The sequence below is a fragment of the Pseudomassariella vexata genome (assembly GCF_002105095.1).
Source record: "Pseudomassariella vexata strain CBS 129021 chromosome Unknown BCR38scaffold_23, whole genome shotgun sequence".
Taxonomy (NCBI): domain Eukaryota; kingdom Fungi; phylum Ascomycota; class Sordariomycetes; order Amphisphaeriales; family Pseudomassariaceae; genus Pseudomassariella; species Pseudomassariella vexata.
The window spans coordinates 77129-183616 of NW_024467978.1; the positions used below are offsets into that span (position 1 = coordinate 77129).

At 50.0% G+C, this 106488-nt stretch overlaps 31 protein-coding genes across 31 annotated transcripts; 11 read left to right on the top strand and 20 right to left on the bottom strand.

Annotated features, from left to right (window-relative positions):
• Window positions 1-5519: 5519 nt before the first annotated feature.
• On the bottom strand, window positions 5520-8382 carry BCR38DRAFT_414482 (ankyrin repeat-containing domain protein; the record flags this gene model as incomplete). The annotated part of the gene is made up of 2 exons (XM_040858939.1): window positions 5520-6079; window positions 6216-8382. The coding sequence occupies 2 exons, from the start codon at window positions 8380-8382 to the stop codon at window positions 5520-5522; spliced, it is 2727 nt and encodes a 908-aa protein (XP_040710040.1).
• A 2840-nt stretch (window positions 8383-11222) lies between these two features.
• BCR38DRAFT_414483 (glycosyl hydrolase family 3 N terminal domain-containing protein) lies at window positions 11223-13842 on the bottom strand (the record flags this gene model as incomplete). The annotated part of the gene is made up of 3 exons (XM_040858940.1): window positions 11223-12734; window positions 12785-13707; window positions 13773-13842. 3 exons carry the CDS (start codon window positions 13840-13842, stop codon window positions 11223-11225), a joined length of 2505 nt encoding a protein of 834 aa, XP_040710041.1.
• Window positions 13843-16692: 2850 nt separating this feature from the next.
• Window positions 16693-17726, bottom strand: BCR38DRAFT_461671 (Chloroperoxidase; the record flags this gene model as incomplete). The annotated part of the gene is made up of 5 exons (XM_040862551.1): window positions 16693-16868; window positions 16928-17199; window positions 17267-17314; window positions 17368-17560; window positions 17618-17726. The coding sequence occupies 5 exons, from the start codon at window positions 17724-17726 to the stop codon at window positions 16693-16695; spliced, it is 798 nt and encodes a 265-aa protein (XP_040710042.1).
• Window positions 17727-20356: 2630 nt separating this feature from the next.
• BCR38DRAFT_117437 (uncharacterized protein) lies at window positions 20357-21284 on the top strand. Its single transcript, XM_040853435.1, has one exon. The coding sequence runs from the start codon at window positions 20456-20458 to the stop codon at window positions 21086-21088; it is 633 nt and encodes a 210-aa protein (XP_040710043.1). The 5' UTR covers window positions 20357-20455; the 3' UTR covers window positions 21089-21284.
• A 445-nt stretch (window positions 21285-21729) lies between these two features.
• Window positions 21730-23205, bottom strand: BCR38DRAFT_528517 (uncharacterized protein; the record flags this gene model as incomplete). Its single annotated transcript, XM_040865429.1, has 1 exon — window positions 21730-23205. The coding sequence occupies exon 1, from the start codon at window positions 23020-23022 to the stop codon at window positions 21730-21732; it is 1293 nt and encodes a 430-aa protein (XP_040710044.1). The 5' UTR covers window positions 23023-23205.
• Window positions 23206-26474: 3269 nt separating this feature from the next.
• On the bottom strand, window positions 26475-27438 carry BCR38DRAFT_451062 (Triosephosphate isomerase). The gene has a single exon (XM_040861435.1). The coding sequence runs from the start codon at window positions 27274-27276 to the stop codon at window positions 26512-26514; it is 765 nt and encodes a 254-aa protein (XP_040710045.1). The 5' UTR covers window positions 27277-27438; the 3' UTR covers window positions 26475-26511.
• Window positions 27439-27549: 111 nt separating this feature from the next.
• BCR38DRAFT_451064 (Ribose/galactose isomerase-like protein) lies at window positions 27550-28565 on the bottom strand. Its single transcript, XM_040861436.1, has 2 exons — window positions 28314-28565; window positions 27550-28214 (listed from the first exon to the last, which is right to left on the bottom strand). Exons 1-2 carry the CDS (start codon window positions 28350-28352, stop codon window positions 27747-27749), a joined length of 507 nt encoding a protein of 168 aa, XP_040710046.1. The 5' UTR covers window positions 28353-28565; the 3' UTR covers window positions 27550-27746.
• Window positions 28566-29499: 934 nt separating this feature from the next.
• Window positions 29500-30818, top strand: BCR38DRAFT_451066 (dhal domain-containing protein). Its single transcript, XM_040861437.1, has one exon. It carries the CDS (start codon window positions 29524-29526, stop codon window positions 30808-30810), a length of 1287 nt encoding a protein of 428 aa, XP_040710047.1. The 5' UTR covers window positions 29500-29523; the 3' UTR covers window positions 30811-30818.
• Window positions 30819-30868: 50 nt separating this feature from the next.
• BCR38DRAFT_451067 (ketose-bisphosphate aldolase) lies at window positions 30869-32231 on the bottom strand. Its single transcript, XM_040861438.1, has one exon. It carries the CDS (start codon window positions 31834-31836, stop codon window positions 30970-30972), a length of 867 nt encoding a protein of 288 aa, XP_040710048.1. The 5' UTR covers window positions 31837-32231; the 3' UTR covers window positions 30869-30969.
• Window position 32232: 1 nt separating this feature from the next.
• On the top strand, window positions 32233-33914 carry BCR38DRAFT_478767 (NAD binding domain of 6-phosphogluconate dehydrogenase-domain-containing protein). The gene has a single exon (XM_040863119.1). The coding sequence runs from the start codon at window positions 32487-32489 to the stop codon at window positions 33819-33821; it is 1335 nt and encodes a 444-aa protein (XP_040710049.1). The 5' UTR covers window positions 32233-32486; the 3' UTR covers window positions 33822-33914.
• A 1004-nt stretch (window positions 33915-34918) lies between these two features.
• BCR38DRAFT_451071 (MCM2/3/5 family protein) lies at window positions 34919-38035 on the bottom strand. Its single transcript, XM_040861439.1, has 3 exons — window positions 37884-38035; window positions 35445-37812; window positions 34919-35391 (listed from the first exon to the last, which is right to left on the bottom strand). The coding sequence occupies exons 1-3, from the start codon at window positions 37886-37888 to the stop codon at window positions 35131-35133; spliced, it is 2634 nt and encodes an 877-aa protein (XP_040710050.1). The 5' UTR covers window positions 37889-38035; the 3' UTR covers window positions 34919-35130.
• A 334-nt stretch (window positions 38036-38369) lies between these two features.
• Window positions 38370-40045, top strand: BCR38DRAFT_355911 (putative metaphase-anaphase transition protein; the record flags this gene model as incomplete). Its single annotated transcript, XM_040856991.1, has 2 exons — window positions 38370-38558; window positions 38615-40045. 2 exons carry the CDS (start codon window positions 38370-38372, stop codon window positions 40043-40045), a joined length of 1620 nt encoding a protein of 539 aa, XP_040710051.1.
• Window positions 40046-43132: 3087 nt separating this feature from the next.
• Window positions 43133-44431, top strand: BCR38DRAFT_321865 (amino acid permease/ SLC12A domain-containing protein; the record flags this gene model as incomplete). The annotated part of the gene is made up of 1 exon (XM_040854775.1): window positions 43133-44431. A coding segment is annotated over one exon (1299 nt), but the record flags the coding sequence as incomplete, so codon positions are not given.
• A 391-nt stretch (window positions 44432-44822) lies between these two features.
• On the bottom strand, window positions 44823-47584 carry BCR38DRAFT_402491 (uncharacterized protein). Its single transcript, XM_040857773.1, has 4 exons — window positions 46698-47584; window positions 46194-46581; window positions 45965-46113; window positions 44823-45897 (listed from the first exon to the last, which is right to left on the bottom strand). Exons 1-4 carry the CDS (start codon window positions 47322-47324, stop codon window positions 45082-45084), a joined length of 1980 nt encoding a protein of 659 aa, XP_040710053.1. The 5' UTR covers window positions 47325-47584; the 3' UTR covers window positions 44823-45081.
• Window positions 47585-50370: 2786 nt separating this feature from the next.
• BCR38DRAFT_117482 (uncharacterized protein) lies at window positions 50371-51266 on the top strand. Its single transcript, XM_040853436.1, has 5 exons — window positions 50371-50568; window positions 50630-50737; window positions 50799-50906; window positions 50964-51071; window positions 51138-51266. The coding sequence occupies exons 1-5, from the start codon at window positions 50531-50533 to the stop codon at window positions 51196-51198; spliced, it is 423 nt and encodes a 140-aa protein (XP_040710054.1). The 5' UTR covers window positions 50371-50530; the 3' UTR covers window positions 51199-51266.
• Window positions 51267-51656: 390 nt separating this feature from the next.
• On the bottom strand, window positions 51657-52645 carry BCR38DRAFT_490640 (oxidoreductase NAD-binding domain-containing protein; the record flags this gene model as incomplete). The annotated part of the gene is made up of 3 exons (XM_040864543.1): window positions 51657-52198; window positions 52251-52328; window positions 52381-52645. The coding sequence occupies 3 exons, from the start codon at window positions 52643-52645 to the stop codon at window positions 51657-51659; spliced, it is 885 nt and encodes a 294-aa protein (XP_040710055.1).
• A 1213-nt stretch (window positions 52646-53858) lies between these two features.
• Window positions 53859-55002, bottom strand: BCR38DRAFT_451083 (uncharacterized protein). The gene has a single exon (XM_040861440.1). It carries the CDS (start codon window positions 54801-54803, stop codon window positions 54078-54080), a length of 726 nt encoding a protein of 241 aa, XP_040710056.1. The 5' UTR covers window positions 54804-55002; the 3' UTR covers window positions 53859-54077.
• Window positions 55003-55715: 713 nt separating this feature from the next.
• BCR38DRAFT_451084 (uncharacterized protein) lies at window positions 55716-56883 on the bottom strand. The gene has a single exon (XM_040861441.1). It carries the CDS (start codon window positions 56684-56686, stop codon window positions 56009-56011), a length of 678 nt encoding a protein of 225 aa, XP_040710057.1. The 5' UTR covers window positions 56687-56883; the 3' UTR covers window positions 55716-56008.
• BCR38DRAFT_402501 (uncharacterized protein) lies at window positions 56884-59334 on the bottom strand. The gene is made up of 2 exons (XM_040857774.1): window positions 59176-59334; window positions 56884-59108 (listed from the first exon to the last, which is right to left on the bottom strand). Exons 1-2 carry the CDS (start codon window positions 59207-59209, stop codon window positions 57361-57363), a joined length of 1782 nt encoding a protein of 593 aa, XP_040710058.1. The 5' UTR covers window positions 59210-59334; the 3' UTR covers window positions 56884-57360.
• A 1610-nt stretch (window positions 59335-60944) lies between these two features.
• BCR38DRAFT_490644 (uncharacterized protein) lies at window positions 60945-61340 on the top strand (the record flags this gene model as incomplete). The annotated part of the gene is made up of 1 exon (XM_040864544.1): window positions 60945-61340. The coding sequence occupies one exon, from the start codon at window positions 60945-60947 to the stop codon at window positions 61338-61340; it is 396 nt and encodes a 131-aa protein (XP_040710059.1).
• Window positions 61341-61745: 405 nt separating this feature from the next.
• BCR38DRAFT_355807 (general substrate transporter) lies at window positions 61746-63416 on the bottom strand (the record flags this gene model as incomplete). Its single annotated transcript, XM_040856982.1, has 3 exons — window positions 61746-62022; window positions 62081-62476; window positions 62530-63416. 3 exons carry the CDS (start codon window positions 63414-63416, stop codon window positions 61746-61748), a joined length of 1560 nt encoding a protein of 519 aa, XP_040710060.1.
• Window positions 63417-72717: 9301 nt separating this feature from the next.
• On the bottom strand, window positions 72718-73508 carry BCR38DRAFT_490647 (uncharacterized protein; the record flags this gene model as incomplete). The annotated part of the gene is made up of 2 exons (XM_040864545.1): window positions 72718-72882; window positions 72936-73508. 2 exons carry the CDS (start codon window positions 73506-73508, stop codon window positions 72718-72720), a joined length of 738 nt encoding a protein of 245 aa, XP_040710061.1.
• Window positions 73509-73596: 88 nt separating this feature from the next.
• On the bottom strand, window positions 73597-74824 carry BCR38DRAFT_117684 (multidrug resistance protein 4). Its single transcript, XM_040853437.1, has 2 exons — window positions 74668-74824; window positions 73597-74614 (listed from the first exon to the last, which is right to left on the bottom strand). Exons 1-2 carry the CDS (start codon window positions 74677-74679, stop codon window positions 73694-73696), a joined length of 933 nt encoding a protein of 310 aa, XP_040710062.1. The 5' UTR covers window positions 74680-74824; the 3' UTR covers window positions 73597-73693.
• A 3984-nt stretch (window positions 74825-78808) lies between these two features.
• Window positions 78809-80192, top strand: BCR38DRAFT_528536 (endopolygalacturonase; the record flags this gene model as incomplete). The annotated part of the gene is made up of 3 exons (XM_040865430.1): window positions 78809-79209; window positions 79261-79365; window positions 79430-80192. The coding sequence occupies 3 exons, from the start codon at window positions 78809-78811 to the stop codon at window positions 80034-80036; spliced, it is 1113 nt and encodes a 370-aa protein (XP_040710063.1). The 3' UTR covers window positions 80037-80192.
• Window positions 80193-82439: 2247 nt separating this feature from the next.
• BCR38DRAFT_379458 (class II aldolase and Adducin N-terminal domain-containing protein) lies at window positions 82440-83927 on the top strand. Its single transcript, XM_040857386.1, has 2 exons — window positions 82440-83101; window positions 83163-83927. Exons 1-2 carry the CDS (start codon window positions 82678-82680, stop codon window positions 83618-83620), a joined length of 882 nt encoding a protein of 293 aa, XP_040710064.1. The 5' UTR covers window positions 82440-82677; the 3' UTR covers window positions 83621-83927.
• Window position 83928: 1 nt separating this feature from the next.
• BCR38DRAFT_451130 (chaperonin 10-like protein) lies at window positions 83929-85753 on the bottom strand. Its single transcript, XM_040861442.1, has 2 exons — window positions 85024-85753; window positions 83929-84963 (listed from the first exon to the last, which is right to left on the bottom strand). Exons 1-2 carry the CDS (start codon window positions 85414-85416, stop codon window positions 84124-84126), a joined length of 1233 nt encoding a protein of 410 aa, XP_040710065.1. The 5' UTR covers window positions 85417-85753; the 3' UTR covers window positions 83929-84123.
• Window positions 85754-85920: 167 nt separating this feature from the next.
• On the bottom strand, window positions 85921-88011 carry BCR38DRAFT_451132 (Alpha/Beta hydrolase protein). The gene is made up of 2 exons (XM_040861443.1): window positions 86793-88011; window positions 85921-86726 (listed from the first exon to the last, which is right to left on the bottom strand). Exons 1-2 carry the CDS (start codon window positions 87873-87875, stop codon window positions 86184-86186), a joined length of 1626 nt encoding a protein of 541 aa, XP_040710066.1. The 5' UTR covers window positions 87876-88011; the 3' UTR covers window positions 85921-86183.
• Window positions 88012-88323: 312 nt separating this feature from the next.
• BCR38DRAFT_490653 (uncharacterized protein) lies at window positions 88324-88798 on the bottom strand (the record flags this gene model as incomplete). Its single annotated transcript, XM_040864546.1, has 2 exons — window positions 88324-88431; window positions 88562-88798. 2 exons carry the CDS (start codon window positions 88796-88798, stop codon window positions 88324-88326), a joined length of 345 nt encoding a protein of 114 aa, XP_040710067.1.
• A 7393-nt stretch (window positions 88799-96191) lies between these two features.
• Window positions 96192-97003, top strand: BCR38DRAFT_355821 (uncharacterized protein; the record flags this gene model as incomplete). Its single annotated transcript, XM_040856983.1, has 2 exons — window positions 96192-96410; window positions 96464-97003. 2 exons carry the CDS (start codon window positions 96192-96194, stop codon window positions 97001-97003), a joined length of 759 nt encoding a protein of 252 aa, XP_040710068.1.
• A 1302-nt stretch (window positions 97004-98305) lies between these two features.
• On the bottom strand, window positions 98306-100408 carry BCR38DRAFT_355945 (uncharacterized protein; the record flags this gene model as incomplete). Its single annotated transcript, XM_040856993.1, has 5 exons — window positions 98306-99089; window positions 99164-99528; window positions 99584-99652; window positions 99718-100184; window positions 100285-100408. 5 exons carry the CDS (start codon window positions 100406-100408, stop codon window positions 98306-98308), a joined length of 1809 nt encoding a protein of 602 aa, XP_040710069.1.
• A 3227-nt stretch (window positions 100409-103635) lies between these two features.
• Window positions 103636-104746, top strand: BCR38DRAFT_469475 (uncharacterized protein; the record flags this gene model as incomplete). Its single annotated transcript, XM_040862805.1, has 4 exons — window positions 103636-103654; window positions 103921-104138; window positions 104239-104452; window positions 104504-104746. The coding sequence occupies 4 exons, from the start codon at window positions 103636-103638 to the stop codon at window positions 104725-104727; spliced, it is 675 nt and encodes a 224-aa protein (XP_040710070.1). The 3' UTR covers window positions 104728-104746.
• Between the last annotated feature and the right edge of the window lie 1742 nt (window positions 104747-106488).

Consider the following 106488-nt stretch of genomic DNA (forward strand, 5'->3'; position numbering starts at 1 on the left):
CTAATGGGTAAAACATAGCTAGTCCATCTTCTTTGCCGGGGAAGGCGATCATCTTAACATTAGTTCTAACTGGGATATCACAGATAGGAAAGCGCTTGAAGGGTAGTCTAACCCCTGTGTTCCTATAGGCGCTGACAGCATAGCTGTTACTTCCTCACGTGAGCTCTTGAACAGTGCGATTTTTATGTATCCAATCAATCAATCAATGTCTATGTCTAGCCTCTGTTGCATGAGTGTCTGAGTTACTCTTAAGCAGGATTTCCGGAATGCGAGGAGTAACAAACCATGATGTCAGCACCTTATAGTAGCACAGGGGATATCAAGGAGTATGGGATAGAAACCAGGGCAACCCTTAACGGTATTCTGTGTATTTATTCCCTGGTTAAAGCCGTACTTCAACGCTATAGAAGGAGCACTCCCGGGTCTTCTATCCCTGCTTGTCCGAATGCTAAAACAAAGGTTCAAGTCGTGATTTAATTAGGAAGCTCAAAGTACAGAGTATGTGACGGGCTCACTGCGAAACTATACAGCTCAACATGGCCAAATACTGTTAATTATCTAACTGAGGAGGAAAGTAAAATATGCGAGTTGTCCCGGGAACACGGACTATGTTTTGTATGCCCTCGATGGTTCCTTTGGTGGATCCGGACGCACGGTCCTTGCAGCTCCGGATCCCATATCAGGCACAGCCTGTCACATTACCCCCCTCCCAAGGTTTTGAGAGAAGAATTTTATCCCATTATGAATTATCCCGCTCATTAATCTCATCGTCAGGGCTTCCACCGAAGCTCCGGTTGTGCGCTTGCTCCTTCTTGGTCCAATAGTGGCTCCGGTGTTCTCACCGACGCCGTCCCCGGTTCCGAACTCCTGCTCGAACTTGTCCAAGGCAACAGTATCTTCGAAGTTCTTCCTTGGTTCCCAGTTCGGAGATTGGTATCCCTTCCACTTGACGAGTACCTCTCGTCTGTGGCCTCTGCCTCGTGTCTTATTTTCTGCCCTCAGGATCTTTTCGACCATATATTCGCCTTGGTTTCCTTCCGATGAGGGTGGTAGTACGGCAGGCGGTTGCACGTCTAGGACCCTTTGGGACGGTAGAGGGTCTGTAGCAGCATGCTTTAGGAGGTCCACATTAAACCTAGGCCAAATACCTGTTGGTACATTCAGTTCCACGCAGTGAGTGTCGATCACCCGAGTGACTTGATATTTCGCATTTATCCAGGCCAGCTTTTTGGAGAGCTGGGGCGTGTCTATGTTCTTCAAGTTCAGCCAGACCTTGTCGCCGACGTGGAACTTGTCTGCTTCTTGGCGCTTTTTGTTGGCCGAATCCTCCATTCGCTGTTGGACTGACGCCATAGCTGCTTGGGCGTACTCCTGTGCCTCATGCATCCTGGCGACAAAGTTGTCTGCCCGCTTGGTCGGGTCAGACCTAGAGCCTATTGGTGGCGTGACTTGTGGAATGGGCTCCACATGGTAGCCGTGTGTCAGGAAGAATGGGCTGAGTCCTAAAACGGTGTCCCTGTTGTTGATTGCCAGCATCGCGGAGGGAAGCATTTCGGGCCAGTCGAATTGTGCGTAAGAGATAAAGGCTCTGAGATATGCGAGTACCTCCTGATTCATTCGCTCTGTGCTCCCATCGGACTCTGGATGGAAAGCAGTTGACAATCGTTGTTCGATTTTAACCAGTTTGCATAAGTGTGTCCAGAAATCGCCTACCCAGTTCGTTCCCCTATCTGAAGTCAGGAACGAGGGGAATGCATGAAATCGGTAGTGACACTGGAGAAACCTCTCTGCGCAATCTTCAGCTTTCATGCTACTCATTGCTTCCAGCGTGCAGCTCTTAAGCAGTCGATCGGTAATAACCATCAGAAATCGGGGGTCTCCTTTTGACTTGGCGGGCAGCTCTGTCATAAAGTCGATAGAGAGTTCGCTATGGAAACGGTCCGGCACTGGCAGTGGGTGCAACAGACCTTTCCTTTTCTCCCTCCAGACGTGTCACCTCCCGCACACGTCGCAGTTCCTACAGAATTGGCGTACCATTTTCGACATTCCTGGCCAGAAGAAGCTTCTATTGAGGATCGCTAGTGTGCTGTCCCTTCCAGGGTGGCCGGTAATGTGCGAGTCGTGTGTCTTCTGAATCAGAGCTGTGCGTAGAGGTTCCCACTCTGGTACCCAGGCTCGCTTCCTGAATCTTAATACACCTCTCTCGTCGAAGTCACACTCGGAGATTGACGCTTTGAGTTTTTTCAACACCGGTGGAAAACTCCTTTCCCCCTTCGTTAAGGCTTGGTACATTAAGGGTAACTCCTGATCCTCTGCTACTCCGCGGTCCCAGAGCAGCTGCAGCTCGATTTCCTGAAAGATGCTTCGTCCTTTGGGCAGGCTGGTTGACTGTTGCTCCGTTGACACTGGGGGGAGTTGTATGGAGGAGATCTGGGTCTGTAAAAAGTCGGCCTGGTGGGGCTTGACCCATGAGTCCTTCAGTAATTGGAATTCCCTGTTTCGTAGGCGTTCATCGTCGACGCCTTGAGGCATGTCTTGCTCTCTCCGTGAGAGTGCATCAGGACGTAAAGCGCTCTTACCAGCCCTGAACTTCAGCGTGAAGTTGAACTGCGAGAGGGTGTGTGACCATCGGACTTGTCGTTCAGAGAGTCTTCGGGTTGTCATAAAGTACTGCAAGTTCTTGTGATCTGACAGTACCACGAAGGGCTTTTCCAATCCGATGAGCATGCCACGCCATTCCTCCATGCACCTGACTACCGCGAGCAGTTCCTTGTCATGAATCTCGTAGTTCGATTCTGCTGGGCTCAGCTTTTTGGATAGATAGGCGACGGGCCTGAGTCGTCCTTCTTTGTCGACCTGTGATAGACACCCGCCCATTACATATCCGGAACAGTCGGCTTCCAAGATCGTGTCCTTCGACTCGTCCCACATAGCGAGAACTGGTGCGGTCATAAATAGCTCCCTGAGTTGGTCGAACGCTTGTTGTTCCTTCCCACGCCACTGAAAGTTCGTGCCTTTCTTGGTCAGGCGTAATAGGGGGTCGGCGATTTTGCCGAAGTCTGGGATGAAGTTCCTGTAGAAGTTGGCAAAGCCGATAAAGCTTCTAACCCCTTTTACTGACGTGGGGGCTTCCCAGCCTCTAATAGCCTCAACCTTCTCCGGGTCGACCTTAATCCCCTCGCCCAGCGAAATAATGAAACCTAGGTATTTTGTTTCCTTCACCGCGAATTCGCTTTTCTTCGGATCGAGTTTCAGGCCAGCAGCTCCCAGCTTGGCAAAGACAGTATTGACTTTGACCCAGTGGTCTGTTAGGTCTCCGCTAGTATAGATCAAGACATCGTCTAAGTAAGCCGAAACGAAGTCTCCCAAAAAGTCTTTGAGAACTTTGTTGAGCCACCTCTGGAACGCCGCTGGGGCCCCTGTGAGCCCGAATGGTGTTACCAACCATTCAAAAGAACCATACCTCGTACGGAACGCCGTCTTGGACTCATCTCCCTCTCGAACCCGAAGCTTGTGAAAAGCGGCTCTCACGTCTACCTTCGTAACGTATGTAGCTTTTGCCACGGCTCTCAGCGTCTCCCGTATCAGAGGGAGTGGGTAACGGTCCTTCTCAGAGATCGCGTTCAGTGCTCTATAATCCACGCAGAATCGGAGTCCACCTCCTGGGGAGGCGCTGGCCCTAATCCAATTTCGATCAAGGTGGTCGGTAAGAGTCTTCCGAAGTACTAGGAGCTCTTCCCTGGACATGTCATAGAGGGGTCCATTTGGGACCTCTTTCTCGCGTCCATATTCGTCCTTCTGGAGCTCGATTTCCATGTCGACTCCAGGGCGATGTGGGGGAACCTCGTTATTCTCATCCTCTGTGAAGAACCGGGCGTTTTCCCTCACTTCTTGAGGTAAGTTGGCCGCTATTTCTCTAGGCGATTGCTTCCTCTTTGGCTCTACGGCCTTATTAATATCTGCCATTGTAGCAGCAAATAGCCGAGTTTCTCGATCCTTCCTGGCTCTCCTCGCGAGAACCGTAAAGTGGCTGCCGATAACCATCCGTGCAGCACCTACTGATACCGCTGAGACTCGCTTCTTCACGTCATTCGGAGCGCGAGTATGATACCATCCTTTCTCCCTGACTACGAGACCGTGTTTCTTGCTGCCGAACCGAATAGCTCTCCTCTTTGCGAGATAAACCACATCGTTGGCCTCCATCCATGGTTTCCCAAGGATTACGTCATATGCCAGATCTTGGATAATGTACCCGTACACCGTTTCTCGTCTCCCGTCAATGTCCATGTCCACGTGGGTGATTTCTCGGATCCACCTCTTCTTATCATCATTCTCAGCTAATTGAAGCTCTCTAGCCTTAACGGGTATGCGCGGTAATTTTCGACGTCGGACTAGTCCCTCGGAAAATGCAGAGAAACAGAGGCAGCCGGTATCGAACAGAGAGTCCACATAAAAACCTGAGTTAATTAATGTATCTATGAGAAACGGTGTGCTATCCATCTGTTTCATTGCTTCCTTCACTTCCTTCGCCGAGATTGTTTCCGACCCCTGAGCCTTCCAATGAAGCTGGACGTATTAGATTCGACCAGGCGAAGTGTTGCTGTCTCAACGCAAAGGGGAAAGTGGCAACCTGGCCAAAGTGAATGATAACGGACACTAGCGACTAGGCCACTCGTTCTTATCATTCCAGGCCAAATCCTCCATTTCCAATCACGATCGTCCGCCATACGGTAGAATCATAGAGTGGTTGTTACCCAACATGGCCCTGTCTCGAATTGCCCTAGGAAGATGCAAGTGGTGACACAAGAGGTAAGAGCGAACCAAGTTGACAAATCCTGGATGGCGCCTTAGATCAAATTCATCGCCAACTTTTAACTATCATTTGCAATGAGCTGGGGCCTGTTCGATTTTGCAATTAATTAAGCGAGGAGACTGCTCGCTGAACAAAACATTGTACGATTACGTACCATAATGGAAATGAACCTCCCTTCGACCTAGCCTTTGATTGGACAGATACGGCTTAGGTACGGCATCATGTTCATACGAAGGGGGAGCTTGATATAGAAATTGACATTCTCACCACTTGAGATGGTATATGCGTATGCTGCAGCAAGTTCGAGTTGGTAGTGGTGTGTGATTTACAACAATATCAAGGAAACTACAACATATGCTCTCCTGCGCACCTTGTTTGGAACTTGACCATATAATAATATGTCAACATTAGTACGTCAACCACATAGGTATCTAACAACCTGTCTTCGAGCACAAGCGACTGTCTATTTTCAGTTTGAACTCCAGCTATCTCTCCTCTCTATGACAAAATGACAGATGATTTACTTTTCACTATGTCATCCCAGTTCAGACTTATGGTCACCCTACCCACCAATTAGCCTTCCAAAACAACCAAAAGCAAAACTCAACAGAAGAGAAATAAACTGAATTAAAGAAGGTCGTCATCTTTTTGAAAAGAATGATCATGGGTATATCAACAATGATGAAAGAGTAGAAGAGGCATCTCCTCACCGTTTCCTCCCCCCACTAAGCAGTATACTCGTAGCCTCCTCCCAACCCCTACTGCCCGCTATCTCTATAACCGTCCGTCCCGTCTCATCCTGAGCATCTAGATCCGCGCCACAGCGATCAATAAGCAACTTCAACACTGTCGCGTCCCCATTCTCCAATGCCTGAATCACGGCGTTGTGCCCGCGGTAGACTTTATTCGGGTCGGCGCCCTTGGAGAGCAGCATCTCTATAATTTCCATGTCGCCGGCCTCCATGCGGCGGAGAGCCTTGACGATGGGCAAGTGCTCGCCTGGGGCGTTGGGGTCGGCGCCACCTTCGTTAAGTAGGTATTTGACGATGCCCTTGTGGCGCTCACGGATGGCGGTCGTGAGGGGGGAGAAGACGCCGCCGTTGCGGTCTTCGACACTGACGCCCGCTTCGAGCAAGAGCTTGACGCTGTCAAGTTGGTTGGCTACGACAGCCATTTCCATTACGCCCTTGAAGGCGCGGGGCTCGGCCAGGGCGGGGAGCAGGCGCTTAAGGATGGCGGGTTGGCGGACGGCCATGCATACAGGCCCTGGGTAGGTTAGCTTGATGGCCATTGTGAATTGGGGGGACGATATCGACAATAGTAGGTGAAGTGGATGCAGGGGTGGTCATGGGGAACAAGGATTTCTCAAGGAGAAAATATAGTATGGCAGTGGTATACTCACAATCTTGCCCACGAACGTTAGGATCAGCCCCATGTGACAACAACAAATCCACCAACTCGAGCTTATTGTCCCTTATAGCGGATGTCAACGGCGTCGCCCCCGTCTTAGGTACCTTGTCGTTGGGCGACACACCATTCTCCAATAACCACTTGAGTGCCTCGACATTGTTATGCACGACAGCGGTCTCGAGGATGCCCTTGGGCGAGTTGAGGTTCGCCCCCGCAGCGACGAGGGGCGCCAGGAACTGCGGCCGTAAATGCGTCACGCACTTGAAAGCCGGATACTCCGAGGCGGGCTCGTTGGGGTCCGCCCCGTTGGCGAGCAGCAACTGGAAGACATCGGCGCGGTTATCGCGGATAGAGGTGCAGAGGGGTGTGTAGATTCCGTCTTTCTTGGCGTTGGGGTCGACGCCGGCTTTGAGCAGGATGTGCACCGATTCGAGGTTGTTGATGGAAGTCGCGAGCTCCATGATACCGGATGTCTTCTTGGGGTCCGCGCCCCGAGCCAGCAGGACCTTGAGACAGGCGGGTTGGTAGGTCGAGGGCCAAAGCATATGTTTTGGTCCGGGCAGGTTGGGATTGGCGCCGTGGTCGAGCAGAGAGGTGACGATATCGACGCGGCCGGAGGTGATGGCTTCGAAGAGGGGGGTTTTGCCTTCCCGGTTTTTGCCGTTGGGCTCGGAGCCATAGTCAAGCATGAGATCAATGAGTTTCCTGGATCGTTTGGTAGCAATGGCTTTAATCAAGAGTGTCTCGCCGTTGGTCATGACGTGGTTGGCGTCGCCTCCGTAGGTGAGTAAGAGGCGGGCGAAGTTGACTTTGTCTTCAATGATGGACAGGGCAAGGGGCGACTCGGGTTCGGACCCGGCAGCCAGGTTGGAGTCGGCGCCGTACATGAGCAGCATCGTGGCACCATCGAGGAATGACTCCTCAACGGCAGCAAAGAGGGGCGTCACACCCAGCTTGTCGGGAACGTTGGGGTCGGCGCCGAAAGTCAGCAGAAGGCGCACCGTCTCACTGTCGTGACGGAGGATGGCCTCCTTTAGGACTTGGACGTCAGGGCCAGTGTCAGGAGAGACGCCGCGGTCAAGCAGATGCTCAACTTGGGTTGTATTGCGCTGTTGGACAGCAGAAATGAGACCAGCCCTGAGCGTGGGCGTATTGGCTCCGGCCGTGTTCCGGGGCGTCCAGCGAGGCATGGTCTGCGGGTCGGCCTTGAGGCGGACCACCTTGTTAGGTCCAGTCTCAAACGAGTCCCCGTCGTCAATAACGGTGTCTGACTCAGTTGAGCCACCCGATCCATGTTCGTCCGCGGTGATGGCGGTGATGCGGTGACTGAGGGCATGAGACGACATGGTGGCATTGGAAATGGACGTGTGACGACGCAGTTCCGGCGGAGTCACTTGAAGAGTCTCGTGGTCCCGCGCGTGGAAGGAGGAAAAGTCGGATGCTGAGATCTTCTCAATTGGCATGATAGGTGTCAAAGAGGGAGCTACAGATAGGGCTTGATCGTGATCGTGGTTATGATGATGGTGATGATGATGGTGATGATGGGGCGGTTCTTCTTCATCGGGGGATGGGGGTGCCCCGATGGTCTTCATCCTAGTTATTGTCTCCAAGATGGGCCGTCCTGGTGACAAGCGCTCCAACGCTGCCACGAGACCCGTATAGCCAAACCCAACTGACTCGTCGATCCTCTCGTCACCAAACGACCACTCGAAGACCAGGGCGCTCATACGCAGGGCCTCCCGCGTCTTGTTGAGCGAGTCCCTCATCTTGCTGATGTCATTGTCGGCGAACATGTTGCGCCAACCCCTTTGGATCTTGCCAACGGTGCCGCGTCTTTCGTACTCGAGGAACCTGCCGAGCAACTGATCGAGAGTTTGCAGGTCGGCCTGTGTCGTCTTGAACTTCTTGTCGAGCTCCTGGATCATTTCCCGTGGGAACTTCTGGTGCCCACGGGAGCACTCACCGAGGCCAGCCTCGATGGACCACATGATCCGACACATGTCGAGAAAGTCCCGGGCCAGGTCGTCGAAGCCATTGGGAAGGTGCTTAACACTGCTGAGGAACTCGATCATGCGGATCGAGATTTTGTTGCCCAGCACCGTGGCCTTGTGGCAGAGGCCGAGCACCGCATCGACCGACTTGGACTTGATGGTGGCCATGGTGGAGAGTAAGTGACCACTGGATAGTCCACTTCGCGTCTATTTGGCTGTCTTTCTGTGCCTGTGCTATCAATGATGTATTCTGAAGAAGCTAGTTGCCATGGACACGGATACCTGAATTCAACCAGCATGACTGGAGAACAAATAATAGAATGCCGTAGTGGGGACGAAGCATTCCTTTATGCTGTGGGAAGGGGTCAAGTGCCGATACCTTGTCTGCAGCTGACCCTTCTAGCCCAGCTTTCGGTGACACCGGATGCCAAGTTTTCTGCGGTTGGCGGCTCTGGATGCAACCGCCATCCCTCTGTTCGCAGAATCTGGGCAGTGGACATAGCCGTCCGTGCTGCCACCAATATCCCTCTCGATAGTTGTGAAAGCCATCAATATCTTGAACCAAAATCTGGGCCAATGTGGTGGCGTCTGTGCATCAATTGCCCTTGCTGTGTACAGTGACCAATGGGGTCCCGCGCCGCCTTGATCTACAAATCGCTTGCATGCACGCCCTACAGTAGTAGAGCAAACTACACGCAAGCTAGCAAGCTCGTAGAAACCGGCCTTATTACTGCTCGCCAAACACGCAGAACATCTAGTGTCCCGAGTTAGAGTTCGATTGTGCATGAGCCTCTCAGATATCAGTCATAGCTCTAATTACCCATTGTCGAATGAAAGACTGGGAGGAGCATGAGATCTGTAACAGGCTTCCGAAGCTGGGACAAAAACGGCATCGTCATCTCAAGCATCTGGCTCTTGTTTCCTGACGCAGAGGGTGAAACTTGCTAACGTGGTCATCTAATCTCTTCATCCAGTCCCATCTGACAAGGGGTATGCATGAGATGAACGAGAAAGCACTGCTCGACGCGAACATGATGAATCCCCGGTTTCTTTAGCTTTGACAGACTGAATTCCTCAATAACCATCTGACATGGGCTGCTTCTCAAGCTGTCCAACTTGGTGAACTGACTCGGCGCTGAAGGCAATAAGCAGCACTGAGGAGACGGCGGCTCCACCTCCGCTAGGGCACCGGAAACGCCATCTGTAAGAGCGACCCGGTCTCGAATCTTTTTCCCTTGACCCTACCGCCTCCATCATCAAATTGCCCTACCAAAGTTCAGGAGCTCACATCTTCGTTGACGCCTTCCGGCCCAAGTAATCGGAGGTATTCGAACTATTGGCGCGGGCGCAACCCAAAAGGCCGCAAGCCACCAACTTGTCGATCCTTGCATCAAAGAATTCGCACCTGGTATTGCAAGTTTATGGGTCCCACCCCATGTCAATGAACTGCCTGTTTCATCCCCGCTGGCTTCAGCGCGTCACATTTCCCCCATTCGTTCTTTGGAATCTCGGTTCGTCTTATTTGTATCGAGATCCAATTTGCGCAGGGACCTTTTTTCACACTAAGTTTTACGAAATAACTTCTCCCAGCAATGTAGAATAGTAGGGTACATCATACATACACATCATGTAAAGGTTTCGCTGATTAAGAGAATTATTGCCTCTACAATACTGAAAAGCAAGTTAGAGACCAAGTATTGCTACGGGCGCATGTATTAATGTATCGGTCGACTTACGGACATTTCACGCCTCCCACACTACACGACGGTCTCGATAGGTGAAGTTAACCAGGGCTACAAACAACATCCACGCAGGGCAGACAACGCCGGCAAATGAGCTACCAGCCTTGTATACCGACCGCATGCTGTCGAGCAAACATCCTGACTAGACGTCATGATGCATGGAGTGACCGGCGAGCAGTTTACCCAAAATGGCCTGAGTCGCCTACTGTTGCACTTCCTAGGGTATCTGTGTTACATAGCCTTATGCCAGAGGCCAAGGAATTCTAATCGAGCGTAAAGGCGAAGGAATTCGGAAAGATTTACAGCCCCAAGATCTTCCTTCATTGCATGATTACTGTTGGAAAAGAGGTCTTTCACACCACAAGAAATGAAATTTTGCGTTGTCTCCCTTGGCAGGTGCCACTCGACTTAATCATGCGGGCGCCTTCATGTGATCAGCAACGGCCAGCCTTGCCGTGATGGGGCACGGATGGAGCAGCCACCAGGGGCCCCTAGCATTCGTGCGGCCGCGCCTCTATCAAACTTGTTGTGTCCATTCGGAATTTAGTAAACGACCGCTTCAATGGCCTCAGTTTGGCTTTGGACTTTCCCTCCCACCTGTTCCCTACCATACCCACCCAATTTATTACCAATGGGCTTGGGAGCTATCAGCCCACAGTAGTTGTCATACTGTTAGGTCCGAGGAAGGGATAAACTTCGTCGTATTGGGCGCACATGTAATATATCGAACTACGCAATCAGCGAAAGTCAAATTGTAAGGAATTTACTAGGATGTCAGACCGTTCCATTCAATCTTACTAAGATGTTGCATTTCCTTATATCAATATTTGGTACCTCGGACAGTAAAGTTCAGTTTAAGTTATATTGTAGAAGGCGTAGAATTTATACTAGGCTAAGAATTATTAGAGAATATATCACTATGGCTTCGAGGCAACTGTACTAGCCTGTTCAATCTAGAATATGATTTTGAATTCCAGCTTATCATAACTATCCACTTTACCTCCACTACACATTTGTCGTTATTCTCCCTGTCCACCCCCAGGTCACATAATTTCTCTCGCAACGTCGTACCATCAGCCCTCCAGGTACACCCTACTCTTCCTACACTGTCCTCATGCGGCGGCGGCGGAATTTTCCGTCTCACTTCCTTCCCTCCCCCCCCCCCCCCCCCCCCCCCCCCCGGGGGGTTCAAGGCAGTTTAGTAGGCTGTCAATCCCATATTACTATTTTCACTACCTTACCTCTTTTCAATGTAGCGTACTCCCCTTAGATCCCAGACCACCAATATGTCTCCTTCACAACAAAGTTTCCCTTAACCGCCTTTCCCTCCTCAACCTTGCTGCTATCGCTCACGATCACCTCGTACTCCCCATCCTCGACACACCACTGATTGCGCTCCTCATCCCAATAATTTGCCGCATACTTCGTCTCCATCTCCACCTTAACAGTCTTGCTCTCCCCTGGCGCGAGCTCCACCTTCGCAAAACCCTTCATCTCCTTAACAGGTCGGTTTACCTTCGCCTTCTGCTTAGGCTGGACGTACACCTGCGCGACCTCGGAACCCTTCACACCACCGGTGTTCTTCACCGTGAGACTAACCGTCAGTTTGCCCTCCTTGGCGGTAACGGACAGGTCCGAGAAGGCGAAGGTGGTATAGCTTAGCCCGTGCCCGAAGGGAAACAGGACCTCGCGCTCGGCGAACTCATAGTATCGGTAGCCGATATAGATGTCCTCGCCGTAGATGACGCGGCCGCCTTCAGTGCGGTAGTTAAGGAAGGCCGGGTTGTCCTGAACGCGGACGGGGAAACTCAGAGGTAGCTTGCCCGAAGGATTGGCGTCGCCGAAGAGGACGTCGGCAATGGTGTTGCCGGTCTCGTTGCCGCCGTACCACGCGTGGATCAGGGCGTTGACGTCGTTAATCCAAGGCATGGCCACGGGGGTGCCGGATTGGAGGACAATGGCTGTATTCGGGTTGGCCTTGGCCACGGCGGAAATCAGATCATCCATGCCGGGCGGGAGGTCCATATTGGCACGATCGTTGCCTTCTGTCTCCCAGTCGGCATTGAGACCGGCGCAGATGATGACTTGGTCAGCGCTCTTGGCCAGTTCGGCCGCATGGGCGATCTCGGCCTTGGGGTCGATGACTTTGCACCCACCGATCCGCAGGGCACCACCGGATTGCAGAACGGTGTTTCCGGAAAGCTTGGATGTGGGTGCCGATCCAAAGTTGACCTTGAAGTTGTATGTCTTCCCCTTTTCCATTTTGTAGTAACCCTTCTCCTCGATGGTTGCCGAGCCAAAGAAGGCGTCACCCAATGTCTGCTTCTCAGTGTTGTCAACGACAAGTTCGTCGTTAACGTAAAGATTCGCAGTGCCGGAAACGACGAGCCCAAACTCGTAAGTGCAGTCCTCTTCCGCAACCAGCGAGCCTTCAAAGGTGGCGTACCAAAGGTTGGACTTGAGCTTGGGGTTGGTGTAATCAACAAGTAGCATCTCCGTCTTAAGAAGCTCAAGCTCGTCAACGACCTTCCGGTCCGAGACGTCTGGTCCATCAGTGTATACCTTCATTGTCATACCCTGATTACCCTTCGCCGACTTGCTGGTGTACCCCAGAAGGGGAAGCAGCTTGTGAGAGTATTGACCAATTGTGTATTTGGGGGCGATACTCAATTTGTTGCTGATTCCTGTGAATGGAGTGACAGCGTAGTAAGCAGCAAGAGAAGCCGAACCACCACCGTGATATGTCGCGATTTTAGCATTAGGGCCAATCACCACCGTCTGTGCCCCTGGTCAGTGACGTATCAAGGATGTCAAAGTCGAATGCTTACTTTGCGGTCCTTCTTCAAAGGCAGCACATTCTTCTCATTCTTCATCAACACAATTCCCTCGTTCCCAATTCGGCGAAGGAGCTCAGCAGTCTCAGGCGTATCTGCTGTGCCCTCAGGTGCATTATCCTTGACCCCACTGGCTGAGCACTTCTTGATGAACTCGAGCATCGCCTTGACACGCTGATCCAATATGTGGGTGCGAACCTTGTCGGTGGATACGTTAAATTTCAACTGGTCGCCTCGGAAGCGCGTGGGACCTGGCATTTCCAAGTCGAGACCGGCTAGGGCCGCTTCCGTGGTGCTGTAAACGCCAAACCAATCGCTCATGACCATGCCATCCCAACCCCATTCACCTCTCAGTATCTTTTCGAGAAGCTCTTTGTTCTCACTGCAATAGGTTCCGTTAACTCCATTGTAGCCTGTCATGAACGATCCCGGATTCGCATCACGAACAGTCAGCTGGAAAGGTAGGGCGTATATCTCGCGCAGAGCTCGCTCAGTGATCATGGCCTGAACGGCATTTCTCTTGTGCTCGTGGTCGTTGCACACAAAGTGCTTGATAGTAGCCTGAACGCCAGTGGATTGGATGCCCCGAACAATGGCAGCAGCACCTAAGCCGGCCAGGATTGGGTCCTCGCCAAGGGACTCGAAGCCTCTCCCACCGAGGGGAGACCTCTGCATGTTGATGGTTGGGCCTAGGATGACATGCGCACCCTTGACCTTGGCCTCTTCGCCCATCTTCTTACCGGCCTCCTCGAGAAGTTCAACGTTGAAGGTGGCTCCCAGGGCCGTGCCGCAAGGGAAGCAGGCCGCTTTGATGCCATTGAAGAACTTGGTGCCACGAACACCATTGGGGCCATCAGAGAGCCGCAAGGACGGGATGCCGTGCTGGGGTAAAGCCTTTGTGTGCCAGAAATCAATACCTATAAAGGTGACCGTCAATGCCTCTGCGTGCGGGATTCATCATCTTCCGAGGAACTTGACCTACCTGCTAGAAGGTCGACCTTCTCTGCCATGGAGAGCTTCTTCAGCGTCTCCTCGACATTGATATTCGCCATGCTGTCTTCGGCTGGCTGACAGAACTAGAAGACTTAAGTCGTTGGAGTATTGGCGAACGGGATTGGAGTGAAAAACCTGGAAAATGGAAGGAAGACAAAGTCGAGAAGTTGCAAACAAGCGCCTAGGGACTATTTTTATCACGGACGACCCGACGTCGGTTCCCAAGGTCGGCTCCAGGACGCCCCGCTATGTTTGAAGACCTAAGGCGGGGGAGCCAGATCGTGCCGTGGGTTCCACGTACGCGGCTTCCTGCGGTCCACCGTCCGCAGCAACGAAGCATTGCGTTGTCAAATTGAGTCTTGACATTCAAATTCCAAATATGAGCCGGCCTGTCCCTTCGACATACAAGCAAGCGGCGATGAATGCCAGGAATATTTCTGGCGGTAAAGAAGAAAACCACTCCACTTCCCCTCTTCCTTGAAGCGGCTGTTCCCCACAGCTGGGTATACTCGACGTGATGCACCATGTCGAAACCCCTCGTGAGATGATGCAGGAACGATGTCGGTCGAGTGCAAGTCGGGTCATCGGTCCGTCCATCCATCCCGGAGTTCTTCCAGCAGTCTGACTCGTGATTTCCCGATGTTTACCCGACACCAATGGGCTGGGTTCAAGTGGAGGAAGGGGGATCAGCCTCCTCCACTGTAAAGCTTGGCGAATGGGTATTGCTGTCGCATGTGATGTCCTCGCAGTCGGCAATCCAGACCACACAATTCATCAGGAAAGACGCTACAATTCTTTGTACGAGTGAGTAGGCTTACAGTGTGGTAAGCTTATCTATGCGCAATCTATTATCGCTGAATCATGCATGAAAGCGCATGGCTCAACTCCCATCAACTGGCTGGAGCCAAGATTATAAGGCTATGGGTATTCTGATTAAGATGAATCAATGACGCAGTAGCGCCTCCCCGGCCCCGCGCCTGCTTGACCGCTTCTAGGATTGAGCTCTGGTCGACGTCCTGGGTCGCAAAGTGGGCCACTGCCATGTAGCAACCGTTCCTATGGGCCGTCAGTAGCCATTGTTAACTACACCTTACAGTAAGTAGAGACTTCGTGGGTTCGCACTGTTACTAGCATTCCGGCTATATACGAAGCTGAAGAAGAGAAATACAGATGGGGGTTCAAGCCGCACAAGGGCACCAAAGTATCTCAGGTGTTACCTCACCATGACCTCAGGTCACCAATTCCACAGACTTCACTTAAAGTAAACGAGCGTTCGTGAAGTCAGCCCGCCCTGGGCATGCAAATCTTGAGACATCAGACACGATCAACCCAATTAAGGGTTTCAGTAGTGAGCATCGAACCCAACAAACTACATTTTAATCGAGTATATCCCAGTGTTTCATTTTACGTTTGCTGAACGTTACACCGGCAGATCGCAATGAAGTATTTGGGAGATTATAGCGTCAAAGACTTACGTCGTGATCTCGACGATGGGCTTGGATGGGCGCATTCTACGGAAAGCGTAGGAGGCTATTTGGAAACTATTGTGGGTGCCAGAAATCTAGGACTATCGTACTTGAGTATGATTGTCCTAACTTTACACCAGATACCAGAGGTCCTTTGGGCGAAAATAAAGTAAGAACTGCCAAACATCGCAATGCCCTACGTGCACCATACTGTCGCCTTACAGAGGCAGCTATCGACACACATCCCGCTACGACAAGTGTTGGACCTTCAAGGCTACTACATCAAGATTGCCAATCTTGGAAGGACATATGGCCACGCACCGTACGTTATGGGCCAATATGACCACCACCCATCGAACCACACAAGTCCTGCCTGTGGGACAGGCATCAGTCATTTCTGTCTATATAAGGCCCTTAAGGCCGCCGTTCACTTCATTCAGGACTCTCCAGAGTTCATGACACTTTCAATACAAGACCATTTGCCCACGATCCAACGACAAGACGGATCCAAAGAAAGTCGTGGCCACTTCCTTTTTCAACAAGGGCCAAAAAGTAGCAACATGTCGTGCCTATGGTGATAGCACATGGAAACTCCGTTTCACTGCCTTGGGCAAGAACAAACTCGAAAATCTGGGTTGCCTATCTTCCAAGGAAGATGCAGGAGAGCTCGAGGGCACCCATCCTGATCACCATCGATCCTATTGGTCAGATATTTCTTTATGGCGAAATGTGCACGAAGCCTCAAGCACGCTCAGGTCTTTGTTTCCATGAATACCGACGAGCTGCATCGACTCAAGCAGGCCGAGCTAGAAGGACCAGAGAGAAATCAAAGTCTCACACGCAGCCTGCAGGTCGGTGTCCACAGGGAAGAGACAGCTGCCTGTATCAACTAATATGAGACCGGGGAGACACCAACTCCGAAAGCAGACGATAACCAGCCTCGAAAAGCAAATTTGCAATATTTGCAGCGCCACCGAAAAGACATTTCGACTGCCAAAAAAAAGAGAAACTTGCTGCAGATTTAGCGAAGGAGGGATTGGAGCAGAAGAAGCGGTTGCTATTCCAGAAGATAAAGCCAACGCCCTGGAATAGACAGGGTTGGCATTAGAGCGGTCTAAGGCGATGAAGTCGAAGGCGGCACCTGGCTCGTGAATGGGTTCAAAGCGGGGGGAGCCCCTCACAGCCCACAGGGCGTTTGTGTTAACACCCTATAAATAAGTACATGATGCACTTGAATCCACCTGCGTAAAGTCACTGATGTGGAACAACTTGGCGTACATTTGGAATGTATTTGGAAATGAATTCTTTGCGGGTCGTATCGTTTGTTGCCGCAAACCTCACCGAAGTGAAATTCTTGAGTATGCTTATCTACGCTATGGCTAATCAGGCTTCATTCAATGCGCCATATTGCTGCTGAGCCTCCGGGAATCTCCCTTGGTCCATTTAAGCTGTAAAGCCGGCGTGCAAATCGCGGCGCCTAGATGTGTGGGCTACAGCATTGGCAGATGTGATGAGATTAGTGGCGTTGGCAATCAACTCCGACGCTTTCGCGGCATCCTCCAAATCTATCGTATCCACCTTCTTAGTCCATCCCAGCTCGGTTGGAAGACGCTCATTCTCTGTGAACAACAGTGTTAGATAGAGAGAAGAAGTTCGACCGGCGAGTTCGCCAACTTACCAAAGAAGTACAGCACCAAGTCTCGGTCGACGGTGCCAGCTTCTATATCACCAAACACAATGATCGGAGCAGCCATCTCGCCGATACTGAATTGTTCCGTCGTCGCCGTGAACGTATAGTTGGGGTTAAATGATCTAGACTCAACCTGCCGGAACAACTTGCCGTTGGCCAACATGTTCGCATCGAGGACGTCTCCGGTCCAGTGGCTCGTCGTCGTTTTGAATATGGTTTGGTTGAAGACGTGGTTGTTTCCGAAGAACGCATCTGTGCGACTAGTTGGTGGGATTTAGCATCCTGCTGAGTCTTGAGTCTCGAGGATGATGAGAACAAAAGGCTAACCTCATACTAGCGTCATGTTCCAGGACGTTGTGACGGTTGAGATGGTCACTGGGAGATTTGAGTCAATACTCGTAACATTACGGAAATATTGGTTCACTTACAGTGTGAAAAATGTGGCATTGGACTCCGGGTTGGCAATAACAGCCTGTTCCCACATAATGCTGGCAAGCGAAGTGTTAAAATTGAGTGCAGTGTTCAATGCGTAAACGGCGATTTCCTTCGTTATATTTCTACCGTCATGAGGGAGAAATCCATGGTTTGCCAGTGTGTTCATCATGGGACAAGGGCCTCGAACTGTTGAGTATTAGCAGGCAATGGACAGTGGAGCTTGGGGTATTTCCGTCTTCGTACGATCATCTGCTCCAGCGGGCTCCCATTCTGATGTATTTCCTCGTCGGAAGTGAGGATTCGCGGAAGCCAAGGCAAAAGTCAGTGTGGTGGAAAGAATGGTGAACTTCATCTTGGATGAGTTGTAACGACTTTTGCTGAGATGGTGTGGTAATGACTGGAAGTAGAGTTGGGATGGTGATCAATGTCTCAGTCAATGAGAGAGATATCAGGGTATTATTCAATGAAGACGAGTAACTAGAATGTCTCTTACATCGTTATGACGCCCGGTCCTCTCGATTAAAGAATCTACTCGACATGGGTAGATCAACACCATCCCTGCTAGAATTGCATAGCTTTGGCTTATCAAGATGTTATCCGAGCAAGTGCGACTCTCGGTGGACACAGTAATAGAGTATATTGCCAAATCGCTGTGGCCAATCACGTGTTTTCTGTTTCGCATTACGCTCCGCTTGTACCCTACAGTAAAAGCAAAGCCTATCAGAACTTGAATGATTACCTACCTGCATGACAGCCTTAAAATGAGCATATTGAGGAAATCAGGATGACCCCTGTTGGCGAAACCGACTCGCGCAGGCGCAGGGTCCAGGTAATGACGTTTGACGTTCGACGTTAGATGAACCTCTTGTAGGATTAATGCCATGCATTGTTGTCATTGAAATGAGGGGCAGCGGATCTGAGAAATATGCTAGTGGAGATACCTGCATTTCACTCAGCTCAACAAGCAATACATGTACTCGCCTCGAAGGGGCTCAGGAGCGACAACGCACTAGGAGGATTATGAAGTCCATAGGACGAGGCAGAGAGTAGAGTTCAATAACGAGAATCTACAGGGCATAACATTATCTCCCTTCGCAATCTCATATCGTTTCATGTTCTGAGAAACGAAAAGTCGGTAACGTGGTTTACAAGCGAGTCACGCACCCAAGCGAGTCACGCACCCAAGCTAGTCGCGCACTACTCCCCAAAACGCTCCCTCAACTTTAACAACCTAACTCTCTACGGGTATCTACAGAATTTGATTCAAAAGACGCTTAGTTGAACTTAGCAGTCGAACCTCTTAAATAGGACCTAAGACTAAGTCGTCGTAGGGCTATAACTATGTCAAGGTGTGAGCTTAGGGTTAGCTATTTATTATGTTATACAGTAAGGAAGGAAGGTTAGAGGTCCTGTCGATCGTCTGGTGAATATTCCCGGCTGTATACAGGTAGGTGAACAGGAACGCTGCACGGTCGGAATAGAGCTTCTTCTAGTAGGCGTAGAAGTAACTATAGCGCTTAAGGAAGCGTATAGTCTATTTAGTACCTCTTATAGGTAGTGAAACGGGGTTGTTAGGCAACCTTGGTGGGCTGTGCCAAGACCACCAAGGTTACCACGTGACTTAGCCCTTCGGGACTAAGTCCAACCTTCGTGCTCCATAGGACTAGATAGAATGTCATGCTTTTACAACCTCACAAATCTTTGCGTGTAACAGGGGTCAGGCGGTCAGTAGGATATACCTACCACCTAACACACTGAACAGACGGCTCCAGTACCAACAGATCCCATCTGTTGGTCTGATCAGACGAAGATCGTGGTACTGGTTGTAAGAGCGAAGCTCTTACTGTAACGGGGTAAGGCCGGACATCAGGGAAATAGGTTACGGGGCTAGGGGAAAGTTTATTTTCTCTTCTTTAAGAGGCACAGAGGCAGAGTAGGACACGAGTCCCTCATCTTCACGCATCATCATCCTCATCTTCATATCATCATCTCCTTCTTATCTATATCTTCACCTTCGCTTTTCAGTCAGTTATTTAGTTCAGTTATTTAGTTATTTTAGTTATTCAGCTTATCTTTACGTTCGAGATCCTATTATCACGATACGAGTATCAGAGGCACATCCGACCAACTCGCGCGCTAGACGTGTAAGAGCTTCGCTCTTACAACCAGTACCACGATCTTCGTCTGATCAGACCAACAGATGGGATCTATTGGTACTGGAGCCGTCTATTCAGTGTGTTAGGTGGTAGGTATATCCTACTGACCGTCTGACCCCGTTTCAGTAAGTATCTTATTAAGCCCTCCTCGTAGTTTGATAGTAATGCTTACTAGACGCGGTGTCGTAAGGTCTCGCGTGGGATACCGAATACTCGCGCGAGGCTGTTCTCAGGGTTCGTCTGCGAATAGTGTACAGCGTCTTATATCTTTGAATCCATCGCGATCCAAAAAAATACTTTAATTTAGTAGAGATGTGGTGGTTTAAAGATAAGCTCGTCGAGAAATTAGCCAAATCGGTATCCAGCACCACCTTAGATTGGTGAGCTTAAGCGAATCCGAAAGATGTGGGTTGTGTCGAATATGACGTGTGTCCAATCGAGTAGTCAGAAGTGCGTAAGATTGTATATGAATGAGGTGTGTTGTCTCTGTGTTCTGTTCTCGCGAACTCCCGTTGCTCTGCCTTTTATAGATTCTTTAGAAAATGTCGGAGGTACATTGTTCAGGTGTCTGACCCCTAAGTGGACCGTAACTTTGGTGTTACTTTCGGGAAGAGGGGTTCATTTCGCTGTCTGAACTTTAAGTGACACTAGTCTTCTCTAGTGCCATATTATTTCTGAACCTAGGAACCAGGTGCCCTATCTGACAGGTTGTATCGTAGGAATTCGTAGGTCATTGGCTTTGAAGCTGCGCTAGCATGGTGGACCCTGCAGGAACATGATAAAAAGCTTCGCAGCTCTGATCTAATCTACTATGTAGACTATCTACATAGCTTGGAGCTTCAGCAGAGTTCTAGCCTCACTCAAATCGGTAAGGTTCACTTTCACCATCCCATAGTACGCTTTTCGCATCTGTGAAATAGTGGAGATGAATCGATTCGCATTATCGCTGCCGCGCAGCCTTCGCGCCACAGCAAGGCGCACTAGACTCCCGCTTCTCTACTCGCCCTTCCACCTTGACCACCGTCCTCGTGTCGGCTCCCAACTTTGGAATCCCAAACAGCCCGCAAACATCCAGTGCTCTAGTCTTCCAAACGTCAACCGCAATGTCCCCCGCAGTGTCCGACACAATAGTTGGACATCGCAAGCCCAAGATGGCGTCACGATTCCGGAAGAAGAATATAGGTCCGACCCTGAAGCCAGGTTTCGAACAGCGCGAAAGAGAGTCGGCAGAAAGCTGGAGACAAAGAAACACTTCGAACAACTGATGCGGGCCAATTATGGCGTGGGCTGGATGCCCAGCGCAACAGATGCGGACCGATCAAATCGTGCGACTTGGGAGCAGGCCACAGACCTGCGCAAGAAGGCTGAGGAGGAGCACGGCGGATTCGAAAAGCTCATGACAACCATATACAGCGAGGGCTGGGTGGACGTGCTGGAGGTGCAGCGTGTCGAAGAATACAATGAGCGCATTCGAAAGTTCGAGGACGGCATGAAGGCCAAGTTCGGTGACGCGTGGAAGCAGCACGACAGACGAACCAAGGCCTGGTTCCATCCTTAGATGGATCGGGGTCGGGTTGTTGGTCTACGAGGCTGCATGCGGCGCAACATAGTAAGACATACACCTGGAGAGTGGTATGTGCTCATAGGGGCGCCCCAGCCACGTTGTCCGTGTGGCAGGTACCAAATGCCCTTTAATTGCCTAAATGTGTTGGCCTCATCCCTTTCTCTAAACGGTTCTTAAGCGCGTTTCACGTTGCCTGATCGAACCCCATATGCCACAGCAAACCACATTATGTTAAACACAGGAGCATGGATTCCACAAGAAGAACAACTAGGCGAGTTCTGTTAAGAGTATATGAAGGGAAGCCGGCAGTAGGGGATGCGCGGAACGTACTTCAAACGGAACGGTTATGACATCTGTCAAAAGGGGGGCAAATGTGGCTCAAAACTTAGGATACGCAACACATCAAAAGAAGATTGATGATGACAAGAAAAGCACACCACTGAGAGCATATTTCCTCTATGAATCTGGGTCCATCTAGGGAGTTTCTGAGGACATCCCCCTTGGTTACAAAGTCCACAAAACTACCTCGTCTGTGGCCACTCCAATATACTCTATCCCTCTACTCTGCATAGCAATGAATACCGAAAATATGTGTCCCACCATCGATTTAACATAAAGAAGAGAAGACTTTAATCTCAGTCCATCACATCATCGTCGCTTTCTTCACCTTCATCCCCTCCATGATACATTGACCTACCCAAATCTCCCACTCCACCATCTTCCTCATCGTCCTCCTGCATTACCCCCCTATCCCAAACAAGAAACCCATCAGGCAAGAAACTCAACCCCACCGACTCACGTCGCGTATCCTCGTCCAAGTCGGGCCGGTCAAGCAGCTCCTCGAGCGTCATGCGAGAACCAATCGGCCCGTAATGCGAGTCTGCGTCCCCAACACCGTCGACAAAGGGAACAAGAACACCTCGGTTCGTCCCTCCAAAATGCGACAGGTCGCGGCTGAACCAATGGGGACGCATCTTGTCGAGAATCTCCCAAAAGAACTCTTCAACGTGGTGCACTATGATTTGAAACAGGAGCACTGGGGCCGGAGGTGGGAGCGGATTGCCAGGTGCTGAGCGGGAGATCTGCTTGTGTTCGCAGAACGACCATATAAAGTCCTTGATAAGCTTCAATTTGTGGTTGAAAATAGCGGCGAGGAACTCAGCTTTGGCAACTGCGCATGCTTGCGACAGCTCTTCTGCGCGGTTCTGGCCCCGGATAAACCGCAAGGGTTGCGAGAAGATCATCTCGGCGATTTTCTCCCACGACTCCCGCAAGTGCATTTCCAAATATTCTTTGCGGTACTGTTCGTGATCGTCGGGATAGATCACGCCGTCGATCCTCGCAAAGCAAGGGGGGCACTGTCTGCCTATAGCTTCCCTCGTAAGCCTTTTGACATGGCCTATCAGACACTTCTCGCAACGGTTTTCTGCTTTGCCTCCGAGTTCGGAGTCCGTCAGAGGCACGTTCCTCAGAAAGCCTCGGACAGGCTGGAAAGACCCATCGTGCAACGGCCACTCGATGGGCTCAACAACAGCTTGTTTGATGAACATTTCACATTTCCTGTTTCCGCAGACCATGGATTTTCGGCACAGGGGACAAGTGGCACCAAGAGCTTTGTTCAAGCATACCTTGGAGTGCGCATCCCAGCATTCGGTGCAGAGAATATGGCCGCACTTGAGGGCAACAGTCTTGGCGAGGCCATATTCTCGGTAGAACTCGTTAGGGTCATTAGAAAGCTCTTTGGATAGGAGGTGCTTCAGAATGGCCTCTTTGGCGACGAAGGAGATGTCGAGGGCGACTTGACATACGGGGCATTCGGCCTTGAGGATGAAAGACTCGCAGTCTTGGCCCTGTAGTCCCTGATTGCCGATGATGTTCATGAACTTAGGGATCCAGACAGACTCGACTACGACTGGCTTGACGTGCATAGGGGTTTTGACCTCTGAATGGGATGGGTCAGGTATGTTTTTATAGTTGGTAGTGTTGTTTTGCGACGATGCTCTAGGCTTGCGCAGTTGGTCTAGAACTCAGTGTTGTTTTATGGATAGAACCAGGGAGAGAGCATGGTCTATCGTTGGCACTTTTTCGTACTAAATAAATACTATTCTGGGAGGCGACATTGGCAGTAAACACAAACTGTGTCTCAGAACAACAGTCGAATAGTTTTGAACAAAGATCCGCATGCAGCAACTAAGATCCGAACAGGGATTACTATATTGAAACAATACGGGGTGTGTTGCAAAGTAGTCCAGCGCCAGGGATGGTTCGTTACGGCCTTACAAAGAAAAGCATAACTTCCAAGGGCAGGAATGATTTTATTGTATATGGTCTGATATTGACTTGAGGGTGTAGTGCATGTATGTGGAAGGGGATCTTTTGCAGGCACGTAACCTTGGTCTTCCCGAAATCACACGTTCGCGGACTGTCGTAAGATTTTGGGCATCGTCAAGAACGACCAGAATGGCGGCGCGACGTCCTTCTTCGGCAATCCTCCTCCCTTGACCACAGAGAAGCAGTAACTTAAGGTTGCCGGCAACGTTTTCTAAAAAATATCTGCTATCGCACTTCTAACTGACTTGGCGACGCCATCGTTGACTAATTTGTATTTCGGAGGGAGAGGTGTCGGTCACAAATCGTGCTCCACACGAGGTCGACCCTAATTTCCTCGTAAATGATTCGAATAATAAACCTCATCAGGTTATTGGGGAAATACAGATTGCCGATTCCCCATCAGTGGGATTGCATCACATGAACGCTCCACCATGCTCGTAGGTGCTCTATCAGTCTGTGGTCTTTCGTTAATAATGCGGGCCTTAATTGTTGTGACCTTGAACCAAATTAGGCATGAAAGATGGAGCGATGAAATTACATGCGGATGATTCTTCTTTTCCTACGAGTTTCCAGCATGCTAGTGAGATTTGGGAAGCAGTCCCGTTGCAATCGGGAACCTTTCTTGTTTATGGAATCCATGAACATTCACAGCTGATGGACGTATTTTTATCTCTTTTCCTTTTCTTTTGATTACCGTTTATTATACTGTCCTATGCAAGCCTACGGCTTACGAAGAGAGTGACCTGTAGGCCTTTAATTTATAAACACAAAGCCCAAACCTAAACTCCTCTCTAGGGAGGTATAAGAAAATTACCTCACAGGAATAGCTCATTACTCTTGTGTTGTTTTGGCTAGTGAATGCCGAGGATCAGACTTTTCACACTAACGAGACATGGGAACAGCCTATACTGTGGTATCCTAACCTAAGCAAAGTAATAATATTCAGTACTCCTTAAAACACGTAAGCAATAATTAAACAACCACCCCGTATTTGCGAAAGATCTTATTGACAACTACAAGGCAAAGCTCAACCAGTTTGCCTCGTCATTATCGCCTAAGATGATGGTCGACGCTCACGGTTGATACGTAAAGTCATACTCACTGGATCTGTTGCTACCAGTGGCTTCGAATAGTATATGGAACGAGTGTAAGACTCCATGCACATCAGGGCAGGCGTATTGGTTGTTTACGCCCCACTGCACATCATCTCGGCTAGGAAGGACCGGAGCTGGCGTAACATCGAGCTTGTCGCGACGTGGCCTAGAAGGCTCTAAAACTTATGTCAGCTCTGGGCGGTTCTTCGTCTGATATGTTCGTGGCATGATATTGGAGATGATTGGCCCAGAGTATGAATGAGAAAGTGAGGAGTACGACGGGATTAAGTGAGTCTTGAACTCACACGACTTAGCGGGAAGAGAAATCTGCTTCGCAGCGTGAGCGCTAAAGCGTCACATATACTCCGGCAGGATAGGCCGGCGAAGAGGAAGCAGGCGTCGCAGCTACTCCGACCGGCAGGGTACACTATGGAGAAGGAGGCCCGGGGCTCCGAGTGGATGAGTGAGGAAAAGGAGGTCCCGGCTGCCCTCCTCGACCACTGGAGGAAGAGATGGCTCACCGGAGCAGAGCATCACGATCGCCAGCGACGCGCTATCGCTGAGGAACCGGAGGGCCCTTCGATGCAGATACCGAAAGGGGGCAAGTATTTCGGCCTGAACCGACTGGAGGCGTCTACGCTGTGCCAGATCAGGACGGAAAAAATAGGACTAGCAGCCTTCTTATTCAAGACAGGGGCTTTTGGCGTGTACTCGCCGCTATGCCGCTGTGGCGATGCCCCTGAGACGGCAGAACACGTAATCCTCTTTTGCGGGCTGTTGGAAGGACCGAGGGAACGATTACGGGCCGCCATCGCACCACGGCCACTATACTCTCGCAGAGACCTCGCAACGGCAACAGGAGAACCAGTAGTTAGTGGGACTATTGTAAGATGGCTGCTAGGGACGGGTCGGACAGCTTCAAGGCCCAGATAGCATCGATCTTCTCAGGGGGGACTTTGTTGGTAGGTTGAGAACCAACGTAGTATGGTAGTGAACGCAACGCAGTCGCCAATAGGGCGAACCGACGACGCAGCGTATGTATTTAGTCCAGCCATTAGGGCACGGTTTGACATACGGGAGTACTAGTAGAGGTACCGGGGGCTTCGAGCCTACGGCGTATTTAATAATAATAATAATAATAATGATATTGGAGATAATTGATTAGCCCAGAGTATGAATGAGAAAGTGAGGAGTACGACGGGATTAAGTGAGTCTTGAACTCACTGTATTGTTTGCTTTGGTTGAGCTAGAAGTTTGATGGTGCTTACGAGCTAAAATGGGGTCCCATGGATAATTTCCCGTATTAATTAGTGAACCTGTAGAACGAAGAGACAAATTGGATACTTGTCTTAACTTCTGTATAAGTGCCTTGTGAACCTTGCCGGTTGGTATATTGGCCATCTTCTCGTACTATAGGATCAGCTGAACGGTGATGGTTGGTGTATACCATCAGATGCATGCCATCTACCAATTAGATGTACGAATGCCCTGTCACGTACTCTGTTGACAGATCAAGTCTGGCATTTCCATTGTTGAAGCTGCAACTGTTGGTGCGTAATATAAAAGACTGTCGGGCGTGGAGACATTCAAATTCTCTAACAAACAACAATTTTATCTTGTAAATAATCCATGGTAGTAAATCGAGTTAGGAATGAAGTGATGCTTAGAACTTGCGTTGCGATTGTCCTATAGTGACGCAATCAAGTGTGATATTAGTTACTGCGCATAGGCCTCAGATATTGAGCATAGCCATTTGCCAAGCAAGATTGTGCTAAGAGGTAAGATCACTGGAAAATTTATGAATTGGGTCTGTTGGCACCTGAGGCACTCCTTTGTCCTGATTCCGGATATGGTATAACAGCAGTCATGTTAGCGGGAAGTCCGCTTCAGGGATGCGACCCCTGGCCCCAACTACATAAGACAAAGAGATTGGGGGAACTAGAGGGATGTTGGTACTGCAGATGAATTTGTGCAGGATCGCTAATGCAGTCTCTACTGAGCTGAAGCGATCTCCTGCATCGTCTTGTAAAACTGCGCTGGATCATGTCCAAACCGGCCTAAAAACAACCCATCCACGCCCTCTTTCAACCTTTCAAACAATCCCGGCCCTGCACTCCCACCATATAACACCCTCGTGACTCCTTCCCGCATCTGAACACAATCCAACGCCCTAATCTCTTTGACCACGCTCACGACATACCCAGCCCCGGCCGGCTCCGCTGCTCCAATGGCCCACACCGGCTCATAAGCTAGAATGACCTCTGCATCGTCCGCCACAGCAGCCATCACATTCTCGACTTGAGTTCTGCACTCATCGACCGCGATACTGACTTCCCCCTTTGTGCGCTCACCTATGCAGACTAGGGGGATCATGCCATTCCTCGCCGCTGAACGAGCCTTCTTCGCAACATCCTCGTCCATCTCGCCAAATATGCGTCTTCGCTCCGCATGGCCCACTTCGACTATGCGGCAACCTACCTCGGCCAAGACACAAGGGGAAACCTCTCCCGTGTATGCCCCGGAGTCTTCGTAGAAGGCGTCCTGGGCGCCTGTCATGACTTTGCTGCCTTCCAACTGCGCGATGACCGAGGTTAGAGTAATATGGTCCGGGATGACAAATATGTCTATTTGGTCGAGTATTTTGGGCGATTTGGAGAGGTGTTGTAATAATTCGGCGATGTAAGCTTTGGTCCTTGCGGCGGAGAAGTACATCTTGGTGGATACTCCGACGATTCGGCGCCGGGGTGGGGATGGCATGGCGGAAGTTGATCAGCTATAGCAGAAATCAGATTTGCGAGAGGAAATTTCTGAATACGGAGATCTGAAGTAGTCTCTGGGAAGGCAAGGACTTGGAATATGCGAATGAGCGCTACGTAGGAAGGTGGACGACGCATCCTGGTAGACGGGATGAAGTTGCTTTTTACGCTTGCCTCTACATCTCCGCACCGGAGCTGCAGGTGGTTCCACTTTGGGGCGTTATGGGTGATGTTCCCCGGATTCTGCATATGATAATATCCCATTGTTTAAGACATCATTTAACTCAGTATACCTTCCTTCTTATTTGCCAACTAGACTCTCATTTACTGTAGCAATTTCTGCAAGGCCACTGGGGCAAATTGCACAGGTAGATCTGGGTACTTAGTATACAACGGCCTGCAAGAACCTCGTACTGGGGAGAAACCCTGGCGCTCCCATCCACCCTAAGCCAACATCTAACATACCTATTGTCAACAACTACCCTTCACTTCTTCGTCCATCCCCCCTATCCCCTCCCTTTCATACTCCCCAATAACCTGCACCTTCCCCGCACTCCCACTCGCTGGATCAAACCTATACCCCAACCACTCCCTGACCAATCGTCTCGCCAATTCCAACCCCACGACTCGTTCCCCCATACACAGCACCTGCGCGTTATTACTTAACACAGCCCTCTCGACCGAAAAACTATCGTGCGCCGTTACGGCCCGCACGCCACGGATCTTGTTCGCCGCGATGGCTACCCCGAGCCCAGTGCCGCAGATTAGTAGGGCGCGGTCGCACTCCCCGGAGGCGACGAGCTTGGCAGCTGCGGCGGCCCGGTGAGGGTATGCAGTCTTGTCGGAGGGGGTGGAGGAGCCGACGTCGGTAATGGATTCGACGCGGGGATCGGAAGTGAGGTCGTGTTTTAGTTGGGTTTTGTATGATAGGCCTGCTTCCTAGAGGAAGTGGGCGTTAGTCGTGCCGGTTAAGATCGTGCGTGGGTCTGAGGAAGGAGGTGAGGGAGGTGGAGTATGGGGATGTGTGAGTGCACTTACATCGCAGCCTATTGCGATTTTCCACTTGGGTTCCGCCATGATGAGTTTTGTGGATGTAAATGCAACTTCAAGTATCGCAACCTACGATGGGAGAATTTCTGCAAATTTCACATCGTCTCTTCACATTCACCGAAAGCGTAGGTGGACTAGTATGACAAGTACCCTACGTCACATGTGGTAACCCGAAGCGCCCCTCGGCACATTATCACCCATATCCCCATGTTGGCACCCGGGTATAAGAACCGTCACCTGCGGGGAAATGAGGAGGTGGCCAAATTGACCTTTTCCGAAGTCTGGGGTACATAATCACGAAGCGAGCTAATAACTGTGACACCTCCCCGCTCCCCGCTCCAAATCGAGACAAGTAGCCAAGCCCATGGGTGAATTGGGGAATACAACTCACCTATTGGACAGTATCTTGTATATGCATGTGAATTGCCTCTTGTGAGAGTCTATAACCCCTCCCCATGCCGATTTCGCTCTGGGTAAAGCTTCGTAACGCCTCCCCTGTGGCCCCTCATCAACTGTGAAGACGCCCTCGTGTAAGTTTACACCGAGCGCAAGTTTCCTCGGGTTACCCATTTCGGAAACTTGAGTGAAGCGGAGTTTGGGATGCAGGGAACTTGAGATACACCAGTCTCCAATCTCTCACACACACTCGGAACTTCAGTTCACCTACACGTTCGATAATCGCCAGCAGTAACACAAGATATCAGACACAAGATACACCATGTCGAAACGCCACCTCTTCAGCTCCCCTGTAGGCCTAGTACCCAAGTCTCTCCGCGGCCTCATCGCCTACAACCCCACGCTCAGCCTAGATGAAAGCAACCGGGTCGTCTTCGACCCCTCACACCCACGCAGCCAAGTAAGCCTGGTCAGCGGCGGCGGCTCGGGCCACGAACCCGCTTGGGCCGGATACGTGGGCACGAATCTCCTCGCGGCCTCAGTGGCAGGGGACATCTTCGCGAGCCCGAGCACGAAGCAGATCCTCGCGGGGATCGAGGCCGTGCCCTCGGATAAGGGGACCATACTAGTGGTTACTAATTATACAGGAGATTGTCTGCATTTTGGACTCGCGAATGAGAAGGCAGTTGCGAGGGGGGTTAGGTGTAGGATGATTATATGTGGAGATGATGTTTCGGTGGGGAGGAAGGGGGATTTGGTTGGAAGACGCGGGCTGGCGGGGCAAATTGGGGTGTTGAAGGTTATGGGCGGTGCGGCGGGGATGGGGGCGTCGTTGGACGAAGTATACGAACTTGGCGTAGCGTTCTCAAAGCAGATCGTGTCGATCGCTGCGACACTGGATCATTGCCATGTCCCCGGAAGGACAGAACACGGTATACTCGGCAGCGATGAAGTCGAATTGGGGACAGGACCTCATAATGAGCCTGGGTACAACAAAATCTCCCCTGTCCCGTCACCAGAAGACCTCATCAAGCAGATCTTGACCAACTGCTTGGACGAGAACGACCCAGAGCGAGGATACGTCCACTTCCACCCTGGCGACGAGACCATTCTCCTCGTCAGCAACTTTGGCGGTATGTCCTGCCTCGAAATGGGCGCGCTCGTCGACGAGCTCCTCAATCAGCTCGCCCGCGACTGGGATATTGAGCCTGTGCGCGTGTGTGCCGGGCCCCTGGAGACGTCGCTTAACGCGCCTGCTTTTTCAGTGTCCATCATCAACGTCACCAATGCCGCGAAGAAATGTACCTATTCCGTTGAGGAGATTAAGGCATTCTTTGACGCGAGGACCAACACATGCTGGGAGTCGGTGGCAGGAGCGCAGACCCAGAGGAGGAAGAGGGAGGAGCAGTTCGTGCTGCCGCCTGTGGAGGAGAGGAAGATGGTGGATGAGTCTAAGGATTTGAAGGTTGACCCGGAGAGATTAGAGAAGATGTTGCGTGGGGCTTGTGAGGCGCTGGTGGCTGCAGAACTGGATTTGACAAGGTGGGATACCGTTATGGGAGACGGGGATTGTGGCGAGACGCTGAAGACGGGGGCGACCTCGCTGATGGCTGCTCTTGATAACGACAAGCTAGCTGCTGAGGGGTCCGTGGGAGCAGTATTGCTTGAGTTGGAGGATATCGTTGAGAGCAAGATTGGCGGTACCTTGGGTGGTATCCTGGGCATCTTCTTCGTGTCCCTGCGTACGGCCGTGGAGCAGAACATGGACCTTGCTAGTTCCGAGGGTGTGCCTGAGCTCTGGGCTAAGGCGCTCAAGATTGCGTTGGATAACTTGGGGCGGTATACCCCGGCCAAGGTGGGCGATCGCACAGTTATGGATACCTTGATTCCCTTTGCAGAAGCCTTGAAGTCGGGGAATTTTGATGATGGGATTAAGGCGGCTGTTAAGGGGGCCAAGGCTACGAAGGCCATGACGCCAAGGCTAGGGCGGGCGACCTATGTCGGTGCAGATGCAAGCAAGGAGATGCCGCCGGACCCAGGTGCTTGGGGGGCCATGGTGGCTATTCAGGGGTTGAGGTCGGGAATGTAAGGTGCGGCAACGGTCTAATCTGGTTCACGTTATAGTACCTTCATAATAATAAGGAAACGGACTTTGTAATACCAGCATGTGATCTTAAACGTCTATATCCTCTCCATCAGGTGAGATGGCTTGTATACTATGACTGGTTCAATGGCGCAACCACCACCTCTACGCCTTTCCAGCACTCCCCAACTGACGCATATACTCCTCGATCGCCGTCTGCATTGCCTCCGTCCCAGCCTCAATAACACTCGTCAACGGCCTCCCCTGCATCTCCGCCTGCACCCTCGCATAATGTTTGTTCATCCCCTTATTAATATTGACCTTACTCACTCCACCACGAATACACCTCCTAAAAATCTCCTCATCAAACGGATCCGCCCCATGCAACACCAACCTAGCCCGATCCCCAACCCTCTCATTAATCGCCTCCAATCGCTCATACTCAAGTATTATTCCCCGAGGCCCATACTCCCCATGCACGTTCCCAAACGCTGGGGCCAGCATCTCGATCCCCGTATCCACAAACTCCTCCGCCTCCTCGGGCGTCGTAAGCAGACCCTCCAAATCGGCCGTCTCCGCTACCCCGTCCTCCCCACCCTCGATCCGTCCCGGCTCCGCTTCCGCCGCAATACCCCGCGCGTGACAATACTCCACCAACTCCCTCGTCAACTTGAGATTCTCCTCTTTCTCGTAATGCGACATATCGCACATAATGCTGTCGAATCCATCCGGGATATCAGCCGCGCGACGGACGAGCTCGGGCGTCTGCGCGTGGTCTAGGTGTAGCGACACGGGGACCGAGGCCGTGTGCGCGGTGTTGGCGGCTGCGAGCACGAGTGAGGAACCTGCGTATTCGATGGCCCACGGGAAGAGGAGGACCATGGCGGGGGAGCGGACTGATTCAGCCGCTCGGATCGTGGAAATTATCGATTCGATGTTGTAGCAGCACATCCCCGGGACGGCGTACCCACCTGCGCGCGCGGCATTAAGGATCGCCATGGAGCGGTTGTTTGAGAGATCGGGGCGGGCCATTTTGCTTTCCTGGGGATATTTTGATGATGGGGTATATGCGTAGTTGATAAATTTCCTGAGTGAGGTCGATTGTATGTATATTAGTTTGGTGTTACACGCGTCCGTGAAGATGCAGATCGTATAGTCAGGGGTAGACGTTTTCCGAGAAGTGCTGTTCTACCCAATATTACACCGAACCATGGGGATATTGCCATTTGTCACATTCTGGGCCCCCGCGCGAGAGGTACATCGTGGGGTAAAGCGATGTCGACGTACGTTTTCGAGACTATAGGAGTGGGGAAGGAGCGGGGATGGGCGCCCCGAAATCGCTCGGTAAATCAGAGAACATAACCGAGTAAGCAGAAATTCCTATTTGTCGGGTGGCTGGCCTTGGATTCCATGTTCACTGCCATTGCTGGGCCATTTGCTCTCAGCAAAAAGTATTATACACTAAGATTGCCCAGGTGGAGATTTGGCAGTTGCGCATTTCGCGGCGGAGCACCACTATAAGCGTCAGAGTGGAGCACAAGCACCACCACCACCAAAGATTCCATCCCAAACCGGCAGCAAAAGATCACTTAGTGATGAACACCCCCGACTTCATTCTCATGTCATTATTCGCTGCGTAGTCGATATCCAACGAAGAAAACCAAGGCACATAGCGCACAACCATGACATCCCCCAAACCAGACATAGCCTTCATCGGCCTCGGCGCCATGGGCTTTGGCATGGCTACCAACCTGATCAAGAAAGGCTACCCCGTAACCGGCTTTGATGTCTGGGACCCGACCCTCGAGCGATTCAAATCCGCAGGCGGTCTCACGGCCACCAAACCCGCCGAGACCGTCAAGGATAAATCCTACGTCGTATGCATGGTTGCCACAGCGCAACAAGCCCAATCTGTCCTACTCGAAGGGCCCGACGCCGCCGTGCCGGCCTTACCGCAGGGCTCAACTATCTTGCTCTGCTCCACGGTCCCGTGCTCCTATGTACAAGGCCTCGAGAGGCAGCTCGTTGATATGGGAAGGGCCGACATCTACTTAGTCGACGCTCCCGTCTCAGGCGGCACCTACCGCGCCGCAGATGGGACCCTCTCCATCATGGCAGGCGCCTCCGAAGCCGCTCTGTCAAAATCCCGGTTTTTGTTGCAGGAGATGTCCGACCCAGCAAAACTGTACATCGGCCCCGGTGGCGTAGGAGCAGGTAGTAATCTGAAAATGGTGCACCAGGTCCTGGCAGCAGTGCAGATCCTGTCTAGCAGCGAAGCAATGGGCTTCGCCTCACACTTAGGACTGGATCTCCCTCGCACAGCTGAGGCGATTAATTCATCTAAAGGCAGAAGCTGGATGTTCGGGAACCGCAGCCCGCGGATGCTGCACCCCGAGTTTCAACCAGTCGCGAGCGCGTTGACGATCATTCTCAAGGATACGAGTATCATCACCGCCGAGGCAAGGAAAGCTGGATTTGCGACGCCGATGAGTAGTATTGCGGAGCAGGTTTATTTCGCCGGGTTAGGGAGAGGTTTTGGGAAGGATGATGATAGTAGTATGATTCGGGTGTATACCGAGGGGAAGGGGAAGGTTGGGCCCATTAAGGGAGGGGTAGAGAGTGAGGAGGGGAAGGTGAGGCTAGTTGTAGGGTTGTTGAAGGGTATTCATCTGTGTGCCGCGGCGGAAACGCTAGCGCTTGCGAAGAAATTGGGGTTGGATTTGCGGCAGGTTATGGAGTTGTGTGTTAATGCTGCTGGGGGTAGTTACATGTTGGAGGCGTTTGGGCCGGAGATCGTGGGTTTACTTGATGCAAAGAGTTCAGGTACAAAGAGCAGTGGAAGTCTCGATGTCATCATACAAGGGCTACAGGACGCAGTGGAGGAAGCACAAATGCTCAAGATGCCGCTGTACCTGGGCAGCCAGGCGCTGAACATTGCGAGATTGGCGTTGGCAGCGCGTCCAGCAACATCAGCTGAGGCAAAGGCCGGAGACATTGTAAGAGTTTGGGGTTGGTAAATTAATCACTATATCTTGCATCTCCTTGTGTAAGTCGGCATATTTACGAAATGCTACTATTTAGTGATCCATAACCGCTGTTCCAAAAGTATTGAAACAACACTGTTCTCTACCAAGGAGCAATATACCCAACATACCGTTGGAGAGGCTTATCAGTTAACTCGCATGCCGATTCGCAAAAGTCAAGATTGTAGTGCAGTGCAGTTTACGTGAAATAAGACACCATTGCCCGTTAGTCGGAATCAGGTTCTAGGTTAGCATGTTCTTCGCTTATTCTGTCCTCGTAACTACTAAAATTGCACCAAAGCGTAACTGGAAATACTAGCGCGGTGGTACATCTTAGTCGTTTGGCAGGACCCGGAAGAGTCCACCATTAGTGCTTAGGGATGTTACTTTTATGCTGGTGCCGCGCAATATTATGTATACTACCATGTCTGACAACCCTGACAGCTAGGTATAACCTGTGCCAACACCAGGACGACCGACTTGAAATGTAATGATGTTCATCTAGATTGGTGAAATAAAGTAGAACTGAAGCGACATGACTATCACTGTGTATAAAGATACAGCGTCACAACACGGAATAGAGGTGTTAGACCAGGTGTAAATATACGTGTTAAGAAGAAAACGGGGAAGACATTGCTGTGCAGGTTTACTTTCGTATTTCATATTGCCCGTGAGGATAATCGTCATGTGCTATCGAGCTGTCAGGAAACAAGTAGACAACCCAATGTTTAGCCGTCCATGGTCAATCCGATCGTAGGATCGAGTACCAGACGAATGGGTACAAAGTAACAAGGAAGAACAGAAGCAAAGCTAGCCTCGCTAGCAGCTTACAATATCCCTGCAGCATATGAAGATTGAAATGATGAGACTGGGCATGGCAGCAGATCAGCTGTCTCATCATGGAAATTGCAATGGCCAGGAAGGCAAGCACAAACCAAACTTCTATTCCACTTGCATCGTTAGATCAGTTTAATACCGATCGCTTCATGAATGTAATTCGATCTAGTCGTTGCATGTCTATTTGTGCCAAGCTCCCAGGAGTCAGATATCCGTTAGTGGCACACCTGTTTACTGCTTGCTATGTTGTTCCCGGGCAATCATTGTGGCATCAATGGTATATTTTGTATCAAACAGCAGCTCTAGTCAAGTTATTCATTCCCATATTATCACGTCAACAACTCAAGCCATACAACCACGCTCAGAGCTATATCTATCCGCTGTACTGCAAGTGCACCCCTGTCCCCCCGCCAAAGGATCATGACCAAACGCCGTAATAGAAGACACAACCGCCTCATCATTGAATCTAAGCAGAAGCAGCAGCAGTTCGTCTGTTCAACGCACCGCCTCTCCTTGCACCAACACCAGCCCCGGTACCAGGTCGCGCTAGTGTGTACTTGGCGAACGCCCTAGCAAGGGCCTTCTTGCAGCTGACCTTTTGGCTGCCGACGAAACTTTCAACAGTGACTGCAATGGCCCGATCAATGTCCTGGGCACTACAGTACTCGGATAGACGCATGCGACAGAAGGCCTCCGAGATACGGATGATGGCTTCCAAATGACGGACCTAGTTCATCTTTAGTGTTAGGACATCATTGAAGTCTGATACGAGAGACATACCGTGATTGGGTAAGCACCTGTCGCGAGTGATTCGCGGCGCATATCGGCGAACAGACGCGCCACCTTGTCCTCGTCCATGTTCAGGAGCTTGGGTTGGCAGTGATCGCGGGCATACAAGATGTATTTGCGCAAGAGTTCTTGTGGGATCTGGCCCTCTTTATGCTCTTGGTCTTCCTGGCTCTCAGCCGCAGCTTGGGATTCAGGATCAACTTCCATGGAGTCCTCTCCACTTTGGGTGGTAGGATGACTTCGACTGTGAGAACCAACAATGAAGCGAGCAAGACGTTCATCCTCCGCTGGATCCACAGTATCACGCACAACGCAGAGGATGTCGAAACGTGACAAGATGGGCTCAGTCAGTTCCACGTTGGCAGAAAAGGGAATGGTAGAGTTATAACGGCCTCTGATAGGATTGGCGGCGGCAATGATACCACAGCGTGCTTGAAGCGTCGTCACAATCCCGGCTTTGGAAATAGAGATTGTTTGCTGCTCCATGGCCTCGTGGATGGAAGTTCGGTCTTGGTCGTTCATCTTGTCAAATTCGTCAATGAGGCAAGTACCTCTATCAGCAAGCACAAGAGCACCACCTTCCAGTGTCCATTCGCTGGTCAGGGGATCACGACGGACACTAGCCGTCAGACCGACAGCAGAGGCACCTTGACCTGTGGCGAACACAGCCCGATGCGCCGTCTTCTCAACATACTTCAGCACTTGGGATTTGGCGGTACCGGGGTCACCAAGGAGAAGCACGTTGATATCTCCACGGATGTGATGATCGCCTCTAGTGGTCTTGGCAACACCACCAAAGAGCGACAGGGCAACTGCCGTCTTGATGTCGTTGTGCCCGTAAATGCTAGGCGCGATGGAGTTGACAACCTTGTCGATGATCTGAGGATCACGCGACAGTTTCCGGATTGCTTGCTCATCTTCATCGGTGAGTCTGAACCCGGCCAGTTGATCGTGGGCCTTGACCACATTATTGGCCTCGAGAATCGTGGCAAAGACGGGGAAGCCATTGCGGTTATTCAGCTGGGCGTCGTAGTTGTTTTGGTAGATGCCGGTAATTTCAATTTCCTCGCCAGGTTTGGCCTTGTCGATCAGATCCCAAAGCAGAATGACCTCTCGGTGTCTCGGGAGACGACCAGCAGGAACAGTACCAGGCGCCTCTTGTAGGGTGAGCTTCTGGTAGTTTCGGTACACGGTTTTCTCGGAGTTCAAAGTGAAAGGACCCCGCGACTGGCAGCTCTGGCAATATGTAATCCTCACTTCAGCGTTCGACTCCTGCTGGAAAGGACCCAATGTAATACCGCACTTAGAGCAGTCAAACTTGACGTACTTCAACTGGGGGAACACACCGGTTCGCCGAGTGACGACACCGCTGACTCGAACCAAGCAGTTCAGATGTGACTGGCGCAGTTGCCGGAGAGTGTAGTGAACGGGGAGGTCGAAGATGCGGACATGAATCTCCTGGTGGATGCGCTCGTAGTCTGGGTAGTGAAGAAGCACGACATCCATGGCCACATCATCAAACAGCTTGAGCATCTCGGCAGGGGCATTGGCAAGGAAGTAGGCAAGAATGGCCTTGGATGTTGATAGGTGCTCATACGACACCTCGAGGGTCTCGGCATTGATCTCACCAAGGGTACGAATGCGGTTTCCATAGACGGAAGAGCCACTCTCATCAGTGTACTCTGTCAGGAAAGCCTTGAACTCTCTCTTGATCGTTCGCTGAACGGCGGGCTGAGCCACCCACTCCGTCAAACTGGAAGCCTTGACATCTTGCAGTGCTTCCAAGGAGAGTTCTTCGTCCATGATGTCCTGGTCCATCTCGTCATCTGGGTCTTCGTCATAGGCGTGACGCCGGCGACGGGGCTGGGCGGTGAGATCAATATCGCCATCTTCGTCTTCTTCGCCGGGGAGGAACGCAGCGGGCATTCCTCGTCGTTGGCGCGCCACTTCACGGTCTCTGCGGTTCAGTTGGGCCTCGAGGCGTCGTCTGTCGCCGAGACTAAGGTCTTGGTAATCTCCCTCGTCATCGATGTCAATTGCTTCGTAGTCATCATTGTCGTCTTTCGATTTGTAATCTCGCTCGAAGCCCTCTCGGAAGAGATCGACGTCGTCCTCAGCCATCTCGTCAAGATCTTCGAGATCGTCCTCGATCCCGCCATCTTCGGCAACCTCGTCATCATCGTCACCGCCATGTGCAATGTTGAAGGCGGGAGGAGACGACGGCATCGGGCTAGAAGCTGCGACAGAGGAGCTGGCATCACCGCCGGTGCGAGCACGCTTTCGATTGCCTCGTGGAGCGGCGCCTCGGTTGGCCGAGTCCATGTTGCTGCGCAATGGTGAGCTGGGTGGATTTTGAGAACTGCAGGCGGTTAGTTAATGTTCGTTCGGGTCAAAAGAAACAGGGCTTGTTGGGGTGCGGGAAATGCATGCCTCATGATGATTAGTTGAAGTCGTCGGAAAGGCCTACGAACGTTGTCGTCGAAGACTTGCGAGTATTTCCAGACTCGAAAAGATTGATGGTAAAAGCAGTTTGAGAAGAAAAGACGATCCGAATAGACCAGGAGGGGCCGATAGGAGTGGCTCCTCTCAAAATCCATTAAAACAGGGCAGCCGCGTTTTCGCGTTCCTCCCTGACACGCGACGCGACTTTACAGTGGTTGCATGACGCTAGACCCGATGGACACTAAATGGTCGATATGTATCAGTAACTAGCAGTCGCGATTTGATTGGGAGGCGCGTTGTTTGACTGGTTCACTTGCAGCTCACTTGTAATGACCGTCACCAATGTGACGCTTGTGGTGTGATCTGTTGCATTGAGAACGCATCTTCACTATTTCTTCATTTGGTCTTGTCATTCAAATTTCAATTTACAGATCCTCTTCATCAACAGCAATTGCCGGTAATCCCATCTCCACAATGTCTTGCGATCCGCTCATCACCACGGCCGCCGAAGGCTCCCAAAACGCAACCACAGCGGATGCAACTAAGGCATCATGCGAGCGCCGTGACAGCTTGTCGCAGCGATCGGAGGACTCCCAGACTGCCGCCGATTTTATCAGAGATCAGATGCAGCTGGAAGCTGATGCGCGTGAAGCTCTGCCTTACGTGCGTCTTCATATAACCTCGTCTGCCTTGGATGACAGCCTGCTGACACCTGACAGAGCATTGAGAACTGCACCAAGCAACTTGGTCCTCTGCGACAAAATGTGTTTGCCTGCCTCACATGCAACCCGCCTCCTGCGAACTCAACCGATACCTATAATCCGGCTGGTGTCTGCTACTCATGCTCGGTGCAATGCCACGGCGAACACGACTTGGTCGAGATCTTTCAGAAGCGCAACTTCACCTGCGACTGCGGTACTACACGATTCAAACATGACCAACCATGCACACTACGCGTCAACACCCAGACAAATACCAAGGGTGACGTCCATTCCGAGGCGGCTGATCCCAACAACAAATACAATCAGAACTTCAGCAACCATTTCTGCTCGTGTTCTATCGACTACAAGCCCCAGGAGCAGAAGGGTACCATGTTCCAGTGCTTGGGGCTCGGAACGCATGAGACAGGCTGTGGAGAGGATTGGTACCACCCAGGGTGCCTTGTTGGCATGGGTCCCAAGTGGTATGAGAAGATGAGCGGGAAGAAACCGGCGAATGCTATGTCAGACGGCGTGCTACCGTCAATTGCAGAGGATACTACACAGCAAGATGATGCGGATGACGTCGTGATTAGCGCAGATGCAGATGAGGGCGACGACAATGATGCGCCGCTTCCAGACGGCTTTCCTGGCGAAGAAGACTTCGATCACTTCATCTGCTACAAGTGCGTTGAGGCTTACCCTTGGATCAAGCGATATGCGGGAACCACCGGGTTTCTTCCCGCCGTCTTTTTCCAAAAGGAACAACCCACAATCAAAGAGGCCGCGGCACAAGACGACGCAACATCACCAAAGAAGCGAAAGCTTGACGACGAGGAGTCCGCGGGGGCTGTTTCGAACCAACCAAAGCGCATCAAGAGTGAACAGCCGGAAAGCCTCAAGACAACAACCTCTGCCCTCGACCAGATCCCAGCCCAGGTCAAAGAAGAGATGAAAGATAACGTTCCACTTGCCCGAGAAAGCGCCTGCAAACTAAACTCTCTCCCGCCAGCCCCACAGGACCAGTTTTCCCTCTTCATGACCCCAGGTTTCCGCGACCAATTCTGTCGCTGTGATGCCTGCTTCCCCGACCTTAAGCCCCACCCCCAGCTGCTGGAGGAAGAAGAGGCGTATGAGCCGCCGCTTTCGGACTCGGCGTCCGATCACGGCTCCACGCACGGCAGCGGCTCGTTGTACGAACGCGGCGAGTCGGCGCTCCGGAACGTGGATCGCGTGCGTGCTATTGAGGGCGTCATGGCGTACAACCATCTCAAGGACAAGCTGAAGCCGTTCTTCCAGCAGTTTGCTGAGAGTGGCAAGGCGATCAGTGCGCAGGATATCAATGATTATTTTGCCAAGCTGAGAGGTGATCAGGAGGCGATCAAGGAGGCTGGGGATGCGGCGAAGGATGGTGACGATGGCGATAACAGACGCGAGCAGAGCGGGTATTGATGGCGATGTGGTAGGGACAGCGGGGCGTTCGCAGGACCTGGTTTGCAGATTGCAACACAGAAAAAAACGATAAGGTCTGACGATGTATGGGTATATCGATGGTTTGGGTCTGGGCTGGCGTCTGGTTGTGTATAAAATTCAGGATCGAAGAGGATCATCCCAAGGATACTCGACGTTAGGTTGGGACAATGCTATTGCAAGGACTAGGAGCTCGACATAATGCAGAATGAGAAAGAGAAAGAGGAGAGCTTGAATTATGGGCAATGTTGGGTTTGGATTGACTTATAATGCTGGCTCCCACGACTTCTCCCCTTAAACCAGCCCCTACCCAAAACTACCTCCGACGTGCTGCTCTCGTCTCCCATTCCCCTTACCTATCTCCTCTACTACGTGCCTAGATTATGTGTTTAGAAATCGAGTGTAGATACTCAGAAGTGCCTTTGGTTGTGACAGGTCTGGCCGATCTGAATACGATCTTGGCTTGCAGTTTCCTCGATGTCTTCTGCAATGATCGTTGCCCTGAGGAAAACAAAGTTTACTCGAGTGACGTGAGTTTTTATTCAAACAGAGTGACAGATATCTATGCTCGACATCTTCCGAAATTTTCAGTCAGCACTCTTTTCATTTCATCATTTTTCGTTCAGTATCTGACATGTCACATCTGCTTGGCCATGAAAGCGCACGTGGTATGCGATGGCGGTTATGCGAGCAGGCTTCGCTAACACATGCTGTATCCAGATTTAGCCACTCCATAAAGGCCGAAAACCTCGAATGTACGAGGTTCATGTCAATGAATGTAGTAACATTCGATTTCGTTGACCCTGGTTGCGTGTCATGTCACTTGGTATTGTCTTCAGCATTGGATGCAACAGCCCTATTGTGAGACGTTGGCAACCAACAAACCAGCCCGTTTTCTGATACCGCTGGACGGTTTTTTTCTTGGTACATTCCGGTGAACATCCGAACATGGCTTTGAAGCTCCGCATCGTCGGATAATCGCCCAGGTACCACCCACAAGCTTGACTGTCAAAAGGCTTTTTCAACTGCATAATGTAGATGCGCCTTTCATCAGACGATTTCATAGCTTGATCACTATAAATGTGACTTAAAATCGAGTTCATATGTGCTTGAATTTATTTCCTGATCTGCTACCGCTCAGGCTACTACTCTAAGATTTCGACGTCCTTCTCCGTCCGCTATAACAAGACTATTTGTAAACCCGTAGGTTGCATTAATGCAATCTCGCGACTCGAGATGGTGGCCACCAAGGTTCCTTTGGTTCTTCTCATTGTTTGGCCAGGCGTGACCGCTTGGGTATAACAGGACGATTCATCATTTGTGTGGCCCGATTTCAGTTCCCTTTTAAGTGCGGTTGGTACAGTCGTAGCTGCTTTCGGGATTGTTACTTGAATTCAAGATTCAGTAATGGCATGACCAGTGTGTAGTTTCATACAATGTGGTGACCACAGGCAACTTTGTAATCCCAAATCCCATCCACGATTCCGAGTTCATCTTTCCCCTGTTTTCTTTTTGCTGCTGACTATGGCCTGGCGAGCACAACGGATATAGCTTTGTTAACTTCTCTATAAGTTGAGAATAAATTAGATTTCATATACCAATCATAATATTACAAGACCAATCTTGCTTCTCATAACATCCACTGGTTATCTTACAGGTAAAAATAACAGAAGGGGCCAGAAGTGATACTCATGACCTCCCTAATTGTCGTAGATGGAGCGGCATATCCCATGTCAATGACAACAGAAAGTGATGTGAGAATCCAGATACCGATGATCCAACGATTTTGAAGACTAAACACTTCCGTCAACTCGACCCAACGCAATTTACTTGACAAAGAGTCAACACATTTAGTCAAAGCCAACCTAGTTTTAGAGAGCAACATGTCCGTCTCGTATCGTTGAATCGACGCCCCAACCATTACGTTGAGAGATAAAGTATGGAAGCAACACCAACAACGAAGATGCCCAGATCGGAAGTATTTGTCATCGTTCGAGTATATCTGGAGGCTTGGATTTCCCAGATGGTGCTGAATTCGACTATACCACAAAGTAACACATGTTGAACCGAGCTATGAGAAGTTCGGTCGTAAACTCATACGAAAGTATGTCAGTATTTCAATAACACAGCATAGTTGATTTCTTTATAGAAGGTGGCGACGGAAAGTTATAGACGATGACATAGTCGCTGTTTTCTACAGACCGCCCGGCAGCGCATTGTCAAGCAAGGGTAAGGTGAACTTGGTAACTATGGTAGAATAGTGGACGTGTTGGGGCTAACGCGTCCACCATGTTCTCCTTATCAGTAGAACCAATCCGGGCCAGATTTATCCATGAATACCTTTCACTAGACACATTATCGCCCACCGTCTTGTCTCTAGACCATTTTCTGCACTGCGCTTGATCAATGAAAGCCTCCACACGAATCTGGGGGTAGCACTAGCCCCTTTTTTACTCTAGGAACCCTTTGGGTCAACCCAAATATAAGCTCAGTGGCTACCGATCTGGATACACAGAACCAGAGTTCCCAAAAGCATGGAATAATTACAAGCGGAAATTATCAATAGCCCAAAATCTCTAGACAGGCCAATGGCATCTGCTCAATCCTTTATCAGGGGTCCTATTTTTGCTTCACATTTGCGCCTGTCTCACCCAAGGTACTGACATCGGAGAAGTGTCCTAGATTTCGCATGGCAAAGTACAAAACCAGCCAATTTCCGTTCACTCTCGATGTAACTATTTCCTCTGCATTCATTCCTTTTTGTCGTCTTGCATTACAGATATTGCGTCGCTTCGTTGTCTGAACGAACGAATGACTGAGTCTGCAACACATTACTAGATAAAAAGCCTCTGTCTCTGGTATTACCAGTCTTTCCGATAATCAATCTTTCGAGGAGCTTTCCTCGCAGTGTTGATATACGTAAAATTTCCCAACCTCAAATCGAAAATGGGGAACAAGTCCATCACCCACAACTCCATCGGCACGATACCAGCCTCCGTCGACTCTACCACCGAAGGCCATATGGCAACCCAGTCCAACGATGCGGCCGCTGCCAAATCGCACACGTCGCTCAATAAGGCCATCACGACGCGCCAAATCATCTTCATGGCCCTCGGCGGCTCCATCGGCGCCGGCCTCATGTTCGCCTCCGGCAACGGCCTCCGCGAAGGCGGCCCCGGCACTCTCATCACGGGGTTTTCCATTGTAGGCTTCGGCGTCTGGTGCACCATGTGTGCCCTGGGCGAGCTTTCGGCTACCTTTCCCGTGCAGGGTTCCTTCTACGATTACTCGGTTCGCTTCATCTCGCCTTCGTGGGGTTTCGCTATGGGGTGGAACTACGTCATGAATTTTATCTTGATTGTACCCTTTGAGATCACGGTTATGGTCCTCGTGGCCAAGTATTGGAAGACGGATATCAATTCCCTATGGCTTGTGCCGGTGATCATTACTGGGCTTTTTGGGATTGCGGCTTTGGGGGCGAAGTGGTATGCTGAAGCCGAACATGCATTTGGTATTCTGAAGGTAGCCATTTTGGCGACATTCACAATTACGGCGGTGGTCATTTGCGCTGGCGGAGTGCCGAACGATCCAAGAGACGCTATTGGGTTTGAGTACTGGGCCGACGGTGGCGCGTTTACCAACGGTCCTCGGGGGTTCCTGTTGGTGTTCCTCGCGGCCGGCTTGGCTTACGGCGGAACGGAAATGCTTGGCCTTACTGTCGCCGAGTGCAAGCATCCACAGAAGGTGATGCCTCTGGCGGCTAAGATCGTCGGCGGCCGTATTCTTCTCTGCTACCTCCTCCCCCTGTTTATGGTCGGTCTCATCGTCAAGCCGTCAGTTTTCCTTGAGGAGCCCTTCAAGGGCATGTCGACCGTCTCGCCCTTTGTCGTTGCCGTGCGCAAGGCCAACATTATCATCCTGCCCGACGTTATCAACGCCGTTATTTTCATCGCCGTTTTTAGCATGGCTAATGCTAGTATCTACGCCTCGTCACGAGCGCTTCACGCCATTTGTGCTCAGGGTATGGGCCCCCGCCTCTTCGGCAAGACGACTGAGAAGACCAGGCTGCCGGCTTGGGCCCTCGGCGCTGTGGCTGTGGTCTGTATGCTGGCTTTCATCAACGCTGCACCTAAGGGTGATGATATCTTCGATTGGTTGCTTGCGCTGGGGTCGGCGAGTAACTATTTCACCTGGATGAGCATATGCTTCGCTCACTTGCGCATGCGCTGGGCTATGAAAAGACAAGGCAAGACCGATGTGCTGAAGTGGAAGTCTCCCATTGGGGCCTGGGGCAGTATCATCTCCATCATCATCTCGTTCGTTGGTCTGGTCGCTCAACTCGTCTCTGCCATTCTGCCCCGTGAAGACGCCAAGGAGTCGGTTGGTCTTAGCGTTACCAAGAATATGCTGGGTGTGGGTGTTATTCTGCTTTTCTGGTTGGGTCATCTGGGTTACTCGGCTTACACAAACCCCCAGACCTCCTTTCTGAGTGAGTTCATTATCCCGGTCGATGACATCAGCCTAGATACCAACGACACGCTGGCTGGGATAAGCGATGAGGAACAAGCACAAAAGTGAATTTGGCTTACATCGTACATATGCGGGCGGTTGAGGGAGTTCGGCGTATCTAACTTTCTTTTTCTTATATCTACCACGGGTGGGCGGGAGTGTATCATGATTGTTCATCAATAACTATTCGACAACAGTCATATGTAGACTAATTTCGTAATTGAACCATTCTTTCCATGTTGGTGTGTTTCGTGTACTGTTGCGCGGTTAATTTTACGAAAATCTATCTTGCGTTAGATCATTATATCGCCATTTAAAATTTGGAAGTTTGAGTTCCACTATCCCTTCCCACCCACTCGATGGCCCATAGTTGCATTTCTCATTCAGAACCTCCTCTAACCCTGAGTATCATTCCATACCCTGTTTTCATTATGTTCCACATGGTGAACCCTTTGAATACCTATGCCCCAGGACCATGTCTAAAACAAATTCACCAATCATCCAATTTCTCACATGATGTAAACCGGCAACCGGCTCCCAATCAATTCACTCTTACTCAACTGCACATCCTTCGTATTGAAATTATGCAACAATAACCAACAAATCATGCGGAACACGAGCGTGCACCAGACGTTGTTCCGCCGTATCTCAAACTCGTTCTTCAGCAGCGTTCCTGTGCCCGAGCCTTTGTTGGCCAAAGACGAGGCAACTGGCGACGCGTGTGATGGAGTGGCCAACACCAACTTCAGAGCCTGCTGTGGATTCGCACCCCCCTCCTCTTTACTCCCGGGGCTCAGCTGCCCATTCCTCTGGTCCCGCCCCTGATAATGGGTCTGCTGTTGCTGTTGCTCGCTATTCTTGTGTATATCCAGCGATGCCCCCACTGCTGGGTCATCCTTCTCATCGTCTGACGTGCTGATAACCCGGGAGCGGATCTCGACAAAGTATTTTTTCATAAACTCGCGTTCCCTGTTCTCGGGCGGGACGTTGAGTAGGTCATCGAACGTGACGCCGCGAGTGCGTGTGGTGGGAGATGGGGGGTTTTGCGCCCCTGTGACTTGGGCTGCGGTCGTATTGATGGCGAGGAGGACCTCTTGGAGGTGTCGTCTCATCACATCGAGGACGACTTGGTTATCGATCTTTTTAGCGCTGAGTAGCTTGTCGGTTTCTTCAAGGGCTTCGTGGATTTTGTCGAGATGTTGTGGGAGGAAGTTGGTGTCTTGGTGTCGGGGGAGGTCTTGGTTGAGGCCGCTGGCAAGAGCGTTGATGGATTCAATTTCGTCAGGGAGTTTGCGTCCCTCTCTTGCGAAGATGTTAACATCTCCCTTGTCATGAGTTAGCTATCTTCTCCATTCACGGAAACATTGGAACAAAGGTTTGAGAGCGACATACAAGGATATGTTCGTGAAACTCATTGAGCATCCGTCGAAGGGAGAAAGAATTCCTGTTCCAGGGGAAGATGGAAGGATTGGGAAGGTAAGTGAAACATCGGCTCGGGATATGTAAGGTACGTCCGAGCATCCCCAATATCTCGAACGTTACTTCAACGTCATATGATTAGTGTCCTGTTGCAGGATAAGGGGCAAATGTATAGTGGGGGACGGGGGGGGGGGGGGCTTACCTGAGAATAGATGCGTCTCCTTGTGCTTTTCCTGAAGATAGAACAGCTGGGTGCTGGTGTTGCACCCGATGAGCTGCAGTGCGTCGGAAATCTCCTTGCGACTGCCAAGTTGCAGCGTCTGCAGGCTCTTTTGCTCATTGAAAGGCTGGTTCCATACCTCGTCTTCAGGTCTATTCTTCTCGCGGTAGATTGTTGGTATGTTTCCGAAACACATTTCTTTTACCTCTCTAGTAGGAATTATCCTCTCCTCTCGGAACTTATCCCATCCAGACTGTTCGAATACGAAGACGATGCCGAAGTCATCAAGTCTCGAACCTAGGAGACTATACCCATTGCCTTCGGCACGGTATTTGTTTTGGTCTCGATTTATCTCCTTCCAGTACATGCCCTGCGCTGCGTCAGTAAGCGTGCTTTTGACAAGACCATACATTTTAGCGGGCTAGAGGAAATTCTCTTGGTTTCCAGAACATATTAAGGACATCAGAGACACTGGAAGCTACTTACCAGGATAGCTGCAAGCTCAATGATATGGCATAGGGTTGTCGTAGCATAAGGCTTCTTGACCGTCGGATTGGCGTCAAAGCTCCGTTTCTTGCTCTGAACACCGACCGCCAGCGTGAGAACACCGTCATGGCTATCTGGACGTGGCATTCTAGCTTCTTTCCATATTGTGCTTTCCCAGTCGCGTGAATAACGCTCCATCTTTTGAATCGCCCCAAGGAGCTTAACCCACGATGCCAATTCGTTTTCGACTGTATGGACACGTTCACGAGACAGCCTTGTGTTGATGTCGTCTGTTAACTCGACTCTGGTATCATCGCAGCTCTGCAGACTGCCATCGATGTACCAGATGACATCATTGTCCTTGACAGGGCCCAATTTGTTGTCATTGGACGACAAGAAAATGACGGGGGCCTCGAAATTGATCTCCAGCCGAAGCTGCCGCCACCTAAATTTCCACGATGTCAACTCCGCCCATTTACCCATAACACGAGTATCGCAGTTTGGGAGCCCTCGTGCGCCGGCAATGATGGACTGGGCCAGCTGAATGGTGGCCACTATGAAGGCGACGACGGCGACGACCAAAGCCGCAAGAGCCAGCTCGTTCTCGACTTCATTCCCGTCCCCCATGGTGAGATGCTTGTGGCGTTGAGTGAGCACTAGGAGCTGGGCTCAGTCTCCTCCGCGGCGGATCGACGCGTGTGCGGCTCGGCACGCAGAACTCCAAAAGCGTTGTGGTATGTTAGGAGGGCAGATCGCATTAATTTCACGTATATTAACAAGGAGAACTCTACATCAGCAAGTCTCTCGATATCCATCGCACGAGGAGAAAAGGAGGATAAATTGAAAAGTGCGATGTCGAGCAGTGCGAGACTCTAGGTGCTGTTGACTCTGTCGCATTTTGCGGCTGAAGCGAGACTGCTCAAAAGCGCCGCTCATACAAGACAACCCTGTCACAGGACATGTTCGGTTCCCAATGGGCTATAATCACACAAGGGTCCACCAAACAACGAACAACCGAAAGCGCCCCGCACAAAGCAAACAAAGAAAACCCGGTCTACGATTCCTCTACCGAGTATACGGTTTTTTTGGTACGATTCTAATAGCTAAGTATCTTATTTACTTTTTAAAGCGTAGCGTTCTTATCCTCTAAAATAGTAGGCTGGTATGCGAACCATATTATACCTTTCGTACGAAGCTTAACATACTAATCGAAATATCGAATCTAGTCCTGGCCTCTTTTATATAGTCTAGCTAGTTTTGATAACCGCGATAACCTAATCGTTTAGTAACGGGCTATTTTTATACTAGGAAAATGTCAGGGTACGGCTAGGCCGAAGGCGATAGTACAGAGTGATGGGGAGTAATGGGCGTCCCTCCTACGTAGCACCGGGTGGTCACTGGCGGTCACTGGCGGTCACTGGCGGTCTCAGGTAGGGGTGCCCACGATGGTTCATTGATCTCTACCCTCTCTATCTTCTCGGACATCTGCCCCTTACATAGATAGCTAGAACCCGGCTGTAACGAAACCTCTAATAGTCTAGCTGCGTAAACCACTAAAGAGTCTGTAAGGGTTTGTGCTAGTAAATAAGTCCTGCTGCGGAGTCCTTTAGCAATGATATCGGGGTCTGACGTATGGAGTATAGGGCTCTGGGTAACTGAAGTATTCAAGTAGGGTAACTGGGAATAGAGTCGTCAAGGCAGTTTGCCTCACCAATGGGTTAGATTGATGCTTAGATTGATCACTGAAGTAGAGACTGTCTATCTATGAAATGCCTGGGAGTCCTGTCCCCTATATACCCATCTCTCCTTCACTGATCCCCACTTGGATATGTTGGATATGTTGAACAACCAACATATCCATTCCCTCTTATTTCTTCTGGATCATTTGGATATGTTGGACAACCAACATATCCACCCCTGTAGGTCCGTGACCTATCGGTCCTTTCCTTCCTCCGATGCGGGGTCCCGTGATCCTAGCGTCTGTATCCACCTGGCCTGCCGACGGGCCTGTAATGTTGGTTCAGGGCCAACGGTTCGTAACAGTATCCTATGTCGCGTTATTACAGTAGTTGTGGGATCGCACTGGTACTGGCATTCCGGCTACATATGAAGGTGAAGAAGGGAAGTACAGGTGGGGGGTGCAAGCTGCACAAGGGCACTAAAGTATCTCGCGTGTGTCTCACGGGACCTTAGGCGACCAATTCCGCAGTAGTCAATTCACTCTATCTTCAACACTAATTATTTCAGGAGGGGATAATCTGCAAGAGTCATTATAGCCTGCCAGTCTCAACTAGCAAGCTGTGTCGGGAGGGTTTCGCCCTCGATCCGGTAAAACTCCGGATCCGCCCCAGCTCAAGAGGAGATATCGGACGCTCCGACCTAACTAAGATTCCTTAAGAATGAATCTTGTAATATACACACCAGTATCATTAGTCTCAGATACAAAGGGTCACGTGATTACCAGCCACTAGACTTGGCCAGAAATTCTTCTGCAGATGACAGATAACACACAGAACAATCAATCCATCACAGTGAACGGTCAGATTACCGTAAGATCAAGGCCATAATAAGGTCACATTGCAAGATACATGATTATCCAACATTAGCATATCATCAATGGCTCTCTGTACTACCTGACTATTATCCTTGAGACGCGTAGTATCCCCGTTACATGATTATAAAACTAGGTCTACTATACATCGTACGTCCGTCTATTTTACGTTAGTAGCCATTTAAAGTGTCGTAAAGTAACGCTACGATATTAGTAACGTAAGGTTATAAAAGGGATACTTGTCACGCCGTGCTAGGGGTTGCAATCCTTGCCACTACGCCACCGTACCAGATGTCTTCACCAAAAGAGACCAATACCAAAGTCCCTGACTTTGGTATCTGCAACCACTTATCAATCTGTTCAGACCAGTATGGGTCAATCACGTGACAACCGTCACAATACTAGTACAACGGATCGTACGCTTAGTTTAGGGTTCTTTTAAAACGCTTAAAATACTAACTAAATAACGCTTTATTCTTAATTACCTTCCTTCTTAGTAAAAGGTGGAAAATAAGGGACGGAACCTAGGTTATACGGAAATGGGGGGAAGTGTTCAGTTATACCGTGGGGTACGTTACTACAGAGTACTATAGACATTTCCAAGACATCTGCGGCTTGCCGTCACTACTGCGAAATCCAAACAAGTTGTCCCAACCTGCAAAAAACGAGCCATGGACAATCGACATCTTCTCAACCCAAACTTAAGAAATAATGGTTTATCAGCATATTAACGGTAAGTGTTTGATTATCTTAGCATGGGAAGGGTTGACGCAGATTGTACCTTTGTTGGTATCATCCTCCGGCGTCTGGTCTCCGGAGATCTAAGATCCATCCCCTGTCCGACATTCAGGAAAGGTGGGAACCATTGCGCACATATGTCCGTGCCTGCCGGACCCCGGCCTGGATGACATGAAGGTGATTTCATGCCATTGAGCCGTCACATCATTATGTACAAACAGGCATTGTGCGACATGAATTCACTGGCCACTATGACATCGAATCTTGATGTGGGGAAAGGCTTGGCCAAACAGCTACGAGCTGTCTAACGCGTTTGTTTACCTACAGAGCTGTGTCTGAGGGAGCAGTGGGAAGGCACTACCAAACAAATCAGTGGAGATCAAGATCCGAACAACAACACTACGTCATCGGCTGTTGCTTAATTGAATTATATGTATAAGACCTCCTGGGAGTTGGACTGATCAAAATTATTCCAATTTGAACATTCCAGTTCAACATCTTCCAATTCATCACCGCAGAATTTCATCCACATACCACTATCAAGATGACAGGCAACGCCAACCCCGGAAACTTTGCCAACCGGTACGTCTTAGATCGATCCCATGCCCCAATTTACTGTCCCAACTCTAACGAAAACTTCAAGCCCCACCGAGGAGGTGCAAGCCATTGCCTCGAAGGGAGGCCACGCCAGCCACGGTACCGCTGAAGCCCCCAAGACGAAGAGTGACAACCCTGGCAACTTCGCCAACAGGTATGCGATGTCACAATACCTCCATTACTACTTTCAGGATGTAATCTAACAGATTTGCAAGACCCAAGGAGGAGGTTCAAGCGATCGCCTCCAAGGGTGGTCAGGCAAGCCACGGCGGTGGTGTCCAAGCCAGCACGACAAGTGACAATCCCGGCAACTTCGCCAATAGGTACGCGATGTCATATTACCTCTCTTTTTTCAGGATTTATGCTGACAGATTTGCCAGACCCAAGGAGGAGGTTCAAGCGATCGCCTCCAAAGGTGGTCAGGCAAGCCACGGCGGTGGTGTCCAAGCCAGCACGACAAGTGACAACCTGGGCAACTTTGCCAACCGGTAAGTGTCCCAACTGTGATCCTGCCTGTTGAATCAATGAAGCATTTCCACTGATTAAGTGTCCAGACCGAAGGAGGAGGTTCAAGAGATCGCCGCCAAGGGTGGTAAGGCTGGTTCTGTTCCGTAAAAACAAACTTGTAACCCTAAACGACTATGAATGCCCAGAGATTGTGGGGTCGAACTTCGAAACAGGTGCTTAAATGGTTCTAGAGAATCTAAGTTTGCTTTGATTTGGTTGATATACCAAAGATAGATCGATTCATGGTCGATAACATTATAACGTGCAATGCAAATATGAAAGTGAGACAAACCCATGCGTACTCAACATTCGTGTGATACACCTAACTTGGAACACATATAAAATCCCATATATTCATCTCTAGCTAACCTGTTGCAACTTGAATTGATTTCATTCAATTGGTTCATCAAAGTGTGATTAATGAAGAACTTGGTGCCGAAATAAAGCCACAATGGGGATTGTGTTCCATCTAATCAGAGAATAGACGTGTCAACCTAAGCCAGTACAATACCATCCCACACGTATATCTCCGGCCTAGCATTCTTCCTGTACAGCCCCAAGACACTCTAGAATCTATGTACTTTATCCTTCCCATAACCCAGCCGCTCCAAAACGCCCCCCTTCGTCCTCTTTCCCACAAGCGCCTCCTCCATAGCCGGCGGCCCACAAACAAAGACCTTCGTATCTTTCTCCTTAGGCATAACCTCTCTCAATAACTCCTCCGTCACATATCCTTTCCTGTAAACTGAACCCGGCACAGGGTTACTAACAGTATACGTGTACCTAAATCTCTCTGGGAACTTGGCCGCAAATTCATCAAACTCCGGCTTCAAAAGGACATCGGCGTCCGTGTTGACACCATATACAAGCGTGATTTTCGTCTGGTCGCTCGGGTTCTGCAGGATCCCCTGGATAAGCTGGTATGCAGGCGTGATGCCCGCCCCGCCTGCGATCAAAGTGATGTGTGGGTATTGGTTGGGTTTCCAGGCGAAGCCTTTTAGGGTGGCGAGGAAGCGGAGTGAGGAGCCGGGACTAAGGGAGTGCAGGTGTGTGCTTTGCTTGCCGGCGGCGTAGTGCTTGACCATGAATTCTACCACGCCGGGCTCGTCTGGAAGGGGTTTAGTAAGTGCATCGTATTTACAGAGAGCGACGGTTCATACTGGGAGAACTGATGGGTGTGTATGGCCTTACGACAGGGAATATTCTGCCCTCTGGCCAAGAGAATACCAGGATTGAGGCTGTTGAATGTTAGAACTTTGTCACTTGGTTCGGGTACGCGATCCGGCTTACAGGTCAAACCGAACCCCGCAATGTTGTCAGCTTCAGGTAGTTGAAATCGCAGGCGCTTGGTGTTGTGGTTCACTTCTTCCGAACTCTCCAGCCTGAGCGAAACATTGGCCAGACCACCAGAGAAGATCTTCTTCGGCGCTCCCGAGTCTGCATGTGCGTTGGTCACCATGTAGCGGGAGTAGAGGGCGACACCCAGCCCAGCGAAGACAGCTCCGCCGATGATGTTGGCCGGGCGCACCTGCTGTAACGATCGAAAGGTAGACATGGTAAGATTGATGAGAGGCGATTCAGCTGTCTAGTCGTTTGGTTTTTTATTTGCAATGAGAATAAATGAGAGATTTCGCAGGGGCGTTGGCTGAAGTCAAAACAAACACGTAGGACTTCGGAGGCTGTTCGGTCTCGGACAAGTCTGGGGCATCCGAAGTCCGGGATGCACTGCCTGTCAGCCCTATTAATTTTACGAGTTGTCCACTGACAGCAACGTACCTGATCCTCCGGCACGCACCCAAACCGGAGCTACAGTTCCGTTCTGGGGGGGCGATGCGGCTGGAAGCTACCTCAGATACCGGCTTACATGGCTCCGACTTGCCGATAAGTACAAGGAAAGACAAGACGATGGCATTCGCGGCAGTTTGGCCTTGATTAATATGAGCCCTTGGTTGCTCAAACCCGTATCGTGGTTGTATCTGCTCTGAGGCACGACGATTCTTCGAATTGAAGAGTGGTTACCAGCGTCTACGTTAATTTACAATCTTACGATTCCGATCAGCCCATTTGCAACCGGGGATTCCCGTGTGCGCCAATATGACCCTGCCTTCCTTTCACAAACATCCCCACATCCGTACCGTTGTAATTGCCGACTCTCTTACCGCAGGTATTCTCGATTGTTCCTGGCTTTTAGGGGCCCATAGAGAGCGACCAGAAAGCGAAGAAGCAAGGGAAAACGACCATACATCGAAGACCTACAAGCAAGAAAATGGCCTCTGTTGCCGTGACGCTCTTCTTTATCGCGATTCGCTGTGGCCAACTTACAGCTTGGCGCTCCCCAAGACACAATTATACAATTCATCGAAATGAAAATATATTATATTTCCGTTTACAGTAATACTAGATGGACTCTTTTAACATGCTGGGTATACGACAATAGGAATCATTTGACTTTACAACAGTTTTGGAAATCCGTTGTAAAACTTGAAAACCTAGTATTATTTTAACGTCTATTTTCTATGAATACTTCAAAACGACTGGGCTTCACGCACCACGAGTTCGCGGTTTCTCAAACTCGTCATCGTCCGATATAAATGTCGACGTTTGCATGTTCATCTGGTGAGGCCTGGTAGACGGTTGCTGCCACAACAGTATCTCCCCAGGGGGATATTCATCTTCTCTATCGCTCTGGATGGTCTTCGTGGTCATGCGGCTTTTGGCGTCACTCGTATTGGATCCTGGCCGCGACCTTGAATTAGAGTAGCTTTCCTTGACTTCTTTAATCAAGACGCGCAGGACTGGGATGGAGGCTGCTATTATGGTGGCTCCGGATTCGCCGACACTCCACATGATTAATAAGCCGCCATCGACTGGGCGTGTTTGTCAGCGTTGCCGATGAGATGAGTGTTTGAGGGGATTGCTTACATGCAAAGTCGTTGCTTGCTACAGTCGTTATTTGATAGCACTTGATGATTGTTATAGCTCCAGCACTACCGCACAGTTAGCCAGGCTGGATGCATCGCATGAGACAAGGCCGTCACGTACAAGATCCCCATCGACATGGCAACTGCCACGCCAATTTTCTCTTTCGGCTTCATCTGCAGGTGCATAATAATCGTCCACGGTAGCAAAGCAAGCACAAAATCCATAGCACCCGAGTAGCCTCCCGCAGCAATCCCCCAAACCACGGAAACTTGCGGATCCCAACACTTCCCCGGCAAACTTCTATCCCACGCCTTGGCAGCCGGTTGGCACGAAAAAAACAACGAAATTGCATTCGAAATCATCGCCACATTCATGCTCACAATAATCCCCCAGAGAAGCCACCTCAACCACCCATCACGCCCAGAAATCCGCAACAGCGTCAACGCAAATGAAGTCTTGCTCCACGCCGAGGCCAGAATGGCCAACGCACCCGCCACAAACCCGTTGAAGCTGATGGTGCTCCGGTTCCGCGGATCGATGTGCAGCTCATGCTTGCCGAAGCCAAGGGCGATGATGGAGCTAATGATGGAAACATGCGTCAGGGTGCACAGCCAGGAGGCGATAAGGAAGTGGTCGTCCCACCATAGACCGTTTTTGCGCGAGAATTTGCAGTAGACTCGTAGTGCTAGGAACGCGAAAGATAGGATGGTGATGGTCCAGCCAATGGTATTGATTAAGGGTCCGCGGTTAGCGCAGTCGGCAGGTTCGACGAGTTGCAGAGTCATGTTCATTTTGACGCGAATTGGGTTCTAGTTTGGTTGAGCTTGCGATCCAGGCAGCTACCGAATGTTGCCTCTGTGGTCTCACAAACGGCCATGGGATGAGACACGTAAAAATAGGGAAAGCCCATGCGCAAAACGGGAGCACGGCAGTTCTCTGGTATATATTCCATGAGGGTACTGAATACGCATTGAGGATTCCTATCGTTTCCGCATAGTCTTGGGAAGATATCCTTGCCTTACCGACAATAAGCATAATCAACCGCTGCATGAATTGTGTGAAAGTCAGACGGGAAGACAATACCAGCACATCATGCGGTAAATCCGAACAATGAATGGCTGTCGATGATCTACCACGATGAGACGGATCCACGCACACCATTAACGACTGAAATTTGTATCCCAAGTCCACCAGCCAATGGAAAACAAATGAGTTCAATGACGGCAGCTGCGATGGAACTTGTCTGAAGTTTTGACGAGGCATTCTTGCGTGGATTAGGGACGCCGTCTTCTAGAATGCGTCTGGATGCCCGCCAAGCCCAGGGCCGAAACCCAGTATGCAAAGGCTAGTTCAAAGGACGGCACTAAACCCCGCCTTCCCCACACGCTATGCAGATTCGCAAGGTCGGCTGCATTTCCATTCTCCAGATATTCCCGCTGGTATGTGTCCTGCAGTCCTTGCATCCATTATTCACCCGCGAAAAGATCCGACAAATCACATAGACGTGTCCGCGCCACGTGGGTGCAAACTTGTCGCAGAATACTGTGCGGTTAATGCGCTAGCGAGGACGATTTCGCTCATTAGTCATTAGAGGTGATGCCTGATCAAGTAAACCGTACCTAGCAATATTTGTAACTAATAGACCGCAAAAGATGGTAGGTGGGAGTCACGCGGTTATTAGAGTTGAAGCGTCAAACCCGGACCAGGCTCAAGAGTCGCAGGACGGCAGACTATAGGATTGCCACAATTTCATTAGTGTTGCGACGACTTTCTGTCTATCTATTAATTCAGCCGCTGAGCTCTTACCACGCACACAGTTTCATCTCTGTACTATCCATTATCATCTGATTTGAAGGCTCTTACACGTTATGATTGCTGTATTATAAACGAATTAATAGACCCTGTTGCCTAATCGCCGGCATTAAGTACGGCTGTCATATCTGCGCCAACCGTTCCACATGTGTATCCACCTGTATGCATTCTACATACATCCGCATTACACCATCGCTGCAACCCCTGCAACCAAACCGAAAATCAACCCCAAGGGCCCGGCCGTAACCACAGGTCCCGCACCGGTCGCTGCAGCACTGCCGCTAGCTGACGCCGATGCGGTCCCACTCTTGGCTACACTGGCGGTCTCAGTAGCAAGGGCGGTAGAAGTCCCCGTCTTTGTGGCAACTCCACTAACAACCGTCTCATTCGAAAACCCGCCCTGCGACAAAGTCCCCGTAGAAAACGTAGTATGCAGCACCAAATCCGACGTTGAGTCTATAGTCGCAGTAATCGTAGGAATAGTCACCATCAAAGTATCACTGACGGCCCCAGACGACTTGACGCCGCCCGCTGAGGTGGCCGTCGGGGTCTTAGTTTCTTCGGTTGTAGTGGCTGTTGCGGGGACGGAATCGCCCCCGAATCCAGGGAGGAATGACGGCGCGTAGCTTGCCGTGCCCGAGTACTGCGGACACCCCGGGACAGTGGTCTTGGCTGGGGCACGGCCGCCGCCGCAGTCGAGGAACGCGCAGATCTCGCCCGTACCGGGAACATACCAGATCATGCTGGCGCCGCCGTAGGTGACGGTCTCGGAGGACGTGCAGCCAGACAGGTCGGTTTTGGCTGTGATGGGAGTCGCCAACAGGGCGGCAACTAGCACTGGGATTTGGGACTTGGTGAACATGTTGGCGGTAGTAATTGCGTCTGTCCTTGGCGAATTCGGAATAAGGGCTAGTGGCGGAATAAATCAATAAGGATTGACTTGGATAATGTGAACGAGTGGAACGGTGCCGAGGCAATAAGTAACGATTGTGGTGAGGATGGAGAAGTTTGTCCCGTACTGAACAACGGGCAAGCTGGATGGTTTTATGCAAATTCAGATCACGCAAGGCACGGACAGCGACAGTGACGAAATTTCTTTGGTAGACTGGCCGTAAGCATGCTGCGCCTCCTTGGTCATTTCGGGCCTTTGGGATGGTGGCGCTTTGGCTGAAACGGCGACGCGCTTACAAGTGTGAGTTGATTTCTCACCTATGGGAAGAGGGCTCTTGCGGTAAGACGCGACTGTTTTGTTGTGCAGAAGAAAGCCATCAGCTTACGTTGATATGCTGAAGGATATGAAATGACGAGATCCGATCCTTGCTTTCCATTTTTCTGGTTCCGTGCTAGTCTGATCTCGTATACTCGACCGTAATTTACACGTAGCTAGCGGCTACGCGAGCGTGAGAAAAAAACAATATGTCTCATGTTTCCGTGTTGAAGGTAAACCACATGTCGCGCTTCCATCAACAACACTTGAAGAAAATGTCGTCATTCATCAAGTTGCAAGCAGGCCCCCGCAGTCGTCCTTCGCAACCGTCAGCCGTGCTTCACTGAATTCTGTTTCTCCATCCATTCAGAAACTACATTCGCGTACTCCTCAGGTCCGTACGGCTCAAACAGCTCTGCAAGCATCCCCTTCTTCCTGTGCACCGCAATGCCCAGATCCCGGCAAAGCAGATCATGGTACGGCATCACATCGAACACGAAATCAGGATACCGAGCACCGTTGGCCCCCGAGTACCGCCACTTGCCAAACCTACTGAAAAGCACCGTCTCGTACTTGAGTTTGTCCATCGCCTCGGCAGAAGTGCAATCCGGGATTGACGCCCCGCCGCGGAAATAGGCATTGATCCACAGAGCCTGGATATGTGCTGATAGGACGATAGTGAAATGCATGAGGAACCCAGCGAAGGCTATATCGCGGCGGGCGAGGAGATTCGGTGAGGGGGGGACCATAAAGCGGTGCAGCATGTAGGGCGTGAGGGGTGTCGAGGGGTTGATGTGGTCAGTTGTAGACATGCCCTTGTTGTCGAGCAGCGGGGCGTAGCGCTTGTTTATGACGGGCTGGTCCTTTAGGCGCGGGAATTTCTCCAGGATTTCCTTGTCGGCCTTCTCGATAAAGTCGTAGGGGTCGCTGGGCGAGGGGGCGTGCGGGATCCCCAGCTCCTTGTCGATGCCCTCAGGGAGGAACTTGATGGCGGGTAGTATCTTCCACCCAGTTGCGCAGGATAAGGCGTCTGATGAGAGCACAGTGTCGTTGGATAGGTGGACTGCGTGGGGCGATAGGTGAGTGATATCGGCAATATGGATCTTGGCCGAGCCGTTACGGACCAGTTCGAAGATATCGGTACTGTAGCTCAGGATAGAGAAACTGGATGCCGAGAACATAGCCTGGGTCCAAGGTTTCAACTTGGCGGTTTCAGGGTGCGAATCATATTTGTTCAGTCTAATGACGTCGTTACTAAGAAACCACCAAAACGCATCCGTGATAGCTCGCCCAATAGCAGTCCCATTGAAGAACGACCGAATGGCCGCATAGCCGTCCGCGAATCCCCAGATGCAAGGGCTGAACCAGGTGAAAAATCGGATAAGCACCAGTGCCTCAAGCCATCTCTTCAGTGGCGTCACGTGGGAGGGAGTAAACCAACATGGGCCGTGGCCGGAAGCGCGTATGACCCAGTCTACCTTGACGCCTTTGGTGGCGTAGGCGTATACGGCGTCCCAGGCGCTCTTCGTCCCCCCAAAGACGGTTGCGCGCTTCGCTTTGTCCAGCGTGTCCGCGTGCTGGAGGAAGTCCTTGCAATGGAAAAGCGGTGCACCGTAGGATTCCTGTCCGTCGATGTGGGGGAGGAAAGGTTGAGATGTCAGACCAGTAGCGACGACGAGCTTCTTTGCAAGGATCTTGGTCTCCTTGGGGGTCGCGCCGTCAGTGACGTCGCTTAGTACAGTCAGAATCCAACCACCGTTTTCTTGATGCTCCGCTGATTCCACTTCGTTGCCACAGCGAATCTTGTCGATGATGTCGAATTTCTCAGCGTACTTGGTCAGGTATTTGTGGCAGACAGGGCCAGGAATGAATTCTCCGGGCTTGACGCCGAATGTTTCGGTGTCCATGGGAAAGTCGGGGTACTCGTACATTCCCAGCAGGTTGTTGGTCTTGAGACCCGGATAAAGGCGGTGTTGTGCCCATACTCCACCGAGGGTTGAGCTCGAGTCAAGTACGGCCAGAGACTTCTCAGGGTCTATCTGGTGAAAGGTTTTGGCTGCTGCCAGGCCAAACCAGCCTGTTTATGGGCGTCAATTCATACCCAACATTGAATCCCCTTGGTGTTCTCTATTCTATTCACTTACCGGCGCCGATCACCACGAAATCTAGTTCTTCCATAGCTGAAAGCCTTCTTCGAATGGAACACAAGAATTTAAATGGACGAAGAACTTGCGACAATAGAATACTCAACTTCGACGAGAATGCGAGGAACCAGATATCACTCCATCTTCGAGGATATCGAGGCTCCCCTGGTTATCTACGTGACTAAATACCCCGCTGTGGGGTTTGCTCTTTCATGCACATTTGAATTGGATGTAACCTCAGATTCTGAGGTGTTCTTGGCACTGAATATCTTTTTGAATTTTGGCCTCGGTGGGAATAACCAAAGAGCCGGCATGGAAGATACAAGGGACAAGGCAGGGCTAAGAGAAGGAATGCCATGTGACACCAGTATGACAGACAGCGAACTTCAGTTACACTACAGGACGCTGGTCACTCCAACCATCCTATCGACAGGTAGTTCAAACAGGTCCTACCTGCCATTCCCTAGATTTCCTGGGGTCTAGTAGCTAGTCATCGCTTCCTTATTGAGGCAGCCTCGCACTATTGTCGTGGGAATTGAGATTGCAATCGTTACCAATGTGATATGCGTTAAATCCAACAAGACCTAAAGCCAAAACTGGTAGTACCAAGCACATAGTTCGCTGACATCGAAATCTACATGCGTCATAATCGGATCCATGCCCCAGGTATTCAACCGGATTACCCAGTTGCGATACGGGCGACATATGCAGAGTTCGGATCAGTGCCTATTACTTCGTCACGCCATCATGGGATAGTTGCTCGCTAAGCAACCACAGAGTCGTGCTTCGCGAGCTGCAATATCTTCTACCACCCCCCACATTTTGCAGGAAAATTATACGACCGCAACATCGCGTCGCTCGTTCACTTCAATATTATTCTACAGCACACACAAATGACTAATCTACAAACTCGCTATACTTATTTACCCTCGTACAACAGTAACGATCTCCATGTATATTACGTCGGGCTATTCCGCCTGAAATAGCACCACATATAATTAGTTTCATTCCTCTAAAGCCTAGGAACCATCTATTTAACTGCGATCTATAGAAAAAGTCGAGGGTGGTGCTATCTTACAAGGTTCATATCCTAATAGGAAAATAAGACAAGGCTATTATACCTTAAGCCGCTAAGATGTTCAAATTACTTGTAGAAAATGACTAATTACGTAGAGAAATGGACAGAAATGTTCTATACGGACCCTATCCCTTCAAACCTAGCCCGAATAAACTGTTCGTTACCTGAATAACTATCGGGACAGCCTAGGATAAGCGATACATGCGAATACGGCCTATAGTACCAGAAGAGCAGTTAGGAACTGATGATTTTCTCGGGAAGACGGGCCCCTACCGAAAAGGGGGCTCGGACGAATGTATCTAAGTATTTGGAATCTTCACTAGTTATGCTTCACATATAACAATTAAGAAGGAATTGCTACTGTCAGTTTCGTCAAACTATATAAAATACGGTGCTTACCAAAAGGTGGCCGATGCGGTTACTGATTTCGGGTGGATCTGTCCTGCATTAGCCTCCCGTGATTTATAATATATCATTTTGGCACTCGTCAATTTATTAACCCGTCTAGACTTCACCAAGAGTGCCTGAAATAATTGATAGGTACTTCGTTCCAGGCTTAAGAAGGCTATAAATATCCATATTTGGCTGGAACAGCATCAATTACACAATACATCCTGTTTCTGTATTTTAATTACCAATTTCCCCTTCACACACATCTATATCAACCACTCAACGGAAACAATACCATATTATGATCCCCTCCCCTCTATACACCAAACCCCACTCCCTGTCCCCATCCTTCGCCACTCCCACCTCCTTATTCCATATCCTCTCCCTCCGATCTTCCAATGCCCGCCACAGCTGGGGTCACAACCACCTCGTGTCCAAGAACCATCCTCTGCAAGACAGTCTAGACAACAACGCGGCCTTCAAAGCTCATCTCAAAAGCACGGGACCGCTTCTTGATGTGCTGGATCCCAAAGTGGAGTATATACTCGTTGATGAGCACCAGCGCAAGGCGACGATTCGGACGTGTTACTATTTGAGATCCACCGAGTCCGAGGAGGTGACGGAGCAGGATCTGATTTGGGTTTTGGCGTTTACGGATGAGGGAGATTTGGAGGCGGCGTGGAAGATGTGCACGTAAAGGAGAGTGTAGAGTTTATTGATGCGGCGGCTAGTTTGAGCGTTGGGAGTTTGATCAGGGGGGTTCATGGCAGGTTGAAAGATGATGTGATTGGAGGGATGACTATTAACGATGTTTGAGTGAATGGATGGCTGCGATAGGAGAGGCCAGATGGTTTGGTGTGGAAGAAGTCATGATCAGCAAGATGCCGAGAACCTCAAATCATCAAACTTGCGTTGCATTGGACTTGTTAGTCACTGACGGATTGTAATATCATTCAAGCTCCGCAATATTTCGTGAGATCCCGAAGACCATCATAGCTTCGTAAGAGTATCCCAAACGCCTAAACATGCTAAACCATCCCGCTTCTTTCCCATCCGCCAAGCGGCCAGAAGTGCGCAAGCCGGTCAAACCAGAATGCAATATTCAGATTATCTCCAACTCCTCGGCCTTTTCATGCTTTCCAGAGGCAAACTCCTGCGTCGTGGGGATGGCCCGTTTCTTGGCGAACTGGACGGTGGCCCACGCCGACGGCGACTCCCGGAACATGAGATCCAATTCTTCAAGATTGTGACCCATAGTCTCTGGGAAGAAGAGGAAGACGGAAAGAGGTATGCAGGCGGATATGACGGCAGGGACGAGGTAGTACTTCCAGCCGATCGTGTTGATGGCGACGGGGGTCACCATGACAATGACGAAGTTCCTTCATATATATGTTAGAATATGACAGATTGGGAATTCATGGTGGGAAGCAGTCTTACCAGAGCCAATGGTTAAAAGTAGAGATGGACGACATGGCCATGCGCAGACGAATAGGCGCGACCTCGGTACAGTAGAGGAAGTTGGCACCGAGAAAACCGATGGGGACAAAGGTGTTGTACAGGTAGATGAAGCAACCGGCGGCGATCATGGCGCCCTCGTTCTCTTTGGGGAATGAGGTGGTGATGGCGAGCATGGCCATGCAGACGGCCATTCCGACGCCGGAGACCATGAATAGGGGTCGGCGACCAAAGCGGTCAATAGTGAAGAAGGCAATGAAAGCGGACAGGAACTTCCACGTGAGGGCACCGCCAGTGAGGACTCTGGAAAGCTCACTGCTCATCCCCAGGTTGTTTTGGAAGAGGATCGAGGCGTATGTGCTGATCAAGTTGCTTCCACTACGAATGATATTAGTCATCTGGATTGAAAGGGGCTGAGGTTTTGCACTTACGACATCTGCTGGTAGAACTGAAGTAGGATGCAAAGTCCAAAACGGTAGGCGAGTTTCTCGTCGCCCATCGTAAGCAAGTCGGACAACTTCGCAGCGTTGCCGCAGGTCTCCTCGAGTGAGTGCTCGATTCCAGTGACCTCAGCCGTGACCTCCATTGAGTCGATGGGAAGGCCCCTGAAAGCCGACACGACAGCTCGTGCTTCATCGGAGCGGCCCTTCATAACCAACCACCGGGGCGACTCGGGCAGCAGGTAGATTGTAGACATCAGGATGATCGAGAAGATAGTCGCAATGGCGATTGGTGGGCGCCAAGTGACGGGACCGGTCTTGAACTCGAAGAAGGCCAGGTCGATCCAGGCTTCAAGAAGATAACCCAGACACAAGAAGGCGCCGGTCAAGACGACCTGCTGGCCTCTGTTCTTGGCTCCAGATGTCTCGGATAGCCACACCGGTACGATGGAGCTCAGCTGGCCCACGCCCAGACCGATAATAACTCGTCCCACGATGAACTGAGGCAGTCCGAAAGCCGAGGCCTCGAGAATCTCGCCTATCAACGTGCACACTCCAGAAATGAAAATCACATTTTGTCGCCCGAGCTTGTCTCCAGTGTAGCTGCACGACAGCGACCCAATCATGGCACCAATAACAAAGGTAGCGACGACGAACCCTTGAAGCGTCGACTTCGCGCTTTTCTCGGCCCCCTCTGAGTTCACCGTGTCGATCTCGGGAAACGTCTTGACCCAATCATCCTCCGTCAAGAGACCACCGACGCCCGCCTGGTTGTAGCCGAAGAGGATGAAGGACGGCGCCACAATCAAGGCGAGCTGCAGGATAACGAGACCACGCCCCGTGAGGCCGAAGTAGTGTACGTGCTCATTGGTGCTCATACTTGCGGTATTGTCGTCGGGGAAATGTGACGAGCTAACAAGTGATAGGAAGGAAAAGGCAGCGAGTTGGGGCGACCGACTGGCTTCTTAACAGGAAAACCAAAGGGTCCTGTCCTCTGGGATAGGGTCAAAAAAGACTCGTCATCGAGATTACTTTTCTCCTCACTTCCGTCAATTGATTTTTCCCATGCCCCATACCATCAATCCATGAATCCATCGCGTGTAAGGTGAGTATCCACACCCCGTAGCATGGCCTCTAGAGAGTACAACGCTGACAGAAGCGGAGACGGGGTAGATATGGGCCATCATATTGATCGTGTGATAGCCATGGAGCACGCTGCAACACGAGGGGGAAGGGGATGACAGGGGTCCTGCCAGCCCCCCAATGATGAATGACATAATTGCGAATACCGAGGTTTGGCAGGTCGGCGTGGCTCCTGCTCCATCATGAAGAGGGCACAAACATCAGGTCCCGTGCATGTCGTCGGTTGAAAGAAGGCACGCGCACCACAGAAGAACGCGGCGCTTTCTCGGTCTGATGGATATGCAAATAGCTGGGCCCGATATCCACCAGACTGGGTGCATGATTCGACAAGTGCGCCCCGACTTACAGCCAGCCGGTCCAATCCACGACTGCTAAACCGCCGAAAGTGGGAATCCAATGTCACCTCCATAGTGGACCGGGGTAAGCCATACCCGCAGACGCGCAGCAAAAAAAGGGTATGAACGTCTGCCATCCAATGTCTGCAGATGTCAGCTAAGAGAACATATGCAAGCTTTCAACCAAGCTTTTCCCGGGCATGCAGGCCCACTTCTGCGAAGCAGCGAAACTCCTTCTGACCGCAACGTCTTGGCGGTCTGTTCGAGGAAACTGCTCCACGTTTGTGGGCTGGGGGCTGGGAGAATATTCTTCCCCACGTACGTTGCCTCAGGTGTGCCTATCGTATGTCCGACGCGGTGACAATACTATTGCCGCGGCCGCTCTCCGAGGCCGCAACGGCACCAGCGAAAGTAGCGATGTGTTGTGCATGATTGTGGCGATGGTCCCAGGCAACGGTGCCATAGGATACGGTTCCCAACAAAAAGCGTGACTACCTACGGGTACTGACAACAGTCCCGATAGTGAAAGAAGCTTATCCATGATGTGACTCGACGGAGAGAGGCGAGCTGTCTTCGTGGATGCCCACATTCGGCTTTGGCAATCCCGCCGATATATGTCCCTCGCTAGTTCGTATGTAGGTTCAACGCGATTGTGACGAGATCTGATATGAGGCTAGATCTCATAGTTGCAATGCAACCCAGGGCTCCACATCTCAACAAATAAAATACAAATTACTTGCATATCAGGAAACCAGATTATTATGGATACAGCATATAGTACGTGTAGTGCAGAAGTTTCCCTTGGTGTAGCCGGCGCGGGATGACAAGCGAACCTTTTCTCCGTGGGCTCTATTGAACTTCTGAGAGCATACCATACATGTAATTGACCGAGGAGACTTTCATTGCGCCTTAGATATATGGAAACTGCCCCGGATGATCTCGTAGTCTGGGGAAAGCGTACCCCGCGAAAACGGGTAGGGTGAGGTCCCGAAAATTCCCGAGGGTTTAAATATAGGCCAGCATCGACGTCGTTCACGGCCCAATAAAGTAGGAATAAGCTTATTGGAATTCATGGTGCTATTTGAGATCCGCACCAGTTATCTAATTTGCAATTGTGTCGTAATGATGGCGTTGGAAGGAGGTGCGATGCCTTCATTACAAACTCGTGGTCGCTTCCGATTCTCTACGGGACCATACGAAACTATCGACGAATGCACGGAATGAACTAATCGCATATAAGGATAATGCTCATCAAAAAACCACTATGTAAAAAGTGTGTCTTCAGCCGGGATAATGAAAGCCGACATCGTTGGGTAATAGCATCCACCCAGCTCCGCGCCCGCGCTCAGAAGCCCTGGTCGGGTTTGGCCGCAGCGAGGGACCTGATAAGCTAGGGATGAACTGCATTGTTGGCATGATACAGATCAATTACCAATCTGTGTCTTAGAGAATTCTGGTACTCACGCTGCATGATTCCACGTTGCATCCACCGCACATTTCGTAAACTTGCATTCATCGGATTCGGGGCTCCAAGACCCAGTCATATGTTATGATGCCATCTCTACATCCCGAACCACGTGATGTCGACAATCGGGCTTCCTTCGCTCTTTAAGCAGAGTCATCGTGGCATCGGAGCTTGCGAATAGTTCGAGACGCGAACTTGCTTGCCTATGGATCAGTCATTCTCTTGGAAGAAACGGTTGTGTCGAGGCATATTTGATGTGTACCTAACGGGTCATTTAATGGCTTATCGTTCGACAAGATTTGCGCTGTCCGCTTCGCGTCTTGGAACTATGGTTTTCACTATGAGATGCGGCGCTTTTTTATTTCCTTACTTGAGCATGTTTAGTATGAAAACGAGTACATTTTGCACCGAGTTGGAAATCACGTTGTTCCTAAACCACGGGCTTCTAAAGTCGGGTGTCTTGGAACGATGTGGATCACTGAAGTTGGCTGGTCTCAGCGCAAAGAGGACCCGCAACTGGTCCTGTTCCACCCACTTGTGCCCGGTCCATAATGCAGCAAATAATATCTCCTCGGATTATTATTTAAGCTATCCTTGATAATAATTTCGTCCTGTCTCCGCTTACGAGGATGTAGCTGATCTTAATAGATAGTCGCTTCCTATACTATTTCTTAGCGGTTCGTGGGTAGTACCCTATAGAAAACATCCTTAAGCTTACGTTAAGGTCCTTTATAATTTGCTAGAGAAGTAGAGAGCATGTTCATGTAAGGAAAGAGCCGTTGTGGCGGGCCGGTCTCAGCTGACAAGCTGAGTCGGGAGGGATTCGCCCCGATCCGGTAAAACCCCGGAACCGCCCAGCTTAAGAGGAGAACTCGAGACGCTCGCACCTAGTTTAGATTCTTCAAGAATCAGTCTTGCAATATACGCACCCATACACTGGCCTACTTCTAGCTACCCTTTGCACTACCTGACTATTATATTGTGAGACGTGTGGTATCCTCGTTACAGTTCAGCCTCGGTTCGTTAGATTCCTTTACTCTCAAAGAGGCGAGTTATGTATACAGGACATAGTTCCTTACGTTGTCCAGTATTCTCTAGATTTTCTATAATACTAGCCTTTAAATTACCGGAGGGGTTTAAAAATTACATTGTCTATTATTAGCATGGACTATAAGTCCTAATTGTTCTGACATACTATCTCGATCTTCGATATGACTGTACGAATATTCTGTGCTGCATTAGAGTCGTTTTTCGAGGGTGTAACGAGGATACCACACGTCTCACAATACAATAGTCAGGTAGTACAAAGAGCAACTAGAATAGGCCAGTGTATAGGTGCGTATATTGCAAGACTGATTCTTAAGGAATCAAAGTTAGGTGGGAGCGTCTCGAGTTCTCCTCTTAAGCTGAGCGGTTCCGGGGTTCTACCGGATCGGGGGCGGAACCCTCCCGACTCAGCTTGTCAGCTGAGACCGGCCCGCCACAACGGCTCTTTCCTTAGAGGAGCGGATTAAAAACAACACTTAAGCTTACGAATTGAGTCGTCCCGCTAGCGAAGCGAAAGCATATCTAAAGATCATTGTATCATCAGAAAGATTAACGTATTTAGGCTTCTCTGTAAGGGTTACGTGCGGCTCTGTGCCAGCGAAGGTGACTACGATTAGCTGTCACGGAAGTCAATTCCAAGAAGTGTCGCGTGTTTGGCCCTTTTGAGGTGCTCAATCTCCGACAATTATCTGATCGCTCGGCGGCGTCTAGCCACAGCCACACTGTTCCTTGACCTCACACTCTCTCCCTATCAGAACTAGATCCTGATAAATAGTGGCGTTGTCTATTACGTTAGCTACTAACTAGCTCTGCCTTTAGCCCTTCTTCTTCAGCTAATGATTCCTTCTGTTCATTATACCGTTAGAATTGTGCGCGTCTCGCCTTTAGGTTAGCATTAGTGGTTTCGAGAGCCGTAGACATGTCTTGAGTTAGGATTATATACCTAGGGCATAGCGTTCTAACTTCCTCTACAGTGAATATTTTACTGGCCCTAGGATTCGATATAACTCCAGGTGGCCTAGATGGAAGTTTCCAGACTATAATAATAGATTAAACATAGTAATAGAGTCTAGGTATAACGTACCCCACAAGCAAGTTGGCCACTGTTTCTTGGCACCGTACGAACAACCTTTTAATTAACATCTTTACACATACCAAGATGGGATCGAATTGGAAAGAAAGCGACATGATTCTAGCGTGTCAGGCGCTTCAATCGAAACCCGAATTAAGCATCCGACGCGCTGCCCAACTCTACAATGTCCCTCGTACAACTCTAGCTAACCGAAAACGCGGACTACTATCTCGACGCGATACTCGACAATCTAGTCATAAGCTTACGGAATCAGAAGAGTTAGCGGTCGTACAATACATACTTGACCTAGATTCGCCATAATTTCCTCCCCGGCTCCATGGTGTTGAAGCTATGGCTAACCGACTGCTCCGTGACCGTGGCGCTGGACGCGTCGGCGTCAACTGGGCCTCGAACTTCGTACGACGACAACCAGACCTTCGGACGCGTTTTAATCGAAGAATCGACTACCAACGAGCCTATTGCGAAGATCCTGACGCGTGTCACGGTGAGCACAATTGAAGAGTCAAAACACTCTAATGCACTGTATTGACTTAACGATTCTCGACAAGGAAAGAAAGAGAAACTAAAACAGGCTGGCTCACATCTGAGGATCTTCAATCCCGCCTTCAGATGGCCAGTGCTCCTACGGGTCCACAGCTAGTGGGTTTCGTGGCATCGTGACACCGGCCGTCACATTACCCACTGCTTTATGCCGAAGCGACCCCGCGAGGCGTCTTACAACCGCTTATGCCTCCTTGTCTTTCGATGCCCCGTAGCCAATGCCTTGTTATCGTCCTTATGGGCATCAGCTTCCCTATTCTCTTCAGCAGCCTTAAGCCGCTCCTTCAACCGTACCGGTGGACCAGGTGACTCGGGATACTTTTCGTGGAATTGTCTTAATGCCCCCGGGGCATCACGGAACCCTTCCGCTAAATACCATTCGTCATCCTTATCATAGCCACTCCATTGGGCTTGATACTCTAGCTTTCCCCGGTACATCCTCGAATTTCGAATAAAATCGACTGTCCATTGCTGGTTTCCGTGAATCACCTCGGCCGGGGGTTGCTCCTGGGCTTGTCCCGGTAGCGGGTCTGAGGCCGCCTTCCTTAGACGATCTGCATGAAGTACATCGTGGACTTCCATTGTCTCGGGGAGTTCTAACTGGTACGAATGCCCTTTCTTCTGCAGAATAGAGAAAGGACCAGCGTTCTGGTGATCTAGCTTCACGCTTGGCCGATCCGTAGCCCACCCTTTCTTTGACACGTATACCTTATCGCCTGGCTGAAAATCTGGCTCTCGCCGCTTTTTATTTGCTTGCACAGCCTGCCTTTCTTGTGCCTTTTGAAGTCCCTGTCGTGCGTATTGCCAGGCCTGGTAAGCTCTTTTCATAAATCTTTGAGCTAGCTCATTGTTCAGCCGTACCGTTGGCGAGTCTTCTAGTCGTCTCTCTTTATCACTCCAATCATAGGATAACCTTGGAGTATGGCCGAAGACAACTTCGTATGGCGATAGCCCAGTACTTTCGTGTGGCAATGTATTGTGTGCAAAGTCGATTGCTGGAAGGTGGTCACTCCAGTCGTCTTGGAAGTGGTTAACGTAAAACCTCACGCGTTGGTCCATCCATTGGTTCATAATCTCCGTGTTACCGTCTGTCTGAGGATGTCCTGCGGTAGATAGCTTCTGCTTGATATCCGCTCTTACACATAGCTCGCTGAAGAAATGAGAAATGAACTGCGGTCCCCGATCGGACACGATTGTTTCCGGAGTTCCAAAAATAGGAAACATCCGTTCATAGTATCGTCTCGCAAGAACTTCCGCTGTATCATTCTTATACCCAGGTATAGAGACTACCATCTTGCTAAGACGGCAAACGAAGACCCAGACGTAGTTGAATCCTCTTACATCCTTAGGCATATCTTTTCCATCAACAGAGATATGTTGCCAGGCCCGATCGGGTATTGGTAGGGGTTTCAGTAAACCAGGGGTCTTGTCTCGGAATACCTTATTTCGCCTACAGTTCGTACAGTTACGCAAGTACTGCTCAATATCGGAAGACATCTTTTCCCAGAAGTATCGTCCTTGGAGGAGCTTCTTCATCTTAGTCTTGCCCAGATGTGCAGCGGTCTTCGAGTCATGTGCTTCGCGTATCAGAGATGTCCGAAGATAGTTCCCCTCTGTATCGTTCGCAGGGACGTATAAGCAGTCCCCTACCGTACGGAGATTACCGTCTTTTGTTTGCATCCGATTAGTCCGCATGATAGCGTCGATGAGCTCGTGTCCTCGCAACAGAGCTCTTGTTTGATACTCTTGTTGTTCCTCGGGGATCGAGACGTTGCAAGCACTAATACTCCGCAGATGAGCGATAGAGATAAGTCCTGTGGCAACAGAACCTACTACTAACTCCGGCTTGATCAGAGTTTGAGTACGATACTCTCTTTGTTTATCCTTGACTGTAAGAACATCTTCGTTCTTTCGGGACAGGGCATCAGCAGCCACGTTATCCTTGCCCGGACGATATGTAATTATGAAGTTGTACTCTGAGAGTGTCTGGTACCACGTAGCTTGGCGGGCTTTCAGTACTCTCTTCGTCGAGAAGTACTCTAGTGCTTGGTGATCTGTAATAATCAGATAAGGAGATCGGAGGCCCGTCAACTCGGCGCTCCACCATTCCAGTGACCGGACAATTGCCAGCATTTCTTTGTCTTGGATCGGGTAGTTCGTCTCCGCAGCGTTCATTGTCTTTGAAAAATAGCCAACGGGATGATAGAATCCATCGCTTTGTAGCTGGTTCAACACTCCTCCAACGACACAGTCCGAAGAGTCCGTCTCAAGTCTTGTGTCCCTAGAAGGATCATAGTGGCAAAGGACTGGTGCGGAGAGTAGCATCCTTTTTAACTCTTTAAATGCTGTCTGTTCTTTCGTGCCTATATGAAACTCTGTTCCTTTTCGAGTTAACAAGGTGAGTGGCCGAGCAATTCTACCAAAATCCCGTATGAATCGACGGTAAAAATTGCAGAATCCTAAGAAGAACCGTATTCCTTGCAAGGATCTTGGTTGCTCCCAGTCTCTAACTGCGGCTACTTTCTCAGGGTCCACTTGTATCCCGTTGGTCGATATAATGAATCCAAGGTACTTAACGCTCTTCACCCGGTATTCAGTCTTCTTAATATCTCCGTGTAAGCCTGCAGCAGATAATCTTTCGATTACGGCTCGAACATGCGCATCATGATATTTTTCGTCTTCGGACTAAATCAAGACATCATCGATATAGGCGCTACAAACCGTATCGAGCAGGTCTCCTAGTACCGAGTTGATATACCCTTGAAACGTAGCAGGACCGTTGGTAAGCCCAAAAGGAACAACTTTCCATTTATATGTACCATACCGCGTCCGAAATGCCGTCATCTCTTCGGCCTTTTCTGTCATCCTGATCCGATGGAAGGCTTGGCGGACATCAAGCTTTGTAAAGACCTTTGCTTTAGACATCTGTGCAAAGGTCTCGTCGATAAGTGGCAAGGGATACACATCCCTTTTCGTAATGCTATTCAACTTCCGGTAGTCCACACAGAACCTCCATCCGCCGTTTGGTTTCCTTGCAAATAGAACCGGAGAGGTGTATGGTACAGAACAGGGCTCTATAAATCCCTTCCTCTGATAATCTAGAATGAATGTTTTCATTACTTGGAGCTGTTCGACAGGAAGTTTATATAGGGGTGCCACCCGCTGAGGTAAGGTGCTAGTAAGTTCAATGTCCATGTCTACCCCGGGGCGTACCGGTGGCAGCTTGTCTGATTCTGTTTTAGAAAAGAACCCATCTAAATCTTTCAGATGGCGGGGCCACTTCTGGTTCACCAGATCTCTAGTGTCCTCCTCATCAGCACCCAACGTACTGATGTGAGCGATAGCGTTATCAACATCCGTGATAGTGATCTCGCCCGTCCAGATCGTATCACGTAACCGTGTCCACCTGTTGATATTTATCGCACTGATATCGATACCAGCTTGGACAGCGATCTCACTGAGGTTGATACTACGGGTAGTAGCTTCAAGTTTAGGCTTGCGACTTTGAACTGGGGGATCCCCAGCTAGATCTCTTTGCATCTTTGCTAAGCCATCATCCCATCGGGTACCCGTATCTCTAGGTCTTTGTAGGATCCTGACCCGTGGCTTCTCTTGTTCATGCTGTTTCACCTCTGCTGGAGTTGTAGACAACGTCACCATGATGTCCCCAGACAGGTGTGCGGTCCTCGCTGGGGCGTCGTCTGGCCATTGTAGTGATCTTGATGCAGGATCTAGCTTAATCCTGTGCTCTTCATACCACTTTCGGCCGACGATGATATCGTTCTTCATTTCGACTTCCACGAAAGGTACGTCTTGAAAGCGGCGTCAATCCAGCGTGCAATTTAATAACAGAGCTGATGTAATCCATCCATCTCGTCTTCCAGTGTATCCTCTGAGAGGTACTGGCCGCTCTAGCGGTTTGCGCTGGGAACTCGGTATTCCTAACCGTTTCACCAGCTTCTGTGCTAGCCCACGCCTTACTAGCATATAAACGTCTGCTCCGGGATCTTGCAATGCCCGAATGGGGGTAGCTAGTCCTTGATATGTAATAAACATAGTCTTTAGAAATGGCTTGCGATCTACCACTTTATCTAGCTTTATTTCTTCCCCGATCACAGATACATATGGCGCCAGGCTGGAGTCTTGTTCCTGGCGACCTAGTTTTCCGACTCGTCAGTTGAGCCTTCATCTTCCATACCGACTTGTTGGGCAGTAGACTCTCTGTCTGGGCAGTCTTTGCTTAGATGTCCCTTTTTGCCACAGCGGAAGCAGTTGCGTGTCTCTGTCCTGGTTTGTGAAGGAGCCCTAGTAGCACTACGTCTCGTAGTGGACGACGACGTAGCTCCGCCGGCAGCATCTGAACTATGGTGTCCCCCAATAGACGTGCTGCCCTGACGAGTAGAGCCATTTTGGCCACCTCTGCTACCGCGGGTACCCTCAAGGGCCGTAGGTCGCGCCGACCTGCTCCTACTGTTTGAACGGGGAGTATTTCTCTCAAGGACGTACGCCAGCTGTTCCACTGTCTCTGCAAATTCAGTGTATTCCGTGCTGTCATTTTAGGCCTCCTTCGAAGTCTTTAGCTGCAACTCCTTTGGGAGCATTATGTGCAACTTTTCTTTCCAGTCTTCTTCGGGCCAAGCCGTCTCATACAGCTCGTCTTGGAAGGTGGCAAACCAGTCCGCAAAGGGCTTGCCATTTTGTGCGGCCACCAGTTGTTCTTTCTGTTGAAATTAAACCAGTCCCTTGCTTCTCGCTTCCGGTTCCGATTTCCAACGTTGTTGGGAAGAAATTTGAAAAACAATTCCAGGGAATCAAAGTCCTTCCCTCGCTGGAGATACGCACCAACACGGCTAAGTGCCGTACCTTCAAGCCTTCTCCTGCAGTACCTAATTTGACTCTGTTCATCGGGGTAGTTCATCGGCTCGTCCTGGAATTTATCCCTGATCAGCATAATCCAATTGGTAACAGTAGGGTCTATGCCATCTTTCAAAGTGACGACGTCAGCTCCTTTCCTATTCCCGTCCGTACTGCCACGTATCTGCGGACCCTCTACAGATGGTAGTATTGTAGTTGGTCTACTACAGTGTGCAATTTGTTGCGCTTGCTGGATGATCGTGCGATCTTTCGCATCGATTGTCTCCTTGAGACTGTTGATCATCCGCTCCTGTTCCCGAACTCGCGCATTGTAGTTTTGCAGCTCCGCCTCTAAATCCTGCACTTGTTCCTCTAAGTCAGCGATCCTCTGATTCGGATCGATATCCTCCTCCGTCGGGCTCCGCGTTCGTGGTTCGACTTGTGCTTCTGGCTCCTTAGACGTTGCGAACGGGGAGTTTTTCCTTGGTGCCATCGTTTCGGGGGAGGGGTTTTGTTAGTATCTTGTCCGTACACGATTAATGGATCGAATCCTTCACTCGAAGTGCTTAGATGCCTCCCCTTGAACCAGTGTTATTTACCAGAAGAAATGAACAAAAGATGTGCGTACACACTACTACAAACTAGATCCTCCTTTTCTCGCCTCCCATCATACCATATCTACTGTGCTTTACTCGAGCTCTGTAAGTTCGCAAGTTCAAAGTATGCGCTCTTCATCTCCATCAGCCCATCGTGCGTGCCAGACTCGACAACTCGCCCTTGGTGGAAGACGTAGATCATGTCTGCGTTTTTGATCGTGCTCAGACGATGGGCAACAGCGATTTTGGTGCAGCCCCGCGCCGCGGCATTCAATGCCTCTTGCACAGCCTTCTCGCACTCCGAATCGAGAGCTGAAGTGGCCTCGTCTAGTAAGAGAACCTTTGGGCGACGGAGCAGTGCTCGAGCAATCGCGACGCGCTGTTTCTGACCACCCAACAGCATACAGCCCTTGCTACCAATAAGAGTATCCATACCGCTCGGCAGACTGATGATGAAGTCATAGATGTTTGCATCTTTGCAACATCGCACGATTTCTTCCTCCGCAATGTTGTCTCTATCAGTGCCGAGCAGAATATTTTCGCGGATGGTGCCTCGGTAAAGGGTCGGCTCTTGGTTGACAAGCGCCAAATGGGAGCGGTAATCGTTGACGTTGAACGATGAGATTTCTGTACCGTCAACGAAGATCCCGCCAACAAGGGGATCGTAAAATCTCTCCAGCAAGATGATCGCGGTCGATTTCCCACATCCGCTGGCCCCGACAAAAGCGACATATTGTTTGGGTTTAACCTGTAGATTGAGACCTCGAGGAACCGGCTGGGTCGGTCTTGTCGGATACCTGAAGTGCACATCCCGGAATTCAACATGGCCTTCGATGCTCTGAGCCTTGGTGCCGTCCTGGCTCCAGCTGTCAATCTCGGGCTTCCTATCAAAGAGAGCTTTAAGCTTAGCTGCACCGTGTCTTGCCTTTGCCAGGTCTGGCGCATATGCAAACATAGTCCCTGCAGACTCTAATGATAGCGCTAAAACAGAAAAAATTGGAACCTGACAAGAGTTAGAATCCTGCAACAATCTAGAAAAGTACCTCGTCCACTCACATGCTGTACCATACCAGAAGCCGAGGGCCATGCAAAGAAACTGAATTGATCGTGAGGCAGCGCCAAGTAAAGAAGATTTGAGAATTGATAACACTAATTGGCGGCGGTGCCCGGCAAGTTGTTCCCGGTAGTGGTTGCAAATGTCGTCCTCACGAGTTAGAGAGGCGACGGTCCGTATGGCTGAGGTAGCCTCGCAAGCATAGCTTGCACACTGTTGGTGGGCCTTTTCCTTCTCCTTCTGGAATACGACTAACATGGCCAGACGAAAATAACCGCACCCAAGAACGAGCGGGATAGTGGAAATGCACACCAAACTCAGTTTCCACCCGACGGCCAGACCAATGGCGGAAGAGGCAATTAACCGCATTGACCACCTTTTTGCATGCACCCCCATTTTGCAGGGAATTTCTACGCCTCAACAACACGACGTCTCTCAATTTACCTCGCAATTGCTCCCTATCTACGTACAAAATAGCTAATCCAGTGGAGAATAGTCTGGACGATTTTGAGCAGCGAATCGAACGCGCTAAAGAGCTTGTCTGTCAGGGCTCTTCCCAGGCCGTAGCAGCTCATCGGTACGGTATCAAGGGGACTACACTGTCCTACCGTATTCGTCACGGTAGTTCGCATCGCGACGCCGCCTCCAGGCAACAAAAGTTGACTCCAGAGCAAGAGGAGGTTATCATGAACTGGATCCTACACGAAGAAGTGTGTGGACGGGCTCCTAGCAAGCGTTATGTGGCCGACTTCGCTGCCGAAATCCTCCTTGTTCAAGGGGATAACAATACACTCGGCCAACACTGGGTGGATCACTTCGTTAGCCGCCATCCACAGATACGTACCAAAATTGAGCGCGTCGTAGATGCTAGCCGAGTTAGAGCGTCCGATTTGACCAAGATCCGAGACTTCTACACCCTCCTCGAACGCTTACGTACGAAGTATCGTATCAAACCCGACAACGAGTATAATATGGATGAGACAGGTGTTCAAGAGGGGGAATCTGGGCATGGTACGCTTATTGGGACGTCTAATTCACGCCGGGTACGCGTATCAAAGTCGGACGCTTCGTCGTGGTGCTCCTGGTTAGAGTACATTTCGCATACCCAACGGGGTACACCTGTCTGCGTATTTTCCGGCAAGAGAGTCCAAGCACAGTGGTTCCCAGACCAAAATATCCCTGAGTGGGAACACACCGCGACGAGTAAGGGCTGGAGTAATAAAGTTATCGCAAATAGATGGTTAGATCAGGTTTTTCTCCCCGAGACGAAGCCTAGGGGTACCGAATAGCGACTCCTTATCCTCGACGGCCACTAGACACATATTCATGCCGAATTTATATGGAAAGCCTACTCGAATAGAGTCGCCGTGCTGTATTTACCCTCACACTGTAGTGACGATCTCCAGCCGTGCGATGTCGGGCCGTGTCAGGGTACGGCTAGGCCGAAGGCAATAGTACAGAGTGATGGGGAGTAACGGGCGTCCCTCCTACGTAGCACCGGGTGGTCACTGGTGGTCTCAGGTAGGGGTGCCCACGATGATGCATTGATCTCTACTCCTTCCCTATCCTACTTCGAGATGGTCCTTATATAGATAGCTAGGCCGCCGCTTGGACCCGGCATAACAGCAGGGTCGGCGTTGCCGAGGATCTTGACTCTCGTCATCCCAAAGCTTCACATAGATTGTAATCATGACTCGGGAGTCTTTTGTCCGAAACACCCCTCCGGCGGCCCACCGGTGTCCTGCGTTCAGTGTCCTGACAGGCCGTTCTCACCTTTGAAGACCTACTACCGCCAAGAGCTCAGGGCTTACGCTTCCTACAAGGCTACAGCACCAATTTACAAGCAACGTATGCTAGAAGCATATCTACGTGCCTCGGAGAGAGCCTTTACTACGGAAAATATTAAATCTGGCTGGCGGAAGATGTGAAGGTCAACAACCCTCGCAGACTCACTACAACCAGGTGACTTACAGCTGGAACACCTGCCGTGGCAGTGCCAGATGGGAAGCCAATCATAACCCCTGTAGGAGCCCCGCCAAGCGTGGACGACTTAGTCGCGCTCCCTCAAACCTAAGTCGTGATCTTCTTTCCTTCGCTCCTTAGAGTAGAATCTTCGTCGATAGCACCTAATCGAGGTCTCTACCAATGCGATGCAACCCAGGTCGTGACAATATATGAGGCGGAGGATCTGGTGTATGAGGCTCCGGAGGATCACAAGATACGTCGACTAGTCCTTCGGACCCTAGGGGCCATATACCAGTCTTCTGTCACGACCTGGGTTGCATCGCATTGGTAGAGACCTCGATTAGGTGCTATCGACGAAGATTCTACTCTAAGGAGCGAAGGAAAGAAGATGACAACTTAGGTTTGAGGGAGCGCGACTAAGTCATCCACGCTTGGCGGGGCTCCTACAGGGGTTATGATTGGCTTCCCATCTGACACTGCCATGGCAGGTGTTCCAGCTGTACGTCACCTGGTTGTAGTGAGTCTGCCAGGGTTGACCTTCACATATATCACCACCTTTAGTTGATTTTACTCCTCAGAAAGCGCAGCAACTATCTAGCCAACTACAATCGATAGAGAAAGCCGAGGGCGGGGTATCTCGTAAGATTCGTACCCTAGTAGGCAAGGCGGGCAAGGCCCTTACACTCCAGGCCGCCGAGAATGCCAAATTACGTATCGAAAACGAGCAACTATATAAAGAACTCGATAAATACGCTCCAGATATACGCCAGCCCGTCGAGCCAGACCCGAATAAAGTATTCGTTAACTTATCAGCGATCCGAACAGCCCAGGACAAGCGAAATAAGCGAATACGGCCTATTTTACCGGATAAGCAGTTAGAAATTGATACTTTTCTCGAAGCAAGGGTCCCTCCTAAAAAGAGGGCTCGAAAGAAAATATCTAAGTCTTCGGACACTTAAATTAAGTATGTTCTGTATATAAATAATATGGACGAAGTATTTAGGTTGATTCAGTTAGACCCTGCAAAATGGGGGTGCATGCAAAAAGGTGGTCAATGCGGTTAGTTTGATTTGTGTAGCAAGCCTTTGCATTATGCTAGGCGCTGCTACTAACGAATCTCAAAATGAAAGTTACAATAACTACGGCTTAGTAATGGAAATTATGGTCCATAAAGGAAAACACAGCAACTAACTGCATAATGACAACCCTCTCAAATCTGAATATATATTTGCATGAACGCGCTAGCCAAGGGCTCCCAGTGTATGCCTGTTTTTGTTCAATATTCACCTTGCACAAATAATCACCTTCAGAGATGCACCAAAGAGGCGAAGCTCCTTGCTTTCGGTGATACACCGTCTTACTGTAGTCATTTTGCTTTTCCGTTGTCAACCGTATCGTGTACATCGGTTGATCACAGCAGCGGATATGAGGCCATGGGTAGTGCCGAATAACCAGGGTCTCACATTCAAGGGGCACGAAGCTCCACTTAATAGGAGTGCATACGCAGTTTCACAGTAGATCTCTCTAGGGGGAGGACCCGCCACGGTGCAAATTGATTAAGTCTAAGGCTAAGTCTAATTTTTTACTAGGTTTTAGCGCTGTTCTTGCCGCTAGACGCCGCTCAGCCGTCTCAAACCTCACTAGTTCTTCATCCAAAGTCCCCATTAGAAGCGTTGACAACATTAGTGTCTTCTAGAAAGTCAGAACAACCCGGCTTCCGTCTCAAGGCCCGGGTGCGCAAGCCTTGTCACCGGGGCCTACGGTGCTGACTTCCACCGCAAGTGGGACGAACCATGACTGGCGCAATCGTTCCCAACTTGAGGAAATTTGCAAGCGGAAACCCGGCAGCTTTCCCATCAGTTCATGCTCATCTCCGGCGCCCACTCAAGTAGTGCTATCAGAATATCGTGTTGCACAGCACGCGATTACATCGTGTGTTTGCCGGTGAATCTGCGTTTGACCGTTCGCCAAGTCTGCTGGGTGTGCAGGGACTCCTATAGTATCACGGACTACATAAGGAAACGATGCTGCACAGCAAGAGATTTCTGTCAATCCAGGCTTTTCAGATATCTCGTGGCCTATATCGCCTGTCCTCTCTTTTCTCATTAGTCCTTGCGCTAAGTTCATTCATTTCTAACACAGTCGTTCTCTGATTCGTCGAAAAACATTCCAAGCAAAATGCTGTCCAATATTTTCCTCTGCATCTGCGCCCTTGCATCCTTTGCCACCGCCACTCCGACCTTGACTGCTGTTGCCCAGCTCAACGACCGCGCTAGCACCACGTGCACGTTCACTGATGCTGCGAAAGCCAAGTCAGGCAAGACTTCTTGCACCACCATCTACCTCAAGGACATCGTTGTGCCTGCTGGCACTACGCTGGACCTGACGGGCCTCAAGGCAGGCACTCATGTCATCTTCCAGGGCAAGACTACCTTTGGCTACAAGGAGTGGTCGGGACCTCTGATCTCCTTCTCTGGCACCAACATACTCATTGAGGGTGCATCGGGTCACAGCATTGACGCCGACGGTGCTCGCTGGTGGGACAGCAAGGGAACCAATGGTGGCAAGACCAAGCCTAAGTAAGTCTATTCTCTGATAATGCAGTTCCTTGTTTTGCTGACTGGCTTCAGGTTCTTTTACGCCCACAAGCTCATTAACTCCAACATCAAGGGCCTCAGCGTGAAGAACACGCCCGTCCAGGGCTTCAGCATCAACGGTGCCCAGAATCTCGCTGTGTAAGTTATACACTTTCAAATTCAATTTAGAAGTGAGCAACACATACTGACAAGTCCCCAACAGCTACGATGTGACCATCGATAATTCAGCCGGTGACAGCGCCGGCGGCCATAACACCGACGCCTTCGACGTCGGCTCTTCAACCGGCGTCTACATCTCAGGCGCTACTATCAAGAACCAGGACGACTGCCTGGCCATCAACTCGGGAACCAACATCACCTTCACAGGCGGCTACTGCAGCGGCGGCCACGGTCTCTCCATCGGCTCCGTAGGCGGCCGCTCCAACAACGTCGTCAAGTCGGTCAAGATCACCAATAGCCAAATCGTCAACTCGGACAACGGCGTGCGCATCAAGACCGTCTACGGCGCCACCGGATCCGTTTCCGACATCACTTACAGTGATATCAAGCTCACCAACATCGCTAAGTACGGTATTGTCATCGAGCAGGATTACGAGAACGGCAGTCCTACCGGCACCCCCACTGCTGGTGTCCCCATCACTGGGCTCAAGGTCAGCAAGGTCACTGGAACTGTCATGTCGAGCGGTAACGATATCTATGTCCTGTGCGCTAAGGGTGCTTGCTCCAACTGGGCTTGGTCCGGTGTCAACATCACTGGTGGCAAGAAGTCGACCAAGTGCACCAACGTTCCCAGCAGCGCTGCTTGCTAAATGATCTCTGTTGTTTGTGCAACCGGATCAAATGAGGGGGCCTGGAAGACGGCCTCTTGTACATAGAAAATTTCGATTTCTGGGTTGCCAAGCTGTATATATTTGCCACCATATTTAAGAAGCCGGGGCATGCACCGTTTAGCTTACTGTAATATGCATATTTTCTCTGCACACTTCAGTCAGTTCCACACGTTGACCATCCTAGCACTTCAATGAAACCAAAAATAAACTTGGTTCTACCGGCCTCCTTGAGATATTTGAGAAAACGAGTATTAGCATTTTCCATATTTGGAGTACACAGAGTACGTTACATTCACTTCTGGCTGATAAACCACAATTAACGTCCCACACCCACATCCGGGACACCCCCACATGTGGGACGCCCGAAAAATGACACTGTATATTATAACCATTAACTTTAACCTTTTTTGACACTTATTCTATCTAATGCGACTACAATACAGCTTTCACCATCACTAGGGTTTTCAGACTCGCTAGACTCATCTGTACTATCCTCAATTTCACCAGCCTCGATTTGAGCCTTCCGAATAGCCTTGATATCAGTAAACTTCGAATTAGGGCTCATCTTGACCTTCCTCCGCTTCCTAGCCCTACTAGCCTCAAGCTCTGCCTCTATTGCCTCAATATTTCGCTGTGCGACAGCTAACTGGTAGTCCTTCTCATCAAACCCCTTTTGAACTTTCCGAAAGAGTAGTCGCTGGGTATTTGGTTCACTATCAAGCTTGCTGAATAAGCTGAGTTGATCTTGGAGCTCATCTCTCCTCTTAGGCGTTGACCAGGCTACTGCTGATGTCTCTAACGCCCAGTACTGACTACTAGAGTGCCCTTTGCAAGTCTGACTAGGCTGTTTGATTGGTGCTGACGTATTATCAAGGAGCAGGGGGCTCATAAGGGGTCTAGCTATGCTCGAAGGCCAGAGACCAGTATATTTCCATCCACTGATAATGTTCTTGACGGTCAATGCTGCTAGACGTGCCTTTCTATAGCAGAGGAGAAAGTTTCTCTTCCCTACGACAGTAGTAGTATCCCATCGGTCAAGGTAACCAAGCTCCTTCTTATAGGCTGCCTTGAGGGGTCTAAAGACTGACTGATCGAGAGGCTGGAGAACGTGGGATGTGTGTGGCGGCAAGAAAAGCAAGTGTATCTTGTTTATGAAGCAGAGGTATATAAAGTCTGTCGTTTCGTGGCTACTATGCCCATCTAGGATAAGTAACCTAGTCTCTTCAGGGTCCTCTGGTTGAGTCAAAGGAATAAAGATCTTTTGTAGCCACTCAATAGCCGTAGAGTCTGAAGTCCACCCATTCTCTGTTGCTGTAAACCTCCAGGCTTCGTATGGAGTCAAGTCTAGAGGAAACCGCTGCTGCTGGACATACTTCCCCTTATATATCACAAGTGGGGGTAGTGCAGTACCAGTCGCAGAGATACACTCTATAAGAGATGTCCAAGCTCGAGATCCAGGCTGTTTCTTCCGTATAGAACGAGTCTCAGATGATCCTAGAACAAGACCATTTGATCCTCTACCTTCTAGAATACCTATCTCATCCATATTATATCGATTCGAGGCCTTAATAGCTTTGATCTCAGGGATAGCGAGGTATTTGAACCATTGCCTGATCACATTAGCTGAGGCTCCATTAATACGCTAGGAATCGATAGCTCTGCTTCTCTGGACCTTGAATGAAGGGTTCCTCTTGATAAAAGCCTGGACCCAGTTCTTTCCAAGTGGTTCGGTGTCTCCGTGGATCTGTAGGATACGCTCGGCGAAGTCTTTGAGCTGTTGATGGGTTGGTGGGAGGCCTAGGGCAGCCTGGATTCGAACCCATTCAGCCAGATGGGATTCCTGGGCTGGAGAGAGCCTCTGGTAGTCAGCGAAGGCTATATCTCTTGACTGGGCTCCCTGAATCCGTCGTGAAAGAGTAGACCTTGGGACACCATGCTCATATGCTGCTTTTCGGAGGCTTTGACCGGTAGCTATTGCTTGAAGAGCTCGATAAATATCATCTTCAGTATATTGACTCATATTAGTGTAAAGAAGACGTATGTAGAATTTCGTAAGATTAAATCGATATTGGTAAAGATAAAAGAGGTTGAAGTTAGAGGCTAGCGGTGTTGATGAGGCATTTTTGGGTGTCCCAAATGTGGGGGTGTCCCGGATGTGGGTGTGGGACGTTATCCGTAGCGCACGACATTGTAGCGAAAACTTTTCATCAGTTTCATAATAGATCACGAGCTCGAATCCTGGATAGGGCGAGCTGTAATTGGCTATGGTAGGAGTGAGAGGAATTGCGGTTGTTATTAGATGGGGGACAAGTGGAATTTGCAAGGCTAGCCTATCGAAACACCTGAAAATCGCATGAAACTCTATATGCACTAAACTGCCACAAAACGTCATGACACACAAGAAAACCCTCTGGTTGGAGATGAGCTCTTGAGGCGCACTCCGAGCGGGGAAATCCACACTGTCTACACTCACGTCTTAGAACACAACTTCCATTAGTTACTTGAAATAGGACTACTAATGGAGATTTATGCCTATTCAGGGAGTTAATTTGCAATCTGTCACAAACTTCTGGCTCTTTCGGCCTGACAGCACGGAAACGGGTAGTTTAAACAATCCATCATGGACTGGTACTCCGACCCCAACGCCACCAAGCCAGGCGACAAATGGTCGCAGCAAGACCTCAAGCAGCTCAAAAAGAAACTCATCACCGCAAACCACATCCTACACCACCACGGCGTCGTCGACGCGTACGGGCATATCTCAGTTCGGCACCCGCAAGATGCCTCCATCTACATCATGTGCGGGTACATGGCTCCCGGCGTGGTCAGCCGGCCAGAAGACCTGATCGAGTACCGGGTCGAAGACTCGTTCCCGGTAGACCCGGAAGCCAAAAAGGGGTACTCGGAGCGCTTCATCCACGGAGAGATGTTTCGCATGTATGAGAGCGTGAATTGCGTCGTGCATAGCCATGCGCAGGACGTGCTCCCGTACGCCACGAGCGAGGTCCCGCTGATGCCAGTTTTCCACATGGCAGGATTTCTAGGTGAGTGCATGAGAATGGTATATCTTTGACCGAGATCAACCTAGGGTCTGACCCCAATCAGGAAAAAAGGTGCCTGTCTTCGATATCGCGACCCTCTACCAGCCGGGCGAGGCCCAGGATCTCCTCGTTCGAAACGCTTGTCTGGGCACGGAGCTAGCGTCCAAATTCACCAGCCCTGGCGTTGTATTACCCGATAGTGCTGACAAGATTGTCAAAACCGATCACACGGTCGTGTTGATGCGGCGACACGGGTACACTACCCACGGGCCAGATATCGAGACCGCTGTGTACCGGGCTATCTACACCAAGGCCAATGCCAGCGTACAGACCAACTCGTTGCTGATACAGCAGGCCTGGTCGCAGGGGTCGAGTCTCGGTGGCTTGACGCCCGTTCTGCAGCCGTTGACGGAAGAGATGTGTGATGGATGTGATAGGATGAACACGGGGACGCAAGACAAGCCGTGGAGGTTATGGGTTGCTGAGGTGGAGAACTTGCCGTTGTATGTGAATATGGGTTGAGTGTAGTTTTATGGGATGTGTCGTGACGAATTTGTAACGAGAGCAAGAGGGAGATGGAGATATGGAAGAATCTCCTCGAGATTCAAGATTATATTAAATCCGACTATAAGATACTAAAGAGGGCGAAATACATGGTAATGTAATTATTTCTGTCGTTTGGGCGTTGTGACGTCGTGGTGCTTTCTAGTGTGTTTGGGGCAAGTTTGGAGTGAGGGATTATTTCGGAAAGAAGGCATATAGTGATCAGACTCGGATAGTACCGAAGTCGAGAGACTAGGGGGCCAGATCTAACAGTTATGATGTAAGGAAAATATGAATTTTAAATGATATGGAACTTGGCCGAGCCTACTTTGACGGTCAAGCATGCGTCGTCGTTTTAATTCCACTTGAATTAACAACCGTCTTCCCAACACCGAACGCCCTTTTAGATACCGAGCTATGCGACAGCGTTATCCTGACAGGACAGCACCTGACGATGACATTAAGTCTCCTGTAAAAGCCATTTACATTTTGACAACCAGTTTCTTCCCCTTCATATTTCCCTTCTTTAGCATGTCGAGGCCCTCTTGGACGATTTCCAGACCACCTTCCATCAGGTGTAACTCAGGAAGGACTAACCTGCCATCCTCAAGCAACTTGCCCAACTCCACGGTGTATTGTACGTTGGTCTTATCCAACACAAACTGTTTCATCTCCACCGTGTGAACAGTGATGTTCTCCGGAATGACCTGGGAACTCGACATCATAGCCAGCGGCGCGAATTCGACAGGCTGATCTTTGGAAACAGCCTCCAACACTAATGCAGCGGTCTTCGCACCTACCAGGTCAATGGCTCGGGTAATCTTCCCATGTGTGAGTCTCCGAATGTCGTCAACTAACTCCGCGTTCAACTTTTCATCCCTAACAACAACATAGTCGGCCCCTAGGCTTTCGGACAGCGACTTTGTTTCCGCTGAGTTGACGGTAATAACTTTCCGACCGCTTAACGCCGCAAGCTGGGTAGCAAACTGCCCGGTCACCGTGGATCCTCCCCAAATCAAGACCCACTCCTCCTCCCCCTCTACTTCACCATTTTCTCTGTTCGACGGCACCGGCACCCCAAGCCATTTCCACAAAGTCATCGCGGCCGTCAGGGCTGCGACACCAAGGCAAGCTGCAGATTCGAACGGCACCGTGCTCGGAATAGGCAAGACGGTATGTGACGGCACGACAACATACTCCTGAAAACACCCCGCGCGGACGTCCTTGTAGTACGTGCTCGTCCACACCCGGTCGCCGACCTGAAACCCCTCGACAGATGGACCGACTTGGCTGACGACGCCGGACATTTCGCGCCCAGTAACCTAGAGTGACGTAAGTATCGGCGGTTCTCGGGCCACTCCTCCGTGGATGGCGTATCTTACCCATGGGAACTCGGGCAAACAGAAATTGTAATCAACCGACTTCCAATCAATGGGGTTGAGACCGACATAGTGGCTTTGGATCATAATCTCGTCATCATGGACGATGGGCATGGGGAAGTCATGTCGGATCTCGTACTCGCCCTGCCGGGCCACGACGAGCGCCTTTTGGACTGCTGCTACTTTGGATTCGGGGATATCGGTCACGGACGACGGGGATGAGACTATGGAGTGCTCTGAGGTTCTGGCGGAATCTTTGCCTTGGAATCCATTGATAACGCGGGACTTGCGTCGGTCGTAGGTGAGGGTGTTGGATCTGATTCTGTGCAGGAGGGAGCGGACGGATTTCCATGATTTCCGGGCTTGGAGGGATTGGTTGGGGCGGAGGTCTGACATTTTTGAAGGACAGAGATAGGAATGAACGGATAACAACAACTGAGCAACAAAAACCTCACATAGGACGGTTCACTGTGATCAGCGGCAAAAGGCAAACCACCAATTTTAAAGACAAGCGAGGTAATGCTTACAATCCAATTGTTACACCGGAGAGCTAGAAATAGAATTTATGATGTGGATAGCAGTTTGCGGCTCGAAGTGGCCAAAGTTTCAACTTCCAACCGCTCCTTTAGGAACCAAGGCCGGCTCTGCCGGCTGGCCGATTTCATCATCTCCCCGCGCGGCAATGGAGGATACGTTGGTTTGCCCTATCATGATGCTCGCAGGTGGCACCATTTGGGGTTTTGGTGGCAGCGACGGATATGTTGGGTGGGCCCGGCGGTTGCGCCAGATAGATAGGCGATTGCACCATCCCAATGGATTGGTGGTGACGCTTTCCGATGCCGCATCTTCGGACGTGCCCCGAACCTGCGACAGCAGATTTATAATACATCAGAATTATAATGGTGACCTTGATGTTTTGTCCTTTTAAATTGTATGGAATCATCGTTACGTCTTCGGGATGTTTCCAAAGTCACCTTCCGCCAGAAGTAACCCCCTGCAACGGTGCAGGTTCGCTGCCGGTATCAGCAGAATGACAGCTAACAACATTCGAGATTGAGTCGCTTCGGGTCAATTTCGTTATTAATCGACTAGAAGTTCCAGGTTGAAACCTTATCAGTCGTCACATAGTAGTCTCCGTTACCCCAGCTCCATTCGACGTTGAATCATACCGTCTCCTTCCCCCCCGCGACCATGGCATCGAATACCTCCAATCCCCTCTCCCAAAGCTCATCAACATGGTTATCATGAACCACCCCATCCGCATCAACGAACTTAACCACTTCAGGTCCCGCTGACTCATGCCCCTCTGCCCAACCCACCGTCTCCCCAGCCAGGAACCGATCAAACGGCTCAAGTATCGTCATAACTATCTTCCCATCCCCCTCCGTATACCCAGCCCGCCACCCACTCCCCCACCAAATCGGCGTATCAGCAGCATGACAAACCCCCATCTTCGGATCAATCCACGCATCCAGCCCCTTCGCCCTCCACGCAATCCGATATCTGAATAACTCCCCCCTCGGCAACGGCTTGACTCCCTCCCCAGAAGGCGGGTTAAGCAGAAATCTAGTCAGCCCCCGGATCGATGCGTGCACCTGCCCATCGGCTACCATTTGACTGAACACAGTCGCCCACTTGTCTGCGTCCCCATCCCTATCGTCGGGGATGTCGTACTTGGACAACATGGCTTCTACCACGTGCCGAGGGTAGTAGTTACCCAGCTCCTTAACGAGGCCCGCTTTGTTCCCGGGTGGATTGACCAGTTTGTACAGCAGCGCTTCGTCGGCTACTTCGCCCAGCAATATGGACGTTCCGTTCTCGGCTAGCTTTGTTGCGAAGGCACCGGATGTGAGAGACGAGAGGAAGTCGGCGGGAACGAAGACACCGTCGGTGTTGGTGCGGAAGGTGTGCATTTTGAGCTTGCTGATTCCTGCGATCAGGTCTTGGCAGCTGATGGCGCGGAGGACTTCTAGCTTATCTGACGTGGTGGTGGTGGTTTCCGGGACGTTGAAAATGGAGCAGACCTCATTGAACTGTGCTGTTAGAGCTGGCCCATCGGTGGTGTCTGGCTGGATGGCTACCGCATTTGACCAGAGGTACAGCCGCTTGATCAGACGCTTCTCGGGCGGCAGGTGGGTGTCGTAGTGCAACTGATAGAAAGCCGAATTTGCGCCTGCGGACAGGCCGCCGACAGTGATGTTGTCTGGGTTCCCGCCAAACAAAGCGATGTTTTGTGCAGTCCATTCCAACGCGGCACGCTGATCCCAGAGACCGTAGTTCGATACCGAGGGGTCCTCCGCCAAGGATGCTAGCTCTTTGCCAGCCAAGAAACCAAATAGATTCAGTCGGTAGGTAGGCGCAACGATGATTCGACCTTTTACATGCTGGTACAGATCAAAGGGATCGTGATCGTGCGACTGGTTCGCATTTCCCACTTGCAGCCAACCACCATGGATGTGAAACTGGACTGGCCATCCCCCAGTTGGTGGCGTGCCGGCCGGGATCCAGACGTTGAGGTAGAGACAATCCTCGCTCTGCGCATTCTCAATAGGCGTTGCCGCACCGGGGTTTTCCAGCCTGGCGGTGCTGTGATTGTAGATCGGCTGCGGGCATATCGCGTTGAATTCGGAGAAGTTGCCCGGCGATCCGTCTGATGAGGTAAATGAATAGTCAGAAGGCAGAGGCTGAGGCCGTCGCCAACGCAGTTGTCCAACTGGAGGCTGAGCGAAGGGGATTCCTGCGAAGCGACGATAAACGGCGTGGCCGGTTTTATTATCTTTGTATTCGACACCCCGTAGACTTCCTCGCGATGTGGGGAGAATGTACGGGGACACGGTCGACTCTGTTTGACCCATGGCAAGATATGAGAAATCGTGAGACTTTACTGGATGGTTTTGGTTTGTGTTATAGAATCCGCTGCGTATTTGATAGAGATGTGGTCAAGGTCATGTGTTCATCCGTTCTTAATGCCTGAATCGGAGTTGAGATACGGTTAAAGTCGTGATTACCGGGGCCGACAATATGGGATTATCCCGGCAATTAAAGAAGTACCGAAGTCTTTTGAGTGTGTTTGCGCTTGTGAATTACTATAGTTCGACAACACTTTTTAACACCAGACATATTATATTTAAAGTGGTTTGAAATTTAGTTTCACCTATAGTGGTATGAATTGTTTGTGCAAGAGTGACCAGGAGGCTCTCTTCCAGAAGGACAGTCCCCGAACAAATGCCTTCAAACTACTGTGCAGTTTCTATTTTCGCCGTGGCAGTTTTTCAGTCTTTGTATGTGATAATACTATTGGCTTCAGGTTAGAGTTCCCCTCGAGTAACCTTGGGTTCCGGCTCCGACTACAACTCCCGTGTCGTCCTTGTCTGTGTTCGTTAGTGCCGCAAGGTCTACTGTCTGTTTGAACTGCAAAAGGTATGGTCAGAAAAGAAGTGCGCCACTTGATGGATTGGGATTGATCCCATCTGCAAAGGCGGGAAAAGGGTCCACCATTGCCTGGGATGTCTCGTTTGGTGTACACCCCGACACCGCGAACCAGCTTCTCAGGCGGAATGGCGGTCATACCAAAACGTATGACCACACCAAGATTGCCATGGCCTCCTTTGAGCGCAAACCCTCGACCTAGATTCGATGATTTGTTAGCGTTGACGATGGTTTCGTCACCCAGAACCACCTTGAAGTTAACGTTGTCGCAGCCGAAATTGTAAGCACTGGCGAAGAAACTATTTCCACCTCCAGTCAAGAAACCGGCACACCGACGGTTGAGGCCCATGTTTCTGGAACCCTCCTTGTCGTATATCTCAAGCTCTCGGCAAAACCGACGATCAGCTTGTCCCAAGTTGGATTGAAACCAGATCTGTAACAAGGTCACATGTCTTCGCGCTCATGTTTCCCATACAAGTTGACGAGGAGTTCGCACAAATTCCACGCACATACCTTGCTCAATGCTGACACCGTCGGTAATGTAGTCTGACCTAGCGATGCTGTATGGCTACCACTTCATAATTCAATGGACTAACATTTCATACCTACCAGCGCGATTCGCATTATAGAAATCTCTGCGGTGTTGAGGCGTTGCACGATGCAAAAAGAACAAGAAGCACACCTGGCATGGTATGAGAAGGTTTTGAGATAATCGAGAGTTTTCAGTAATTCGAGAGTCGGTGTGGCCGGCATCTCTGTCAGTGACCAAGACTTTAATGAGAGCAGGAGAGTTGGCTCATGTTAATCGTTGCAGCGAGAACGTTATAATCGGATCTGGATACCTGGAATCTCAAGGCAAGACGGTCATTAATCGCCAGCAGAGCTAACAACATTGATTGAATTGATGGATAAAACTTGAAATAGGACGAACTACTTCGTAGCGACCGATGAACCAAGTAGCATTTCGTGGGCTAATTTAATAATACGTAAGAACTCGGGAAACCAAAACAGACCGAAAGAAGGTATGGCTGCACTCTGTCAGTGCGATGTTGGCCTGGTTGGCATGTTCGGAAACTGGGACCAGGACCATCTCGCTTGTCATCCCCATCGCAGTGCGGCCATTTATTTGCCAACACCATGCGTACAGTCCAGTATTCTGTAAGCAAGTTAATCCGCTGTCAGGGGAAATTTGCCCTGTTCTTACGATTCGCAGTTTATGGTTGGAAACTCTTGAGCACATCACAATTTAGCCAGTGCGTTCAGTCGAATCATCAACTTCCTTTCTCTTCACATTACAGAAAATGCAATTTTGTCTATAGGCCACGAGCTTCAAAAATAAGAGAAGTTAACGATAATACAGAAATGGCCGGATTCCCAATCACAAATGCGATTACGACGCTTCTCCCACCACCAAACGAGATTGACTTCGAGCACCCGCAGCGTACCTCGGAACCCCAATGCTTTGGGTCTGTGGTATAGGCATGAATATTGCGCTCTTATTTGGACAGTACATTCAAGTCAAGTTATGGGTTGAACGAGAATTTGACCGTGAAACGATCTGCCTTACTCTGGCCTGGATGCTTTCCGTCGCCATAGAAGGGCATTGATTCGTATGTCTACATGACTTTTGAATCTATCTACGGGTTTCCGTGGCGGATAATTTAGCAGGCAGAAGAAGAAAACAAAGATATTCGCATCAGGTGTCATTGGCGTTCACCTAGGAGATCTCCATCGACCAGTTAAACCACTGGAGCATGTTACGTAATGCCGATTGCTTTTCCCTTGCCAGCTTGATGTATGAATGAAATTCTGAAGTTGATTTGATCGCAGCTTATGATCTTTACACTCGTTATCTACGCGCCGGGAACTGGTTTTGCAAAACTTGTGTTCTCTTCTACAGGATACTATCGCCTCAAACCTGATAGAAATCGTGCAAAAATGCCAAGCTTTTCATTTTGGCGGGCTACAATACAGCTATCTTCTTTGCCCTCATCTTCGCCTGCCACCCCTTCAAAAGGCACTAGGATGCGACCGTCACCGAGGGTAGTCATATCAACCCGCCTGGGCTCTATATATCGATGGCGACGCCAGGAATAATTACTGAGCAGATTCTGCCGGTGGTTTCAATTTACATGGTTCGACTACAAATGCCGAGGCGGCAGAAGGTGGGCCTCGTGCTATGTTCGCCATCGGCTTACCTCAAGGAGCCGCTATCAATGCAGGCCAGCAGGATGTCCAGACTAATGCACCCAGTTCCCTAGGATACTCATCACATCGGTTGGTCGGTCACCTTTTAATTATTCTCCAACTCTTGACGAGTATAGACCAGACTTGGGCAGTGTCTGATGCCGTGGTGTGAGTGTGAGACCAGTCTTCCGTTGAATTTGGGCCCTGTCTCCCCTTTCACTCTTTGAATTTCTTGAAAAGACATTGTCTGACTTTTATTCACCGAATCTACTAATCATTTGCGCCACTTCGCACTTAAGATTTTTGACGAAAATGCAGCCGGTTCCGAACGCAATGGCTCGGACCGACCACGAAAATTTCCGTTCCGTTGCGGCAGTACGAGCACACCTGATAGACATGGAATTTTCGCTATGACCTGAGACGACGGTCTGAAGACACTCGGCCAGGTTGAACCTACTGAGGTCAAGGACAGCGACTAGCCTCAGAATCCAAGACAGAGAAGTCTGCAGCAGAGGTCTGGTGACATGAGGAGATAAAGTTCACGGAACGGTCATTCTGCCACAAGCTATGGAAACAATACCTCTATGAATTGAACGTGTGATTTAGGTCTAGTGGCGATTATAGCCCTGTCACGGCGAGCCTCATAGTACACTAAGACTACGTGATGGTTCAACGAAAGAATTCCAACAAAACAGTAGCGATACTGGAGTGATTTATCCAGTCAATTATGAATTATGTAAAGCAATAAAGAAGTTGCTTGATTCCTCAATCTACTTATGTAGCGACGCTCATGTAGAGTGCTAATGTGATATATATGCTCCCAATGGCCTCCCGATACACGCGGCGCAAGTGCATGAACCACATTTACTATGCAAACAATTTGGCTCCTTGGCTCCGAGAAGAATTGTCGAAATGCTTCAAAAATCCCAACATATGCGTCATTGTAGTTCGGGAAGATAGGAAGAGACAGTAAAACCGCACCGTGGGTCCATTTATATCTACTTGTAAGAATAATCCACGGCCGATGGATGAGGCCATTCAATTTACAGCGACTGTGGAAGGTTTCCCGGAAAATTCATGACTGTTCGAAAAGTATGGCCTATGGGAAAGGTCGGGGCTGCCGTCATCTTTATCCAAGGTGGAAGTGCCATAGAATCCACTACCTCTGACAGATCCCATGTGTCGGGCAAAAGAGTACTTGTGGTGGTTGACCATTGTGTAAATAGTGCATCTGTTAGCTAGAAATATTCCTGTTGGATGGTCATTGACGCCACCTAGTTGTATGCTGGACTGATGTAGTGCACAGTCCCAGCAGAAGCGTCGTTTCAGCTCATGGTTGTCGACGATATCTCGTGTTTACGGGTTATAGGATCCCGACGGCAGGCTGGTCGAATAAATTTTTTGAAGTGATGCCAGTCGTATCATTGGTAGCTGCCACAGCAATTTGTCAGACAAGACGGGCAGGTTTGTTACTTGTGCTATGCTGATCTGTTCACCACGGACCACAATTCTCGCGGTTGAAACTACAGAAGTCTCGTTCTCTGTGTACCTATTGGAATTGACCATAAAGCTGTCACAGAAACATTTCGGACGGCACAGGAAAGTACAGCTGAAGGCAGGTGCGACGTTAGGTTGCATGTATGCCAAGCCGGAAGGGGCGACCGTGATGCAATTTCGCTACACTCCACCCAGATTCAAGGGGACTTTTGCAGGAGACCACCGAGCCCTTCAGCACACTTGGACACCTTGGCTAATCATGAGTTGAATGATCAAGATCAAAGGATGAATATATTAAATCAACGACATGTCCTTCGGCTCTAGACAATTGTTCTGGGTTGTTTTCCGGTCCAGCGATGCGATCTTCTTATTCTACGCCAGATGCAAGCACGTTGGGCAAGCGCTAAATACGCGGCTTCCCGGGTATTCAATATGGCAGCATATCTACCAAACCTTACGTTGACACCATTTGACGACCTCTGTCGAAATACTGCAGTCTCTCTACACATCGAACACGACATCACACTAATTACCTCAGTGTCGAGTCACCGAAGCTGATCTGTGATGTCATCAGCAGATACACACGAGTCAACGAGGCATAACACAATCATGGAACGCCTTGGTATCGGGTGGTGCGTTTGCTTGAACCAGCCAACCTTCCGAGAGCCGACGGAAGCCAATCACAACGGTCTTCGCCAATCATTATGGTCCCATGGATACGACTGGGAGACACGCTGGTCAGTGGCATCAGACGGCGATAGGTCGGCCTTTACAAGTCTCCGGGTCAAGGGGAGGCTGGTCTCCAAGTTGCATTTGCTCACTGCATTTCCGGTGGCCCTAGCACGTCGAGTCACATGATACGATCGAGCGAGGAATGCTGAAAGACTAGTGATGCGAACATCCTACGACTTGCTAGATCTATGCAAATCCGCTCGTTGGATGTGTTCAGGTGTCGAGGCATTTCTGCAGACATCCCTTCTATGCTTTCGCCGCATCAGCTCAGGTAAACTTCGACTAGAAGACGGCAAACTTATTTCCATCCCCTGCGACTAAGACGAGACAGCTCGCGATTTCGCCTTCCAGTAGCACATCTACCTTGCGGCCCAAGGGGCCTGTCTCCTCAAGATGGGTTTGATGTTTTCTTCAAGAAGTTCAGCAAGGTTGCGTTGCAACTCTGCCAAGATCCCACGGAAGGAGCCTCACGGAGTCGTTGCCGGTTCTAACGTGGTACCCACTTTGAAGCTCATTCGAGATGTCTGGCGAGGAGTCTGCCGCCTGCAGCAATGTCCTCTTGGGGTCAAAACTCCAAGGTTCAAAAGGTTTCATGTTTGTCATCATGTCCACCACACCGCAAGTTCAGATGAAACTTTGAGAAACCTGGCTTGAGGCCTGATCACACCTCCAGATAGCAAGCGGAGACGTCGAACGGGTGATCTACACAGGAACAGAGTTCCCGCTACTTTAGCATACCCGCATGTTTGGTAAGCTTATCTTGCCGGAGAACCATTGACATAGCAGTTTGCATAATGTCCCACAACATCATGCTTTGTCAGAAACAGATGGAATTCCCAGTCAAAGTAAGTCGTTGGCTATATCCCGGCTATATGGCAGGATGAATTAAACAATCTGACTAGGTATTCGACTTGTTATTCCCTTTTTCGACTCATGGCTTGGGGTTCTCATGTCGTGCCGAACTAACGTCCCACACCTACATCCGGGACACCCCCACATGTGGGACGCCCTAAAAATGACACTGTATATTATAACCATTAACTTTAACCTCTTTTGACACTTATTCTAATGCGACTAAAATACAGTTTTCACAATCACTAGGGTTTTCAGACTCGCTAGACTCATCTGTACTATCCTCAATTTCACCAGCCTCGATTTGAGCCTTCCGAATAGCCTTGACATCAGTAAACTTCGAATTAGGGCTCATCTTGACCTTGCTCCGCTTCCTAGCCCTACTAGCCTCAAGTTCTGCCTCTATTGCCTCAATCTTTCGCTGTGCGACAGCTAACTGGTAGTCCTTCTCATCAAACCCCTTTTGAACTTTCCGAAAGAGTAGTCGCTGGGTATTTGGTTCACTATCAAGCTTGCTGAATAAGCTGAGTTGATCTTGGAGCTTATCTCTCCTCTTAGGCGTTGACCAGGCTACTGCTGATGTCTCTAACGCCCAGTACTGACTACTAGAGTGCCCTTTGCAAGTCTGACTAGGCTGTTTGATTGGTGCTGACGTATTCTCAAGGAGCAGGGGGCTCATAAGGGGTCTAGTTATGCTCGAAGGCCAGAGACCAGTATATTTCCATCCACTGATAATGTTCTTGACGGTCAATGCTGCTAGACGTGCCTTTCTATAGCAGAGGAGAAAGTTTCTCTTCCCTACGACAGTAGTAGTATCCCATCGGTCAAGGTAACCAAGCTCCTTCTTATAGGCTGCCTTGAGGGGTCTAAAGACTGACTGATCGAGAGGCTGGAGAACGTGGGATGTGTGTGGCGGCAAGAAAAGCAAGTGTATCTTGTTTATGAAGCAGAGGTATATAAAGTCTGTCGTTTCGTGGCTACTATGCCCATCTAGGATAAGTAACCTAGTCTCTTCAGGGTCCTCTGGTTGAGTCAAAGGAATAAAGATCTTTTGTAGCCACTCAATAGCCGTAGAGTCTGAAGTCCACCCATTCTCTGTTGCTGTAAACCTCCAGGCTTCGTATGGAGTCAAGTCTAGAGGAAACCGCTGCTGCTGGACATACTTCCCCTTATATATCACAAGTGGGGGTAGTGCAGTACCAGTCGCAGAGATACACTCTATAAGAGATGTCCAAGCTCGAGATCCAGGCTGTTTCTTCCGTATAGAACGAGTCTCAGATGATCCTAGAACAAGACCATTTGATCCTCTACCTTCTAGAATACCTATCTCATCCATATTATATCGATTCGAGGCCTTAATAGCTTTGATCTCAGGGATAGCGAGGTATTTGAACCATTGCCTGATCACATTAGCTGAGGCTCCATTAATACGCTAGGAATCGATAGCTCTGCTTCTCTGGACCTTGAATGAAGGGTTCCTCTTGATAAAAGCCTGGACCCAGTTCTTTCCAAGTGGTTCGGTGTCTCCGTGGATCTGTAGGATACGCTCGGCGAAGTCTTTGAGCTGTTGATGGGTTGGTGGGAGGCCTAGGGCAGCCTGGATTCGAACCCATTCAGCCAGATGGGATTCCTGGGCTGGAGAGAGCCTCTGGTAGTCAGCGAAGGCTATATCTCTTGACTGGGCTCCCTGAATCCGTCGTGAAAGAGTAGACCTTGGGACACCATGCTCATATGCTGCTTTTCGGAGGCTTTGACCGGTAGCTATTGCTTGAAGAGCTCGATAAATATCATCTTCAGTATATTGACTCATATTAGTGTAAAGAAGACGTACGTAGAATTTCGTAACGATTAAATCGATATTGGTAAAGATAAAAGAGGTTGAAGTTAGAGGCTAGCGGTGTTGAGGCATTTTTGGGTGTCCCACATGTGGGTGTGTCCCGGATGTGGGTGTGGGACGTTACAAGACCAGGCAAACCTAGCTTCTTTGGCGCCGCAGAACATTGTTTGGAGCGGGATCAGCTTCTCGACTCCACCCCAAATGCGCACAACGTCGTTTCGATTGCTATGAAGTGGGGATACTCTGGACCTGGGCAACAGCTTCATCCTGAGTTATCAGTCAACTGGGAGCTTTGAGATAATGGCCGAATGGTTTCGAATGAACCAAGTCGGTTTCGAATGCCAAGCGTGAGACGATCCTCACAGGTCAGGCTTTGTCCCTTGGAAGGAATTGACTATCATAATCAATACATCGCTTTACCTACGTCAAGGTATAAATATGCGAACCCTCCCACGGTATGCCTTGCCTTATAGCACCGGTCCGCATCAGCGTCAGCATCACGACAGTATCTGTTTATAACCCCTTTTCCTTTTCAAACTTTAGCCCTACGATTGACTCGTAGCTGCTGTCAATCCTTTTTAAAACTTACTACTTATAATTCCCCAGGAAATCGTTCTCCGCAACGGTTCTCATCAAAATGCGTTTCCCAATTTTGGCCGCTGCACTCATTTCTAGTGCCCCTCTCATTGCCGCCCACGGCAAGGTTACTGTAGCTGTTGGTGATGCGGGAGGCAACGGCACGGCTTTGGGCATTCAGGGTGCCGTAATTCCCGGTGCCGGCCGCAACAAGGTCACTGAGCCCGACACTACTGTTTTCAAGGGCGATGCTGCCGACTCATGCGGCCGAACCACTGGCGTGAGTTCCCGTTCTTCTCGACAGCGTCGAGTTGGCCACTAATCACCCATTAGCAAGGAGAAAATGATATCGAACAGGGCACTATCTCTGCTATGCAACTGTCCGGTAACCAGCTTCCTCAAGTTACGGCTGGTGGCTCTCTCAGTGGCACACTGCATGTCGTGACTTCGGATGGCGCTGGCGCCTACACGGCTCTGCTTAATGCGGACGGTACCGGCCAGACATGGGTCAGTGCCGAGGTCACGCAGCAAGTTCCGGGCACTCGTGGCAACATCCAGAAGAGCGACAAGCGCTTTTGGGCTCGCGCTCTTCAATCCGTTGGCCTCATGAAGCGTGCCAGCAACATCAACGAGGACTACCCATTCAAGGTTGCTCTTCCCGCTGATATGAAATGCACTGGTACAGTTGCTGGTCAGTCCAATATATGTATCGTCAAGCTCGTCAATCCTTCGCGCGCCGGCCCCTTCGGCGGCTGTGTGCCCGTCCAGCAGGTTCAGCCCGGCGCTGCTCCTGCTGCGGCACCCGCTCCTGCCGCACCAGCCGTTCCAGCCCCTGCACCGGCTCGCCGTGCCCGGCGCAATTTCGCTGCATAGGTATCGGGCCGCTACTACTTTACTACACTGCTCAAATGTGACTCGGAAGAAGGGTAGCGGCAGAGTTTGATGGGTAATTCTTGTTTGATGCAGCCGTCCCGATTCGATTTGGAATGGTGCTTGATTCACTCCTTATCTCCTTCTATTTAACTAGCTTCCTTGCGCTACTCGCTGGGTTTCTTTCATGTACAAAACCACTATTAGGAATTTACTTTCTCTCACGAAGACTCTCACTAAAAAGACGCCTTCCTCTTTGTGGGTAGCGCTCACGTGTCAACTATTTGAAGTGGTTTTTTTAACACAAAACACAAATCATACTACGCGGCAAATAGACCCTTAACCACACGAGAAAGTAAGTTGAACTGAATAATTGTCCAAACTGTCACTAGTACGGTGTGAAAGCGGATCCACTCACATACTCTTAATTTAATCTTTCGTTTGGTCCACGAGTCTGAGAGGCGGCTGAAACTGTTCTGTTAACCTACATTCAAACTATTCTACACACCTCACGGCAGACATGGCGTCCCTCTAGACCACTGAACAACGAGAGGAACACGGTGAGATGTTAAACTAAGCAGGGATGATCCACGAAGTTCAAACTCTTTGAACCGACATCTTCTTCCCTAGTGCTAAACAGCAGGGTCGTTCGCCCGAGTTAGTCGGTTTGTCTGCTTCGGGTTGATATGAGGGATAACTTAAGCCGCGTTACATTCATGCATGCGGCGGATTTTGGGTCAAATTGCCAGAACCCGTTGTATATGTGGTGTAAATCGGACTCTGGGTTTGAGCGACAGCTAGGTGTAACTTGGGTTTTTTCCGAGAGAGCACAAGGTAGTGGCTATGTCAAAGCTGAACCAAGCAAGTCTCTGATCCGGATCTAAACCTATCGGATAGCTGTTATGGTCCGCTAGAGCAGAAATGACGGTGACGTTTGCTAAACTGGAGACTGGCACAAAGCTGTCTTGACCAGATGAGATAACTATTCTCTGAGGTGAGAACATGAAAGAGAACATTTGCGCAGAATTGAGTACCATACAATAAATATCCTTGAGATATATCTAACTGCTACTAAGATTCCCCATATTATTTCACATCCGTTTGTGGTGATGTTTTCTTGACCCTAGATAACGCAGGGCGGTTAGCACGAAACCCAATAAAGGGGGTAGGCAGCTCAATTTGGACACCCAGCATCCGTGGTGTTACCCCTATTGCTTAGAAACTTTTTGATGTCGAACCCAGAATTCTCAGCAATCTATGCACGATAAAGAGAAAAAACGGAAAGCAAAGAGAAGAAAAGCGAGCTCACCAAACCTCACCCACAGGATCCCCCGCCTCCGCTACACAAACCCACTCCCCGCACCCCCTCTCCCTTGGCGCCCTGCGCATACCCCTTCCTCCACCCCCCACGATGAGATTTCCTGGTCTATAACCCTCATCCTCCCTCATACGTCGTATCACCGACCCGTGCACCCTCGCCGTGTGAGGCATATCCCTCACCTCGCCACACGGCAACGGCCACCGGATAGGCCGCCAAGATCCGTCAGCTTTTAGGTCCATCCGCCGGAAGGGCAGGTACTCCATTAGTTTCCAGCTCAGCACTTGGGTTATACTTAGCCCCGAGGAGAATTCGAGGGAGTCGTGAATGCAGGCTACGTGGGCTTTGTAGAGGAGTTGGTGGAAGGGGTTGGTGCTTTCGTGATTCTGCTGGTGGTAACCGTCTTGAGGTTTGGAGTCTGCGTTTTCGTGGTTGTAGTGGAAGCGACTCCAGTCTTTCGACTGTATATCTCTAAAAATAGGCGAGGTACCCGGGCTGGGGCTCGACACGGCGATGCGGATATCGGGCACGCTGGCGTCTAGGCCGTCGGTTTCGTTATTGTCACCATCGAGATGACCATCATGTGTCACAGCCGCAGACGCTTCAGTGTGGGGCGCAGAACACCCCATATCGGCGAGTTTTTCAGGGTCAAAGTGCAACCCGGCTCGCTGCGCTTCGCGGATCATGTACGTGAGTGGGATATGACTGGCTGATTTGCAGTCTTCGATGAATTCCCAGCCGCCGCCGACGTCGCCGTGGCCGCCTGCAAACCTTCACAGAGAAGAATATGGTTAGATGCGAAACTATGAGTTGACATGAGCACATAAGGGGTTGGTATAGCCTACCATATCTCATCGATATCCTGTCCTTCGTTTTCTGAGTCAGAGTCGTACTCAAACTCAGCGTGGGACATGTCGGAAATACCACTTGCCGAGCCCCTGGTAGTGCGGGATTTCGATCGCGATCGTGGTCTGAAGGCCTGCTCTTCGGGTGGAGCGAGAGTCTCTCTCCGTCCGCGGTTCTGGCCGATGGGTACTGACGGACCCGATACCGCTGCCCGCCGGGCACGATACTTCTCGGAGAACTCGTACGGTGTCTTGTTGGCGGGACCATGGCCGTTTCTCTTGTGTTCTTTTCCGTTGACTTGGTAGATAAGGTCCTGTCGGAACTTGGCGCGGCGCTCATCGATGCTGACGCAGTGGCGGATGACCTGCAGTTCGATGTTGAGGCGGTAACTCCATGAAAAAAGGATGTATGTGACGTACCTTGGCGCTGCTTCTGGCCGTGTAAGGGAACTTGGATCTCTGCATCCAAGCTGTCTCGAAACGTGGGACCTGTTGCAGAGTTCATCAGTCATGCAACACCACCCCTAAATTCGGGTTCCTCCGAGATAACTCACCGAATTCACCGTATCAAACAAACCCAAAAACCGGACCCTCTTCACTGGCCGACTAAACGTCTCCCTAAACCCCTTCATATACCTATACATCTCCCTCTTTTCCCTCTCTCCCTCCTCAGATGGATCCGTCCGACGACTCTGCCAATGAGAAAATGCCTTCCAAGCAAATACGACCATCTCCTCATTGCCATGCGACAACAGGCCGACGTAATCGAGCATCTCAGCTAAGAACCGTGCAACGTAAGCTCCGCGAGAAAACCCGAAGAAATAGATCTCGTCGCCGGGACTGTAGAACCGCATAAGGAATCGGTAGCCCCCCACGACGTGCTGGTCGAAGGAGCTTCCGATGGCCGAGTCTTTGGCTTTGAGGTACCAGGACCGTAGGCGGGCGCCTATACTCGTATGTGAGAGCGATTGAGAGATTACGTAGGTGCCGATGCCGGGTTGGTAGTAGTGGTCTGTTTTACCTCCTAAGTCAGCACGTTGCTGGGCTATTCCTAGCACCAACCCATACGAGTTTCCCTAGGAATGAGGAAAAGTTGGAAACATTCTACTTGCATTGGTCACCCGCTGTCCGGTCTAGACAGCGGAAAATCTTGAGGATATTGCTGTCGCTGTCATCCCCCTTGAATTTGTTCCCCGTCCCGTCAAAGCAGAGCACCAGCTTGCGCGGCACGCAGCGTGGCTCCATCAAGGGGTTGATCGTGTTCATGTTCGTGGATGATTGGTGATTTTCTGAAGCTGCTACTCTGTCTTGTGAGCACGGATGTGACGACGGCGACCAAGAACGTCGTTGTGGTAGCGCAATTTGAAATAGGTGAGACTTGTCCACCATCGGCGATATTTCTCTTACTCCACGTATAAGTCTCAAGGTTTGGAGTGTTGCAACATGTTGTGTGACGAGGGGGGTTCACTAGCACAAAGTTGTTCGGAATTACCATGCAGTAATCTAGGTGTGTATTACATTGCACGGCGTGGTCGGGCACGGTTGTGATATTTTGGGCGCCAGTTGACGGCTTCTATATGTACACTACGGGATAAGGCTCTTGTACTATGACTTACTACTGTGATATATCCCAGTGGAAGCGGTCAGTGTGTGACGCCTCGATGGCGCTGATGTCTCATCTGAATCCGAAGGTATTGGTGATCTACACCACGAGATCGCCTCCACAACCCCTCGACGACTAGGAATATGCGTTTGAGACTTAGGATTTTGTCAACATGCTTGTTTCCGTGAGACAGTTTCTGCTAGAGTGTTTCCTGCTGAAGTCAGACACTAAAGGTTGTGGGGCAGACACGGCCGAGGTCTCACCGCACATACAAATTACTATGGTAAATATAACCATAGCTATGACAAGGTGTTGTAATAACTGAAATTTGACCATTCTTTATACAGGCTTTTGATATGAAGTCCTCTGAAATGTACGTTGCGTAGCCGTCTAGAATAGGTAGACGCTATTCCTCCTCAATTTCGTTAGGCTTCGTTTCGGGGATTATAATATTATTTACCTACTTTAGCGTAGTACGGCCGTTAATCTAGCACTTAGTAGTAGCGTTATACTTCTAATAATATCGGGAAAGTGCTAGCCTTATAGTGTTTCTCCTTTAAAGAGGACTATTAGGGAAGGCGGTCGTCAAACTATTAAAGCTTCTATTGAAGACGGGCAGTATATGCCCGCAGGTTTAAGCTGAAGATAATAGAGGCGGGCAACAAGATCTCTAACAAGATCTACTGTCCGGGAGGATAACAGAAGGATAGATTAAGAGCCTTGTTGCCCTACTTAAATCCAGCAGGTACGAATAATCGACTAAGCCTCAAAAGGTCTTAGAACAGAACCACCTTGGCAGGTGGATAACAGGATAAAGCCTTAACAGGAATGAAGAACAGAATAAGACCTCAGCAAGTCATCAAATAACCAGGGCCTCGAAATGTAAAAAACAAAAAAGGAACGAACATTCAATTCTTTGCTACTTGTTGTCTCTTGTTCTATCGGCACGGGAAGGGGCCTGACTAGCACCTCCTTTGTTAATAATCTACTCTACTAGAAATATTTTCTAATTAGGGGATGGTTATTACTGTTTCATAGGCTTAGTAGCGTTATTACGTGTTATACAGGCGGTTTTGTAGGGTAGAAGGAATAATGTTATGCGATTTAACTGTTTTTCGTATGTAATTACCTGATTTAATAGCTTCCTTCGCCTCCTTCGCCTCCTAAAGGCGGCCTTTCCTTTAGCGATCTATTAGAGGAACAGCCGGATTCGTTAGCGTAGCGTAGGGTGCGATCTGAAAGTGCGATTATTTTGGAGACTCGAACGTGGGGCTGTCTCACTACCCCTATTGTCTGACTTCGGCAGGAAACAATCTATCTCTACACATAGAAATGCACGGAAAGCATATTGATCCGCTAGTTAACTTTATGATCTCCCACATCACGTTGATCTCTTTTGATTAGACCAAGACACTAGGGTCAATCTCAGCTCAAAGTTAGCAAGTGGGTATTTGGGAAAAGCTTGTTTTTCTCGTTTATTATACTATCCTATGCAAGCCTACGGCGTATGAAGATAGTAGGTCCGAAGCCCGAGGTATAGCGGTTTAACTTCTCAGCCCTACATGGGAAAGGCTTATATCTGAACGAAGACGCCATTCCGGTCCCGTCAGCGGAACTTGTAAGACCTGGCTTGCAGACTTCCTCTGAGTGAGCCACACGGGGTCAGACAAGATGGACACTTCTTCCATCCAATCGGCTTGATTTATATCTGTCCGTGGTAGCTTAGATAGCCCGCCGATTGCAGGATTGCCGTGCATAACATGTTCACATATTGACGCAGCAAATCACCGTCGGCTACATGACGACCGCCAGTTGCTCTCGTCCAGGACGGACAATCACATCGAGACACACGTTAACCTGCATGAAGCGGCCCGGTATTGCATTGACTAGTCTCTCGTGCTCATCATTGTTGCAAAATTGGTCAAATATGACGCTTTTCATTGTGGTCCAACACTAGTCATCTATGTGGATGCCATACTGCGATATGAAGAGCTGCTTGGCCAAGAAGGGGGTTAGAAGCGGGATTTTAACGATCGTCTGAGGCCTATTAACCCGACTTGGGATGAAATATCGTGAGACAGACTGCAGCACCCCCGTCCCCCCCCCCCCCCCCCCCCCCCCCTCCCCATTCTTTCCTCTTCTCACTGAATTGTGTATATGGCATCGGCCACTGACAGAGATCCTTATAGACCAAAAGAATCAGTGGTGAGACTCCGGAAGCTCCATAACCATATGTCTCTGGTCTCTTCTTCCAGTTCAACCGGATATTGTTGACTTCCCCGTGCCTGCTATGCCCTTCAGCCAAAAGGTGAATCCGCCTTGCGTATCCTCTTCCAATCATGATATCCTCGCCGAGGTCAACTCTGGTGCCCAAGTGACATCGAGCGTCATACTTGTCGGCATGAGAATTGAAGGCTGCATCTTTCACAATCGGGAGCTTGGATAGGAGACTGTGGCTTTTATCAAACATCTCCAAGAAAAGGGGCAAACATATACGTCTGATAGATGGTAAAAACGGCAGACAGTTTGTCTCTACATCGGTCGAGGATGTTCATTAGGATAATAACAACATCCTTTGCGCTCAAATGGCTAACTCAGGACCCGAGCTTCGAATCGGCTCATCATCTTGTGCATTTTCCCACTATTAGCAAAACTTTGCAAGCCCCGCATAGCACCTCGTAGCACAGAGCACCCCTAGAGGGAAGAAGTATCACATAACAACAGTTACTGTGCACCAACCGCCACGGCAACTTGGTACGCTCAAAGCTTATTTCGGTGTAGGTTATCATTTCTTGTATAGAAAAACCGTCTAACAGAAATAAGAAGACTTACAGGAGTAGGTATAAGCCTTTTATAGAGTCAAACCCTAATGGTGCTAGAAAGATTTTGTGTCTGAAGTAGATGTTACCTATTAACAATTTTCTATAGCTTCGTAACCACCTCTGCAAGTTAGAAAAAACAGTTATCGAGCCCCCCGAGTAATCGCTGCGATGTCCAGAGTACCTTTGGACTCTCGGGTAGCTGCTGTGCCTCGCGGACGCCTATCACTCTGAGAAACCACATTGCGGGAACCCCGGTCGCAGGCAGCGACATCTCCGAGTAGATAAGCAGCAAAATTAACCTTCCAGCAACATTGAAATACATTAATAATTAGCAAAATCAACCTCGTACCTTCGTTTTCTTGGTCCCAATTGCTTTCCGGGTCCTTGTCTCAAACTGTATCCCTACACTCTCTCTCAATGCACTGTCACCGACGGCGCCGCCCTCAGCTCCGATAACATCCCCGCCTTCTGGGCAGATCCGCACTGGATTTTGGCGTGGCACCATAGAACGGTCGAGTATCACATCGCCCAAGTCGCCAAGCGCTTCTACGTAACCTGCTGAACGACCGTGGCACTAAGCGACACCAGAAAATCATTGACCCAAAACCGGTCGCCTCATTGGCTATGCTCGGTGGTACATACCTCCACAGTATGCGACCAAGCCCGACGGTACGCCGGCGTGGCCTGAGGCTGTAGTCCCTGCCGTTAGCCCGAAAAAAGAAGCTGAAACCCACCGAGTTGCTGATACCGCTCACTGGGATCCGAATTGCGATTCCGATTTGTTGTTGGAGCCAGTAATTAAGATCAAGAACGAGATTTTAGCAAGGAAATCTTATATGCATGCGTCGCAAACTGGGACTCGGAGTTTCCATATGTTATATAACGAAGGCATCTGATTCTTGTAGAAACTCACAGGTCTGGATTATTTGGCTGTTCATCCGGATAATCAGGGTAAGGGAGTTGGTACTGCATTAATCGAGAGCGGCATAAGAGAAGCGGAAAAGATGGGCTTAGACATCTTCATTCACGCCATGAAAGCCGAAGTAGGAGTATACAAACAACTTGGATTTCGTATCGAAAAGGAGTTTATCCAGGATGATTCTACGTTCGGAGGCCAGGCGAAGATGCCGTTTGTTTGATGATTCATGATCAGTGCCCAGATTCTTGATTTCTATAGACTAAACGTGTTCCGAAGATCTCAGTAATTTATATATTCTGCGATCAGTTCGCATCAGTAGTATGAGCGGAGCTTTTTCCTCTTCCCCACCGGATTATCTCAAACTACAGAGCTATACCGCATTGCCAACAGCCTTGAACCCCAGAGACCGACCCCCCGCTTCTCGGCTACTGCATGGAACATCGTTTCCGGGTCGTACTTTTTGGGCTGGGTATCCATGCAGTTTACGAATAGACGCGCTTGCCTCACTGTTAATGGCATGTTATGGACATTGTCAATGAAGTCAGCTTCAGCGCTACTGCCGAATTGGCCAATCAATGAATCATATTGATATATTCTACTCTATATGAACTTTTCATGACTTCAGATTGGTTCACCGCATATTAGGCGTGCTTGGCTTCACGGCCTCAACAGTACTTCATGTTTAACGCGTTTAACTCATCAGACAACTTATATTCCGAGTTTCCTTCAGAAAATTCATACTCCAAGTAGTCATCCTTGTTGTGTCGAGATTCCAAGATGGTCGTGAATGCAGTCATATTAGTTGGCGACGTGCCTGCCTGTCGTGAGTGCAATCCACCCAACCTGTCCATTTGAAAATTACCCTTGATAGCCACGGAGTCTCGAGATTCCGAAACCTCAGCAAGCTAACGGATGGTGTTATGCATAGAATATCCCCGCAGTGCTGCTCAGTTGGCCACACTGTCTAACCTGCGACGACAACGATGAGGTTTATGCTACCATTTGGGATACCACCGCAGCCGCGTAAATTGAGTCGATGCTCGATGCTTAGGTTTAGCTTGACCTCTGCCAAGATTCGTCTGCTAGCAAAACCACTTACACATGTAAAGCATGGCTCACTCTTGACAAGCTTGACTGGATGGAGACACCATGATGCTGTGATGAAGTGACCACATTCCTTCTCATTCGCTGACTTGCCATGGTACATAGTTAATATTGCGCTTGGTCTCGAGTTTTGACTTAGACCAGTCGGGCTTCTACACATTCTGCCAGGGATAGTACGCTCTTTTGGCATATGTCATTTCACCAAAGCACTGCTTGGTAGCCGGGCCAACTCCTGCGTGCTCACAGCATGTGTTACATATCATTTATGTAGCACAACCATGGGGTCTTCACGTTGATGGATGACCCCAGGATGGCAGAATGGGCCTGTGCAGGTGCGCCGAGTCCCCGACGGTCTTAGACGGCTCTGCCATCCCTGGTGGAAATCCGCCGTCTCCATTACCGCCGCTGCAACTATACCCGGCTCCTATGGACGAAAACATAATACTTTATGGAAAAATTCAGCAACATCCCGTGCTGTTTTCTATTTCTGTACGATCAAAGAATATGTCTCAATCTCAGAGAAGAAGGTCACGACTACAGCGTCACATCGCCCCGTCTATAGCCAGTGTCCTTGGCTCGGACCGTTGGAATCAATTAGCGATGCTGCGAATCAACTGCAATTACCTGTTGGTGGTTGGTTCATGTTATGTAGGTGCCGCGAGCTGTTATCAGATAGCTAACGTGGAATTAGACTAGCTAGCTATCCCTCTAAAGTCTAGTTGGCTGTGGAGAGCTAACACGGCGCGTGTGGCTTCCTGCAGACCCGAGGCCGAATGCACGACATAACGATTAGTCTACGGTGGTTGGACGGTGAAATACCTCATCTTCTTCGATCAGAGTTGCATGTGCCGGAATGTGGCTCTACCGCTTCCGCTCC

Excerpts from the sequence above, each read along its gene's own strand:
- BCR38DRAFT_451084 (XM_040861441.1), bottom strand. The coding sequence starts at position 56,686 with ATGTTCACCAAGTCCCAAATCCCAGTGCTAGTTGCCGCCCTGTTGGCG.
- BCR38DRAFT_451130 (XM_040861442.1), bottom strand. The coding sequence starts at position 85,416 with ATGTCAGACCTCCGCCCCAACCAATCCCTCCAAGCCCGGAAATCATGG. Across the intron at positions 84,964-85,023 it reads GTTTGCCCGAGTTCCCATGG|GTTACTGGGCGCGAAATGTC; the intron begins GTAAGATACGCC and ends ACGTCACTCTAG.
- BCR38DRAFT_451064 (XM_040861436.1), bottom strand. The coding sequence starts at position 28,352 with ATGGCGGAACCCAAGTGGAAAATCGCAATAGGCTGCGAT. Across the intron at positions 28,215-28,313 it reads AAATCGCAATAGGCTGCGAT|GAAGCAGGCCTATCATACAA; the intron begins GTAAGTGCACTC and ends CACTTCCTCTAG.
- BCR38DRAFT_379458 (XM_040857386.1), top strand. The coding sequence starts at position 82,678 with ATGGACTGGTACTCCGACCCCAACGCCACCAAGCCAGGCGACAAATGG. Across the intron at positions 83,102-83,162 it reads CCACATGGCAGGATTTCTAG|GAAAAAAGGTGCCTGTCTTC; the intron begins GTGAGTGCATGA and ends GACCCCAATCAG.
- BCR38DRAFT_451067 (XM_040861438.1), bottom strand. The coding sequence starts at position 31,836 with ATGGCCCGCCCCGATCTCTCAAACAACCGCTCCATGGCGATCCTTAAT.
- BCR38DRAFT_451132 (XM_040861443.1), bottom strand. The coding sequence starts at position 87,875 with ATGGGTCAAACAGAGTCGACCGTGTCCCCGTACATTCTCCCCACATCG. Across the intron at positions 86,727-86,792 it reads AAGTAGCCGACGAAGCGCTG|CCTCGGCACGTGGTAGAAGC; the intron begins CTGTACAAACTG and ends GGTAACTACTAC.
- BCR38DRAFT_402491 (XM_040857773.1), bottom strand. The coding sequence starts at position 47,324 with ATGGGGGACGGGAATGAAGTCGAGAACGAGCTGGCTCTTGCGGCTTTG. Across the intron at positions 46,582-46,697 it reads TTGAGCTTGCAGCTATCCTG|GGCATGTACTGGAAGGAGAT; the intron begins GTAAGTAGCTTC and ends GACGCAGCGCAG. Across the intron at positions 45,898-45,964 it reads AGTTTCACGAACATATCCTT|GGAGATGTTAACATCTTCGC; the intron begins GTATGTCGCTCT and ends ACTCATGACAAG.
- BCR38DRAFT_117437 (XM_040853435.1), top strand. The coding sequence starts at position 20,456 with ATGAATCGATTCGCATTATCGCTGCCGCGCAGCCTTCGCGCCACAGCA.
- BCR38DRAFT_451066 (XM_040861437.1), top strand. The coding sequence starts at position 29,524 with ATGGGCGGTGCGGCGGGGATGGGGGCGTCGTTGGACGAAGTATACGAA.
- BCR38DRAFT_451071 (XM_040861439.1), bottom strand. Across the intron at positions 35,392-35,444 it reads CAGGTGCTTACCCAATCACG|GTCCGTCATTTGGAAGCCAT; the intron begins GTATGTCTCTCG and ends AAGATGAACTAG.
- BCR38DRAFT_117482 (XM_040853436.1), top strand. The coding sequence starts at position 50,531 with ATGACAGGCAACGCCAACCCCGGAAACTTTGCCAACCG. Across the intron at positions 50,569-50,629 it reads CCCGGAAACTTTGCCAACCG|CCCCACCGAGGAGGTGCAAG; the intron begins GTACGTCTTAGA and ends GAAAACTTCAAG. Across the intron at positions 51,072-51,137 it reads CTGGGCAACTTTGCCAACCG|ACCGAAGGAGGAGGTTCAAG; the intron begins GTAAGTGTCCCA and ends TTAAGTGTCCAG.
- BCR38DRAFT_451062 (XM_040861435.1), bottom strand. The coding sequence starts at position 27,276 with ATGCCATCCCCACCCCGGCGCCGAATCGTCGGAGTATCCACCAAGATG.
- BCR38DRAFT_402501 (XM_040857774.1), bottom strand. The coding sequence starts at position 59,209 with ATGGAAGAACTAGATTTCGTGGTGATCGGCGCCG. Across the intron at positions 59,109-59,175 it reads TTTCGTGGTGATCGGCGCCG|GCTGGTTTGGCCTGGCAGCA; the intron begins GTAAGTGAATAG and ends GCCCATAAACAG.
- BCR38DRAFT_451083 (XM_040861440.1), bottom strand. The coding sequence starts at position 54,803 with ATGAACATGACTCTGCAACTCGTCGAACCTGCCGACTGCGCTAACCGC.
- BCR38DRAFT_478767 (XM_040863119.1), top strand. The coding sequence starts at position 32,487 with ATGACATCCCCCAAACCAGACATAGCCTTCATCGGCCTCGGCGCCATG.